Source organism: Pelecanus crispus, chromosome 6, assembly GCF_030463565.1.
Source record: "Pelecanus crispus isolate bPelCri1 chromosome 6, bPelCri1.pri, whole genome shotgun sequence".
NCBI classification, from domain to species: Eukaryota; Metazoa; Chordata; class Aves; order Pelecaniformes; family Pelecanidae; genus Pelecanus; species Pelecanus crispus.
The window spans coordinates 15139060-15283238 of record NC_134648.1 but is presented as its reverse complement, the minus strand read 5'-3'; the positions used below and the strand labels follow the sequence as shown (position 1 = coordinate 15283238).

At 39.0% G+C, this 144179-nt stretch overlaps 2 protein-coding genes across 2 annotated transcripts; both read right to left on the bottom strand.

The window, feature by feature from the left end:
- Window positions 1-33880: 33880 nt before the first annotated feature.
- INSC (INSC spindle orientation adaptor protein) lies at window positions 33881-136189 on the bottom strand. The gene is made up of 12 exons (XM_075712824.1): window positions 136125-136189; window positions 102290-102635; window positions 101727-101779; window positions 100035-100158; window positions 97450-97563; window positions 90385-90510; window positions 55457-55628; window positions 53231-53409; window positions 40449-40515; window positions 36354-36509; window positions 35608-35684; window positions 33881-34009 (listed from the first exon to the last, which is right to left on the bottom strand). The coding sequence occupies exons 1-12, from the start codon at window positions 136175-136177 to the stop codon at window positions 33881-33883; spliced, it is 1596 nt and encodes a 531-aa protein (XP_075568939.1). The 5' UTR covers window positions 136178-136189.
- On the bottom strand, window positions 73898-75237 carry LOC142593703 (protein RIC-3-like). The gene is made up of 3 exons (XM_075712170.1): window positions 75138-75237; window positions 74197-74400; window positions 73898-74145 (listed from the first exon to the last, which is right to left on the bottom strand). The coding sequence occupies exons 1-3, from the start codon at window positions 75235-75237 to the stop codon at window positions 73898-73900; spliced, it is 552 nt and encodes a 183-aa protein (XP_075568285.1).
- Window positions 136190-144179: the final 7990 nt, after the last annotated feature.

The following is a 144179-nucleotide window of genomic DNA, read 5'->3' as shown; positions in this document are numbered from 1 at the left end:
GCTACTGTTTCTAATTACCCAAGATCGTTTTGCTGTTTTCCAGAAAAGAAGTGTGAAAATACTTATACTCCCTGATTCAGCAGTAAAAGCCTTAGCTCCTGCCTGTTCTGCTTATGGCAGGACTGCCATGTCAAAATGATTTGGCTAAGTCTGATGATCCTGTCATTTCCCAATTGTCTCACACACAGCTGAAGTTTGTTGCCCCAAAGTTCATCTGTCACAGCTTCCAGTGCAAAAGAATCTAAGTTCAGATTTTTGTATCTTTATTAATGTAGATGCCTGTTTTTTAAAAAACTCGACAACTTTCCCTGGTGCCAACTTTTATGCTTCATCTTCTGAAAGAGCTCATTTGGAAAAATAGCTTCATAATTTTTCTTAGTTTCCCTCCCAAAGTATTTCTGTGCCTAATTACAAGTCTATGAAAATCAACTGAACATTCATTTTGATGCTACCATAGGCACTGAATCCAGAGGACAAATAGTAGAGAAAGTTGAAGGATAAGCCATGAAAAACATTGACTACTCTATGTTGTGGTCTAACACACAGTCAAGCTCCACGTGGCATTGTATGAGCATACAAGAAGTTACAAGAGAAAACACGGGGAAGCCTCAGTGGTTTCTGATCAGCATACTCTAAAATCAGCCTAACACTTGAAAGAAGAGAAGGGGCTGCACAGGCAAAAATTGAGAGTATAAATTGTCCTGTAAGCTCTTTGTCAGATGTGACAACATGGATGAATAATCCTACTTGATTTCATCTTTCAACAGGAAAAAAACCCCAAAACTCAGTGACCACACTTTCACAGAATCCATGTACAATCCAGGAGAATGAAAAATGGCACAAGGGAGTACAGTCTCTTCACAGATCAAAACCGTACCTGAAAGAATTCCATACCAGTACAAGCAGCAAACTATATGCATTGAAAGTATGTAAGTAAAGCATAGTATGTGGGTCTGATTTATCACTTGCTTTTTGTTTATAACATTTTATACTCCACAGAAGTATAGGATTCTCTTCCATCATTGAAATGAAACTCCTGTCATCCCTGCAGTGAAATGAAATACTATAAAAGGCTGCTTGAAAGTTCTGGGAACAGAGAGGAAATAGACTTGGTGTAAGTGCGGAAAAAGCTTCTAAGCATGCAACTTTACAATAGCGTTAGGGATAGGTCTTCAGCTACCATAAATGTTATCACTTCACTGCAATCAGCAGAGGAATAGCAATCAATATCAACTGAGGATTTGTCCCACTGACTTCAAAGGACCTACTTATAGTGCACACATTTAAAGCAAATGTATAAATCTTTCCAACACTGGGGACTTTAATGTAAGCACACCAAATCCTGAAGTCCTTACTTAATATTTTACACTACTCTTATTCAGAAATCTCTCACTGGAATCAATCAGGATAAGTAATGAATAGAGTACTGAAAGGTGTTTTCAGACCAAGATACCACGTATGAAAGTCTTACATGTCAAAGCTGTTGAGAAGTGCTCTTTAGCAAAATAAGGTGTTTCGTTTCATGTAAATTTGTATTCTGGAACTGAAATCTTTTTTAGTTCTTGGGCTTAGGAAAGAAGGGGCTCCTTTTTTTAGTTTTTTTATTATAACTTTCCCAATGTAGATAAAGCAGAGAAGAGAGTGAAAACAGGAGGAAAGTTGGAAGTAAGCCTGTGTAGACGTTATAGATTTTAACTGATTCAGCACCAAAAGGGAAAAATGAGAGGCAAGAAAAAAACCTTGATTTCTAAAATAGCGAATGTGTTTCATTACTCATTTTTCAACTTTATAAAATGGAAATGATGTCAAATATTTTAAAGTATTCCATAAACTGTTTTTTTCCATTTTCCAGGCAGTGCTTATACACATAACCTTTCAGATTTTACATATTTTTGAGTAGAATTTTAGGAAAATACAAGAGAATGTTAAAGATGTTTAATGTGGGCCCATCCTTCTTGAGCACTCATAAATCCTGGTAAGGGGAATGGGAGTTTAAAGTATAAAAGCGTATTGTATATTCCCTCCAATTTCTTCCTCACTTGGTTTCATCTAGATTTCCGTTGTATATATTTGTATAAATTGTGCAAAGTTACTGGAAAATTCCACTAATGGGCATACAGAAAAACAGAGTAACTGGCACTTGCCAGCTAGAAGGGAGGAAAAGGTGCAACTTTATAGTGTGCTGATAGGGCTAAAGCTGCCTCTCCTAGATTTAAAGGACCCTTTACAAAATGGCCACTACAGCAAAGGTATCTTTAAGAGATATTTGATCTCTTGGGGCTGTCCAGTGCAGCTTAAGTGGCAGCCTGATGCTTGTTGCTTGTTTCTTTGGTTTCATTTGAGTTTGCTACCACTGCACTGCAATATATTTTTCGGGTCACTTTGTTTTCTCCCCTCTGCAATCTCTGTAGTTTTGTTTATTTCTCAGTGCTGCTTAATAACAGCTTCCTTCTTGCCTTTGGCTCTGTCCATCACACTCTTTCCCTACTTTGTCTTATCCTCCTAACCTCCTTTTTTGTTGCTTTCTCACACGTGACTTTTCTTCTTGTCTATCACAGTGTGCTTCCTCAGCTAGCCCACAGTGTTCAACAGCACTCTTATCCAAAAGATAACAGGACACTTCCTCAGCATTTAGGCAGGAAACCAGCAGGCCCCCAGGCAATGCTCCTGTGTGGAGAAAATCCTTAACTGGCATTGAGCCACTAAATCGACATATATGGCATGGGCTTTTCTTGCCCAAGGAATACAGGATACATTTGGAGTATAAATGGCCTGACTGGACAATCCTGGTGCAGTATCAGCTCCTAGAACAACTCTGCAGGCAGTCAGCCAACCATGAGCAAGCACAGTCCTGATGTTAACCTAAATTATACTGGCCACCAGGAAATGACTATGGGATTTGGAATGGGTAAGCACACATAAACCTGCTGCTGCTTCAGCATTTTCAGTTTCTTAAAAGCATTTCCTTCTGCCTCCCTACATGTAGCCATCACCAATGTGTTCGTTGATCAGATACACTGCTCTGCTCCCTAGAAAAATTCTGTTCCTCTTTCCCTCCACAGCACCAACTGCCATGACATTCTGTTATCAAGCACAATTTCCATTAAATCACCTCTTAGGTCTCTTCAAGGTCTCCTGAGTCCTGACTCTGCTTATCTAGACAAAAGAGGTTTAGCACTACAATATCGCTGGCAGAGCAGAGAAGTTCATGTGTGGCTAGAGAAAAGGAACATAAGTCAGAGAGATCCAGAAAAGGTCTTAATACCCAGCCACAAAACAAGCTCTCCTAAACACAGATAGGACCTACTGTATTGCCAGATCTATATTTAGTGAGTGACATATCCCTTTGTGAGGGAGAGCAACACCATATTTCTCAAACTTCAGGATCTATTTATACTTTTCTACAACACTCACCACTCTCACCTGGGACTATGTTGACTCAAATCAGCTTGCTGTATTACTTCAGAGTCTCATAGTTACTTTTCTTCCTTTTTTTGATCTCTCAGGCATAAATATGGAGCATCTCTAATGCCACTGGTAAAAAAAAAAAAAAATAAAAAAATCTAAAAATAAAACAGAAACACAAGTTCACACTGAGATAATTTTATTCCAGCTAAAGAACCAGCACGCCTAGTCACATGGCATGCACCTGTAGCTCTCTCTCCTTCCTGTCTTTCGCAGGTATTAGGCTTTGGTAGTAAACACACATCCCACATATTCTCAGAGTGGTATGGGGGTGACATAGCCCGTGGGTATTGACAGCAGCCAGGCAGGGTTGTGTATGTCAGCACCAGCTGTTCTCTGCAAAGAATGCGTGTTATCATGCTAAACAGGATGCATCTTTTCTGCATTAGCCTGGTAAAGCTTTGCAACTTTGTCAACCTTTTTAGCATTCAACAAATTCTTTTAAACATATGACTTTTAGTAAGTTAATCCATTCATTGTCTGGAACTGTGCAAAGTGACATAAAAGCACAATGAAGCCTAATTAAACTTGTTCCGTGAAAGCTAATTTGTCAAACCCAGAAGCATAGTTCAGAGATAAATGCTAATATTTGAAAGTCAAATTAAAGTTGAAAAGGTTTGTAATAATAGTTAATTAACTCTTGTTTTGTTTTCCTCTCACAAACTTGAACCAGCTGAAATACTGCTCAGTTCATCTTTAACATTTTGGACCACAAAGATAAAATTCAAAGCTTTGAGATAAGCCTTTGATGTTAGTATTCTCTACAGATTATATATTATTTTAAGATCTCTTTGTTTAAAAATTCATTTTTATTATCCCTGCATGAAATGCATGGCAATTCCCCAAATAACTAACCATCAGGGCAATTAACATCTTCGATCGACACCATATTCCTGATAATTAATACAGACTTTGTACCTCCCCTGTGATAGCTGCAAGGGTTTGATTTTTCAGAGCAACTGTTCATTTACAGCATCAGTTTCATCCTAATGAAAATGGATTGTGAAACTTTAATGAACAAGACTTTGCTGTCATAATAATAAAGACTTTGAAACAACACGAAGACCTACATAACAAGCATCTGGCTAGGCTGGTGTTGCTACGCTGTATCAAACCAATTAAGCCGCACAATGAATATTAACACCAGCGTTTTTCTAAACTATATGACATCAGATAAACTCACAAAAGCGAGCATAATTTTGCTTCGACAACTTCTGGCGTTACAGCTTAATAAACTAGCATCTATAAAGCAAGATGGTTTGATCCGCCGTCCCCCCCTTTGGTTTAACAAAGGTAAGCAAAAGTCTGGAAATCCACTTTACATACAGCACTAGCGTGTTTGCTGTGAAAGGCAACTGCCTGCCTTTCTGTGCGCTTCCACCACATTAGGATGGATATATAAAAACAAACAAGTATGAAGGAGATCTGCCGAAGAAAGCTGCCTCTGGCATGCAGGTAAGCGCCTGCACCAGTACGTTGCAAGAGAAATGGCTCATCTATTAACAGGCAGGCTGTCCTGAGGAAGAGTTTGCTCTTTCAACATTAATCTCGGGTGGCCTTGTCCAGACCTCCCTGTCAGCAAAGGGTTAAGGAGTTTTCAACTCGGTAACTAAAACAAAAATAAAGAGAGGGCAGGGGGACGGGACAGAGTGCAAGAGGCGGGGGGGAGAGAGACAGCAACTGCCTGCAGCACAGGCCTTTGGCACACAGGGACACTGTGTTTCCCCCTGGCCGGCCAGAGCAGGGCCGGGAAGGCGCAGAGGGCCCTGCAGCCCCGCTCCCCTCGCCACCCTGCCCCGGGGCTTCGGCCGCCCGCCACCCTGCAGGGGAGGGAGCGACAGGGAGGCCCCTGCAGGCCTCCCCGGCCCTAGGGGCTGCTCCGGGCCCGGGCCCTCGCCGGAGCTGCACCGCGCCCTCCCGCCCTGAGGCGCCTTCCCGCCCTCGCCTCATCCCCACGCACCCACCTGGCGTGTGGGGCTCCCGGGCGGCCCGGGTTGGCGCCGAGGGCCCGGCCTGCCCTCCCGCCGAGGGCTCGGCCTTACCAGCGGGGCAGCCCCAGGCTCCCCGCTCACCCCGCCGGGAGCGGGGCAGCCCAGGGGGCCCGCTGCCTCCCCTTCGGCCCTGCCATGGAAGCTCGCCCACACGCCGCCATTACAACGTGGTTCCGCTTAAAAACCAACCAACCAGCCAACCATCAACCCCGTGAAAAAAAAAAAAAATTGGGGGGGGGGAGCGAAAGTTAAAATTTGCATCTGCTAAACCAAGATGTGTTCTTACACGGTCCACCTCACCTCTGTGCAGGGCTCCCCAGAAAACTCAGCGAGAAATTTTTCTCTGCCTCTAATGCCTTGAAGAAAGGTCTTTCGAAGTTGTAATCTAAGCTATAATATGCTCTTAGTTTTCATTTGGCTAAATCCCCTCAAACATGGAAATGGCTGAGCGTTCCCATTTAAAAAAACGGTGTACGGGAGGGAAGGGATAGAATCATTAGTAAATAAATGGATGGGATGATTTTATAAAAGAGTAATTTGCTCAATCAAGAATAATTTGAACAGCATCTAAGTAGTCATGGAAAATCATAAACTATTACCCTATATAGTGCTCTGTTGACTATTAAATGTCTCCTTTTTCACACCACTGGCCTGAATGAATAACTTGGCAGCACAAAATTAGCCAGGTGGCAAAATGTGCTTGTGTCAGCTATTGGCCAAACAAAACAGCAAATAGCAAAGCTCATTTTGCAATGTCACATTAACTCCTTCAACACTGGGGGTACGTATTTTTATATCTGCTGTGTTGAAGAAGTACCTGGGAACAGGCCAAAAGAGAGTCTTTCACTCTCTGCAGCACAGGTGGCCCTGCTCTTGCTCCGCTCTTTGCGGCTGCAGGTTGAGGTGATGTTTGTGGTTGTTTCCGTACGTGGCATCTGAGATTGTACGGAAGGGGCTGCTCTGTAACATCTGTGTCAGCTTAACATCCCAGTTAGGAAAAACTCTTGTTCTCCAATGCTCTTTACCAGCGGGGATTTTATGCACAGCATCCTTTACCTTTATTAGAGCCATCTCTTCACATTATCATGATACTTACCAGTTTTTCTGGTTTTCATATTGCATTTATCTTAAGTTTATCTTCAGCATCCAAAAGGCCTTCAGGAAATGGATGTAAAGCACATGAAGCAGTAAGCAAAGTGTTAGAAGACTAAACTTAACTGTATTATGTTCCTAGTAGCTTCAATGGAATTACCTCAGGGATTATTCTGGAGTTTTACTTACATAGCATTACTAAAATATTACATATGACAAAAGGACGCTTATTGATGTCAGTGGGATTCTTTTGCTAGATTGCACAGAACTTATCAAGAGCAACCAATGACCTTTTTCATTCTAGAGGTTAATATAGGGGAACAAAATATGTTCTTTTATAATTAGCAGCCTTTCCCAGCTATAGAAATTCACCTTCCCATTGCACAGCTAAGAGTAGATCCTAAAGTTAAGACTGGGCCTGTTTTTTGTTAACAGAGAATTTATTTAACCTTAGTATGTAATATTTCCCTGAAGTACTATGGAATTTCATTAAGAAAATAAAGGCAGTATTTCATAATTAAGTTGCCGGTTTAATATTTTTTTACATGAGACATGCTTTACTGATAAAACTGACCATGTCATTCACTGTAAACCCAAAGCAGAAAAGGGTAGGATATTGGCAACTGTATTTTATACAAAGGCCATTTATAGTTTTTTTGGTCCACAATATATATATGTCATATTTCAGATTCACTTTACTTCTGAAAATAATAAACACATTGCACCTAGCCAAGGATGATGTCCTGTTCTTATCCAGGCAGTCTCTTTTCCACTGAGTTGTTTCACATGCCCTAGGCAAAAGACATGGGTGAATATTTTCCATTAAAAATAGCATGGTGGGAGGAGGGAATCACCAGTACTGTAAGTTAATGAGATGGGGGGCTTTAAATACACTTAATAAACAGTCACTTAGGCTAAGCATAATAAGTCATGGAAATTTATAAACTATTACCCACTATAGTACTTCATTGACTATTAAACATCTATTTTTCACACCACAAGCCTGAGTGAATAGCTTGGCAGGAAAAAAGATTGGCCAGGTGGCAAAACGTGCTCAGTACAACCCGTGTCAGATATTGGCCAAACAAAATAGTCCAATAGAAGCTGATTTTGAAATGCTTTTTTAACCCTTGATAGCCTATGGTGACGTTTCTAGGAGCAAACACATTTATATTCCTGAAAAGAGTAATATGCATTAGCACTATACATGCATGTTTTCCTAAGTACAGTGCTTTTGTCTATCCTGGATACCTGTCCTCTCTGTACTCCATATCTGTGATTTCCAGTTCTGCTGATGGTCACAGCCTGGGGACAGAGGCACCGTCTGTCACCTGAGGTGTGAGAGTGCACCTGACATAAAGTTTTCATTGCAGGCTTTTAAACCTGGGTTTTGGACCGTGCTCTGATTTGGAAACCTCTGTCACCCTTATTTAAAAATAACCTCCAAGGAGGACTGGGGGAATTTCCAGTCTAGTTAAACACATGGTGATCCCTAATCACTCTTCTATGAGTGAAAGGACTTTTTCTGGTGTAGAGGTAAGGGTTTACCTGTGGATTTAAAACTGTGGCATGCATGCAGTTACAGAGGACAAGGAATGTCGGAGAAGAAATCTCTGAGCTTGGTTGCTTGGCCCCATATTAGCTCTGCTGATCTCTGTGGAGAGACCGAAAAAACAGATTTCTAGTAGTTCATCAAACCTCAGCCACCCCCAGGCTGTTTAAGCATCCGGGGGTGTCTCATGCCTGGCTGAAGAGCCCCTATATAATATAGGGTAGAAGGGCTAAAACTGGTAGCATATAGCACATTGGAAACTATTGAAAGTCTAGATGAAAAATGAGAGGTTTGCACTATATCTGACCTTTCATCATCCTTTGTGACTTCAGTTAGGCACAGCAGCAGAAAGGCAGCAGCCTTGTTTTCCATTATGTTCTCATATCTGTCAGAGCAAAGGATGTATTATTTTGATTCAGCTTCTCGCCCCAGCCTTCCTCCATCTAATACTGCACTTCTGTCTTCAGTGTACTCATCCCCTCTCTGACAAATTTTGGAAGCATTTTACCAGGTTACGCAGAGAGACAGAATTATCTTTTATCTCTTGCCCATACTATCCATCACAACAAATCCAACCGTGCAGCACATAGCGGGTTACACCTCCTGCCACAAGCTGACTTGACAGTGTTCCTGTATGCCACTACAGGGCTAAAAATCATTGTGTTAGAAGAATGACTCAGCCTCCAATGTCCAGTCTCTCTCTAATAGCTGATCCATTCACTTTTTGGGTCCCTACTGAATACTACCATCTAGAAATGCCCCCCCTGCCATCCACTGCTGGAGAGGTGATACAGATATACCGCTGAAAACACATCTGGTGAAGCTGTGTCAAGCATTATATTCTTTGGACAGAGAGCTGTATGGGAGGGAAAGGAGAGCTTAGAGTTGTCTTAGTGTCTATTTGCATCAGTCTAGCTGACATGAAGGGGGCCAATGGGGCAACATTGAATTGAGCCCAATATACATAGCCAAATGAAACTGCTGAAGAAATGAGTGTAGGTTAAAAAAAAAAAAAAATCCAATTACCGGAGCTGGAATTAGGCCAGAACACCTTCACTAACACCTCTATTCATGAAAAAAAAGAAAAAAAAAAGTGATCCTTAATGACCACAATGATCACAAGACTCTGTTTTACATCTCTTACAAAAGCCAGCGTATTCAGCAGCGTTACATTCCCCAGAGCTAGACGGATAAAGGGGGAAATATGTCATTGATTTTTTTTGCCCCCAAGAAATTAATGACAGTGTTTGCACTAATTTCAACAGTACAGAGATTTTCAAAAAGAGAATCAGTCCTGTTTAACCTGGAAGCTAACACTATTAAAAACCTAAGGTGTCTCACTCACTGCTTTCTTTTGCAGAGGCAATCAGGATCTGCTTCTTTTCAAGTAGTACGCATAAAAAGCCTCTTAACCATGAGACTGTAACACTATTACCTGCAGCAGAATGGAAACAACCTGCCTCTCTGAAGGTACCTTGTAACGTCATTCCAATGAGGCAATTAGTGGTCTGTCCCAAAGCCTGCTGAAGTAGATGGAAGGGCTTCTGTGGGTGTCGCAGTGTTTTACAGACAGGTATGGACGCACATAGAAAAGACTATGCGTTTTTCATTTCCGCTAATGAAGAGCTATCAGTTTGTATGAATGCCAACTGCTTTTAAGCGTCATGCCTTCATATGCTTTTTCTGATACATATCGTTCTGTCTCAAAGATGTCCTGTTTTATACGCAAAACCATGTAACCTATTCATCCTAGGTTATTCTTTAGTTATTCTTTACCAAAAGTTTGTTCTCTGTTACTGGCTGCTATCTCTCAGTATTTTGTCCTGCAGTCAACCTACCCCTCAGGTGTGCAAGAGAGATGCTCAGTCAGGCTAAGCTCGGACTAATTGGACTTGAACTACACAAAAACGTGGTGGTTACAGAATTAGGAATAGCTCAGAATGTACAAAGGCACAGTGGAATATCTAGCTGCTGGATACTTAGCGCTATATCGTATACACATACAAGCCACCAAAAGTATTCTGAGTTCTCTTCAGCATCCATGGGTACATTTTACTTTACTGCATGGCACCATTCATCACAGTACCTTCTAATCATTTGAGCCACCCACCTATGTGAACAGAATGGCATGATTAATGGTGGCAGGTGGCACAATTGAAGAAGCTCTGAAAAAAATGGGTATTTAGTGATCTCTATCCATGAGAGAGGTGGATTTCACTAAGAAATCAGCTTATCAAGCTCTTTATTAAGTTGATAAATATTTTCTGAGAGAGCAAGAAAAGGATGTCTTTTTCAAGTGAAGAACAAAATATACATGGAGTTCTGTAACTAGATGCCTATGTAACACTTTAAAAATCAACCTCAAGATGTATCTCATTATTTCAATTAACAGGGTCACTGATATCTGTCCCTTGAAGTCAGATTTTCTATTCATAGGTTAGGAAAACAGCAAGACTTTCCTTTATTTGCAAGAAGAAAAATATTTTATGTGAGGAAGAGGGAAAAATTTACTCTTGCTGACAGATAGCGTACGCTGCACTTCGATTAATCTATTTTTAACTTTAAGGTTTGTTTATTAAACAGCATAAACGTGAGGTTTAAAATACATATACAGGTATCTAGTGTCAGACTGTGGCTTGGATTCCATAGAAGTCTGTATCTACCTTGTCTTTATTCACATAAAAACACAGAGATATATCCTCCCCTTCTCCATATTCCTATTTATTCAGTTCCTTGTCCCCTGAAATTTGGATACACAGGAGTAAGAAGGACTAACTTGCCTTTACTTACCCATCCTCTCCTCAACTGGAAAAGGAAGAGGAATGAAGAATTAGGAGATCATCTTTTCCCCTCACACACTTGCTGGTCATCAGTTCTCATTGGGATTCAGTGTCTTGCGGGACAATTCTTGGCGTGGCGTATTCTTTTTCCCAATAATTTGCTCATGCTATTGCCTACTAAATTCTCACCTTTACTTCGCATGAAAATTACTGAATTGAAACTAAGAGAACAGCTCACATGGATCTACATATATTCCTCGGATTATTTGTTCAAAGAGACTGATATATTTCTGCTGTCAAACTTACAGTTGGCTTAACAAAACTTGGAGCCTATAGTGTTGCTCCACATGTGCTACTGGTAAAGTTTGTTCTTTCTGAAATGTTATTTTTCACTGCCAAAGTACACACCAATCTTGTGCTCAGCTATGGAAACTTAATGAATGAAAGGGGGCCGTTTCTGAACTCTGAAGAATTTATTTTATTTCATATTCTTTTTTACATAGGCTGCTACTCTGAAACACTTCTGCCACTTTAATGGGCAATAAAAAATGGCCAAAATCATTGCTGTCCTTAGACTCTGTGGTGGTTGAATAAAACAAAGCAATATTCCAGCCTACATGTTGAGAGGGAACACATAGCCTCACTTCACTTCCAAAGCAGACAAGCATTTTTGCCTATGTGCTTGCAAAGGAAGAGTGTTGTCATACCATCATCATAAGGTCTGGAATTAGGGTTATTGAACCTGTTCTCATTTCTAGACTCACCATTGTTGGGAAAAAGTCCTACGTTTAACACCCTAGGCTGACAGGAGAAGTAAGAAGCATGAGGGCTTGTTTCTTGATTGCTGGTGGGGTGGCATCTTGCTGCTGCTTCACCAGGGCCCCTGTGATGGATCTGAGCAAAATACTGGTGAATTTTTAAAGTGAAACTCCACTCGGTCCCTTTTAGGCAAGAAAGGGTGCTCTAAAATGGAAGGTTTGCTTCATATTTATCTACTTTTATTTCATCTTTTGTCGAAGGAAATAATTATAAGCACTGACCAGATATTTTTGGCTCTGGTAACACGATCTCTTCCTTACCATTTGTTTACTGTCACCTTAACAACCCTCTGAATTCTGAACTTCATCTAGCAAATATTCAGAGGATTTATGTTCCTCTAAGATGCTTGAGGTGCTGCTTTCTTCCTTATTATATGCCATTCATGGCATCTACACAAACTTGCTGTTTCAGCCGTGGAACAAATCCATAAGGCACCACTGTAGATGCAAACCATGTACCCAAATGAGTTGATTTTGGCACCCAGCTTGCTGATGAAATTTATGCTTCATTAACAGATGCCTAATGTATATAATACACATATTTTAGAATTGACCTCAACCTGGCCAGGGAGGCTGGCTGACCCCATGAAAATACAATTACCTAATGAGAGATTAGAGAGTTTTGCTTATTGTATTTACTATTTCTAGGAAATTACTTTGTGTCTGTGTAGCTGCGTCAGCCTTCTTGCTTACAGTATGTTTTAATGTTATTAGAGCTTGCAAGCTAAACTAGTGGAAAGACAGGGAAAGGCAGCACAATTTCCTTTTAGATCAGAGCCAATGTTTCTCCAAAACCTTAGCAGGCTGGGTTTGCCATAAGATCAATGCAGCTGAACACTCCACCTGCAGAATGAGCTCACTGTCTGTGCATTACGCTAGCCCTCTGCCAGTCCAAGTAGTAAGACTCCTGGGGTTGGTCTTGAACCTGCTACTCCCCACACTGGAGTGCTAAGCTTTGCTGCCAAGACACCAGGCCAGGTATTAAATGCATTCTTGTTTCTGTTACTTTCCAGCACTCAGAGGACCACATTAGAAAGCCCAGAAAACTTAATTGGAAAGCAAGGAGAATGCAGAATGCTTAAAGACCTTTTACAGACAGGAATATATTCTGGGAAAAAAAAAAAAAAACAAACCAAAAAACAAACCAAATCCAAAAAGAACCCCATGGATTTAAATATTCAGCTCACCTTTTCCTTACAGAGGCATCAAAATTATCAATACTATTTGAAACAAACAAACAAAAGAATCAGGAATGAGTAAGCTCGTCTTCATCGCTGTATTAAATTTTATGTTCCCTGCTCATTTCAGCATTGTAAGGCTTCCATCTTCTGGAGGAGGAGACTTTACGGACACTGCAGCTCAAATCCCCAGGTGTAGGAGCCCTGGGGCGTGAATCCACTAAGGACCTCCAATTCAGTCTCACTCAGGATTTTTGACGGGGCATGTGCTGCCCTGTGAATACCTTGGAAACCACAGCGAAGGGCAGGACTGTTGCTTTTAATTAATTGGAGTAAACCTAGTGAACAGGAAAGTGAGGTTCCCATAAAAGCAGTTTGGCAGGAGGGTTTACCTTAGATTTTACAGCTCTTGCAAGGGAAAAATGAAAAGTCCATTTGTGGTTTTCTAGTTGTGATTATTGGAGGTAAAAACTCAAGCAGCTCAGGTTTATCATTGTATTGATTGTATGCATGGGAAATAATGCACAGTAGAATTTGACCACTGTGCTAAGTCAAGCTTCTCACTTACAGGTTTGCCTAAGATCGAGATAGCAACAAGAAGAAATTCAAAGATTCTGTGATGTGGTGAGGAACTCAGAAGCACATAGGCACTAGGATACATTTTTTTCAATATAGCTGATTGTTAAAAAAAATAGTAATTTACTGCTTTCTGAATGAAAGTTAAATTTTAGTCTTTCATTGTTTTACAAGACTGCTACTTTTAACTGTTTAGTTGTTCCACTACAAGGGGCTTTTCTATTAATTGTGCTCCTTACTGTGTACATTTTGCTACCCAAACTCTGATGATGAAGGAAAGCAAAACCTTCTATTTGTAGTTATAAGTCTTAAGAGAAATATTTCTGTGCTATTTTAAGCTACCCTAAACAAGACACTGTCTTGAAGCTAGTCATGTAAGTCAGGGGGAATAAAGAGGAAGCAGTCATATAAATTTGTATAGCTCCACTATTTACAATGGATCTGCACTGATTTATCTCTTCTGAGATTTTTAAAACTTAACTGTGTTGTTGGGTATGGAGGGAGAGATTTCCAGTAAAATATTATTTAGCACGTAAATAACAAACATTTGAGAAATCCATAAACCCTCATCAAAATACCTGTCTACTGCTGTAAACAGCAGTTCCAAGTTTTCTGTACCTTGATTTGGAAGGGTTCTCCATCTTGAACAAGAAATGATTAATGAACAGTAATTAATCTGATGGTTTTGACAGCTGATATTTGTGTTGAACTTTGATCTACAGCCCAGTCACAGCTTTGTTGTTGGTGGCTTCACAATAAGGTCATTGATCTGGATCCAGACTGAAAGGCAACCATGTCTCATCACAGTCCTACGTCAGTCCTCAGTGCAGAGGGGAGCAGTAACTTAAAGAGGCTGTTAATATTTTTGAATAACTTACTTGAAAAGAAAATGCATGATGATAAAGTTTTGCTATTAACGCTATCAGATTTAATCAATTTTCATTTGTCAAGAATAACGAATCTGCTTTCTCTCTCATTTGGCTAGGAACAATGCCAAAGCTAGCGGTGTTTGCACATTGGTGCAAGTAGAGGGTAGATGCTAGTAGTAGAGTTACTATACACATTTGGAGGAACGATATCATGTAAAGGAATAGCTCTCAACAGGACTGATGCTCCTGACTCCCTGTGTAAGTAGGGAAATATCAAGCAAGAGCACTAAGGTGGTTTTGTCCATATACATGACATTAGTGAGGTCTTTAGACCTAAAAAAAACCTACCAAAAAGCCAAAAAACACCAAGCGAAGATATTGAAATGGTCAGAAAGTTATAAAATTGTGAGATCAAAAGCAACAGCCATACAATGAGAAATATCAGAAGCTTTATCTGTGTAATTCAAACGTCTTGATTACATCCCAGTCCTACTTAGGTAGGGGAAGGAAAGTTCTCCATTAACGCCAGGTTCTTTGACATATGACGTTCTTTGATCATGACAAGATCCCATAGCCAAAGATTAACTTCAGCTTCCATCGGAAAGAAACTCACATTAGAAATACACTGGTTTTCCTTTCCTTTTTTAAGCATAGGTTGTCATTAATCACTGGAGCAATTTAAGAAAGCAATCAATTTACTATTAACCCTACAGTAGTTCAGTCAAACTAGGAGGCTCTCTCTAAAAATCATATACTCACTCAGGAGCTATAGGATAGGTGCAAGGTCACTTACTGCCTTCAAGCGGCAAGCTAGGCTAGATGATCCCAAAGTATCCTTCCAAAAACCATGACAAAAACCAAGAAAAATTCTGTTTAAATCAGTGGAGCTATGTAGATGATGTCCCTTAAAAATGAGGACAATTAAAAAAAAAAAAAACCACCAGAGTCACTGGTTTTGTGTACTTAAGACACTGAAAAATATTCATAGGGCTGTATGCTAGGCAAGGGACCTCCCATCCTATTCCGAGTATGATAGTGTTTGGATGCTGACAAATAAATTACATTAATTGCATTCATTCTAGCAACCACTTAAACACCATTAGGGCTTATGCGTACAATAACTGTGCCATTAGTCAAATCTGGATACCTCGCTGCTGGTAATCAACATTCTGTCTTCTTCTAGTATAACTATCTTAATTTCTTTCTGCAAGCCTCCTTTGGCACCATTCAGCTTTTGAACATGAAATTAAGAACATTGTAATTTTGCCTATTAACAGTACATGGTATTCCTTCAGAGTTATAGTCTACTGGGCTACTTGCAATTACTTGCAGAGAAAAGCTGAGAAGGTTTGCTGCTTATGCTACGATTTTTTGCCATGCTACAACCACCTGCTGCAATACTATCCTCATATTACTGTTATAATTGTTGCTTTGCTTCTTTCTTAGACTGGGGGAAGTAAGACTCATTTTCTTTCCTATCCCTCTCCCAGGAGACTGACAACCTAGGCCAGGAGGGACATGAGATACAGGGGACTAAAAATTGGGAAAGTTGCCTGCCCCTTGTATCCACTTTGAAATAAGAGAAAGTGGAAGGTGGAGTGGGTGGCTGCTTGAAATCTGTTTTCCTTCCTTGCCCTCCAGCCGGCTATAGGAACTGCCATCAAGCCCACAGAGTTCTGGGGTTAGGAAGCTGATTGCTTGCCAAAGCTGCCTGTGCATGCTCTCCCAAGAGCTGACCCAGCTGTAAGGGGCATGTGCTCTCAGCAGTCCCAGAGTACCATCTCTAGGAGTCCCCAGATTTGTCATCACTGTAGCTGCTTCTGCACCACACTTTCTTTAAAAAGTAGCTTGAAAACACTCTTGGAATTTCACCAGTCCTGTGTCAGTCCATGATCACAACAGTGAGAAGGTTTAGTTTTCATATTGACACCAAAAACTCATCTATACACCAGGGAGAAATTCTTTGATTGAGTTAGAGAACTCCTTTATATAATTGGGGGAAAAAATTAAAAGGCAGGGTAGGAGGCTTTAAAACTGATAATTCAGGTCATAGAGATCTCTATTTTTATCATTTCATTAGCATTTGTTTCTGTTTGATCAAGGCAATAAAGAAAGGGATGAGTACACCCAGCATGGTATTTTGCAACTTTGGAAGTGTGGTTTGTCCACAGCTTTAAGTGAAGCTTAGTAATAAATCAGCAGACCTGAACAGATGAATCTTAGGAACAGCATCCCTCCATTAGTTCAAACTCTTCATTCCACAGACAACACCTGGCCAAAATTCATAAATTCAGCATTTATATAGCATTGTCCATGTAACAGTTGTTCATTAAAATAAATTTATTTCATTTATGTTCATTCTCCCCCCTCTTGTGGTTCATTATAAAATCACAATTGTTGCTTTCAGAAATGTTCTATATCTGGGCTTTCATGCAGAAAGGATAGAAAAGGACCCACAAAATCTAACCAGGCAGTGCTACTAATAAGCTCAACAAAATGCAAGTATAGTAAATAATGAGCTTGTTATTCAGGGTAATTCTCATTGCTGATTTAGATGCTCTCTGTAATATCTGATTGAAAGCAAATCTTGCCACAAATTATATGGAATACATTTCAGATAGATTTACCATAACTATTAATTGGATCTCATGCGCTATTGTCTGGGGAAGATTTTAGTACTTGCACCCTCAATCATTTATTGTCTTACTAGCTTAACATAGAATATTATAGCTACAACGTCTTCAGCCAGATCTTCAGCTTGTATACGTTGATGCAGTACTAAAATACTATGAACTTGTGCCAGATGGTATGCCAGCTACCTTGTACAGGCAACTTTTTTGCGTTTCTTACCTCCCCGTATGTTTCCCCACCAGACTGAGCACCCTGACCTGATCCAGCAAAGCGTAATTATGGAAAGTACTAACTGAAAATATACAAAGACGTTGTGCACGGATCTTGAATATTCAAAAGTCTGCAGGAAGAGTAGGTTTTAGCCATGAAAATGGTTAGAAATGGATGTGGATATGTGTACAGACTCAGAGAATCTCTGTTCAAATAAAAAAGTGTTATTTGTGTCATAAATCTAAAGAAACTTGTGAGCAGCAGGCCAGCTAAATAAGATGATGGATTGATAGAAACTTGTCAGTCTAGCAAATCAGAGGTGCAGTGCAGGAAAGTAAACATGTACTAACAAAATTTGTTTGGAGGATTAAAACTTATTAATAAAGTCAGAAAACTGTCATTTCAGAGTTTCTCACCATAATGCTAACTTACGGCCAAATTTTGTAGTAAGCAAGTTAGACTATCACACTTATAATCTCTTTAGCCAGACAGTCTCATAACCAGAGCACACTGCTGAAGTGAAACAACTCCCATTACTAGAAAAGTTGTTATGACTGGAGATCTACTTCGATTCACAGGACTCAACTGAAGGCTGCAGGAACAGGATATTACAACAGGTCATATGCTCACAGGTGCAAAAATCAACACAAAATCTCCATGCATCTGCAGCTTTCAGAATGAGAGGTAGGACTGGTGGTAGACTTGCATTTTGATGAATGACAGCAGATGGTTTCCTTTTCTTACACCATAATAATAAATCTCCTTAACAGTGGACAATACTTAAGGACACCTTGGTGTAAAGCCTTACAGAAAGTTTCTCACATATTATACAATTCTTAACAAAAAAGATATAGTGGGTAAAAAAAAAAGCCTAGGCACAATAATGTGAACCAGCTACATGTAATATTTGAAACAGTTCTTAGTAAGAGTGAAAAATGCTGGTGGGACTTCAAGGACCATCATTCTCCATTTTCCCCTGGGTATTTCTTGTGTCTGTTACTCTAAATATTGCAGAAAAATCTAAGTGCTGCAGGGTCTACCAATGATTAGTTTTTCTACTAGGAAGATGAGTTTGACTCCACTAGATAATTTTTAATCAGACACTGAACAACCATTTAACATTACCCACCAGAAATCACAGAGTTTATTTAGTCCATTGTATGCAAAGGCTGAAAATGCAAAGTGCCAGGTAAAAGAGAGAGTTGCTGAGAGCCTGTAGAACCACTTTGGACATTGGTAATTTGGCTTTTAGTTTAAAGTGAGCAGGAAAACTCCTGCTCCTCACTTTCTATGATTTTTAATTGTATGACACAATCATAAACTTTGTAAAGTCATAAGCTCTTTGGATGTTAAGGATTAATGATTAGGCATCGAGCGAAGGGGATGGGATAGGTAAATTGCAATAGCACGCAGCTAACTTTGGAAAACACACCTCAAGGGCACATCTCAAAGGCCAATTTATTGCCTACATCTTCCTTGTCCCAGAGGGAATTATTTATCACTGGTTCATAGTAGTAAAATTTTGGGAAACCCTGACCCCCAGCCAATCACAGCAAGCCAGTCAGAGGGGTTTTTGTGCCAAGAGGGATTGCTTCATCTTCTGTAATCCGCCCCCGCCACCGCACACTCCCTCTGAGGGGAGAGAGGAAGCAGATATATAACCCTGCTGCTCCTGCAGGCCCAGTCCCAAGGTCCAAGTAACCTACATCAGGATGCAAGAACAGACTTCACACTCTTATTGGGCATGCAGTACACATCACAATCTAGCCCCAAGAAATCAAGAGATTAAAGTTAGAACATGGTTTAAATGGATGTGAGTGAATAATTTTTAATGAGTGCATTTAATGATGGATGAGTTTCCTTCCTTCTTTCCATGAAATGTGGGGAGTGGGTTGCAATTTGCTTCACATATTCCTTTCTCATGTAATTATTTCAATTTCTTTTAAAGTAAGGGGTTGCTACTCCAAGCACAAACTCACTGTTCAATTGCAGTTGGTCCCATAAATCACTTAATATTGTTTCCATCCTCCAGTCTAATGAACATAACTCATGGAATCAGCTTTGTTGTACACAGGCTTACAGAAAGCACATTAGAAATTCACTTTTTATACTATTCCTGTGTGAGCTTAACATTTATTTTCTGCCAACAGTTATATGATTAAAGTTTAATAACTCTATGAGTGTGTGCAGGAAATGACACCAAAAGCAACACCAAGACGGTTGAAGATTTGCTTCCGAATTTGCACAAATATAAGTAGAAACTGTGTCTGCATTTTTCATCCAACTTTAGACCTAAACCAAATATGTCTTGCTAGCAGCCTTGGAAACATATGATGAAGTGTTTTAAAATTCCAGTAGATGTCACCACTTCTCCCCCAGCAACTCCTTAAGTACATCTAAAAGAAGCTTTTGAAAACTCAGTTTGCACTACATCATGAGTTGAGAAAGCAGAGAGACTCATTTTGCTTTGGGTTTCATCTATGTGTTTTGACAGAGAAAGAATACAGCCATTTTTCTAATCTGTGTCAATGAATTAATGAGCTTATAGAACTCATGCCACTATTGTAAACCAAACCACATGCAGATTAGCTGTCAATAGCAAAGTGATGTCATTGCTAATACAAAACTGTATCTGGTGGTGTCTTAATTTTTCCCATGTCATTTGATACTTCATAAATATCAAAGTTTTCAATGATACTTTCATTTTAACTGTAGCCCTGATTGTGACTACAGTTGGTTTTCCATCTATAGTGTTCATGTCCAGTCCTTGCAACATTCATTTGCTTTAGTTTCCCAAGTTTAAACAAGCCCTAGAAGTGTCTCCTTCCTAAACACTTGGATTCAATTCTTCTCAACTTTCACTTGCTGTTATTCACTCCTGTCATGAAAAATGAGACCTGATGCTTCAGTTCACCTGGTTTTCATGGCTACATTTTTCTCCACTCCTATGGGGAACAAGAGGCCCATGAGGCCTAGAGTTCCCACATTATGGAAGAGGGCTCATACTCCTTCTGGCCAGCTACATCCAGACAGAGATTCTTGGTACTTTCCCTTCTCATTTGCACTCTAAGTCTCCATGGAAGCATATATTTTTAAATAAATATCAGATTAAACTCAAGGCCAGCTAATATCTGGATCTTTGATTAAGGAGACACAACATCAGTGGATATTCATTTGCTTATACTGACCTTGACTCCTTGCATCTGACAGCTGTAGCATCTTTCATTGTTGTCTATAAAATTAATAACTTTTCATCATTATATATTTATCTGCATCATGGAATAAAACAAAAATTATTTACTCTGCTCTTTTAAAAGAAACGCAGGTCCACAGAACATGATAATATGTAAAACCAACCTAAGAAGAGCTTATCCTGCTACAGAAGAATTCTGTAGTCTAAACTCCATTTTCATGTTCTTTTTCTTTAGAGACAAATTTTAAATTTTTTTTTTAAGAATATTGGAAGAAAAAATTAATCCTCAACAATTCCCAGGGCAAGAAAATATTTTGTGTGATTTTTTTTCATGTGACCAGGTGGCCCCAAGAGAAGCTGGCTTTCTGACTACGTTCATCCCTTAAGACTTGGAAGAGCATTTGTATGTACAGCAGTGCATAATGATCATATATTTCTGATGACTTCAACAGTATTTTAAAGAATTCAGAAAGGTTCATTGGCAGGTCTGTAGATGACTTAATCTTATTCAGATTTCACCCAGATTAAAACAGCCAAACTGACTAGAGAGATTACACATGTAAGGAAAATTGGCTCTTAAATATTTTAGGAAGTGAGATAAGATTCAAATGCATCACTAAGACTTTTTAAAATTTCCTTATTCATGTGTCTGGGTCACTTGAACAAGTTAAAAAACTATCAAGTACTTTTTAAGAATATTTAAAACATTATTGTTTCAATTCCTTTCCCACCCAGCTGTAAAGAGGCCTCTAGATTACTATATTGTCAATGGGATTTGTAGAATAGCAGCCAGAACTAACAAGAAACTGCACAATAACACCATTGTACTCCTTCTCAAGAAAAAATAAAAATGCAGCGTATGGTAAAACCTTGGGCTGCTACGTAAGGATTGACTCCTTTTACAAGATTCGTCTGATTGCTTTCTATTTTTAAAAAATCAAACATTCATGTTAAGCTTTTAAAATTGCTTCCTTGTTTAAAAATAAGTTAAAATTAAGAAAAAGACTTTTTACTTGAACTGTGAAAAGCAGCTTATTGACTTGACTAAAGGTATGTGACTGGAGGAGAATGTGAGCAACTGTCCCTGACAAAATTGGCTAATTATTAACATTAAGTATTCTAGAAAATGCTTCAGTATTACTACGATAATGCTGTGTACACAGAAGAAATATATTAGTTATGTGGTGAGTTTGATTGCAGTTTTCTAGATTTCAGAAGAGCCTGTCATAAACAAACAAGTAGTAAGGAAGGTGGTTCTTCAGCGGGCAAGAGCTACAAATAAAGCGGAAAAAAAGAGGTATGCAGACAAAATCAGAATTAGCCACAGGGCTGCAGCTCTCAGCTGTCCTGATGTGAACAGAGAGAAGTTACCACTCAAGGGTTTTTTGAAAAAGTAAACAAGTCCACAGGATACTGAATGAAGTCAATAGACACCTGAACTCTTTAGGGGCCATGGAGCATTTAATGAAGAAGACTTGACTGAATCTTCAGCAGGAGAAAGCACTTTCAGCAAGACCTTCACTCTTGCTTGTACTTCTTGATGATGAAGTAGATGATGAGGTAGATGGTCTCCTCAGCCTGGTGGCAGAGCTGAAGGAAGAGGTGGAAAGGCTAAGGAGTATCAGGAAGTGCAAGAGGGAGATAGATTGGTGGAGCCACACCCTACTGTCCCTGGGGCCAAGGCAGCAGATGGAGGCCCCACCAGGAGCAGAGGATCCCCTACCCTCTTGCCGGCAAGCAGAAGGAGGGGACCTAAGAGACAGGGGAGAATGGAAACAGGTCCCTGCCCGGGGCAGCAGGCGAATCCCCTCCCGGCCTCCCTCACCTTCCCAGTTGCCCTTACACAACAGGTATGGGGCCCTGGAAGTTGAGGGCCAGGCAGGTGGGGAGGTAGGTGAAGGTGAAGGTCCAGCCAGGGGGTTGCCGAGGGCCAGTCAGTCATCCCCATGGATTACAACTGCCCCTGTTAAGAAAAAAAGGAGGGTAATTGTGGTAGGTGATTCCCCCCTGCGGGGAACTGAGGGCCCAATCTGCCATCCAGACCCATCCCACAAGGGAAGTCTGCTGCCTCCCTGGGGCCTGGGTTAGGGACGTTACTATGAAACTCCCTGATCTCGTAAGGCCCTCTGATTATTACCTGTTGATGGTTGTACAGGTTGGCAGTGATGAGATTACAGAGAGAAGTCCTAAAGCAATCAAAAGGGACTTCAGGGCACTGGGACAATTGGTTGCAGGATCGGGAGCACAGGTAGTGTTTTCCTCAATCCCGACAATGGCAGGGAAGAATGCTGAAAGGAACAGGAAAACTCATCTGATTAACAGGTAGCTCAGAGGCTGGTGCTGCCAGTGGAATTTTGGGGTTTTCGATCATGGGAAGGTTTACACAGCACCGGGCCTGCTGGCGGCAGATGGAAATCAGCTGTCTCCAAAGGGGAAAAGTATTCTCACCCATGAGTTGGCGGGACCCATTGAGAGGGCTTTAAACTAGGTTTGAACGGGGAAGGAGATATAAACAGGCTTGCTAGTGAGGAGCCCAGGGGCGGCATGGCAATGTTGGGGGCAAAATCGATAGCCAATCTCAAGTGCATCTACACCAATGCACATAGCATGGGCAACAAACAGGAGGAGCTGGAAGCCCTTCTGCAGCAGGATAGCTATGACATAGTCGCCATCACAGAAACATGGTGGGATGACTGTCATGACTGGAGTGCTGCACTGGATGGCTGTAAGCTCTTCAGAAGGGATAGGCAGGGAAGGAGAGGTGGTGGCGTGGCTCTCTATGTTAGGGAATGTTTTGACTGTGTAGAGCTCAACAGTGGTGATGATAAGGTCGAGTGCTTATGGGTAAGGATGAGGGGGAAGACCAACAAGGCAGATGTCCTGTTGGGAGTCTGCTATAGACTACCCAACCAGGACGTAGAGATAGATGAAGTGTTCTACAAGTGGCTGGGAGAAGTCTCGCAGTCGCTAGCCCTTGTTCTCTTGGGGGACTTCAACTTGCCTGACATCTGCTGGAAATACAACACAGCAGAGAGGCAATAGTCTCGGAAGTTCCTAGAGTGTGTGGAGGATAACTTCCTGATGCAGCTGGTAAGTAAGCCTACCGGGGGGGTGCCTTACTTGACCTGCTGTTTACAAACAGAGAAGGACTCATGGGAGATATCGTGGTAGGATGCCGTCTTGGGCTTAGTGAGCATGATATGATAGAGTTCTCAATTCTTGGTGATGTAAAGAGGAGGGGCAGCAAAACTGTTACCATGGACTTCCGGAGGGCAGACTTTGGCCTGTTCAGGAAGCAGGTTGGGAAAGTCCCTTGGCAGGCAGTCCTGAAGGGCAAAGGGGTCCAGGAAGGCTGGGCCTTCTTCAAGAAGGAAGTCTTAAGGGTGCAGGAGCAGGCTGTCCCCATGTGCTGTAAAGATGAACCAGCGGGGAGACGACTGGCCTGGCTGAACAGAGGGCTTTTGCTGGGACTCAGGGAAAAAAGGAGAGTTTACTACCTTTGGAAGAAGGGGCAGGCAACTCAAGAAGAGTACAGGGATCCTGTTAGGTTATGCAGCAAGGAAATTAGAAAAGCAAAAGCCCAGCTAGAATGCAATCTGGCCACTGTTGTAAAAGATAATAAAAAATGTTTTTATAAGTACATCAACAATAAAAGGAGAGCCAAGGAGAATCTCCATCCTTTATTGGATGTGGGGGGGAACATTGTCACCACGGATGAGGAAAAGGCTGAGGTACTTTAATGCCTTCTTTGCCTCTGTCTTTAATAGCCAGACCAGTCATCCCCAGGTTACTCAGCCCCCTGAGCTGGAAGACAGGGACAGGGAGCAGAATGGAGCCCCCATAATCCAGGAGGAAGCAGTTAATGACCTGCTACACCACCTGGACACTCACAAGTCTATGGGGCCAGATGGGATCCACCTGAGAGTACTGAGAGAGCTGGCAGAGGAGCTTACCAGGCCACTTCCCATCATCTATCATCAGTCTGGTTAACAGGGGAGGTCCCTGATGACTGGAGGCTTGCCAATGTGACACCCATCTACAAGAAGGGCTAGAAGGCAGATCCAGGGAACTACAGACCTGTCAGCCTGACCTCAGTGCCGGGAAAGATTATGGAGCATTTCATATTGAGTGCGCTCAACAGGCATGTGCAGGTCAACCGGGCAATCAGGCCCAGCCAGCATGGGTTCATGAAAGGCAGGTCCTGCTTGACCAACCTGATCTCCTTTTATGACCTGGTGACCCGCCTGGTGGATGAAGGAAAGGCTGTGGATGTCATTTACCTGGACTTGAGCAAAGCCTTTGACACAGTCTCCCGTAGCATTCTCCTTGGGAAGCTGGCAGCTCATGGCTTGGACAGGCATACTCTTCTCTGGGTAAAAACTGGTTGGGTGGCCAAGCCCAGAGAGTAGTGGTGAATGGAGTTAAGTCCAGCTGGCGACCAGTCACAAACAGTGTTCCCCAGGGCTCAGTTTTGGGGCCACTCTTGTTTAATATCTTTATCAACGATCTGGATAAGGGGATGAGTGCGCCCTCAGTAAGTTAGCAGATGACACCAAGTTGGGTGGGAGTGTCGATCTGCTGGAGGGTAGGATGGCCCTGCAGAGGGACCTGGACAGGCTGGATCAATGGGCCGAGGCCAACTGTATGAGGTTTAACAAGGCCAAGTGCTGGGTCCTGCACTTGGATCACAACAACCCCATGCAATGCTACAGGCTTGGGGAAGAGTGGCTGGAAAGCTGCCTGGCCGAAAAGGACCTGGGGGTGTTGGTCGACAGCTGGCTGAACGTGAGCCCGCAGTGTGCCCAGGTGGCCAAGAAGGCCAACAGTATCCTGGCTTGTATCAGCAATGGTGTGGCCAGCAGGAGCAGGGAGGTGATTGTCCCCCTGTACTCGGCGCTGATGAGGCCGCACCTTGAATACTGTGTTCAGTTTTGGGCCCCTCACTACAAGAAAGACATTGAGTTGCTGGAGCGTGTCCAGAGAAGGGCAACAAAGCTGGTGAAGGGTCTGGAGCACAAGTCATATGAGGAGCGGCTGAGGGAACTGGGACTGTTTAGTGTGGAGAAGAGGAGGCTGAGGGGAGACCTTATCGCTCTCCACAACTACCTGAAAGGAGGCTGTAGTGAGGTGGGTGTTGGTCTCTTCTCCCAAGTAGCTAGCGATAGTACAAGAGGAAACAGGCTCAAGCTGCACCAGGGGAGGTTTAGGCTGGAAATTAGGAAAAATTTCTTTACGGAAAGAGTGGTCAAGCATTGGAACAGGCTGCTCAGAGAGGTGGTGGAGTCACCATCCCTGGAAGTGTTCACAAAATGGGTAGATGTGGCACTTGGGGACATGGTTTAGTGGGCATGGTGGTGTTGGGTTGATGGTTGGACTGATGATCTTAGAGGTCTTTTCGAACCTTAATGATTCCTAGTTTTTACTTTCATTATAAATAATCCAGCCACCAAGCCAGGAAACATGAAATTGCTACTCTACCCTTAATTGGTTTAGTGTGGACTTGGTAATGTTAGGTTAACGGTTGGACTGGGTGATCTTAAAGGTCTTTTCCAACCTAAACGATTCTATGATTCTATGATTCATACATTTCCTGGTGCTCAGCCTCCCGCATGAAACAGACCTCCAGTTTGCAAGGTGGGACTACAAAGCTGCTGCAAGTAAAACCATATGATTTTTGTTCTCTTGCCTGTGACTGAAAAAGTCGCCCCTGGGTGAAACTAGATTTTCTTCTGTCCGTTGCCACTGAAGTGTCTGGACTCAAGGTAAAAAGGCACAAACAACGTCTGTGAAATGTCCTGAAGGAAAACAAAACATGAGAACCTGTTTGGTAAAAACTTATGCAAAGGCAAACAGAGTATCTAGAACTGCTGAGAGTCACTGGACAGTGAAGAGTAGTTTCAGGACTTTAGGACAGTTTGTAACTGAGAAGTTTATTTAACTAGTGCAGTTACTAGGCCTCAGAAGAACTGCTAAACTGAAATTTATTAAAAGAAATACTTCATACTTCTAAAATTTTTACTTACCAGCAGGCTTATTTTATTCTACTGATCACAGCTAAGACCTGGAAATAGTTTTATATCAGAAGAGTAACCTCAGAATCTTAATAAAATATACGGTCTATTGACACTCACCAGAGAATGACCTGGTGTATTTATTCATATACAGAAAGACCCTAGAAAACAAAGTAATGGTTAAAGAATTTTTAACTCATTTGTATTGTGGCTTTTCTCTAAACTAAATAGTTGTTGTTTTCTAGTTAGCTTTTTAAAATAGCAATGAGGGTCCATTTGTGTTTATTTTAATAGAAACATTTTTAATTAAAAATATAACCTATTTAAGAAAGAACTTTTTTAGGAAAAATATATCCATACTTATTTAGTGAAATATGTTCTACCTCAAAAGTATCTGAGAACTAATTCAAAATACTTAAAGTATGAGATCTTGATGTCAATAACACGTATGTACCAAAACCATGTTTTAATGATATAATTTTCAGCAGCCTTTTCAATTCTTGCCCCCACCCCCACCAACTTACAACCTTTAAATCAGAATTAGACCTGCTATAACATCTTCCCCTCCCCCCCGCCTTTTTTTTTTGTGAAACTAGTTTGGAGGGAAAGTTAACTAATAGGTGCCATTCTCCAAATAAAATTAAAGGTTTTATTAATTTAGGCAATTCCACACCCCATATTTCAGTTTTTAAATTTTCTCTTGCTTCTCCACCTCCCCTCAAGATCCTAGTAAAGAGACTTATTCTTCTTTCACCAGGAATATTTTGCCTGCCTGACAAAGTAACTCTCCTCCTCTCCACTATTAATAAATTCATGGTGCATGAATATCTTTTTTCTGCTCACCATGATTCCACTACATGTGTCCTGGTTTCATGGTTAATAGGATAATGCATAGTTAATGTATCATTAGTATACAGTCCATTTAATGCTTCACAGATCATAGAATAGAATCATAGAATCATAGAATCATTTAGGTTGGAAAAGACCTTTAAGATCATCCAGTCCAACCATTAACCTACACTACCATGTCCACTCTAAACCAATCAAGGGTAGACTAGACTAAACCATGTCCCCAAGTGCCACATCTACCCGTTTCTTGAACACCTCCAGGGATGGTGACTCCACCACCTCTCTGGGCAGCCTGTTCCAATGCTTGACTACCCTTTCCGTAAAGAAATTTTTGTTTTTCATCTCTTATTTATCTAATAGCACATTTAGAACTAAACATTTTGAGTTCAATAATGTAACTAATTATCATGAGATCTTTAATACAAGTGAAGCCAAAGAAGACAACTTGACAGGTAAGGAGAAGATAATAACAGTACAAGACCACTCTAAAACAAAGTCAGAAATGTAAGAGGAATATTTTTTTCCTTAGACCTCAGCTTATTACTTTTTGGGAAAGAACGGATGCTGGGTTTGAGGCGGGTTTTGTTTGTTTGTTTGTTTTCTGGTGAGCAGTAGCTTTCCCGACATGTGCAATGCTATTTATTAGTTCAATGGCATTTCACATATTGTCCAGAATAGCTCACTTTGGAGACCATTCTGAGTTAGTGTCCTGTGACCTGTTTTCTTTCTCCCTCTCTTTAAATGCAAGAGATCTTTCTCTAATAAGAAATGGATATTCTGGTATAATATTCTGAGATTGATGAGTTGGTCCAGCTATTCCTTGTTTTACAACACTGGCAAACAGGAGTCATCATCTAGTGCATACCAAACAAGAAAATAATGTCTCAGTTAGTAATTTTAAAGGGAGTCTGATGTTGCAAAATTTTCTGTTTTGATGGGAATTGTATTTGATACGTAAACAGCATGTGAAACCCCAGCTGAAAAAGTGCCTTTTGTCTCCAGACTGAGTCTGGAATTCATCTCACATGATCTGAACTAACAGTTAGATGTCAAGGTGTTTAGACATCTCCAAACAAATCATCAGCACTTTTTTCCATAGCCACTGGAAAAAAAAAGGCAGCTCCATGGCATTATGTATACTCCCTGTCTTGGACAGTCATCCTCAAAGAGAAAGAATTGCCCACTTCTTTCTGTGGTCTACAGAAAGTCCCTAAATTACTGGTCTGGACTATACTTACAGAATTGAACTTCAAAACAGATAAGAATTCCCCCCTAGAGTAGAGCACATGATAGATTTCTTCTACTCCAGATATTCTAAACCAATAACTAGTCTATCTTATTCCACAAAATTTGTGTCCTTTTAAGGATGAGACACTCATGTAAATGATCGGCTGTGTTTCACGGTATTTAGTCACTTCCCTGTTTATCTATCCCTAAAGATGGGCTAAACTTTTGGAATCACTAATTTGTAATAATTGCTGCTTTGAAAAAAAGTGTGTCCTTTTTAATAATTAAGCAGTACAAAAGTTGAGCACCATGACAAAGAGCATTGTATCTTGTTTTGGAAGTGGAAGCAAGCATGTGTAAACAAGTACATTGCTTAATGTACAAAGTGTACTCCTTAAATGTTCATGTTTATCACAAAATTTTACAAGTCGATTATCCTTAGCTTCATATTGTGAGATTTTATTTATGTTTATTTTATTTTATGTGTTAGATCTCTCCAGTTCTAATTCTAGCAAGAAACTTGAAACCTGGGGTTTAATTCTGGCTCTTCTTTACTGCAGTGCAGGCACTGACTTACCATAGCTTCAAAGAAGGCTTCCCTAGATTATTTGGGCCCATTCCATAATCATTCTTTTGATGCAAGTGAAAACACACACGGCTGTTTCTGGATCTTTTTAGATATGTCTTCTGGATTTATCATAAACTTTGCCTTACCTGATGGACATAAATAACAGACATATCTTGTTAGGTATATGCTTCCAGAACTACTCAAAACCAAGATTTTTACATTATGTGATATATAAAAAAATTCAGACTAAATTTTTATGTACACCAAAATCAGTAATTTACTTTGAAGACCTGTGCATTATTAGGTCACATTCTAAAGGTTGGGGGGGACATGGACAAAATCTAATTAAAAGACAGTGGTAATATCCAGAAAGCTTGAAGAAAAGGGTACAAGCAGTGTACCTTTCGGTTAGACATTTGTGACACAGGTGATCACAACAGTGGTAGAAAAGGTACTGCATTAGACATACCTCCTTCTTCGTGCCATTTAAGCCTTTTGATCCCTCTGAACTTCCCTCTACTGCAAATTAGCAGTATTACCTACTACACTTTTTTTTTGCACTGGTTTCCCATAGGTTCCATTGGGTTCTAGGCGCACTTGAATTATTAAAACAAAAAGTCACTGATTAGTTGTTGAAAAGGAAAGAGAAAAATCTTTGATTACCCAGTGTTTTGTCTGTAGGTGTAGTGGTTTTCTTTTATTACTTGGATTCAGTGATTATTTGGGAGGGGACTGATCAATTCATAGTTAGCAAGTCTGCTTGTAAAAGTACCAATACTTGGAAGTAGACTATTATACAAATGTTTTCTCTCAAGTTTTCTGGAAAATATGCTGGTTCTTCCCCCTGTTATGGGAACAATACACATTTCTTTTTGTTCTAGGTGATCTAGAGTACATTTATTTAACAAGCTATTTTTGTTACTTAGTTTCTCACCAAAACCTTATCAATATAATAATTAGCAGGATCGGACCTTGGAATTTAACTGTCTTCTATTCAGATAACTAGTAATATACAAATACCACTCCTGAGAGGCAGAAATTTGTCACAGCTAGAGAAAGAGAAACTCAGACCCAGGAGCAAACTAGAAAATAGAGATAAGGATTTCTGCAAAGCATATAAGTATCTAAAATAGATGACCCTGTGTTTTTCTTCTTCCTGGTTCTTTAGCCTGTCAAGGGCTGAAACTATTCACCCACCCCCCCACACCAGCTAAGCGCTTCCAGCTCAAATGAACAAATTCATTCTAGGTCTATCTTCCTATGCTCAGTGCCATCTTCCCTCCCTCCCCTTAAAAATGAGAATACTAGTGAATAATTTAGTGCCTAGAGTGTTACTTTAAATGCATTAAATTTAATATAAATTTAAACTGAAAATCAAAGCAGATTTCTCAAAATGCAAAAGCCAATGTTATTTTGACTGTTTATTGCTGTTCTTTAAAAGGAGATGGTCAACATACATATTTGGAACAAGCCATATGAGATACCAGAATCAGTCTTGTACTATAGGCAACGTGACACCCTACAGACCAAGTCCTGTCTTTCGGATACTAGCAGGCAACCCTAAAAAATAGGTAAGACATCCAATTTACTAAGACATTATCTTATCCCTTATAGGTACAAATATTATTTTAAACAGAACAGGTCAGACATAAATGATTCATGCACCAAACACACAACAATCTGAGAAAAAAAAATTTATTCTGTGAATGAAGCATCTGGGCCCCGAATATCTGTAAACAGTTCAAACTAAAGCTGAAATTTGAATACATTATCCAAAGTCACTGGAATGTAAATCAAAGTTACAAAGAATTCTGCAGTTCACTGCATGTTTGTCTAACATTTCTAATCTCATACAAAATCTAAAATGTTCAGAAAAAATTAAATGAAACTACAACACTTCTGACAAGCCTAACGTTCAGTTTCCAGAATGATTAAGCTAATACCTAACCTACATGCAGTCTCTATAGGTCAATGAGTCCACATATATGAATTGATATGTAAATGTATTACACATACTCTCTACCTCACTCTACTAACTGTATATGTATATACACAAGGAGTCCAAAGATTGATCTCCCAAAATACATGTTTTAGTGAAAATCTTTTGATATGAAATATTTTGTTTCATACTACATTGAAATTAAACATGTTTATCCTGGCTTAAACTGTTCCTTTTTTTTGGTTTAAAATCTGAAAGGTCACTTTCAAAGGAAGCATTTTTAATCCAGAATTAATTCAGAAGTAATGAGAAAATAGTATTTCAGTATTTTCAATTACTTTTTATTTCTTAAGTTAATTAAGAGGAAAGGAAGAGTTATGTTTATTTTCTCATAAATTTTAGTATATACAAAAATGAAGTGCAGAACTTTAGGTGGAAAATTCAGGCCTAGCAAAAATGGTTTTGATGACACTTATGTGATAACAGGCCTGAAGTGACTCTTTCAAGATACATTTTTCTACTCCAAAAATGAGGTCCACCTAAATGTGTTTTGTTTCTGTAATGTAAACAGACACATTCATAATATGAACACATGTAGGTGGACAATATGGGCCTGGAATTATGGCCACATATTTACAGATTGAGAATATCTGTAGTAAAATCAATTGATGTGGATTCATGTTACTGTATCTGAGAGCAAATTAGACTCATTCATTGCTGCTGGCCTGCTTACTGAATATTTGATTGACCTGTTAGAAATGGCTTTAAAACATTATGGGTGATAATGGCATTTTCTTAATAGCTACTTCAGTTCACATTACACATGTGGACTTTTTTTTTAAATGAGTTTTTAACTTTACCTATTATGGGATAAACCTTACCCCATCTACAAACTAATATCTCAGTTTGTTGCAGCTGACAGAATGAGGTTCGGTACAGCACATTCACAACAGAAATTGATGTGTTGTATTCTATTAGGCATTATTACGCTATCAGCATGATAGCAAGGGGACCTTATTCAGTTCACTTTTTATGAGATTTACGAGTTCATTGTTTATTCCAAGAATGTTGATTTTACCATTTAAAGCATCCATGGTTCATACATGTATTTCTGCTTAGTGAGGAAAGTGTTAAAGTCCATCAATTGGATAATATTTTTAAAGCTGTACAGTACCATACATCTTACCAATCTTGGAAGTTTAAGGAGCTGTCTCAAAATAAGCAAACAAAGCAGAATTCATCTCTGCTCTTACTAGAAAATTACATCTGTGTAACATCTGATTCAACACTTATCTTTGAGTAGTTGCTTATGACAGAGGTCATTGTATGTTTTCTAATGTTTTAAAACTTCAGTCAAGATAGAGCTCATAGCTAAATGAAGAGATCACAAGGAAGAAATGTTAAGGCAGAGACTTCTTAACCTATATACTCAAGGGGAGAAAAAAGTAGCCACCATTTATGACTGCTTGAAGCAGGACAGATTTCTCAGACACAGAAAATGCGGAAGGCAATCACAGCTTAGCAATTTCCTGGTGCCTTTCATCTAAACACCACATAATACTGAATAAACATTAATGAATTAAGCTGCTTAACATATCTACAAAGTAAGTACAGTGAAGAAGAAATGTACTTACTTTTTTGGCAGACGTCCTAGTACCCTGAAGCTGCTGATCATAAAATGATCCAGGGCAATAGTTGCAAGCCGTCAAGAAAAAAATACATATCCTTTCATAATCTACAGAGTGCTTTGTGAGAAGTTGGGGTGGAAAAACAGTCTCAAGATATTACTGGTTGAGTAGTTTTAAATTTATATGGTTTCTTGATGAAAAGAAAAAGGCAAATTTTAAGAGGAATGTTCATGAAAAAGACAAGTCTATTTTAAAAAAACCTATTCTTTATGTTGTTATCCATTGGTAAAATCTCCTTTTGTCAACTCCAAGAGCTCCTGAAAGTCCCATTTCACAGTTTTAGAAATACAGGACTAGTTAGAAAAACAGAAACAAGGAAATTCAAGTTACAATTAATTTATCTGTTCTGATTATTTACTGTATACATGCACAACTTTTCACAAAAGTAGTAGCTTGAATATTAAAAACATGTCTGGACATGCTCACTTCCAGTTCCTGTAAGGCTTGGAAAGGAGGGAAAATTATCAGTGTGTAATGATTTTAAATCTAATGTGGATACTTCCACATTGATAACATGAGTTTGATTTCATAAAGATTTGTCTAGAATTCTCTCAATTTCTTTAGGAAATTTCAGTAAATGTAAATGAGGGAGTTGTCTGCAAGTGTGTATCCACTAACGGAGCACATCTTTATACAGCATAAGAATGTCCTCTAACATAATTTCAAGCCAATATTTGACAATTATCTGAAAAATTTTCTCAGCTAATCACAGTTACATATTTTCATAATTCTATTAAAAAATAACAACAGTTAAGAACTGGACTCAGACTGTAACATCCCTTTCATTTCAAAGTATATGCTTGCAGCTTTAAGGATTATTTTTCTTCTAATGCAGCAAATACATGAGACTAAAGCATTCCTTTAAAAAAATGCAAAATGTTGTAACTGTAGAAAAATATCAGTGATTAAACATTATTGGAAGCATTTAACATCAGAGCACCAAAATCTTGGCTTTGTTACCTTTATTCAGCTATATTAAACAAGACAGCAACGTTTTGTTAGATCGCAGTGATGAGGTCTGTTGACATGTCTTGGCAGGAAAATAAAATAAAAAATTACCTTTGCAAACCACTGAAACAAGTTTGCTCATTCTGTTTCTTTGCTCCTACAAACCACATGTTCATGGTTTTAAAATAAATAAGTTATAAATAACAATAGAACTAAAGCTAAATAAAATTGTATATGTATTATCTTACTGTATACCTATCATCTTGATTATTTTTCAAAGGTTTTTGGCTCACATTTATACAAAGCTCTCTTCCATATTTGTGCATAGCAGAAAGGAATCCACAAGTCTGGGCTTTACTAGCTGCTGAAAATCTGAATCTTCAAGTCCATCAGGACTCATAACTGCTAGTCTCCGTAAGGCTGCCTAGAAAAACAAAACAACACAATTGTAATACTGTTAAGGTTTGACAAAGTCTTCATTGCAGGAATCCATTATAACTATCTCTAAATAATAGCCAAGACTCAAAACTGAACTGTACAGGTCTATGGACTCGTCTGCCTGGCTAATCTCTCACTACTGTCTTCATCTGTCAGATGAATCTCCCCTCAAATGCAGCTATTAAATGACAATTCTTTTGGGGCAAGTTACTCTTAGACCCAAGCAGCAGGGATGGTGTGGTGTTAAAGACACAGAGGTGAGAGTCAGAGCACTTTGATTGCAAATCTATCTCTGATCTGCTGCACGTCTCACACTGCCTCTTTGTATCTCAACTCTCCTCTCAGCTTTTGTCTTATTTATGAGAACTATAAGCCATCTGATTCAGAAAACGTCTGCTACTGAATTTTCATGCAATGGCCGTAACAGAAATCTTTTAGATACTAGTGTAGTAGAAAGAAGCCATACATTTGAAACCATTTGGGAACAAATAAAACTGCCAATTGTTCCAATTATGAGGCTGCACAATACAAATTACATTGATGTTACTATTATCTTCATAAACTTTTCCCTTCTAAGAAGTTACTTGTTTTTCTCACTGGAGAAAAATATACAACAATTACGTACCTTCTAGCAACCTGACACGACATATGCAACTGGAAAGCAGGCTAGCTTTCCTCAAGAACAAAAATTGTCTTCTGTTAGTAAGGTCTGATAGTTGTGATCAGCTTATCTCTGTGCTGTTTGTCAATTCAGCACTAACACAAGAATTAATTGCCTGCTTCAAAATATACAAAAAGTAAACAACCAAGCTAAAAATACCAAACAGTATGAGCCCTCAGACTTTAGTGACAATACCTATCAGAGCCTGAAGCAGCTTATGTCTCAAGGACAATATTTTTGCCACATGTTGATAAATGTGTCAAAAAGTGTCACTAGGCAGTTACTAAAATATCAGGAGAAGCAGAGTTGCTGAGACAGGCAGGTAAGATCTCAAGCAATAGGCATGAATCCAAGGAAAGTGCAGCAACAACTTCAATGAGACAGAAAAATCACACTCTAGTTTGCTGCCATCACTCTGTGGCCTCTGTTCTAGCCATACAAGATTAACAAGCCTTCTCGGCATGTATGAAGAATAACCACAGCATTTCTTATGCTCACATTCATACACTCTTCATCCTGAACGAGTTCTGCTTAAATGAACAAAACTTCTCATGTGCTGGTACAAAGCTAACTGTTAATCAAAGCTGCAATAACCAAGTTTTACTTCTACATTTAAAATAACATTAATACTAAAAAGCACTGTCAAGCAATATTCTTCAGTCTTCATTCATCAAAACCTATCTCCTAACCCTAGATCATCCATGTCGCCATGGGTGAGAGGGGCCATTCTTCCTTATGTGCTTAAATCTTCAGTCAGAGGATAAATAATTGACACTGTATGGGATTATGCTTAAGGGAAAAAGCAGGAGACCCTGGCATGAATTTAAAACATTCCTGCAATAGTTATGCATTTTGAAAACTAAAGGGCTGTTTTTTCTGCATTTTTCAGCATAAGCATGAAAGAAAGATTAAAATGTACCTACCAGACATGCCACTAAAACAGAATCACTGTTATTTCTTTCGGTTGGTGATCTGCAAAGTTTAATTAGGCGAGGTATACCTGAGTGCACAAAAGAGTATCAGGAGAAATGATTTAGAAAAACAAACTGCTTATTTTGAGATGAGGTCTTTTTTTAGATGTTTCATATTTATCCTCCTTAGCAGGTATGATTTCTAATGCAAAGATGATACGCAAATACTTAAGGGACTGTCCGTGGAGCTATGCAGTTCAGAGCAGTCATAATTAATAGTTGTAAAGCATAAACAAACAAATGGCGTTTTTTTACCCGCTATTGCTATTTCAGAGTGGAAATTGTGACCTCCATTTCTTCCCTATCAATCCTCCCACATGCCCTTAAAAAACTCCAGCCAAAAGAATGTGTTGCTTCCCATTAGATTCATCACATCTGAGTCTGCAGTGGTCCAAGTTTTCTGTCCACTGAGAGATCCTGCACAAGGGTTTCAATAAAGGAATGGAGGAGGCAGCACTGTCAGTTGGCACAGTCTGCCACAGCTATGTGTTGAGTGGATGCTGCACCTCAGGTTCCTCTGGGAAATGAGCCAGAGGTTCAGTTTGCACAGCATCCTCAGTCACTCTCTGGAAAGATGGTATAGGGAACCTATTCCATAAAGTGTACCCAGTGAGGCTAAAAATTAAAAAGAGCTTCTCCATAACTGGCAGTTCCTCCCTCTTTTTCAGTCTGCCATTAAGCTAGTGATACATCCTTACAGCTGAGTTTTACGGCTGCATCTGCCACTTCAGGATCTCGGCTGAGTCGTGCCAGCGTAACTGCAGATTTCTGTTGGACTCGCTCACAAGCAGCAATTTCTGCTGAATTTCCTGAAGATGATCTTTCAAAGAGCATTTCCATTAAAAGTTGAACACCTAGAAGGATGTAAGAGCCATTGTTATCCTTTCTCCAACAAAAAATTCAGTCCACAACAGTAAAGGGAAAAAGCAAGCTAGGTAAATACAGACCAATCACTGCCCAAATAGGGCATGAAGAATGCATAAACGTAGACTGCAATTTGGCTATCTGCATTCAGGCACATCGGATCTGCACATAAGTTTGCCTTCACTAGGAAGCTACAGAACTTCTGGGACTAGAAAATGCACTAACTCTTCCCTCCTTCAACTCCTTGACTCTACAAGTTGGTATTTTAGATTCCACAAATTTATTTCAGTCAAAGTAAATGCAGGTCTCTATTTACTTCTAAACTAACCTGAAGGTAATCACAAACCTAAAAACCTGTAGTGACATATTTTAGGTCTCTACATGAAATTTTGCTTTGAATTAAAGGAAAGTAAAACTTTTTTTTTTCAGTTTGTGTATTTTTAAGAAAGTCTTTAAAAGTTCCCATCTCAAACTGTTTAAGGGTATTTTAGAATGGGGCATCCTTTAATGAGGGAGATGGTGAAATTCTGCCTCTTGAAGTTTACTGTGTGACTAGCTCTTCACTTCAGAAGAGACAGTCATACATGTCAAAATGGTTTCATTAACTTATTGTTGCCTGTAGGAATTGATATTCTTATTGTAGTAGGAAAAAAACAAATGAGACTGTACTGATTTCTGTTTTCTAGATTATTTTAAATGTAAGGACAATTATGTACTATTAGACTCCATATGCTATTAGGCATTCAGATTACTTCAGGTAGCATCAGAGGATTTTAACAGAACATTTGCATAAATAATTAAGAGAATTAGCATCAGAATCATGCAGCTAGATAATAATCAATCAACATACAAAAAAGTCAAAGTTGAGAAGAAAACCTATCTAAACTCTCCAGCATTCAAAGACCCTTCTCAGTTTGTGAATCTGGCTTCTGACCAGCATGTGATTATTACATCAGGCAGACACAAGAAGCCTTTATACACAAGATGAGTGTCATCCCTTCTCAAAAGCCTGGGGGCAAATGCTTCTGTGTGAACTTCCGTTACAGAGTGTGTACACAAATTTTACTTCATCACATCGTGCTTGACAATCCACATGTGCATCTCCACCTACTGTAGTATCTAGCATGAGTTAGGCCTAGTTGGCATAGCTGTTAGTATAATTTCACGAACTTAATCAAGTTTCTGCAGTAGTAGAAGTAGATGAAATATGATCAAACACCTGTCTCAAACAACAAAATAGGTTTTAGTGTGCTCAAGGAAATAGGCGGCCAAACTACATAGTCAATCTGTTAATCATAAAGGAGTGTAAAAGCTTCCAGCTTCCAGGGCATATCTGGATTGTAAGCAAACAATCTGGATTGTGAGCAAACAACAGCAAATCAGAAAACAACAGCATAAGTCAAACAGACAAATCACCGACAGGTTATTCTCTACGGCACAGAATCATAGAATCGTAGAATGCTTTGGGTTGGAAGGGACCTTTAGAGGTCATCTAGCCCAACCCCCCTGCAGTGAGCAGGGACAGCTTCAACCAGATCAGGTTGCTCAGAGCCCCATCCAACCTGACCTTGAATGTTGCCAGGGATGGGGCCTCCACTGCCTCTCTGGGCAACCTGTTCCAGTGCTTCACCACCCTCATTGTAAAAATTTCTTTCTTATAGCCAGTCTAAATCTATTCTTCTTTAGTTTAAATCCATTATTCCTTGTCCTGTCACAACAGGCCTTGCTAAAAAGATTCTCCCCATCCTTTCTGTAGGCCCCCTTTAAGTACTGAAAGGCCACAATAAGGTCTCCTCACAGCCTTCTCTTCTCCAGGCTGAACAACCCCAACTCTCTCAGCCTGGCCTCGTAGGGGAGGTGCTCCAGCCCTTGGATCATTTTGGTGGCCCTCTTCTGGACACACTCCAACAGGTCCATGGCCTTCTTGTGCTGAGGGCCCCAGAGCTGGATGCAGTACTCCAGGTGAGGTCTCACCAGAGCAGAGCAGAGGGGCAGAATCACCTCCCCCAACCTGCTGGCCACGCTTCTTTTGATGCAGCCCAGCATATGGTTGGCTTTCTGGGCTGCAAGCGCCCATTGTTGGCTCATGTCCAGCTTTTCATCTACCAGTACCTCCAAGTCCTTCTCCACAGGGCTGCTCTCAATCCCTTCATTCCCCAGCCTGTACTGGTATCGGGGGTTGCCCAGTCCCAGGTGCAGGACCTTGCACTTGGCCTTGTTGAACCTCATGAGGTTCACATGGGCCTGCTTCTCAAGCTTGTCCAGGTCCCTCTGAATGGCATCCTGTCCTTCAGGCATGTCAGCTGCACCACTCAGCTTGGAGTTATCTACAAATTTGCTGAGGGTGCACTCGATCCCACTGTCTGTCATTGATGAAGATATTAAACAGCACTGGTCCCAGTACAGACCCCTGATGGACTCCACTTGTCACCGGACAAGTATATATATATATATTTATATTTACAGACACCTAGGGTCCTGGCAATTGTCAGGATCTTACCAAGAGTTTCTAGAAAGTAGTCTGGGTAGGGAATCCCCGTTTGCCTGCACCAAAAGGTCAAGGATCACCTCTCCAACCTCCAGGAACACAAGGAGGTTGGACCAGGCACATGGCAGGAACCACCATGTGGACCTGACCAACCTCTCTCTGGGACTGCCCAGTCCCTCCATGCAACAAGAAGGTCATATAAGAAACCACCATGCCTTGCTCCTCCCCCTCACTGCACTGTCTTCTGCATGGGACAGGGAAGTCAGGTAGTTTGTAAAATCACAGATATCTGTGATTAAATTGCTTCAGTATCCAGGTCCGTTCAACCTCCACATTGTCATTTGGTCTCAAACTGCAACACCTATCCACCTTAGCAAGGATATCAAATGCATACTACCTCTGAGCACACATGGATCACATCAGGCAAATTAGTTGTGCCTGCTCCTTGCCAGTCATATTTGTGTGCACAGAGCTCAAATTTTCCACTGAAGTGCGAGAAGCACCTAAATACAATATTACATAGGAACTGGCCAATTCCATTTCAAGACCCGCTTCTATGTATATGCTTTCTTGAAACCCCTTTTCCCACCTACAATCAGCCGTGTCTGATTCGTGAGATTCGGCCGTGAGATTCAAATGGATCCAAACTCAAACCATTCCTATCCAAACCTTAATTTAAAAAGTGAGGAAAGGATATTCCTAGGACAGAAAAAGCGATATATGTGAAGCTTCACTGTAATTTAATACCTCCCAGTGAAAAAAAAAAAAAAAGGAGCTGTCTTACTATATTGCTTGGCCATGAATTTGCTGGTAGGTGTATTAATAAGGCAGTTATATTTTCCTGGATCCTTATCTGCAGAATTATTAACCTAACTTCTCAGACTTCTGGTGGGCCTATAACACCTAGGAGTTTTTCAACATAATGAATTTCTCATAACATGATACTTAAAGAAATGTGGAAGAAAACTGGCAACTGCTGTATAGTAATAAAAACATAATGCTTCATAATTTAGAATACTTCTGAATACCTGTGAAAAAAGTGACACAAAATGCAGGTATGCATGGCTCAGTGTCAGACGATGTCTTTCAATATGTAAGAATTGCCACCTTATACAATGTAATTACCAGAGTAAAGGTTGTTGAAACACTTAGTACTGCCTTGTTTTGTACCCATGAATAAGTCACACACACAGAGAGAACATCAGCAATATGGTCATACATGCAAAGTTTTCTAAAGCAGTGGTAATTTATTTCAGTTACATAGAACCATCCCAAGGACTCCTTTTGTGCCCTGCAGCAATGTGCAATATCCAGCAGAGACAGGATGCAAAATGAAGTCTTATTAGTGAAGCCTTTCTCCTTTACCTTGTAACCACTCCTTTCCCATCTACCCACATTCTCCACAAACAAGTACAGAATATAATTAAGCTAAAATACATACCATTTCCTTGAATTATTTCTGAAGCACACTGGTCCAAGACAGACATGTTTGCCAATATTGTTACCACCTGTTATTAAAAAGAGAAGGAAATATGAACTATAGCCTTGCAATTCAGTAATATTAAACAGCACTGTGGTTTATAAAACTAGTATGGCAGAAATATGGCAAATGCAATAAAATTAAAAAGCATTCTTGTCTATTCCCACCTTTGTGATTTCTCAGGGGTCTTTATCTTACATATGGCTGCTAACTGAAATCCAGACGACAGGAAAAGTAAAACCTCTTTTTCTTTTTTCAAATAAAATTTGTCATATAGAGATCTACCCAGCAGATTTGTTCGGTGATCAAATTGGTAGAAAGAGGAAGATAAAATTTATAAAACCCAACCAACTAAAAAAACCCTGGAGTCCTACAAAGAATTCAGCCAGGAGCTGCCCGCCCTCAGGAACCAATCCTGTAGTCACATTCCAGCTCAGGCAGAGCTCACAGTGAAGGCTAAGAACCAGCACATAGTGTACATTCAGTAGCACAAAGTTATTGCTACCTTTCTGCTTCAGGGTTCAACTGAAATGTTGAGAAATCCTTGCAACAGATTTGGAGTTTTGAGCTTTGATTCAAGGGAGTATTTAAGGAATACTTTTCAGTTTTATTGAAGCCATAAGTTGTGTGCATGTCAAAGAACTGGCCCAAAATGAGCTGGATTTAAAAATCCATTTATACCTTTCCTGACCTAAGGCCAAGATTAGGTTTTGTACCAACAGAAGCATATCTTGAGATCCCAATTTACAGAATTTCTTAGCCAAAACAGCACTAGCTGTTTTCAAGATTAGGTGTAACTCAGCTTGCTTAAAGTGATGCAGCAAGCCATTGACAGAGACTGGATCATGTGGAGCTGCTGGCTTTCAATCACCCATTCCCTTCATTGATACCATATACTTTCTTTCATACATCCTGCAAGATATTCTTTTTTACTTTATCCTTCAAGTAACTTGCTTCCTGCATGCAAATGCATCTCAATATTAACAGCATATGTGAGAGACCAAATAATAAATGTTACAGATCATTAGAATACAAAGCAGAAATAATATTCTTTCTTAAGAGCTTTTAATTTTCTCTGTTCTAGTTGAGAAAAACTGATCAGCCTCAAAAATAATGATCAGTTTGAGAACTGCTTATCAGCTTTTTAACAGTACAGTGTCAGTTCAAAAACAAGCAAACTTCTTAGATGTAAGTAGGCATGAGATCAAATCACCATTCTGATCTCACTTTGCCATTTTAATAACAAGGATGACTCATTTTCAATGCTGTGACATAAAGGTCTTCCACTTTTGAAGGTAGTGTTACAGTGTCATCTCTCTGAATAAATATACTTACTTAGGATGCAAATGAGTTGCTGAAACTCTAAAGAGTGACAGGTAGAAATATGGCGACTCAGTATATGTCTATGTATTTATTCCATATTAATTATTAACTGTGTTTCAGGCAGAGTGTATATGTTTTCTCATTCTAAATTATATCCTGTTAATGAAAATTGCTTCCTCTATGCAGAATCTGTACCCCATGTGGCTCTCTAAGCCACAGATGAAGAATTCAATTAGCCACAATTTGAATACGTGCCAATTATTCCACTGCTTCAAGTTATTTTGTCTAATAAGTATTTTCATACATAAAAATATTTTGTGTGTATCTTTTGACACCAAAAATTATTTGAGGTTATATCTACACTTCCTTTATGTTGATTATGTGGCCCCCTATATTTTGCAATGTATTTATGAACTAGCCTAATGGGTTTATATGTAACCTCCTCCAGAGGGGTTTATAAAAGACCCTTATCATCAATAACCATCAAGTTCTACCTATGTTATCTTTTAAAATCCTCGTAGGTCTTGAAAGGCAGTTAAACTATAGATTAGCTCGCACCATATGGATAGATTTTTCTTTCCCAAGAAAAGTCACATTTTCCTGTGATGTAAACAATGTAACATGAAATAGCATAATGTAGACACAAAACAGGCAAGCTGAATAAAGAGTTGACTTTAAATGCTATATTTCTCCTGTACTTGGTTATTTTAAAATTCAGTATACATGCAGCTTACACAAAAGTTTCTTCTGTAATGCAGATGAAAGTTCACAGAAGTTTAATACTAGAGATGAACTCTCTAGAGGAAAACACAAACTTAAATGTAGACTCAGTTTGCTTTGAAAAGCAACACTTCCGTGAGTACTGGTATTAATGAAGTCTCATTTCTTTTGGATTTAGAGTTGATCAAAAACCATAAACAGAACTTTTCCAGTGGCATCTCTCCCACTGTATTTTGTCTAATGATACATAGGCTCATGTTGCAGTCTTCATCTCAGCCTCTCTTTTCGCATTATCTGGCTCCAAATTTCATAAAGCCTTAGGCATTCTCTGAAAAATAACTGTGAAGTCCTGTTGAATCAACAAACCAGTTCAGATGTTATTGTGAGACATGGAGCACACAAACAGATATAGGTAAAAGCGACTGCCTAAGCCTCATTTCCACCAGGAAAATAGATGAAAATTGCTGGAAAAAATAGATACCAAAACCGCTTCCATAACTGAAATAATTTTGAAAGAATTTAAAGACTTGAAAATATTTAACATGGAATCTCTACCATTCAACTGCAATATTTAGTATCAATTTCATTAATTGTTCGAGACATTTCTTGTAAAAGATTACACTCCAAGATTATAAAGGCTGGCACCCAAGGCAATTTATGATTCTTGCAAATTTTCTGGATTCCTAAGCCATGCAATGAACTTGTAGTCAGCTCAAAGTATAAAAAAGAAGACAGAAAGTCTGTGCTGAAGCCACCCACAAATTCCAGTACCCTAGTGATATCTTGATATGTGGGATCTGCAGATGTGCTATTAAGCAAAGACTGTCAGAGATTTTCCAGAGAAAAAAAAAGAAGTTGCTTCATCATATGTGGAACTTTTTTGAGGAAACATCTGATCTCACAGTCTGTTGCCAAACCTAATGCAGTGGACTGCCTTAGAAACCATGTGCTGCATGAACTGATCCCATCCGGCATAATTCCCTGCCTCAGCACCTGTATGTCTGCTAGGCAGATCTGCTCCGGAGCTAGATCTTGATCCATGCATGTCCAATATCTGTATTTTAGCAGAGCTCTCCATCAGACTAACCCAGGCTAGTCCACACTGTGGTCTCTGTTATCCAGGTCCATCAAAAACTGCAGGTGCTTCTCTATGGCAGGACTCTTAATAAACCTGGTGGCTGCAGCTTTCTCTGCGGGAACTGGCAGCCCTAAAACCACTTGAATAACGAACACCACAGAAAAATAGATTTGATCAACAAATAATGAACTAATACATTTGTTTTCCACCAGATGAAAGTTGAATTATTCAAGTCAGTGTCACATGATTTACACTACTAAGAACAACCAGAGGAACAGGCCTCTGGGGCTTATGCCTGTGTTCACCACCTACCTGTTAATATGTGCTATGCACTACATGCCTAAACCACATAGTAGTGAGACACAGTAAAACACAAAATGCCAGGAAGAGAATTCTCAGACCAGCTCATGTTTTAGCACCTTTTGAAGAGGCACCAGTTTATCAAAATATTAACATGCAGATAATCCCACTGGGACTGGTAAGATTTTTCACAAAACTAAGAGACTAAGGAGTTAACTTTCAGAGCTTAAAAAACCATACCCAACATCAAGAAGCTTTGAAGGTTCACCTTTAAATTAATTGTTGGTGAACTAAGTATGGAGGGATATTGGCGGGGGCAGGGGGTCGGCCTCCCCTTTAGGTCCACAGAAAATTTCCCTACTTAATAAACTTAAAAATAGTAGAGATATTTCATACTTTTCAAATGTCAGTACAGCATCATGTTGCTAGTCTTGCAGTTGCCCTGGAAATTAATCTAAAACCTAACTAAAAATCTCTATTTCTATAGGCAAAATAATTAAACAGATAGTAAACACAGGTACCTCTCTGTAGTGACAATATCATCCATTATCATAAAACTGGCAGTGTTGATCTTGTTGGTTACCCTAGCAAACAAAATCTATTTTTATAATTTGAAAAGTGTTTTTAGTTCCACATAGATTCCTTCCACTCACCCAGCCTTTCACACATACTGAATTTATGAATGATGAACCTTCCTTTTCAGTTCTGTAGTCTGCTTTGCACTGAACCATAGGAATTTCAGTTGTCAAGAGTGATTTAAATTTGAGAAACCATGGTTAATTAAGAACCTTTAAAGTAGTTTTGTTCAAAACCTCTTGAAGAACAACAGTCAGCTTGGAAATCTCTTCCTAAAAAAACGTAATCACTAACACTATAGTAGCACTTTTCCTTTGAAACAACTAATGGTGACTAATGCTCATTAACCAGTGCACCAGTAGTGAACATTTGTTGCAAAAGTGAAAACTAAATGAAAATGCTTTGTTGTAAACTAAGATACGTACACTGAGATTGTAAATCTCAAATGCTTTAGGTAACAAAGAGATTTAAACCTAAAGAGCACATAAGAAACAGAAGGCTTCTTTGATAACTTTCCCTTAACGGGAGATTTAAGATGATCTAAATGTGTTTTTCATTATTGTGAAACCAGCTACTCAGGAAGAAGGATGCAACAGGATTTGGAAGATGAAAGCACACATTTTAGCCTGTTAAAGGGGCAATATCTTCCACATTTGAGGGTCACTTACCTCACTTGGGGGAAGAGGAGGTGTCTATAGAGGTGGAAGATGTGATGCTAATATACCTTTATTGATAATAAAGTCACACTGTTCAGTAAGCTTTCATTGACAGTACCAACATAAATAGAAAGACACAAGCTCAAAATGAGAATTAGCAAGTAATTTAATTGAGTGGCAAAGTAGATCAATAGAGAATTGCTAATTCTCATAGTTAGTTACTCCTTTAAGGCTGATTCATCGCTAAGTAAAATTAATTTTTCTACATATTATAAGTGTATTTTGTAATTCATTAAATTAAATGACATAAGGATAAATTAAAAGTGTGTCTGCAAAGTTCCAGATACCCATCTTCAGAAAGAAAGGGGCATCTGACAACTAATCAGAAGCAAGATGGAGTCTTTGTTTCTGAATGTAAATTAAAAACATCTGAACTTCACAAATCAAGATTGATCCACAGGGAGACAGCAAAAAGTACATACAGCAGGGGTTAAGAACAGGTACTACATCAAGCCTAGGTAGAAAAACCTTTCAGGATACTATTTATTGGGAGAAAAAACTTTGCTAAGAAATCCCTAGAAATTTTCTCTGGGACATTATATTGCTTAAAATAGAAAACTTAATTCCCATTGTTTCTGATAGCCATTTTTGTGGTTGGGAATTCAGTTTTCTTCCTGAAAATGGAGAAGTAAATGTACCTAGATAAGTAGATCAATAGGTCTTTCTGTCACCTGATTGGAAGAGGCAAACATCCCCATAAAATAATAATAGCAGTTAGAGACAGGATCTACTTGCAAAGTCTAGGTGTACTCTTGGACTGTATCAGGGAACTATAATCTTGGAATGCTGAGGCAGAGCAACAGAGAGACTAAAATTAAAGGAATCTTACCCTTTGGAATGAAGGATGTCTTTACTACATTTTTATTTATTTTACTTCATACTGCTGACTAATCTAACTAAGGAATAGTCAGAATAGCCAGATTCTCACATTTTTCGTTTTAAAGCAGCACATAGGAAATGCATCCTGCATGGGTCACATGGTAAATGGGCATGTACCATAAAACAGGTCATATGACTCTAAAATAGCGATGGAGCTAGAGTGTGTATCCTCCTTCACTTCTGATGCCACAGGTTTCTGTCTTTCAGATGAAGATCCGGGGGCAGGGGGAATCATCCCTCAGACTTCCTTCATGGTATTACAAAGCTTCTTAGATTTGGAAACAGACTCAATCAACTGAAGACACCTAAGACATCTGGTCTCCCTAGAGCAGAGCACAATTTGGCCTAAGCCAATGCACAGTTGTAGGAAACAACTTTGCTTGTCTAGCTAGTCTAATTGGAATTAGGGTTTGAGTGTGTGGGAGGAAACTTTACCCCCATTTTAGAGGAGGCAGAAAGTGCAGAGAACTAGTTCAACTGCCACTAACTCAAGCAGAGTGGTCACGAAATAATTTCTGGTGCCTATCCTAGAAAGTAATAGTTTTCTACGTGAGGAGAAAAAAAGAAACAGGAAACCATAATCTGTAGAAACACTGTTTATGAGCTCGCCTGCTCGCAACCAAGACTGAAATAGCAACCTTCACCTAGGCAGTGATTCTGTTTTGGAAAAAGAGATCAGTGGCAAAACTCAGAGGCTGTTCAAAATCTGCTACCTCATTTCCTGAAGGACTGAAGACAAAAAGATGACAAATGCAGCAAAATGCATACATAACCATCTCTGACTTGCAGCTTTATGATTGGTACATACTGCAGCAAAGTCTCTTGTTTATAGTTTCTGCAGTGAACAGCCCAGCACCAGCCTGATTGTACTGTGAGCCTGGCAGGCAAGGGCAGAAAATAAAAACTGCAATGAATTGTGCTGACATGGCACATTTCCTCTAGAGAGACTTTACACTGAGTAAGTGCAATGTCTGCCCAACATTACAGATGATTAAACAAAAATGCAGAGAAGTTAAAGTGCTTCTTCAAAATCAGAGCAGCAGCAATACTAGAAATTGATCCCAGGAATAAAAACGTCACCACACTAAGCTAGCAAAGAACAGCAGAGTTCTTCAACTGACCTGAGATTTTACTCTTCCAACTGAACCTCTTGCTTTGCAAGTTGGAGCATGTTGTCTTATCCTGCATCAAATCTAAATGTGAAAGGCAGAACTGTAACTAAACAGGCATTTTGTCTCAAAAAGATTTAGTGTTTAAGAGAGAGAGTCAGTGTTGGACCCCTGAAATGTAACAATCCGTAGCATTGACCACATAATGCCCGCCAATACTGTTACTTATATTTTTATTTTGTTCAAATGTATATGCAAAGACAGAGCTAGACAGTTAAAAAGAAAGGACATCAGGGAGGCGATTACAGTCTTACACAGAAAACTAGTTAGTATATCAATGATACAATGGCATGGTTAAAGTTCAGATACAGTCATGTGACTTTTGGTCTAATTTTCATTTTTGCATCTGTTACTGGCAGTCTTGTTTCTTGTTTAATTTCTTAAGGTTTATTAAATAACTTAATTGTGTAGTCTATCACCTCTCTTTCTAGCTATATTAGTTGAAAACATGTTTTCTCAGTGTGATCTAGTCAATACTGGAAAGGATCACAGAATTTTAGTGTATAGCTTACCAACCACAGTTCACAGCCAGAACACTGAGAGGAAAGGTAATTCTAACCACATATCTAATCATCATTAAACTAACGTCAGACCTGGATATTAACAGAGACCTATGCAAGAAAACTGTGCAGATACCCTTTTATGACCTAGTTGTCCTTATGTAAAGGCTTTGTGTTGCATTTTTACCCACAGTATGTAAATCTACAAAAGTGTGTTGAACTGCAGAAAGGATGTGTGAGCATGCAGTTGAACGATTTGGCACTATTAAGTATTACCTGCAGCTGATCTGGAAAACAATTTTCAAGAACTAGACAGGGAGCTTAGGTCTACTGAGGTCAGACCTGACAGAGGCAGACCACCAAGCTTTGCTCCTAACCCTGTCACTGGCTGCTTGTGTAACACGCCATAGGTGATTGGGTCCCAGGGTACCACATGCATTTCTTCTCTGGGAAAGACCAGCTGATGGCTCAGCAGTGGAAGGGGTATTCCTCTTCTGATCCAACCGGGACAGAGAGTTCCCCCTTCCATACTTATTTTGCCCCAAGAAGAGAACTTTAAAAAGCATAAATGAGGACTCTTCATCAACTGCCTTCCCCCTGACCAGCAATGATTTTGTCTAATACTTCGTGTCAGATGCAAGGAAGACAGGCATCTAACATGGGCTGCACTGCTCAGACTCTACTTCAAGCTCCCTGTTCTTGTTAGCCCATACTGGCTTCCATACATATGGGAAAATGTGGACAGCAATTCAACAAAATGGAGTCAGGAATCCCACAATCTTCATGACAACAAGCAGAAACAAAAAGAAGTTGGCAAGGAGTAATATATTCCCCAGTATTCAAGAAACTCAGATTGAGAAGTAGTACTGCAAATTCCTTTCTTCCAGGCAGGGATTTTCAAAAGAAGTCTAAAGACCTGTTAATATTCTTCTTGTTAAAGACACTGCTCTCAAAGTCTTTCACTGGGTGTTAGGCAACATTTAAAAATCAAAACTTCTTTATGTTAAAGTAACATCTGTCTCTTCTCTCCTTTTGATGGTACAATCTCCCATGTAAGAGAAAAAAGGGGGGGAAGGCAACAAAAGGAAAACACAAATGCCCTGAAAAAAATGGAAAGGCAGAGAAAAGGATCTGGAACCTAAAAGAAGAATAGTATTAAGGGTTTCAAATTTTAAATGAGACAGAAGGTCTTAGCTTCAGAGCCTGCAACATCTCCCAAACACCAAGAAAACAGAAAAGAATTTTGCAGAAAAAAAGCAGCAACCATTTCCATTTTCTCCTGCCAACTTAAAAGCCTTTCTCCACCTCAAACTTCTTTGAAACATAATTCAGAGACCTGGAAATAACCACTTCAAAAATTGATGTGTTCACTGCACATTAATTCGTTGTCTGCCTGAATAACAGAAGATCAGAAGCTGTTAGACTGTACCTCCACAATTTCACAGGTAAGGTGAGAATACTAACACTGAAGAGACAAGTGGGAATGCAGAGAGAAGAATTTTATTATACATAAACGTTCTGTGCACAAACATACATATTTCATATTTTTCCATGTAGAGTCTAAGATGATGGTTAACGTAAAGAGGGTTCTGAATGATAAGGGTTTTGGCTAAACCCTTCTTCTGACAGTGCTTAAACTCCATTAAGACATCTGACTGTATACATTACACTGCTGAATTTAGGGATGAACCCTTCTGAAATGATATTTTGATGCTCCTTTGAAGTAAAAAACCTGCTATCCAGAAAAGTATCTGCAGCAAGAAAAAGAACGTGGCACATGCATATCCATTTTGACCCAAAACTAGAGGCTAAGGCATCTGGAAATTATCGCTTCATATGATGACTTTTATACAAAGTATGTTGTTATAAAACTAAGCAATCTCAATGTAATACTGCTGGTTACAGAAGCAATACATGCTTCTGTAAAATGGAGAATGATTATCTTGTTTGTCATTAAGTCCAGCACTCAGTTCTAGATTTCTTACCTGACCTAATCTAACACTGCCTGGGAAATGAAAGAGGAAGGAGGTTGGTTTTGAGTTAGGGAAGGCAGAAAAAGTCTGTTATCATTTGCACACAAAAGCTTTTCAGAAGTCAAAAGATAGTACACTTTTAGAGGTGCTTGAGCAGAAAAATACTTTCTGCAGGCAACACATAAAGCATCTGACATCCAGCTCCAGGGCAGAATGCTATTTATTTATACTATCACAGAGGGTGATAACTAATCAGTGCTAGTTGTCCATAGAAAGGTTGTATAGAAGGACATACTGTGCCAGAGATAAAATGGCACAAATGAAAACAAAACGCACTATTCCTTTCTTGCATTTCAGCCATCTTTCTCCCATTTTTGGCTTACAGTGAGCATGCTTCAGTCTATTTTAGCAAATTACAATTTTCTTAAATCAGCAGTAATGCTAAAGTAGTAATGTATTTAGAAATACATTATCTATACTCTCTATATACATTATCTATACCATCTATAGGATAACTGTGTTAAATTAAAGCTCTGTATGAAAAACAGGGCATTTAAGTTTGAGGGGCTCTATCATAACATTTTATGATAATTAGACCATATTTTGTTTTATTTGCTATCAGTCTTATTCTTACTTTGTTTAATTGTTTCAACATTTAGTATAGCTTAATTCTAATTCATCTATTTTACTGGCCAGGATGACTTGATCATTCAGAATGGACATTAGTCCATAACAATGTATTCCACAGTGGTTGCATATTCCAAAATAAAACCTTGAATCAAAAAATTTCCAGACCTACTCAACTTTAATCTACACGTCCTTAGGCAAATGTCTCCTGGCTGGGACATAATAATATGTATAATGGGAAAAGTTAGTAACTATTTTGTGTACCTAAAGGGAATTAAAGTACATATATCAAAAGCCAAAATGGCAATTTAGAATACCCTTATAAAAATATAGTATTGTAGAGTTGTTTTTCTCTCTAGCTGAGTGTGTTTTCCTAATTGCAACAGCTAGGCACAGAGCAAATTAGAAAGCAAAATATTCCATAAAACTGTCATAATTGGCAGACACCCTCCCCCCCTGCCCAAATATAACACTGAAACAAGTACCCTTTTGAAAGGTGAGCAATCTACTCAAACACATGCTTGTTCAGGAATGCGAAGGAAGACTTCTCTTAAGGCTGTTGCATTACCAAAACTGCTTGACTAGCAACAATGACAGCTCTTAAAGACAAGATGAGCAGCACTCAGATTCCACCTGAGCATCAGGTGCTCAGTAACAAAACAACACAAGGCAGGATTTCATAGTCCCCATTGCTGCAGAAATAACAAGGAGTCAGCTCAGAAACTTACTGCAGCACACCACAGAGAACATCACACCTTTCTGATCTAGTTTTTCATTCCAAGAAGGAATGCAAGGGGTTATTGGGAATGAAATCTCCTTCGTTCTTGGAAGGAAGCCATTCAGTTCTCTGTTCTCTAACTAATGAGATGTCTTGCAAGCTGCAAAAGGCCTGGAACTAGTCTGTTACCTAATAAAGCCATACATATTTCTTTAAATGTCTGCCTTCCTCATACAAAGAAGGGGCTTGCTATGCTACCCACAGAGCAAACTGCAAACTCACAGCTGACAGCAGAATTAAGATGAGGGCATAAATAAATGAGGAAATCAAAACTATGAGAGCATACAGGAGGAATAAAAAAAGAACATGAAGAATTGTACATATGTAATAATAGTATACAGCCATGTCAAACATCACAGCTGATGTCCTTGACTTTGCCCAAAAAGCAACATAGTGATTATGGCTTAACTCCATCTTTTCATAAACACTCCTGAACTGGAAAACTACTGAGTCCTCTCACTATAAGCTAAAGCAGCCCTAGTAACCCCTCTAGAACACCAATAATCAGTTTCTAAGGTCCCTTGTGCCTTGATTTCCATGGCCTGGCTCCTGTTGAATGGTACACAGAGTCTTCTGTGGCAGTGCAGATCCCAAGTCTACCATAAATCCTCTTTTGGCTGCTTCAGAGGTGGGAAGGGGATAGGCTTATGAGGACTGAATTATGGACTTTTAGTGATATTCACAATGTCTCATAAACAGAAGTAGGTTAACAGAGCTGACTAGCAACCACCATCCCTTAGTAACAGCTACTGAAACCCTCAAGCCTCATACTTGTTACTCTGCTGAGGTGAAATTATTCACTGAGATGCCAAATAAGCAGTGCCTCTGCAGCACCCCATTGCACAGCAGTACCTGAGAGGAACAAAAAAAATTCTCTCTGACTTCATCTGTGCATTAGCACAAACCTTTAATTTTCTGTGTCTCTTTACTAAAAAAAATGGTGAAAAGAAAGGGAAATGCAAAAGTACATCAGTGGTGTTTGCCAGTAAAACTTGCAAACCATCTACTGCGCAGTTAGGACTTGATCCAAAGCCCACCGATGTCAATGGGCTGAGGATCAGATCCTTATTCAGCTTTTGGAACTAATTCACCTTTGAACTGACAATTGTGTATTTAGGCTGCAGTCTCCATATATATCTTATTTGCCTCGAAGCTCTGTTCTGAATACCTTCAGAGATGAAGATTCCACAGCCTCTCTGGACCTCCGTGTCACTGTTTTGCCATCTTCATGATGAAAAAATAAAAATTCTAGTATCTTAGAAATACGGATGTGGTGGTTTTGTTTGAATGGGATCATTTTCTTCCTAGTAGTTAGTATGGGGCTATGTTTCAGATTTGTGCTGAAAACAGTGTTGATAACACAGGGATGTTTTAGTTACTGCCGAGCAGTGCTTGCACAGAGCCAAGGCCTTTTCTGCTTCTCACCCCACCCCACCAGCGAGCAGGCTGGGGGTGTACAAGAAGCTGGGAGGGGACACAGCTGGGACAGCTGACACCAACTGACCAAAGGGATAATCCAGACCATATGATGTCATGCTCAGCATATAAAGCTGAGGGATGAAGAAGGAAGCGGGGGACGTTTGGAGTGATGGCATTTGGTCTTCCCAAGTAACCATTACGCGTGATGAAGCCCTGACTTCCTGGAGTTGGCTGAACACCTGCCTGATGATAGGAAGTAGGGAACAAATTCCTTGTTTTGCTTTGCTTGTGTGTGCAGCTTTTGCTTTACCTACTAAACTGTCTTTATCTCAACCCATGGGTTTGTTTTTTTTTTTTTTTTACTTTTTTTTACTTTTACTCTTCTGATTCTCTCCCCCTTCCCACCAGGGGAGAATGAGCAAGCGGCTGTGTGGTGTTTAGTTGCCAGCTGCGGTTAAACCACAACAATGGAACTTCACTTCCCCCCGCCCCCAAAATTATTTCATAATGCTCATAATAAAAAAGAACAGAAGCAGATAAAGAAAGAGCCATATATTGAAAAGAACCAAGAATGGAAGACATGAAAGCGACTTAGACTTGGCTATGTTGAAACAGACATAGAGCTGAAAACTGTTGACTTTTACACAAATGTGCTCAGACAGCATCTTGCTGAGAAACCACTCACCTGATCTCTGGAATATGGAGTATCCACTATGTGTTTGTCTGAACATGCTGCTAGAAGAATCTTCATTGCATTCAACTGGAGCAATATTTCACAAGCCATGGTATCAAAGAAAGTAATATTGGCAAGAGCTGCTGAAGCCAGCAGGAAAACTTCACCAGATGAGGCTTCTTGGCATAGTTCTAGGAATGCAGAAAATAAGTTGAATAAAAGTGATTCCTTCATTGCAAAAAAAAAATGGTTAAGTGTTTCAAAGCAATATTTAAGCATCTGCAACTTGTATTAGTAATCTTAGTATCTAAGATCAAGCTCATGATCATCAAGATTAAAAACAAAACAAAACAAATAAATTAATCTTAATTTTGTCAATTATATAATACGTCATATTGTTAGGGTGCTTTATAAGCAATATTATCATTAGGTGCCTTCATTTGAACCACAAAAGCAGGGAAAGATGGTAAATATGAAACTAGATGCCAAGTGTTTCTAACATTCATCTAATTAATGAGATGGTCTACCTAGTATACCATTCTGCAGGGAATAGTCCACTGAATGTTGTTCAACATAAAGCTTGATATAACTAAATAAAATGAAATATAGGAGGCAGAAGGCTAACAGTAACTGATCCATAAGAGAATAATTCTGCTATATATCCTATTCTTTATAACAAGATACATATATATGTTGCCTATCTCTAAACCTATTTCTCTATAGTTAAAGATCATCCTGCATATTTTCCAGCTTCAGTAAGAAGAGCTGAAGACACAGCTCCCTTTTAATTCCTTGCACACATGTATTTTAACTAAGATCTGAATCACCTGGCAATTGGATTTCAGCATGGTTTAAAAATTAATCATATTACAGTAATTCAATTACTGAGTTATAAATATTACAAGGAAACTGGTGTGTATTTATTGAAGGGGCTCTTCCAAAGTTATACATGTTCTATTTTTAATGCTCACATTTCTTGAGTAGAGTGTATACTACTAAAATTCCTGTGGAACTTAAACAGTGACAATCGGGGAAATGTTCCCCCTGCTAATATCTTCTGGATAAGCTGTTCAGATTGTTCCTTGACTGTGGTACACTGTAATAACCTGGAAAATCATCTTAAATAAATCAGGTCAGATGCCTCTAGCAGTCTAGCTACAGCAGGATCAAGCTCATCACAGGTTAATTGCACCAACTGGATTCAGGACAGGTTCAGGGCAGAACGTTCAATATTTGTTGCTGGGGAGTCTGGTCATCAGGAATAAATTGTTTCCTTGATTTCTGCAGCACTAGTGCTGTTTAGGCATATCGAAGAATGCCTAAATACATCTCAGATAATTCTCAGCCACTGCAGAATGCTCAAGCACTGGCACTACTATACTCTTTTCTTGTTCTATTTAAAAACAAAACAAAAAAACCCCCAAAAAAACCCCAAAACCAAACAAAAAACCCCAACATCCATGAAAATTGAAGTGCTGTAGTTTAACTGTAACCATTGGGCTCAGTAGAGAAATATCCAGATGTGGTGTTCTATGCTACATGAGAAATCAAACTAGATGACCCAAACTGTACTTTCTGACATGAGACTCTGGGAAATTCTGAATTTCCAGATCAGAGAGAGGAAGAGAATTCTTGACTGAAAGTTTCTGGTATTTGAGAGGGATGGAGCACAGTGCCAGAAATAAGAGATTCCTCTCTTTAGAAAGTCATGAGAAATACCATATAATTTTTCTGAAGTGTCCTCACTGACGCAGGTTAAGGAAAAGCTTGCTGTTACCTTTGCCTCATTTTACCATAGATCAGAGGCCCATAGATTATACTATACTGTACTTTTCCTCTGAAGTACCCTACAAAAGTAGACACAGTGGTGAGCTTGAGTTCTAGCAAGTTCAGAAAATACATCAGGCATAAATGTTAGCAACTATTAGAAAATGCTCTTTTAAAGACAAACATGGGAAAAAAGAATACTTTGCAGAGTCTTTTCTGTGGCTCTGATGGTAGAATTTCACACAGATATTATTTTGACAAATATGCATAAATTCTATTCAGCTATGGACTGGAGTAAAAAATACTATGTAACTGCAGAATGCCCTGATTCAGAATTAAAAATAACTGAGTTCTTTTATCTGTTAAGGAAGGATGGCAAATGTTATTTAGGGAAAATTTCTAATGAAAGGGAGTCCTACCCCAACCTGTCATTTTAACTGGAAAGACTCTGAAGTCCCATAAAGAACTTACTGACAAGTGCTGTTACAATTTCTTCCATATTTTCCAGAAAGCTGCTGAGATGCTGAGTGAACGTGAGATGTGGCGATGTGATCTGTGCAATTACTGCTGCTGCTTCTGCGTGAGTAGCTTCAGAATGGGTGTTATCAGTAAGAATGTCAGCCAGGCACAGTATCCCATCAACCTATGGAAAAACAATAGGTATAGCTTGGAAATACTTGTGCAACCAAAGATGGGCTTACAGTTCTCTTTTCTTGGCTGTGGCTAAACTACTCAGTTTATTTTCAAAAATGACCTACACTTGGTGGCATTTATGACCTAAGAAGTTTCAATTTAGCAAATGCAAATGAGTTCAGCATAAAAGTTTGTTGACCAGCAAAAAGTCTTGCATTTCCTTCTCCCTTAATGTTTCTGCTGAATTGATTTTGGTCAAACAGACACGTCTTTTCTGACAGATATCTCAAGTTAAACATTAATCCAAAAATAAACTCTGATAAGTAAATGCTAACTGCCACAGCCTCATTTAAACTCTTGTCTGAGCATGTCCCACTGCGAGACTCAAGCCTGAGTGTGCAGTAAGTTCTTCATAGATGTATTTTTTTGCCACTTTTTTCTGAATTTGTCACAAAGCCAATGCAGGATCAAAAAATCCTATTAAGGAGAGACCCTGGCCAAACTGTACCTGATGAGCTTGCCACAGCTATCACATTAAAGTTAGGTCTGCATATCCCTTTGCTTACTTGGAAGAGAAACAGACAAATGAGCAAAATGTACATAAGCTTATGCTTTTAGAGTGTCTGAAGTGTTCTAAGCTCATTCCTTACACAGTTTAGGCAGATATATCATATATGCACACCTTATTCGGGATTACAGGAGACCCATTGACACAATGAAAGACTGCAACCGAGCATAGCCAGTGGGATAGCTTAAACTGCAGAAACCTATCATCTGTTAACAACCAAGCCCAGCAAAGGAAGGTTCTCTGTAGACAAGGACATAATCTGTGAACTTTCAAATTAACGGGACTATGTTTCTCCCCCTGTTTAACATATCCCTGAATAATTCATCACATTTGCAAGCAGGTAGGTAGATGTGCTTAGAGGGCACAGAGCATGAAGATTTATGTAATTAATTATGGACATGTTTATGTCAAATCCACATAAATTCACTAATTAAAATCTTTATATAAATGAAACTAATGTGACTATAAGGACAGTTTACAAATGATCAGAGCTTCTAGAAATTTCACTGAGTAACTGTTTTAAAAACTGGCCTTATTTATTTATTTATTTGAAGTTCTGAAAAAGTGTAGGCTCAATTGCCTTATATGTTGCTTGGACACTTTATAGATACAAAGAGGAGTTATGAAGACTTAGCACTGAAATATACATTAACAGTCAAACAAAAACAAACGCACATTTGTGTTGTACACTCACCAAGACTCACTCTTCGGTCTGTTGTTCAGACCACACTCTCTGTCTAGTCAAAGCTTCCTCAGAACATGCACGTTAAGTCCTATCCATTATCTCCACAAAGGGTATTTAGCAAATCTCCTATTCACGTTTTTGTTATTTATTAATACAGAATGTTGAGTTATCTTAATTACTTATCCTGCAAAGGGCATGAATTAAATTATTTGATAAGCACTGACAGTTACTGTATTTTACAAGAAAAGCTCTCAGATTGATGGGAGTAAAAACTACCCTCTGGAAGATCATTCATTGGGATGCACTTTTTAATAGGCAATAGACTATATCATTGGAACTCTAATAACATAGATAAATACAAAAGAAATTATATCTCTATTTTTCCTCAGATTACAAATGGGATTTATTATACAAGCTCAAGTACTGGCAAGAAGAGGAAGAATAAATTTTCAACATTAAACTTTTTCTTGACAAGCTTTCAACATTAATCTACCTACAGCAAAATATTTTCTCCTAGTTATGGCAGAATTCTACAGCTTGAAACAGCAGATTCACATAATTCACTTGGCTTCAAGGTATATTAATAGATCTCAGTGTCAAGAATTAATATATGTCCTCACAAGATGATTTAGTATCCAAAGTGTGCCAGACAATATCATATGCAAAACCCCCAACTTTGTCACCTTGAAACCTCTCCAGATCACACCTTGTCTGGGGTCCAAAGGATGCTAATAACAACAGTCAGTATAAAAAGTCAAATATATTCCAAGGCATTCAAAAAATACTTCACAAGAAACTTCTAAGCTCTGGTAACAGGATACAGCAATCTTCAGCTCTAAATTTACTGGTTAAAATTCACTTGGCCAACTCTTATTCAATGACCTCGACAAAATGACTTTAGAGTAGTTTTATGCTATTTCAGAACAAGTAATGGCTTATGAAAGACAGGTACAAGCACATGGTTAGATTTTTCCATCACCACTGATTGTTTATATCTACAGTATAAAATACAAGCTTTTAACAATACAAGGGCTGTACTCAACTTTTAAATTACATATTTGATTTTTTATTTGCTAAGTAATTGTTTTTGGAAATTGGGAGTTGCTGAATTGTAAATAGAAGTGGATGTATGTTTTTATTCAGCATAAAGATAAAATACATATTTTGGATCCGTGAAAGCCAGCACTAGTCAGTTTTTCCCTTTCTATTCAGAATCATGTAAAATACTAACAAATGCAACCTAAAATTTGCTTTATAGACTTTTTTCCCCCATCTTAAATATAGAAAATAAAATAAAATAATTGTACTCCAGCAGGCAACCCCATTTATAAGTGTCTAGCAATAAATTTTAAAATGACAGGGGAACAATCTAATAAAAGCACTTTAACATCCAAAAAGAAATTGCTGCTCAAAGCATTTTTATAATTAGCTTTCACACTGAAAGGAACTTTGGATGGCTGCCCTGTTTTCTGTTTAATTTTGGTGAAGTAATCAGCTAAATGTCAAATCTGTTCATCACCTTGGCAATACAAAAGAACCAGTTAGCCAGATAATGCAAACAAATGAATTCTGTGAATGCAACAAGATGCTGTGTAGACCTTGCATTTGAGGAATGGCGTTCAGTAAATGCTTGATCACTAATATTTCAATATTGATAACTGGAAAAATGCCAGGAACTTACATCCTTGTAAGCATAGCCCTGTTATAGAAACTTAATCCAAGTGACAAAATAAATACGTGACCACTTTACTGCATAGATCAAGTCTTCTGAAAGGAAATAATTTCTTTTCTCTGCAACAGGAATGAATGAGTTCTGGGGCAGCCCTCTTCTTTCTTCAGTATACCTGTTCTTCCTCCTAAAAATATTAAATAAAACTAGACATCTGTTAAAGATACCAATACAGAAGTTGGGATGAATTGCTTTAATGGCTTCATGATTTGAAATATTACACACAACAACAGTCTTAACTCTCTGCTTTCCACAAGGAGGTTCAAGGCAAACTTCCCATGCCACTCCAGGAACTAAGACCCATTGCCTTCTTTTTAATAATGTGTGTCTTCATTTGTATAAAATGCGGCTGAAGGCCTTTTCTCATACTGTGACTTTCTCTAACATTCCTGTTTGCCCACTCTTAACACTCAGATGATCTCTATATACCAGTAGACTTTCTCAAAGTTTTTTTTTTTGCATTCTCTAAATTGATCTCCCAAGTCATCTTGCTGGGATTGGAAAACCTTACAGATTATCGGCTGATTTCCCACTGTCAAATCCATGGATAATACTGTCAGCCTACAACTGGGTGCTTCTGGTAAGAAGCACCAACAGGTTCCAAAACAGTTTTAAAGGAAGAATGGAAGGAAGATGTTGAGATCCAGATATAAGACAGCAAATGTGGAAACAAAATCACAAAGGGGATCTCCTCTCAACCTTCCCAGTAGGGTAGAGGAGAATTTCAAAAGCAGAGGCTGCATCAAACAGTCAAGAACTGACAGATCAGAGATGTGTTTGTTTTATCCTTTCACACATGCTGTGTATTAGCATCTCCAGCTTGAAGCTAGGACAGGTTAACTATATAGGTGAAGACATGAACACTAGCAGAATAAATAGAAACCACATAGCTGGATAAAAACCCAAACACATTAAAATTTATGGAATGAGGAAGAGGGAGACAGAGAAGGAAGGAAAGAAAAATTATCATATTCAGAAAATGTTTGGATCCCATGTTCAGCATTCTTTGAAAACAATCTACTTCACTCCGCAGGCCATTGCATGAACCACGAAGTCACTCCATTATTCTGCAACTCCATTGAAAATGTCAGCCATCAGAATCCATATACTGTTATTTTGTTGCCTTGTTGCTCATGAAATGAATTCCTGATCATCAAGGCTGAGGTATATCGTATGCCAACTTCTGTAATTTATTCTGCACCTGTAGAAGGCCTACAAGTCTTGTTTAATTTCTACATTGAAAGAAAGGAAGAGAAAAGGACAGAAGTATTCTACCTTGCACACAATGATCTTTCATATTTGAATATTGCCCTGCCAAGTGCTCTGCAGATAAAAACTGCCTTAGCTCCACTGAGAACTGTGCTGATTTATACCAGATTAAGATTTGGTCAGCAGTTTTTAAAGTGAGATGATATATTAATAGAGTGATGCCATTAAAATGTCCACAAATACTATTCTAAGTAATCAAAGCTACTGCAGCAATTGCATGGCAGCAGCAGTGACCAGTGAACAAAACTGCAATGATTTTTATAACTATTGCTGTACAACAGTGGCCATGGGACCTAATTTATAGGCCGTATTGCATACTCTACAGAATAGCATGGGGCTGAATAAAGGCTGAATGGTTCCCATCTCCATAGCTTTAAAACTGCTGGCAATAACCTTAGCTTTGTATCTAAATTGGCTGTGAGTGGGTGCTTTGGTTCATGGCAACTTCAACTAAAGCTTCCCTTTTAAACTTCCCTCCTTCAGAATGTGGTCAAGCTAATGAAGAGGTATTCTTGTGTTTAGCCATCAAGGGGCAGTGTGAACACGATCTAATCTATATGAGGAATATTGTTATATGGCATGAAAAAAAATACCTCAACCTTTTCTCTCTCTCAAAAAAAAAAAAAAAAAAAAAGAGACAGTTGGCTGTATCAGCTTGAAGGATGCATTAAATGTGGCAATGCCTAAGTAGCAACCTTGCAGCCATGCTGCAGGAAGAAACAAACTGCAGAGCAAGATGAAGTAACAAGTTCCTTATTCTGGGCTGACTAGGAGTGAAAGGATAAATAGTATGTAAACCTTTTCTCCCTGTGAAACCTAGGGAAAGCAGTCGAGCTGTCACCTCACAGTGCATGTTCTTTGGCACTGAGAGATGCTCTAAGCTTGTTGCAGATAAAAAGCACAACTGTTTGTCAAAGACACAATAGAGAATAAGTCATTTTACAGAAACAATGGACACAATCAATAAGATCAACATCCAGACTTCTTTCTTGTCTTTGCTTCAAGGATAAGGGAATAGCTGGCTTTGAAATCCCTCAGTTTTAAGGACTGAGATGAAGGGTAAGACAGTCTTTTAAAGTATTATTTCTGTAGCTGATAAAAGAAACCAGGAAGTGCACTGCTATTAGCCTAGCAGCTCACATATTCCCACTCCCATAAATCACAGCTTACATTGCTTCAAACTACCTGCTACAAACATAGGTGAACAACCCAAGGATACAGTCAACTTTCCTGATCTACTCCTCACAAGCCTCCAATTCTATAGGAGAGCTGCTGAGTGGCTACAAAGGGCAGAAGGAGAAGAGACTGCGACAGAATTCACTTGCAGTTATGTAGAAGCCATCTGTAGTTCAGATCCTTCTATGCAACTACTGTTGGCGTTTATAGAATTAAGGTGCATTGATAAAACAGAAGGAAGACTAGTGAGCACAAATGAGTACGGTGGCTTGGAAAAAAAGGACATTTGCAATGGCCTTTGTGCTCAGCATTTGTTACATTTCTCCTATTCTGTGACAGCTAAAAGACAATCACAATAATGACTGTGTTATCTGTAATCTCAGGAGCATATAAGAATAGGGGAGAACTGTTTGTGTTCACATATGATAAAGTTAGAGATTAAATTCTTCAAGTTATGTGACACATGACAGAAGCCAAAGGTTTCTCAGATTCTTTTGCCCTACATTTTGGTGAGCTGTATATACTGGCTTGTTCTTAAATTGCAGGAATCTGTTCCTATTTGTAAGATTTTCTTGATATCTGCATTACAAATTCCAGAAAGTATATGCTTGTTTCTTTTAAATAATGGATAAGGCTTTATATATTATACTTTGGGGTCTGAATTTCATTAAAATGAAGCCATAGAGACACAAAAAGGACTCAGCAACAAGATGAGAGGAACTGTCATGTGTTATATAAGAATGCTGAACAAGATACTGGAACCTGAAGTCTGAATTAGGGAAAGACCATACATTAGTAGTTTTCACATAGCCCTCATTTTTATTTACCCTGGGGGATCATAGTCTGAGAAAAATAAAAAAAAAAAAAACCACCTCAACTATTCCTATAAACAAACAGGGGCTCCAGGGTTATGCATAGCAGGACACTCCAGAAAATGAGTTGTGTTCCCTGAAAAAAACCATGCTCCGATCATCTAGTTTTAAATAAATAATGTCACTGACGCTTCATTGCATGAGGGCATATTCTCAAACACCTGGTGTCTGGCATTTAAAAACAAGAGCACTCTTTCAACATGTTTGATTACTTTGTATCATTTAGTTTTTGGTGTGACACCATGGATTTTATTTTCAAGAAGTGTCTGTTAGTGTACCTCTTCATGAGACAAAAAAAAAAAAATCCCCATGCACACCACATTTTTAGAGGACCCTTTTCATCTATTACAATAATGAGAAAGTGCCTCTATCCAAAAAGAGCAGCATGGAGGTCACAGCCAGAAAGTCAGTCATTATCAGCTAATCTGGCTCTTCATAGTGTCTTTCTTCTTTCAGGAAAAGTAACTTATAATCTTCCTGCTAGAATTCTGGATGTGTTTAAGTCAGTACTTTCAAACCTTAATATGGTTATGCTAAAGAGTTAATAAAAGGGCTTCTTATTATTAATTATTACTGTAATTTCACATACAACTTCTCCTCTCATCATATTAAAATTCTTGAACAGGCCATTACACCATGAAGTTAGAAACAAACATAATCCTACCCTATGCTCAAAGTAAGACACCACAGCAGAAAGTAGACAGTTACATTAGAAAGGTAGAGAGAGGGAATGAGCAATGGAGATAGCACAGGATGTGGCTTTTTTTTCTGTTACTTTAAATATGAGATTCTGCAAATGCACTCAGAAACAGATCCTTTTGCAAACAATTCTCCTGCAAATATTTCTCATTTCAACAGTGTCAGTTGGTTTAGCCTAAAAAATATCCAGTCTCTGAAATACAAGGCCTCCACAGTATTTGAATCACATGTACACTAATTAAACGTGCCCTAACAGTAGGATATTTATCTAATAGAATGCATTAATATATACACCAACTTGTTCAGAAAAATGCTTTTATGTCTAAATTCATGTAATTGCTAAAACTGACTCAGTGCTTCACCCATGTTTTTCTTTCTAAAACTTTTTGTTGCTTTTAAGAAAAGCACTGAGGCACCAACCATTAATATAATTGTTTGCTACATTCATTACTTCACAATGGCTGTTCAATTATTTTAATAAATTAATAAATATTTATAATATTTATTAATATATAATATAGACTATACTAAAATATATACTAGAATATTAATTAATTAATAAATTAGCTCCAGAACCGACCTTGTATGTGCCAGATTTTTATGGGCAGAGAATTTTTACAAGCAAGTTATAGAGCTTTATGATAGCCATTTATAATGAAAACACTCACAGCACTTTAGCTATAAAACTTTTAGTGAGCAACTCAATAAGAGTCCATTCGTGTTGTAATAACAACAGAGGAAATTACTACCCTTATTCAAACAAGAATTTCAAAAAAGTAAAAAAGTAGCAGCTTTCGTCTGGTGAAAATTGATGGAACTTCACTGGCTGCAGCAGGGTCAAGCTATTTGGTCCTAAGATTCCTCTCCTGACAGTTAGGAAAATCTCCTTGGGTCTCCTACAAACATTGATTTATTTCTATGACTGCAGTGGCAATAAAATAATTTCAGAATTGCTTTAAGCATAAGGAATTCAAGTTTAAGATCAGCTGTTTGCATGGAATCTTTATGAGCCATCAGGTAAAATGATCTCAGAGGCTTTTCTCTCCATTAACACCTCCCTGTACTGCTCTTTGGTCAAACATAATTGCTGTATTGACTCTATATTAGAAGAAATCAGGACAATGCTAAGAGGCTGACAAAATGGAATATTTTTACAATCTGAATTTTGATTTTTCTTCTGCTCAGTATTGTTTGCTGCCTTACCAGGTCTCAACAAAAATAAGCATCCTAATCCAGGATAATAAAGATATATATGAAGTTAAACATATATATAAAGTTAAGCTAGTGTTTGAATGCTGCATTGAAGGAGGAACAAAACCACGTATTTGGTTACACTTTCAATAGAGATTTTTTCTTCAGCAAGCAAAGATACCTACAACATAGCACTTCGATACAGGGGCAGTTCCAATTTGCATTCAAAATCATATTTGCAAGTCAGGCTTATTTTCATAAATTGATCTCACATCAGAAAACCATGTCAGAACTAACTGAAATTGAATTTACCTAGTGAGCAGATTCCAGCTTCAATAGCCCAGGATCTCCTCTGGTTATTTTAGGTCAAAAAATGTGTAAGCATTTATGTTACGGCAAAGATAAAACCTCAACTTGCTGTATTTTTAGGTAAGAAGCTGCATAGATCTGGGAAAATAAGCATGTTGTTGAGGAAAGTCCCAAATACTGTTCTGATTCTGTCATCCAGTCACTGCCTGTTTTTCTAATAGTGTCCCTAATCTATGAGCCAGCTTGTTCACTCTTAGAATAATACTCACAAGAGATGTTATGACAGAAGGAATCTAAGAACTAGCAAGTACTAAATATTAGAATTCCCCAATAACACTCAGGGTTCACTCCATGTAAGCATTAAAAACTGTCATTCCATATTCCAAACCAACCTAATCTTCCAGATCTGTAAAGCCCAAGTCTGGGCTAGAAATTTCATGTGGTCAGGCTTCATTCTGCCACCTGCCAGTCCATAAATAACACAAGAAGAGCCACTGCAGCTCTACACAGAACACTACAGATCTTCCCCTGGCTCCAGGAGAGGCTCCCAGGATTAGGACCTGTTCTCCTCTGTTTCAGAGGGAAGCACAGATAACATCATGGGACATCTAGAAGAGATACTAGGAAAGTGTGGTAACTAGAAAACAGGGGTATAAACATGTCACTCTGAAATCAGAACTACTGAACCCTTGTGGCCAAAGAACGTAGCTTTAGATCAAAGTATGCCAAATTTCTAGAAAGAGTTAGAATTCTGTTAAAGATCAAAGAGTCTGGGAGAAAGGAAATGCTGTTTTGAAGGACAGTGCCTTGCTAGACACTAGAATGAAATAGTGGCTTACTGGATTTTCTCCTGAGACTTGCTTGCAGTGCACTCTCCCTTTCCAACAGCACTAGCAAACAGGATAAATGTCATTTGCTTGGGAATCTATTTTAGAATAATTCAGATTGTAAATAAAATATTAAACCAGAAATATTTTTACAATATTTCAGCTCTACAGCTGACAAAGAACAAAAGGAAGAAATAATTGCAAACATGTTTCTATTTATATTAGGACTGGAAGCTCTTTCAGCCACCTCTCACAGTACAGGTGTATCCAGCTTCATTGGGCAGCAGGTAGAGCCCTGGTCACATTCTTGTCACCCTTGGGAAAGTATTGCAACAAGACTGAGTTAGCGCTGTATGCAATGATGGCAACTTCTAGGGAAAAGCCAGTGCAAAGTCTGTGTTATACCACTCCCACTATTTTTTAGCAGAGATGAATTCAGTGTATATTTGAAATTTACTTCGACTGATGTCTGATGAAGAAGGTAAGCTATACAAAACAAGACTCAGCATAAACAAATTATGCCAAATTCAAAGCGAACAAGGATCCTGGGGGAAAAAGAATAATCAGTGCAAATATTTTTTAAAAATCAGCTACACATTTTATTCTTGCTTATCACTAGATTAGTAGCCTCCAAATGAAAAGCTCAGGGCAATATCTCTTACACATTTTCTTTTGCTCTCTACATATAACTTACTTAGCAGAAGAGATGTTCTAGTAAAGATCATTCAAAACTTTGTCTTGGACTGAGTCTCTGGTGTGCTAAGAACCACTGTCTCACTTTCCATGAACAGAGAGCGTGCTACAGGCTTAGTTGCACACAAAATGTGTGAAATGTGCCTTGTAATTCAGGCACATTACTCATATGACAAACAAAAGTCTTATTGTTCCCCAGTGAAGTTAGGAGCCATCAATAAAAGACTTTCCACAGGATCAAGACGTAGTTGAGCTAGGAACTGTTCTGCATCTCATATTGTCCCAAATTTCACTATAGGTCTTTACAGTTCTGAATACTCTCAAACTGCCTAGACACTTAGATGTTTTGTTCACAGTGAAGTTCTGTTTAATAACCTAAACAACAGTTGTTAAATTGAACAAGTGGGTTTTTGTTTTCAAAATATTTATAGAATTGTCAGTTCTTGAAGAGACTCTGTGTCTCTGTGTGTGTGTGTGTGTGTGTGTACATACAATAGTTAGCATCACAGGGTTTTGGTCTGTGACTATGCTTTTTCCTAATACCCAAATCAAATACCAATAGCATTTATTTCCATATTGTTCCGCATCAAAATAATTTGCATATTGCCAATAGCAAAGATCACAGCAACACTGTTGGAGTGCTCTAATTAAATGCTTTCACTCAATGCCTTCTAGCAGTTCTTCCTGAAAGCCTATGAACAAAAGTTTGTCACAACAATGTGAAATTTTGTTAACTGTGAGATCTATTAAATATCAGTACGTTTACTAGATGTATCTTCACAGTCCCAAAACAGCTAGGTTACCATTCATATGTACATGATATTGCCCTTGAATATATACACATTTTAAACTAGTTTCCACCTTGCTTTTCTTTCCTGGCACTGTTATATCATTCTTAGACGTTACAGTGACTGGTTCACAATTTTGGAGAGTACAATTTTTGCATTTAACATTCAGACCCCAAAGAGAACATGTACATTTATAACAGCATTCAGACTTTTCCAGAGCAATGCAGAGGGGTTTTTTTAAGTCTTTTTCTAAAACAATTTTTAAATTGCTTTGTAAAGCATCTTTTATCATGCATCCAGGGAATTTTAGAAACAACATATTTGTTTCTAATTAGCTGTTGATTTCCACTCAGATCTTCTCCAGGTCCAAAAATCCATTCACTGTGAACTCTGGAGATTCATTATTCACATCACTGAGCAAAGGTACCTTTATAGCAAAGTAGATCCAAACTACCTTCTAGATGGTCCCTGCCACAGAAGAAAGCTAAGACTTCCCACTTCTTATGCACAAAACCTGCAGGGGGTCTCTTTGTCATCTCCATTGCTAGCCATCATGGACTAGTTGCCCAGCTGCAACAGAGATATTGGCTGGGCTTTTATTGACACCTATGGCTTAGATCCTTGGTTTTCTTACTGAACCAGAGGTAAAATACAGAAGTCATTACAAACCAAGATGAATGGCCAAGGTAAATGCAAGACAGTACCTAGTCTGAAGCCTGAAGGATTTTAAGGGAAAGTGCAATCATGTTTCTGTTCAGAACAGCTGGCCACAAACCATTCTGCTTAAAAAAAAAAAAAAAAAAGGAAAAAAGTCTAATCAGTCATCTTTTAATGAGCTTGAACAACTGATCTTTCTTAATTCAATTGTAAATCTTAATCCATGTTACTGAAAAGGTCTTTGATTGTTATAACATTTCCTCCCTCTCTCTCTCTCTCTATGTTATTTTCTCTTTCCTGCAACTCTGAAAAACCATTTATTGCTAGGGACTTACCCTGACTGGCTTCTTTTTAGGATTAGAAGTCAGCAGTCATAGCTTTCTTTAAAAACTAAGAGGGAAAAGGAAAGAAAAAAGCCACCGTCATCTCTACTTAAAATTACTTCCTTTTCCATTACCACTTTCAGCAATTGCCATACTTTGTGTCTTTTTTTTTTTTTTTTGTGAGCAAAATCAATTGTAATTACATGAGTATGTCTCAATTACCTGTTCTTTTTCAGGATGAAAGTCTTCATCTGATAAATTGGACTTCACTGTCTTAATGCCTTCTCCAATGCCCTAGGTCCTAGGTGCCTTACCTTCTTCATACATTTTGTGGCAAGTCCTTCATTTTGACTAGATTATACAAGACAGAAATCCTTCTAGCAGAGAAATGGTAAAACTGTGCCAAAAATTACATGCAAGTGTGTTATTTCATGTTTAAAGGAGCTTGAAGGGAAGATGAACCAAAGGAGAACAGCACACAGAATTCTTACTCAGAGTAACATCAATATCGCTTGCAATACAACTTAGATGGCAAAGCCAGTACGGTAACGGTGTAGGGTGTGCTTCTCAACATAGTCTGACACAGCAGCACAGAAGCGCCATGGGCTGGGGAATTCAAACCCTGCCAGTTGTCTGGGGTGCAATTCCTCAAAAATCCTCTTCTATGTAAGGGAGAAAGCAATTTGTTACAGCCTTTAAACACATACAATAAATTCCTCTAACAGGAGCAGCACGTCAGGAGGCATATGGCTCCATCCGTGAGTATTTCCTAGGTGAGATACTGTGATTTGTATCCCAGTTCTTCCAGGATACAGGATGAGATGGGAGCAATCTTTAGTAAGTAACAAAAAAGGCGTCTTACGGCTTTTAATAATTTTGCTCAGAACAAATCAAGTATCTAGCTCAAAAATAAATTGCAAACCTATTCTAACAGCTCTGCTTTGCCTTCTCTTTCATCATAATTCTTTCCTCAACCTAGACAGTAGTACAACACCATGTTTGGATCAGCCATGAAGTTCACATCACACATTTGAGGCAGCTTCTTATTCTTGAGTGATTTAATTTTGCTCTCACACCCTGTGCTATAAAACAAAGATAAAAATCTACTTACCTACTGCCACATAATGCTTGGATAAATGCCACTGTAATGATGCTACCTATTATCATTAAAATAAGCAGTCATTTCTCCAGAATTTATGACAGTATATCTTACACTGAATAGTAATCTAATCAACAGAAAGTCCTGGTGACTTAATGGGATCACTTGCAAAATATAGTACTGCCACTGTGACAGAGCATGCACTTAATAAGCAGCGTCTTCTGCCTAATGACTTTTGCACCTATGAAAACAATTCCAAAGTGTGTAAATAAACTGGTCCAACTTGTCATTCTCCCTTTCTTAAACTCTTTCTTGACTGAAAAACAAGTTACTTGAACGTGCTTTCCTGCATCCAGCCTCTCCTTGCAGATATAAAATAATTCCAGCATAACCAAAATGCCAAAGCATCCAGTGCTTTCAATGAAATGTTAAAATAAATGCAAAAAAAGGGGGCAGAGGGTGCTAAATCATGTAAAGATGAAAATTTTCTAGGAACTCAGATCATCATCCTCATTAATAACATTTTTTTGATAATAGCAGACACTGAGTAGGCATGCAACCTGGAACTGAAATTTGAGCTCAATAGCACTAGGTACACAGGACCATTATTCTAACTCATTCAATTCTCTTTGGCACTACAAGTCAGTTACTCCCAAATCCCTGTTCACCATTCTTGAGAGAAATCTGATATTCGATGCACATTGCAACGTATTGAGGCCTTCACATTACGGGGGGTTTGATCTGTTTGCAGATTATTAGTAACGTCCATTTATTTTTGGTGGTGCTACTGTTAGCATTGCCTGAATTTAAAACATTAAAATATGCTCCCTAGAGACTTCCTTCCCACCTACATGACACACGCCTGGAATTCCTCCTGTTCTCACTCCTCTCTCACACATTTTACAGCCTATTCAGGCTATTGCACCTAAGCCCAGACTGCAACTGAATCAGGAGCCATGCTGTCGTTCTGTTCTCCCTTGCCACCATGCACACATGCCAATCTTCCCTTTCTCTCCAAGCTTTTGAGGCTGATAATGTTGCTATTCAAGCAGTACTTTTAGGGCAGTAGGAGTAGAGGGCATTTTTTTCCTTCACTCCCCAGGATGCTCTTGCATTACATGTTGCTTAAGGTTTTTTAACTAATGCAGCTAAAGCAGAGGGTCTGTCCTGTAGGAAAAAGGCCCTCACACTATCCAGAGTTTGATGTGAATAGATAGAGAAAAGCTCAGCCTAAAATTTTCAAATTAAAAGCCTGGTTGACAGGTAGGAGTTCTTGATTTAGGAGAACATTTAAGTTGTGCATAGCTTTGGTCCTCATAGACCTACCTTCCCAAATCCTTCCTTCCCTGCAGTCCTAAACTCGGGGTAGATTTGGGCAAGCCTCACCTAGCAACAACAGAAAGTTTGCTGTAATTCCAGCCTCCACTGGGTGCCACTATTGGATAACACAATGTGTGGATTACTCTGCATGAGTCAACAAATTGACAAAAACAACATTCAACTTGCACTTCACTCTTGTGAAGTTTTCAAACTATATTCAGAGAGTTATCACTTGTGTCCTTAAAATGCCATACGGTAATCCTTTTAGAGACAGAAATACAAGGAGGATTTAATTCCTCCTAGATCACTGCTGTCAAAAGGCTCAAATGCAGAATTGTTCAGATTCCTTCCTGATTTTGTACTTGAATAAGCCTTTTAGCCCCATGAGTGGATCTGTTCCTCCATGCTGACTGATAATCAACTTAGCACCCTAATTTGACCTATCTTTTTTAACCTCTGAATGGACAATAACCACGTCTTCATCTAAAGTGCTTTGATGACAGCTTAACTACCACAAGGGTAAAACCTTACCAGAAATCCATAGGTGACCTTAACAGCACTCACTTAGTGAGTGTTCTTAAACTGTGTGCACATCTGAAGCATGTCAGTAATGCTGAAAATACATTATCAGCCTACCTTTGAATTTAATGGCAATTAAGTATTAGTTTTATAGAATGGATGTAATTTCCATTTGATGGTTACAGGATATCCACGATTTGCTAGATACCAAATTTCATTCTGGTGTCTTAACCTGCAATCCAAAAATACTGAAGTTTAATGTTATGAATCACTTTTGAAAATTCTGGACTGACAATGTAGTCACCTTTAGTCTGTCTATTTCACAGCATCCCTGCTCTTGGATTTTGCTTTATTTCCTTTTCCCAGGCCTCCGATAAATAAATAAATAAATAAAATGAAGATATAACTTCAGTCTTACCTAATGGAAGATTTTGACACCTTACACTAAACATGAAAAATTCTCACAGGCAAAAGACTGTTATAAGGAGATTTCAAGCTCTCCTTCCATACTGGAATCATTCATCATACTATTCATTTGACAGAACTGACATAATCACAATTGCTTCAAGTTGCTGAAGACAGGGGAAGCAGTGTCTCAGTGTTTACGAAGCCTACCTTTATAACTTCTGGTCTTTCACTCCTCTCAACACTCTTGTCTGGTAGACAGTTTGTGGCATTGGTAAGTACAGAAATTTCTATAGCCATTGATCTTTGAAAGAATCTTAGCCTTTTTCTACCAGAAATCTAAAATGCTTTCTTGAAATTTTGCTATATTCTGACACAGATTTTCCTGTAAACAGAAGCTTCTGTGACTCTGCCAACATTGGTTGTATTATCACAGAGATGGGCAAGAAAGGAGAATATGTAAGCAGTTGTCTGGCATTATAGGCTCCTCTAGGGCAAAAAAGATATAGCAGGAAGAGAGAGAGAAAGAAAGAGACTATATGACAAACCAGGGAAATCAATAGAAGCCAAGAGCAAGTAGACTGAATCTTAATCTGACTCACAGTTTTTTCACAGCCAGCTAAATCACTGGTGCCATGCAGCAAAACTGATGTGTGGTGCAGGTCTGGAGGCAACAGACAAACCCAGTGCCCTGAAGTCTGGCCATTCCTGCATCACTGAGAAACTCACAAGTGGCCATTTGTGGCTAAGGAGAAACAGCAATTAATTTGGTATGGTAAACTGTTAAGTTCAAGAAATTCACCCAGCGCAGGAAATAGAAGTACTTGCAAAGGAATATCAAGACAGAGGCAGCATTTCACTTTACTACAACAGCCCTTCCAGGGCTCTCTTCTCAGCATGCAGGCTGTTGTTCGTCAGACATGGCAAACTCTGCAGGAATGACTATCACCCACGTAGTTGCTCCCGTTATGCCTACTTACTGAATCAAATTAAAACCAGCAACAAGATAAAACAACTATCTACCTGCTCTTTAAATTGATATGTGGCTATTAGACATACGTGTGTGGACGTAAAGGAAACGTCACGGATGGGAAGATCAGGTTTATAAATCAATTTGTGCTATCACAAAACTGGAAAATCCCTGTCTTTCCATTAACAGCTGAACTGAAAATTTCTCTGCAGGAGAAAGGCCCAGTCCTACTTCCAAGAATCTAGAACATGTATGTTCTTTCCTACCTCACCAAAGGCTAGGGAAACTGCCTGTTCACAGCCACCAGAAATATTTTTCAAAGGCGTCTTGTTCTGCTTTCAGAGTTCTTCAGAGCAATGGTCAAGGTACCAGAAGACTTCAACTTCAGCATTGCTGTCTCTTTTTACTTATTTGTTAGGGATTTTTTTTTTCTTTTCTTTTAGATTTCATTTCTTTCCTTTATTGCATAAATGTTACTTAATCAGGGACTCTGGTCAGAAATTAAAGGGCACTAAATGAATTTTATCTCAGCTAGACACAGACCTCTTCTTTTCAGGCATCCCTGAAACCCAAGGGCCTCAAAGCTCAGCTGCCGGTGTCCCTGTATTTGTAGGGCCCAGAACAAATGACAGCGAATTGGCTTGTGACATCAGAAGGCCATTGTGATGGGGATGCATGTGGCCAAATATGGCTGTTCTGGGAGTTAGGGTGCCTGTGGCCTAAAAGATGGCTTCACGTGGGAGCGGGAGGAGGATGGGGGGGGGGGCTAAGGACCCCTTTCCTGGGGATCGCTCCCCTGTGCCCTTCTGCTGCCCTTGGGCACAGGGACTGCCCTCCACCTCCCCTCGTGTGCCAGGGGTGCAGGCCCCTCCTCATCCCATGCCTGGGCTCCCCTAGACAAGATGGTGGCAAGGGTGCTGCAGGAGGGTCAGGGGTCCTCAGTGACCCCCCACCGACCCAGCTCCCTGCAAGTGGCGCAGCCCCCCGTGCCTGACAGTGGCTGAGGGGGTGAAGCATCCAGACATCCCACCGGCGGGAAAGGGAGTCGCAGCCGGCCTGGGCAAGGTCTCCCGGCACTCCATAAAAGAATTGCTGATTGCCAAGTGTTGCGTGGGCCCTTTTTCCCCGTCCCCTGGCCCTGCCCCTGGCGCGTGGGGAGGTGCCATCTCCTCTGCACAGACTCTGGAGGGAGAGGGGAGGAGAGGGCCTGGCGTCCTTTGGGACACTGTGCTGGCACGACACGAGGAGTCTGTCAGAGGCCACTGAGGGAGGTCCTTGGGGCCTGGAGGTGCTGGGGTTCCTTTTCAGTGTGATGTTCACCCTCGCTCTCTTCTGTACTTTTAAGGACAAACTTTCTCACTGCTTTTCTTTTTTAATCCCCGGGGATATTTTTAGTATTCTTCTCTAACACAAAGTATGGCCGAATTCCTGCACTCATCTGGGAGCTTCACCAAGATGTTTCACCACAGCAAAGACAAAGAACAACTCATAACGCTTCAGTCTTGCTCACACTCTTCCTGGAACACAGAATAGATTAGACTACTGGTCCTTCAGCATGGAATAAGCTGGGAAATGGGCTGTGGGTTGGGGTAGCATACGAATTTTGTGGACTGTAGTGACAACAGTTTCTCAGGCATATAGCAGCAATGACACAGTTGAGAAAGCGTCACATCTGTGACTATGGTCTGTTCTGCTGATCAGTTAGCATTCAGGTAAGAGAAAGAAGGGATACCTTCTCCTCCAGCTTCCTGGTAATCTCATAAATACATGTGGATTTGATTAATTTTCATAACTGGTAGCACACAAACAGATGTTTTTGAGAAAGTCAGAAGGGACATTTGGTTAACTCCGGGATGACAAAGGGCAAAAATGAGGACTCTGTTCAGAATCAGAAAGAATCACAAATATCTGAACCAAATAATCTGCTCCAAGATACCAGTCTCCAAAAAGCAAGAACAAAGCGCTGTTGGCAATGTCATGGTAAACCATGACAAGACTGCACAAAAGAGGGTATTGGCTTCCAGTTCAGGTAGATGATGTGACTGATTGTTACCACAGGAATGAAATTGGTACAAAGAAACAAACACAGAGAAGTCTTCACTGGGAACAAAAAAACACACAAATGACAGTTTATGACCTCTACCTTCACCATCTAGGTAACATCCACCAAATTGTCCCTATTACTCAAGTCCTTTTGTGTTGCGCTTTCTCAGTGTGCCTGTTTCATCTGAATCACTGGCTTTTTGCTTTTTCAGTGCTGCATTTTCATTTTCTGACTCCACAGACAAGTCCTCTTGGGTTGACTCTTCTGCTTCACTGCAGCTCTCAGAGTGGAATCCAGCGTTCTCTGCTATGACAGCAGGATCGTCATCCTCGTAACAACAGCAGCACTCCTCAGTGCTTTGGCTGTGATGAAGGACCCTCTCCTCTTCACTGATGCCAGTTACCTCGTCCTTTTTCTGCATTAAGTCATGACCACCCCTTCCTATGGTGAGATCAGATAGCAGGGTTTCATTGCACAGATGCTCCTCATCTTCCATGTCCTCCATTCTTTCTGCCAGCTTTTCTGCAGAGGGCTGGCTTAGGTCAGGGTAATCTACAGGGAGTGTGTCCTGTTTGCGCTTGAAGCAATCGGAATTATCATACACAGGAGGGTTTTCAGCCCTCTCTGATTTACTGACACCTACACAATGAATTTAAGCTTCCTGACAACAGTGTGTTTTCTCCTCTGGATTTTGTGGATGCCGGGGACCTGGGGACTGTATGCCAAAAGCAACTTCTTTACTACTATAGCAGAGCTTGATGCTAGGAACATGGCATAAATGATGCCAGTATAACTAGGCTTATTTGTACAGTGCCCATCAGAGATATGCTTGTTTCTCAGACAATAATCTTCCTTGCTTTTTGCCTTCTTGATTTATATCTGCCTGGATCTGGAGGGTGAGAGCCCCTTTTAGCATTTATGCAAGCAGCCACCATATAAGAAAAACACACGACAGGTTTATTACACACAGGTTTATCACTAAGCAATGCAACTATTACACGCTTACTGTCATCCTGCTATGTAACAGCGCGTGTTTTTCCCTGTGTGCTCTTTCCCACCCTGTGCGCTTGTCACCAGTCAGAGGACACGGCTGCAAAGACATTCATGGACGCTTAGCAAAGAAAGTGCAGAACCGAAGCCATTAAGATACAGCTCTCTCCTAGTACTGAAGAAAGAGCTCCTCCTGAAGGCAAAAACTGGGACCTGTGGCTCTTTAAGTTATTTGAACTTGTCATGTGTTTGCACTGCACATAAGAAGATAACACTTTTTTATTATACTTGCACTATGTTGAGCCCTAATTCCAGAAAAAGGAATACAGAATCCAAGGAGTGCAGTTACAGAGAAGCAAGCAAAAGTGCAAACAGGCTCCATTTACACATGTGGAGGAACTCCAGTGTGCAGGCAAGGCAGTAGTATGTGCTGGGGAATGACGGTAGGGTGATTTCTTGCTGGAGAAGTGGCACACTGTTTAGCATCGCTTAGGGTGAGGAACAGATTTCTGTATTCATTGATAGACTATGATGGTCACTGCTTATGTTGTCTTAGACTGGTAAGAACTCTGCCCATACCATTTGTTTCTCTCCTAAACAGCTTGATTTATGTGCGGAGTTCTTCCTCGTGGCAGTTTCACCCATTTATTTCTATTTCGGGCCTAATCCAAAGCCTGCTGGTGATAACTGAAAGTTCCTTTCTAACTTCCCCTATGTCTCCATAATGCCACACTTGCGTGTCTCTACAAGAGTCCTAATGCCTTCTTGTCTGTCTTTGCCTAAAAGTGGGCTTATCTGGATCTCAAAAATTGGGCAGTATTGGCATGAATACTTCAGAAAGTGGATTTGGAAGGGAGCCCAAATTTTGCTCTTATGCACGTCGCATGAAGCTTTGTCGACACTCAAAGAGGGGTCTAAAACACCTATCGGTGAAGAAGTTGACCTTTTCTATTAAATGTGCCATCAAATTCTGTGATGTCATTACTGAAACTAAACAGGGCATTTAGAAAAACAAAACATTTAGCTGCTAATAGTTGCCCATGTTTTAAGGGACAATACTGGATAACTGACCCTGCACAAGAATTAGCAAATAACACAGGGAGTTTCCCTAAGAAACAAGGTCTATAAGAAACAAACCTCTTAGAGTGGGTTACCATAAAACATGTATGAGAAAAGACAAATATTGGAGCTTTGTTAATTTCGTTACTACCTTAAAAGCGTAAAATTCTTTTCTTGTGATTGAAACTAACAGTTTATTTCAAATAAAAAAATCTTACACTCAGTGACAGGAAAGTAAGGTCATCTGGAGATTATATACAAAGTATAAAGGGGGCACACATACATGCCCAGTATGGCAGGATTCTCAATATTAGGAGATCATGTCAAAGGCCTTACAGAAGTCCAGATAGATGACATCTGTAGCTCTTCCCTTGTCCACTGATGTAGTCACTCCATCATAGAAGGCCACTAGGTTGGTCAGGCAAGACTTACCCTTGGTGAACCCAAGTTATTGGGGAACCTTTCTCACACCTTCTTTGTGATAACAAAGTGACAAAGATGAACTCTTATAAAAACTGGAAAGACTTCTGCTTTCTTAATTCCACCTGCTGATGCCCTAGGGATTCCTTCTGCAAGACCTCATCTCAGCTGAAGATCGTTGTCAGATCAAACTTTTCCTTGAAATCTAAAAGCTAGTGGAGTTAAACAAAAGCAGCCATGCACAACAAAACCTAAGAGACAATCTTCAGGACCCCAGATTACTTCCAAATTAAAGAATAACACTAAACACCTAGCTCAAGTTTCCAGCTCAGGCTTATGTCCCCCCTGATTAATCTGTGGACTTTACCTACCTACCAAAACACAAGCTGGAGGGGGAAGCCTGCCATTCTATGCAGCAAATTATCTCTGAAAATTGAGACTGATTTTCCATATCAGGATGCCCTGACCCATACAAAAGCTTGCTCGTCCATTCCCAGGGATGGCAAATGAACAAACTGAAATCCCTCTGAAAAAGAAAAGCTCTTAGACAGTACTGGCAAGGGAAGGAACAGTCAGGGAAAGAGCTATTGTTTGGGAACTTAATGATGGGCAAGAGAAGTAAGATACAGTAAATATATGGGCAATGCTGTTAGATGTTTAGTTTTTCAAAAACAGGATCATTATCTTAAATGGATGAGATTGTTTTTCCAACAGGTCTTTAAATGTTTTTGAAGATACTTTATGAAACATGAAAGTTTTAGTATAAATCAGGCAGAGTGCCAGACCTAAGTGGTTTCCTGCAAACAAGCCTAAGCAAAAAAACTATTATACTGACGCAAACATGCCTCTACATCACCTGCCATTAATTATTATTTAACCTTCACTTTTTTAAAGAAATATAAGGAGACTCATACATATCATGGGTGAGCTTCAGCTAAGCCACATGGCAGCTCTTAGCTCATTACAAGTGTGAGGTAAGAAAAAACTTACACAATTAACTGCTTTGTTTTTGTTAGGAGCACATGCAGGGGACTTTACCTGAGTAATTCAATATTTCCAGCCCTGACTTATAATGCATGTCACAAGGAAAGGATACTGAGTTTCAGCTAATTAGTCAATTAGCTTACACTGGGTTTGATTTCCTCTGTTTCTTTTTTACAACCAGCTCTGGGTAAAAAAACTCAGCTCCAGCAAGAGTTAGCATTTGGCCCATGCGACAAGAGTCAGAATATACCAACACTGACAGGAAAACCCTGAGATAGTTTTGTGTTTATATAATGGTGTTTGGGTGAGAAAATTAAACTGCTAAGCACTCATTTAAACCAAGCAAATCTACTGGTAGAAAGTTTATGTAATAGTGGCTGCTGCTAGAACTGGTCGAAGCTGTTATCATAAAAAAGTTTCCTGTATGTACTTTTTCCCTGTTTTGTAAAGTGTTTTCTCACTTTGTTGTAGTGATAGGCACTGAAGAGGAGAAAAGAGGTTTTGAACTGTGTATTTTGAACATAATTTTGGCAAACATTGGGTGAAAACAAACAAAAAACACAAGCAACTGTATATATATATGTTGTTGTTTAACCCCAGTCAGCGACTAAGCACCACACAGCTGCTCACTCACCCTCCCCCCTCCAGTGGGGAAAAAAGTAAAACCCGTGGGTTGAGATAAAGGCAGTTTAATAGGATAGCAGAGGAAGAGAAAATAATAATAATGATAAAAGTATATACAAAACAAGTGATGCACAATGCAATTGCTCACCACCCACTGACTGATGCCCGGCCAATTCCCGAGCAGTGATTGCTGTTCCCCAGCCAACTCCCCCCAGTTTATATACTGAGCATGACGTCATATGGTATGGAATAGCCCTTTGGGCAGTTTGCATCAGCTGTCCTGGCTGTGCCGCCTCCCAGCTTCCTGTGCACCTGGTAGAGTATGGTAAGCTAAAAAGTCCTCGACTAGTATAAAAACTACTTAACACACTGATGTTTTAGTTGTTGCTATCAACATTATTCTCATACCAAATCCAAAACACAGCACTATACCAGTGTCGTGGTTTAGCCCCAGCCAGCAACTAAGCGCCACGCAGCCGGTCGCTCATGTCCTGACCGTGGCGGAGGCCAGCATCGAAAAGATCTACCCCAAGGCTGGATAGTTATGAGTGGCAGGGTGTGTGGGATAGTATGGGCAAGTACCTAGGGCAGAATGGCACCTTTGCTACCTTCTTCTATGATGTTTCCGCCTTCATTACAACAACTTTTCAGTATCTTGAACACCTTGACCTTAGAGGTGCCGATACTACTAGGAAGACAATTAACTCTGTCCCAGCTGAAATCAGGACAGTATAAAATGACATTTTATGAAATGCAAATTTGTGAATTTCCCTCTTGGTAACAATATCCAGAGCTTGCACATTTTGGGAGCACCACTGAGACCCAATTTGCAAAGGTTCCTTAGTACCTGCAGCTAGAAAAGATTCCTAGCTTACACCTGCACACTTGAACCCCGTGTCACAGCAGGACTCTTATGGCCTCACTGCCTAAGCAAGTGTGAACACTGATAAATGCTGTGATGCCAGAGGCTTGTTAACCCCATGCTGAACCCAAGGAAGGGTAGTAACACTCATGGGAGTACAAGAATTACAGAAGTGGTTTTGGAAAAGAGCCAGGGTCTAAGTTGAACTTAAGCTGAGGTTTATGTATTTTGCTAGTTTGAACTACTACTAAAAAAACAAGCCCAAGGAAGTGGTCAAGCTGAGAAGCCAGCTCAGAATACAGATATTCTTGTGAGGAAAAACAATTTTCTGCAGTGCTCTCAAGTCCTGATTCTCACCCCAGTAGATCACCAATATTACCAGGTCAAAGTAAGCCAGTCACTTTGTCTAGCAGCCTCCATCATGTTACCTTCAAGTATGACTGAAATCAGATCATTTGTAGATGAGTTAAGAACTCCCGCAGATGAAACATACAGAGCTATCTGTTTCCAACTGGCATGCCTCAAAGAAAAGAAAAATAAATCACCTGGAACCAGGAGGAATTATTTTGTATTTGTGAGGGGTTTGGTCATTCAGTACTTCTGTAAGTATAGTTTTATACTAGTGAGGAATTTCATAGCTGCAGTTAGATAATGAAGAAAAGATTTTCTCCTTTTGCTTTTTAGTAAGGTGCATCTGTAAGAGTTCATTCCTTCAAAATTAAGCGTGTGTAAAAATTTTGAAAGCCAGAGTTATGCAAGCAAGAATAGACGTACAAGAAACCACATAGAGCACTAGAAAACTCCAAGAGTCGTAGTTAATTCAGGGAGGAAAATAACTGTGGCAGAAGCCTTAGAAGGGAAAATAATGCTAGTACTGAATTCTCAGGCTCCAAAGACATTTAAATCCCTGCTGTGTAACCAAATCTATGTAGGTATGCTTTTCTTCCTGCAGATATCTCTGAAATCAGTGGGGTTTTAAGCAAGCTCCAAGGTCAGCCAAACAAGAAATGGAGGCTCTGAGCAGTAAACTCTTTGGACTTTTCTAATGAGTCACAAAAGTCATCAACAATACTGAGTCATGAAGTTTGCAGCAGGGTGGGTCAGTTAGACTAGCATATCTAATTTCAGCAGAGATTTTGTGAGGGGTGAGCTATCTAATGCGTCTGTCTCATTTAATAAGTATTTTCACCCCTATCTCTCCTCACACTTTGCTGTGGCTACAGCTAAGCTATTTAACAGGTACAGTGTAAGCATGTTCAGTATGTGTGTTTACATATGGATACAAATGCAGATATGCAATGCAACAGTTTCTTGCTGAGTGAGAAGAATAATTATGAAAGCTACTCATCTAGTAGGTCTTTTCTGTAAGGCCATGTCTTTCCAGTTTCTTTTCTGCCTCTATCAGGGACAGGAGGAATATTTGAGGTCCAAAATAGCTCTTTTTTTAAATGCTTCAATTGATTCTCATTAATCTCTGCCTTCAGTTTGGGAGCTGAGTAAGCTTCTTCTTTCATCTTAAAATTAAATTTGCTTGATAGATTATTATTATTATTATTAGGTAGGGAAAACCCACCTGTCATTTGATGCGGTGGCTTCTGTTCCTTCAGACGTCATTCGTGGATCATTTGCTGCCCTGATCACTGTCATCGCTTTAAGCAATATTTTAAATCATTACAGAAAAATCATCATCTGGTGATTTCCAAATTATTTTTCATTTATAAAATTCTCTTAACATCCTGACTTTTGAAACATAAATCTAGAGCTATTTGGAGTGCTTTAAATAAAATACTTAGTGAAATATAAAATCAATAGATAGCATAAAATACCAACATAACTGACTGCAAAAACCGTGTGTAAATTATATGGGAGCCAAACAAGTGCAGAGTGGTAACCTGGCACCAGCTCAAAATTTTCAAAATGAAGTTGGAGGGAATGGCAATCTACAGGCACTGCTCCAATTTGATCTTGCACATTGAAGTGTACACCTCAGTAACCTGGCACAGGCTGAGGACTTTCCTTTTCAGCTTTTAAAATCTATTTCAATGAAACTTATCTGTTTAAAACAAGAATAAAAACATCTGAAGACTCTCTCTCTTCTGCACCTCAGCTAAAAAAATAGAAGTGTATACAAAGACAGAGCTGAGGGGTAGATGAGAAGAGAGGTTGTTCTTCCTGCAGTGACTGCATCAAATAGGGGAACAAAATACCAAAGTACACCTAATTCTATCAGCTCTCACTCTGCATGAACACTGCCCTGGAGCCATGAAAAAAATACAACAGAGCAGTGGCAAGATCTGCTCTCAGCCCATCATTGATAATACCCGAATGCCACTGCAATGCCTTCCCCTGATCAGGTCTCACTGAAACATGACAAAACCTGAATAAAACAGGGCTGCTTTGGCTGTTAGGAAATTTTTGCATGTGGACATGTTATTACAGATCCGTGCTGAAGCAATATGCCACTTTAAGCACAGGATAAAGGGAAGCAAAGCCTACTAAAGGCAAAAGACTTACAGTGTTCATTGTTGGGTTAATAAAAGCACGAGCTATCTTCTATCAATTTATAGATAGATTTATATACCAATTCATAGGCTGCCTGGTGTGCCTCTTACTGAAAAGACAGACAAGGTTTGTCAAAAAGGTCTTGTACCTATTTGAACTGACTCTGTAAGTTTTGCTTTGTTCCATAGCACTAGGTAGTCAGTGATCACCAAATGAATATTTACTCTGTGAAATTTATTGCAGTCTGAAACCTCAATCATGAACAGACAAACAGATGTGCATCTCTGTTGACATTTTTAACAGGTAGTTGTTCTCTTGTTTTTAAATGAAATTACTCACATGCTTAAGGCTAAGTATATGTGTGTATGTTTGCAGAGCCTGGGCCAGGCCTGATATCTAAAGGAGAATCTACTGATAAAGAACAAAATCTGTGTCCTCTAAATGGCAGCTATTCACCAATTCCTTAGCTAAGTCTCACGTTGTCCTACTTTACCAGTATTATCAAAATGTTTATCTTTAGTGCTATGCGTTCTGGCTCCTTTCTCCCTCTTCTAAAATCTATAATATGATTAAAGTGAAGCAAGGTTTGTAAGGAGAGGTAATATCTTTTATTAGAGCAACTGATACATATCTCCTTAGACCATCAGGGCTACAACAACACAACCACTATAATTTAATTAGTCATTTTAACAGAATTGGAATAATGGCAGTGACCTCAGCCAAAGCATATTGTGTATACTTTTTTCCTACAGAGATCTGGCAATACCCCATAATCCTGCACTAACATGTCCGTCTTTATTCAATTCCATGTCTCTTGAATAATAAGTCCGTCAAAAAACCCCTTGTTTTTTTCTTTGCATGATAAAGTGGGTACTGCCATAAAGCAAACAAATTTTAATCTGCAGTGTAACTGGCAGAAGGTGTTCAACAGACCAAATGATACTGTAGAGATTAGCCATTGGTTTGTTTTGGGTTTTTTTGTTGTTGGGGTTGGTTGGTTGGTTGAAGGTTTTGGTGGTTTTGTTGTTTTGTTTGGGGCTTTTGGGGGTGGGGGTGGGGGGGGAAGCAGGGTTAAACATGTTTTCACACTGGTTTTAGGTATTCAGAAATATGTCCCTTCCGTGACTTCCAAAGCATTTTGCCCTGGAACTGCAGCCTGTCATATCTGAGGATGGTCAGATTCTGCAATGAACTAAGAAGTCATGCTACACTTGCCTGGGATTGTGCTGAAAGAAGCTGTATTTACTAATTATGTATACATAACTGTGTAATCAGGAGGTAAAACTTGAAACACCACCTAATAGATACGAAGCCAGCAGCTGAGGAAGGGCAGTTCCTGCACTCTCGGATATGATTTAATGAATCTTGCAGGGGCTTTGACAGAAATGTAATTTGCCAAACCCAGCACATTTTTCACTGCCAATTAATTAAACAGCATTACTGAGAAGAAGTGTCCAGTAAATTAAAGAGCTGCAACCTAGAACTTTACATTATCTAATTGTACCACAAACTCAGCTACTGAAATAGATTTGCCTGGTTATCAAAAAGGCGATGAGAAAAGCAGATTTTGAAAATGTTGTTCCCCACACTATTCCTTAAGGTTGACTTATATTTCTGTCTCATTGTAGCTCTTCATTCTCCTGTGACCTACACAATTACCCATTTACAACAGTGAGACGTGGTTCCCAGCTCCAGCTATCAATGACACCAAGTTTTAGTGTGCTCTGCACTGTGTGTTGCCTGAATCAGTCTTTAAAAGGTTATCCTCCTCTCTTAAAATTCAGAACAACAGAAAACTCTTTATCCATTCCTGCTTACTGTTCATAGCTTCACAAGTGTGATTTCAAAGCCTGGCTACAAACAGCCATGGAAGATGAACCAAAACAATGTTCTCGGATGGAGAAAAGTGCATTATGCAAACCAGAAAAGTTGACTCTTCAGCCAAAGGGTTGCAAAAGGAACGCATCATTTGAACTCTTTCCACCTAAACCATCTCACGTGCTCTTGGCACACAAGCCAGTGTTCTGTGGTTTTAAGCATGCAGAAAGAAAGTTTCCAGTCTTTTCCCATCCATGAAGCTTCACAAGCACTATTTTGGGCAACAAACAGGAATGATATTCCACTTCATAAAACAGTGTTGAGAATGTGTTTGTCAACATGACCCATGAAAAACTCAGAAAGGATTATAACTGCATCTTACCTGTTTTTGTGGGAAAGAGACAAGAGAAGGGCCCCTCAACAAATTATCCCCTTCTAATGACTTCTAAAAGTCCTTTATTTTGCTGTTAATATCCAGCCTTGCCCTATATATCACTCAGGAGAGAGAATAACATAAATTTTGACTTTTCATGAATTAAAACTAAATTTTGAAAGCTGTTCTTTTTTAAAAATATTTTTCTCAAAAAAAAAATGCTTAATCTTTTAAGCTTCTGAATTCAACTAATTTTAGAATAAGATAGCTATGTAATTTTTATCATCTTATAGGCCCATCTAATCCCTTGTTCTGAAACAAACTGAGTGCCAAACCACTGAAATAAGCCATAAGAATTTTTCATCTATTAACCAGAAAAAAAGAAATTTTAACACAAAGCTTTTCTCTGAGGAGTGAGAGAGGCTAACAGGCTGAAGCAGACCTCTGCACTCCTGAGATTTTCTCATTGCTGTAAACCCTATGAATATTGTTGACAGCCTACATCCCCATTATGCAGAAATTATTATTGTGTATAAGATCATGGTTGTTCTTAACAATCAGGCTGGGTTCACAGTGAACAACAGATTTTAGGTCATTCATGTTTAAGTCTTCATGAAATTCATACAGTTTCCCAACAGCAAAAATTGTACACTTTGTACTTGCTTCTCCCTTCTTCAGATTCTTTTTCTTGAAGTAAGTAATTTGGTATAATGTGCTTTAAATGAAGGATTCAAAGCAATTTATAATCTATACCTAGGCAATTTTGCTTAAAGCACAGTGATAAAAGCTGTGTCATTTGTTAATAAGAAGGTTTTATTAATGAAAGTAACAACTGTTGTCACTGGTATCTCTGGAATATCTTCTCTTAATGAGTTGATTCCAGGTGTCTTGCTTTCTGGAGTAGTTTAAATAGCATAAGTAAACATACACTCCACAGTGTTAATATTTAGGCAGCTGCGTGAATGACTATTTGAATAAATCATTATATTTTTGTGGCAGTTGAGCCTTGATCTAGGTCCCAGCTGAATTGCAGCTTTTTAATATGATAATGTTTCACATACATGGTAAAAATTGCAGTACATTGCTATTTATTTCTGAACTAACCCCACAGTTCTTTTATTGCAGCAGGCATTTTGCCTCTGAAAAATCACACAACTGAGCTTCAGCATAGGGCAAAAATTGGAAAGATGTGCCTTTTAGCACCAGTCGACAACAAGCATTGTATGGACAGACCTGAAGCAGAGAAACTGCCACAGTCTTTAGTATGTAATGATGCTGCATGTCAGCATATGTATGGGAGACACTTTGTTCAGAGAGCTCTGCAAAACAAGAACCTAATGCAGCCTCAGGAAGGGAAAGGGCTGAAGAACTGCTTTAGGCAAACAACGTGCTAACGACGTATGATTGTTTTCAAATACAAACCCTTTTTTCAGGCAAGGTTGCTTCATGTTGAAGACAATACCTGTTAGATTTTAGGTATGTCTTGACAATGAAAATATTATTTGAAGTACAGTTATTCCTATTGTAATTTGCAGGACATACATTATCAGAAAATCAAGACCATAATTTTTTTTTAACGTTAAGTTTCACGAAATGCACACGTTAATCTATCCCAACTCTGCACCTTCAGCAGTCCTTCCTATATGGGAACCCTTGAGGTGAATTAAGCACACTCATGAAGGTTCAGATATTCTTCCCTCTGGAACCCACAACAAATGCCTATGTTAAGAACCAATCTCCCACTACATCACTGTATCTCTGTCCTAAACATCAGGGCTGGATACACAAACAGGTCTGCATGTGCAGCACTAACACTGTTCTTCAGTTTCCAGTCATGCTCACCTTCCCCATTCTCCCTTCAGTTGTTCTGGTTTTAGAGATTTTAGCTATTTTCTGTGTTATCTGTTACCTCTATTATATATTGTTTCTGCATAAATTCTGGAATGCCTAGACCAAGAATAACCATGCTTTCTGGTGCAGTGAGCTTTCTCCTAAAAACTGCATGCTCAAGTGCCACAAGACACAGATGACAAAGCTCTCTTGGGTACAGGGACAGGCAGCTACAGGAATAATGCAAAGGAGGAAAATTCCGACTGCTTTTCCAAGGTATCTCCACTTGTCTCTGAAGTGGGACAGGTTGGGCAGCTAAAACCAAAGAATGATCTCAAACCTGCTGGTGTCGCAGTGGATTATGAAGTTAAAGTGTACCAAACAACCGAACATCCATAAGCAGCTTGAAGCACCAAAATTACCACTTGTGGACCACAGGTTACATAGAACAACATTATTCATGCACAGCCCTCAGTCACAAAATAAGACTATTTCTTCACTATCTTTCTACTTTAATTACCCGACTAATTTGCTACTATTGAGTTCCTGGAGCTCTGTAATTCAATGTACAACAAAGTAACAGTACCTTTTCAAAAGTCAGTAACATACTTGCAAGCAAAATAACAACTATTCTAAAACTGGCGTTTTAACCAACTGATTTTGCATTATTGTACATACAGCCAACTAGATTCACCTAAATGAGTAAACACTAGTCATTGCAACAAGTACTTGGTCATTCCAAATATAGCAAAGATCAGCTTGTTTATCAAGATGATGAAAAATTAATAATGGCTTTTTCAAGTGTGCTGGTAAGAGAGTAGTGCAGATATATATTTAAAGATGCATGACCAGGAAGAACAAGAATTATTTCTTAAAAAAATGAGGAAAAATTTTTGCTTAAAATAGGCAATTTTCTACATCTTTAGAAATGAGCACTCAATTGTTACTTTCCTTCAGTAGTAAATGAGGACAGTATTTCCACACTGCAATCCAAAAACTCACTCAAGACAAATGGTTTAAACTCAGTATTAAGATCATTCACATTAAATTTGCACTAATTATAAAGAAAGCCTAATATTCAGGTATCTTAAAACCCAAAAAAAATGTTAAAATACTGTCTACTTGGATTGCCTCCTGTGAACTACTGACTTCCTTGCTTGCTTTCTAAATAACCATCTACATTAACACAGATGTTCTTGTTACCTTCTTGTGTTGCTGCTGAATTGGCAAGATCAAAGAGCATTGGATAAATAAACAATATTCCTAATGTCTTTAGTAATTAAGCACTGCAATTACTGCAAAAAGTATACCATCCCCTTTTAGTTCACCTTCCAGGCAAAAGCTAGATTAGAAATTATAGCCCTTGCTGCTTTCTTTTAGGTGGCTTTTTAAACACTTTAATCGTTGTGAAAACTAATTGAAAAATGAAGCCGGGGGGGGGGGGGGGGGGGGGGGGAAGCTGTTTGGTTTTTTGGGGTTTGTTTTTTTTTTTTTTAAATCCTGAATTACCTAATCTGAATTGTTTGGAGGCCAAGATTTGTTTGTTTGAATGAAGTTTCTGTCATTAAAAATCAAGTTCAAATTGCACTGATGTTTTAATGCACTAGGTGGCATAATGATATTCACATTAGAGCAAATTAAATGCTTCACCACCACCCAGGTACTAAGTTGGACAATAGAAGCCACCCTTTCTGCCAGATAAGAAGTCCTATCGTAATTTCTGTAATGATAGGAATGCTAATATTGTTAACCCTCCTTTTTGTTCTTTGCAAGAGTACTTCAAATTTTGAAAGAAATAAACCATTCATATTTAGAGAAGACAATACAAAACACTGGAGCGCTCTTCACATCAAAATACTGGTTATCTGATCCATGCACTTTCTATTGATTCCTTATGGTCAGAGTATCTTGTTGCTTCTAAATAGGTGTACAAGAAGGGTGGAAAGAGAGTACAAATAGTAGTAAAACTCTCTTGTTTACCATCCTTCCTTAGCTCTATAAACTGGCAAACCTGGGCTGTCACCAGCTGACAGATTATTTATAGATGACATAGCATTCTACTGGCCTGTGTTGTTTAACCTCCATTAGCACTTGGAGGGGCAGCCTGGGCTGCAGTGATCACGCATTGGTGGAGTTCACACTCCTGAGGGATATGGGAAAAGCAAGGAGTACAGTCAGGACCCAAAATTTTAGAAAAGCTAACTTCCAGCTCTTCAAGGAGTTAGGCAGAAGGACCCCCTGGGAAACGGTCCTCAGGGACAGGGGAACGGAACAGAGCTGGCAGATCTTTAAGGACACCTTCCATAGAGCACAAGAGCTCTCAGTCCCCAAGTGTAAGAACTCAGGCAAGGATGGGAAGAGACCAGCATGGCTGAGTTGAGACCTGCTGGTCAAACTAAAGAGTAAGAGGGAACTGCACAGGCAGTGGAAGCAGGGACAGGTGTCCTGGGAAGAGTACAGGGAAGCTACCCAGTTGTGTAGGGAGGGGGTCAGGAAAGGCCAAGGCACAGCTGGAGCTGAATTTGGCAAGGGATGTAAAGAATAACAAGAAGGGCTTCTACAGGTATGCCAACCAAAAAAGGAAGGTTAGAGAAAGTGTACCCCCAGATGAACAAGAATGATGACCTAGTATCAACAGACAAGGAGAAGGCTGAGGTACTCAACAACTTCTTTGCCTCAGTCTTCACCGGCAGCCTCTCTCCTCACCCTTCCCGAATCAATGGACTGCAAGATGGGGAGCAGGGGGGCAAAGCTCCTCCCAGCTGTAAGGGAAGATCAGGTTCAAGACCAGCTGAGGAACCTGAAGGTACACAAGTCTATGGGACCTGATGAGATGCATCCCAGAGTCCTGAGGGAGTTGGCTGATGTAGTTGCCAAGCCACTCTCCATGATATTTGAAAAGTCATGGCAGTCAGGTGAAGTCCCTGGTGACTGGAAGAAGGGGAATGTTGTGCCCATTTTTAAAAGGGGAAGAAAGGAGGACCCTGGGAACTACCGACCTGTCAGCCTCACCTCTGTGCCTGGGAAGATCATGGAATAAATCCTCCTAGAAGCTATGCTCAAGCACATGGAAGACATCAAAAATGGCTGCATCAAAAGAAGCGTGGCCAGCAGGTTGAGGGGGGTGGTTCTGCCCCTCTGCTCTGCTCTGGTGAGACCTCACCTGGAGTACTGCATCCAGCTCTGGAGTCCTCAGCACAAGAAGGACATGGACCTGTTGGAGTTGGTCCAGAAGAGGGCCACCAAAATGATCCAAGGGCTGGAGCACCTCTCCTACGAGGCCAGGCTGAGAGAGTTGGGGTTGTTCAGCCTGGAGAAGAGAAGGCTGCGAGGAGACCTTATTGTGGCCTTTCAGTACTTAAAGGGGGCCTATAGGAAGGATGGGGAGAATCTTTTTAGCAAGGCCTGTTGTGACAGGACAAGAAATAATGGATTTAAACTAAAGAAGGATAGATTTAGACTAGACATAAGAAAGAAATTTTTTACAATGAGGGTGGTGAAGCACTGGAACAGGTTGCCCAGAGAGGCAGTGGAGGCCCCATCCCTGGCAACATTCAAGGTCAGGTTGGATGGGGCTCTGAGCAACCTGATCTGGTTAAAGCTGTCCCTGCTCACTGCAGGGGGGTTGGGCTAGGTAACCTCTAAAGGTCCCTTCCAACCCAAAGCATTCTATGATACTATGATTCTATGACATTAACTTCCTTGCAGAGAAAATTTCTTTGTTTCTTTTGATATATGAAATATCCCATTCTCCCCCACCAAAAATCCAGGCATGTACTGGACCCACATAACATATGGATCCTCAGCACCACAATTTTAGGCAAAGAAGCTGGCAAAGTCATAACCAAATACTCCTGTCATAAACCTGTCTGTTCAGTCAGGTGAGTAGGATTAATGTCCAGCCCCTCATGTTGCAGTTTGGTTTTGCCAAGATGTGATTTAAGAATTGAAGGCCCAGGTAAAAAATGAACTACTGAAAGCAGTTGTAGGGATTTCAGTTAAAAATCCTTTAAACTCTACTCCAATCCTGATTGTGACAAAGTTTACCCTGAGCAATTTTACTTGTGACCAACATTAAAGTAGATCAAAGACATATGAGCTTGAGAGTTATCACTTTTTCTAGGACTCCTGTTTCATCAGCTTTGATATGGGCCACACTAAATGCATGTTGACACTGCCAGGAATTAGACCAGGTGAGTTGAATCAATCTTTTCCATTTCTAACTCTATTAATTCCACTATTATAGTGGACATAATGAAAGATCCTTTTAGACTGATTCTGGTGTCAGTCTGAACCAGCATTATGTAAAAAAAAAAATTTAAGTCATCTTCATTTACTGTAAGCTCAGAGACTTGCTTTTTGCTGCAGCTGTTCTGTCACAATTTGCTTGAATTCTGGGCAGTAAATTACAAGATACGTCAATGTAAAGTGGCAGTGAAATCATTTATCATTAACTTGAAGAGGCCATTATTCAGCTGTGGAAGATGACTGTTTTATGAAATACAAAGGATGAGATCATGATTTAGTGACCAGAAGTGCTCATTTTCCAAAATACAGCAGTATGTAGCGAGAGTGAGAAAGGAATGGAGCCTAAGCAGTTGATATAATTTTATCTGGATAATGTTTTGATGTTTGTCATCCCAGTTAAAATTGGCTTTTATGAGACTTGTTGCTCATTAGCAGACACATTTTTCTATTGGCTAGCTGCTATATGTGTCCCAGTTCCTTCTGTGCAATTGCAACTCTCACAGGTTACTGCAGTACCACAAGCAGGTGCCCTACCTGAGCATCAGGAAAGGATTTAAAGAGGTATAAATCTTTCTGTCTTTTAAGGGTTATTTGAAACATTAGAGTTTCTAAACAAACACTTCAGAGTCCAGAAATTATGATTTCCCTAGTTTTTTGGCATAGTCACTAACATATTTACCTGCTTTATGAAAATTATCCCCACCTAGAAAGCTTATTTGTGCAAGCAACTGAATAGGATAATGTTATTGCTGGGACTAATTTTGTAAAGACTGAAATGTGTTCAGCACAGAAAAAGAGAGCACAGTATGGAGCACAGTATCAAACACCACCAAGTTATCAACTCCTAGAATAGATTAAAGACAGGACTTCTCTGTTTTATGACATAGTCAGTAAAGAACACTGAAGTGCCTACCTTTTCCAGTTGGTGCATCCCTTCCTCTACACAGCAAATGGATGCCAACGTTCTCAGTGTCTGGGGGTAAAGGCACCTGAAACAATCCTGGCGACAGATCTTAAAGAGGGTAACTACACCTCCTTCCTGCAGGGGAAAAGCAAAAATCAGAAAAGCAACACTGAATGTTTCCCTACTATTTAACTGAGATTGGGATGGGGGGCAGATTCCTTCAGTAATTTATCCAAATTAGCCATCATCACAACACCAACAAAGAGGATGTTAAGCTCACACAGAGAACTCAAGCTGATTAATGCTTATACACTAAGTGATGGAAAAGTAATATAGCCTCAGTGGGAGGTGTACTTAAGCGATTGACTTTTACCAATTACAAGCATAATTTAAATGAAACTTGACATTCATACAAAAATTACAAAGAATTATCAATAGGCGGCAATTGGAGTGACATTTAAGTGACAGTTCAACCATATGCTATTAGTTTAAAACAGATTTTTCTTAGCACATATTTCCCATTCCTCGACATTTCTGAGCTCCATGCAATATTTACTTAATGCTAAAGTATGAAAGAGAAGGTCATATGGTTGAAGAGCTGCTAAAAATAATGTAGAAACAGGTGTCAAGTTCTATACATATGCAATCCATATCGTCATCCTCTAATACATAAAATTTGCATTCCTACACTTTTTTCTTTAAATATGGCAACAATAACAAAGATTTGAGCACATATACATCCTTACAGTAGCCATCCTTAATAATTTCCAACACAGCCTGTAAACATACAAGTGTTAGCAAAGTTCATGTAATAAATGGAAAGATATAAATAAAACCAGTCTATATATGTACTTCACATGATGGGGTTTTCTTGGATTGTTCCACATTTCAAAATGTTATGCCATCAGGTAGACTATATAATATAAGGTGCCTTATATTATATAAAAGCAGACATATAATGAAGAGGAAAGCATTTAAAATACTAGTGACAGATGAAAGATCTCAGACCAAAGTATTCAGATTACACTAGTAAATTAAAAATAGTTGAAAACATGCACCGAGTGTTAATATACACCCTTCTTTTTAAGCGTGTTTCAGTAGCCTCTATATAAAAATATTTTTCAGATTCACAGAAATAATCTTTCTCTCCTCAACCACTTGTGTTATTTGAAAGCTCAACAGGTTGTACTGACATAAAACCTCCAGACTACAATTCAGACCACACATTTTCAGAATTCTACGATTTCGTACTAGTTCTGCTGGAATAGAGAATACTAGAGCAAGCAAAGCTATCTGTTCAGTCTAACAAAAATATATACCGATTTATAAGAGAATTACACAAAATTAACACCTCAATATGTTTTCAAGATAGAAGTTTTATATTATGTCTTTGCACATGTATATGTAATTTCTGTAAGATCAGTGAAAACAGTAGGCTTACTGAGGTTTGCTAAGAGTAAAATTTATTTCTGAAATTGTAAGAAGTGCACATGTATCTGTATGAGTTATTTTATATCTAGTACTCCTATATATGGCCTACTGCAGAAAGACATTTCTGAGCCTTTAAATAAAAAAAAAAAAAGGCAGTACACTAACAAAGAAAGTTTCAGTCATATTTTTCTTCTACAAAGGGATATTGATATTTCACCCAAGCAGTAATTAAATTATCTATGAAAAATATAGAAAAAAGCTACTACAGCATTGTCCCCAAACCTAAGGTAACTGGGAATTTTTAAATTTTATTATCAGTTTGAAAGTCCCCACAGTTCAGTGGAATCAGAGATTATCTGATTCTCTGCTTTAGTCGTAATAAGCAGAAGTTTGTGGACAACCCTAGTAAAGCTCAAGTGACATTGGCACATTTGCTTCAAGCTTTCTATATGACAAATGAGAGCCCTGCTTTTGCCTCTGATGGACAGGAAAAGATTTATCACTGCATTTGTCAGCAGGAGATCTAAACTGTTTATTTTGTGCCCTGTGTGCCATTACCAAGCTGTAAAATATTGATCACCAGTAATGAACCTAGAAAGCTGTAAGTGAAATATGGAATAGATAGGAAATACTGAGCCTGATTCTATGGCTTGTCAAAAACACTCCCCTCACTGGGATCTCGGCATTCCCCGGAATTTATTCACCTTTTTTAAGATCTGTCCCCTGTATATTTTGCAGTGATGACAACACCATTCCACCTGACAGGGATACACTTAAATTGGTCAAATGGGTAAACAGTACCATTCAGACAAAGAAACATAACAGCATCAAGCTTTGCTTGCTTTGGAGGTTAACTTGCACCTTTCCAAAAGCTCCTGATACGTCTAAGCATGCTTCTATTTATCCTTTGCAGACTTTTGGTCAAAAATGGGAAATGCCAAAATAACACATGAAATGCTGCTCTTGCTGTAATTCAAGTTTCATTTGGGACAGGCTTCACATACTCTGTGAAGCAGTATCTGAAAAAGAGGAGAACTTGCTTTACTGCTTGATGACCTATTTCTCACCTCTATTGGATTAACAGGAATTCAATTTCCTGGAGACATCCCTGAGATGCTGTTCAGAAGGGCTAGCAATAGCTAATAAAAATCTCCTGAAATACAATCACAAAAAGTATGTGAAGGAGATAATGAGTATAAAAAGCCCCACTGTGTGTAGTGAGTTGAGTGGATAAAGAGGGGAGAGAAAAGGCAACCAACTCTAAGGTGTAACATTTTGCAGTTTCAGCCTGAAGTGACTCAAAGTGCAGTGAATTTTCATCAAGCCTTTCCTCATGATGGAGGACAACACTTATAATTAGCTTGAAAGATGATGTCTGAAGAAATCTTCCTAGTAAATACTTCCTAGAAAAGGAACTGATGTACAAAGAAGGTAAGGCCAAGATGTATTAGAAGCTTCTCAGAGCAAATGATCTGCTGTACATCCATATGGGATTCAAATGGTCAAGCGTTTTCCAAAGAAGGGTGTGATCAGCAGGTAAGGCTATCTTCATTATCATTTCTGCCTCTTTCTCTATTATTATTATAGCACCTAGTTCAATACAGTTGGTATTAGAATTTAATCATCATCAGTGAAATGGATTTATTAACTCTAGAACTGATTTCTACTGATTCTTCTGGTTGTTACAAAGTCAATTTAGAACTAGTCTACTTCAAGTAATGCTAATTTTTGACAAGTGCTCAAGTCCACTCAAAATTTATAATTTGTGGGTTTTAGTGTCTCTTTATGCTCTCGGAATATGAAGATAGGGTTTTAACAATGAAGACTAATTTATAGTTTTTAATATGAAAGTTCCCAGGATCAAAATCTAATAGATATAAACATAGAATCATAGACTAGTTTGGGTTGGAAGGCACCTTTAAAGGTCATCTACTCCACCCACCCTGCAGTAAGCAGGGATATCTTCAACCAGAGCAGGTTGCTCAGAGCCCCATCCAGCCTGACCTTGAATGTTTCCAGGGATTGGGCCTCTACAACCTCTCTGGGCAACCTGTTCCTGAGTTTCACCACCCCCATCGTAAAACATTTCTTCCCTATATCTAGCCTGAATCTACCCTCTTTCAGTTTAAAACCATGACCCCTTGTCCTATCACTACAGACCCTACTAAAAAGTCTTTCCCCATCTTTCTTATAAGACCCCTTCAAGTATTGAAAGACTTGGTCTCCCTGGAGCCTTCTCTTCTCCAGGCTGAACAACCCCAACTCTCTCAAGCCTTTCCTCACAGAGAGAGGTGTTCCATCCCTCTGACCACTTCTGTGGCCCTCCTCTGGACCTGCTCCAACAGGTCCATGGCCTTCCTGTACTGAGGACTCCAGAGCTGGAGGCAGTACCAGGTGAGGTCTCACCAGAGCAGAGCAGAGCAGAGGGGCAGAATCACCTCCCCCAGCCTGCTGGCCATGCTTCTTTTGATGCAGCCCAGCATATGGTTGGCTTTCTGGGCAGCAAGTGCACATTGACAGCTCATGTCCAGCTTTTCATCCACCAATACCCCCAAGTCCTTCTCCGCAGGGCTGCTCTCAATCCCTTCATCCCCCAGCCTGTCCTGATACTGAGCATTGCCCCAACCCAGGTGCAGGACCTTGCATTTGGCCTTGTTGAACCTCACAAGCTTCACATGGGCCTGCTTCTCAAGCTTGTCCAGGTCCCTCTGAATGGCATCCTGTCCCTCAGGCATGTCAGCCACACCACTCAGCTTGGACTCATCTGCAAATGTGCTGAGGGTGCACTCGATCCCACTGTCTATGTCATTGATGAAGATATTAAACAGCACTGGTCCCAGTACAGACCCCTGAGGGACACCACTCGTCACTGATCTCCATCCGGACACTGAGCCACTGACCACTATCCTCTGGATGTGACCATCCAGCCAATTCCTCATCCACAAAACAGTCCATCCATCAAATCCCTACATCCATAATGTTATTTTTAAAAAAGTCCATACAACCATAATGTAATAAAAAAGACTTTTGCGAATACATCCCCGCAATGCAACCCCAGGCAATGATACACCATGTTAGTCACATTGTTTGATGTATATATGTGCCATAAGACTTGACAGAGGAGTATTTTAGCAATGTGTGGTTCCAAGGGTAGGAAACTGATCCACAGACAGAAACCTGACTAAAAATTTTCTCTGGTAGTTGCAACAAATGCTCTAGTTGGCTCTTCCTTTCCTCGTTTTCTCTTTTTGCTTTTAAAATTATCTAAACCAGTAGAGTTTCCATTACACTGCCACCAGTGTAGTTGCTTGTAGATGAACGCTAGATATTAGAGTTTAAAACCCACAGCTCAACATTGGTTATCCTATTAGCTCAGAATTCAAAGATTTTTGTTATTATTATTATTTAGGCTTCCTTCCTTCATTTCTTATCTTGCCCTTGCTACTACTCATTTGTGTTAGAGATCGTAGTCTTTATACTTCTGACAGCTAGTGAGAACAACTAGCTGGCTGCCAGGGTGAGTCAGCAACATGACTCTATCACAGCAGATTACGAAGTTACATGCTGAAAAAAAAAAAAAAAAAAGGTGGAAGAATGCCTCCAGGTGGAATAAAATTACAGGTGACACTTCAACATGCAGGCATTTCAAAGCCTGTTTAAATTTTGATAAAAATATTGGCAGGGTAGTAGAGAGAGGGAGAGAGAAGACTGAAACACTTACCAAAAATGTTAAGTGAGAAACCAGTACCTATAATATTGTACCTTTACGATATTATCATGGTTCTTTGTTTGTATGTCCAAGATTTTGTTGTGCATTAGAGTTGTAATTTATAGCTTGGGACAGGGAAAAAATACCTAACAAGAGTGTTCCACAAGGTAACGCATTGTCATGGAGGGTAAGACTTCAAGTTTACATGAACAAATTTACTGAGTTTTGCTTTCACTGCAAACAAATATTCCACTTCTCTGGCTAGTTTTTAGAAAGATAAGGACAACTCAACTGAACTTCTGTATCTGTGGGAGATTATGAGATCTTTACAAAAATTGAATCCATTTTAACCCTCTTAATGAGTGGGCACAGTTGCAGGTTTTGTTTTTTTTTTCAAAATCACCCTGCACTTTCACTATTATAGCTAACTACTCAAGTGACTGAATTCAAAATTCTGGTCTGTTACAATTCCTCTGCCACCTTGCTCACTGATGCAGATAACTGAGGCACTACAGAGGGTGAAGAATGATGGTGAGCTGGGACAACTGTGTTTCAAAGTGCACAGAGGAAACTAACACACAGGACAGGCGGTGCAATCACTGCTGTAATTTGACAACCAAAGACCACTTAGGGTTCTTTGCATAAGGGGGATGCATTTCCTCACTTGTAAACCTGTGACACACCCAGGTTTTAAAAATAAATTAATTTAGTGATTTATGGAAGGTCAGACTTTACTTCTGCTAAATTAAACTGTTATGGAATTCACGCAATGATAAAAAGCACAAGACCAATTTTACTCAGTTTTTTTAGTTCTGCACTTCCTCAATACTCAACATTTTAACATTGGTTTTGGATACCACTGAGTGGAGCTCAAATATCAATTTAGAAAAAATTAAACCTCTCAGGCTGTTGCCAGGATCCACTACACATTTCTGAGTCTACCTCCTTTGCAGCCTTCAGAACAGTCCCTTTTATGGTGCAAACATCCATCTAAAGGCAGATCAGAAGTAAAAGGAATTAAATGCTGCTGTTTAACCTCATCTCTGAGCAGGACAAGGGATTGGCACACCACTCCACAAGCAGAAGCTTGGGAAAGGAGGTTTTCTTTCTATATACACTGTGGATGTGATTATCCTACCCTTGACATCACACAATGTCCTGCCTTTCTCACTTTTTTAAGATCCAAGCATCCTTAAAGGTGCAAACTCTGCAGGGATTGCCAGTATCATTGATCTTTGCAGAATGATTCATTTATACCAAAAGTTAACATCAACTACTCAGTGAATGAGAACACACACTGCCAGAATTAACTGTAATGATGTTCCTCTGCAAAAGGAAAATAATGGATGCAAAGTATTTTTAAAATTACATCTTTAATAATATCTCTAACCTCCTCTGTACACACAGTTGAAGAGTCTTGCCGCTTCTCTGTATACTTGTCAGCCATATGCATGACCAATTGTAAAGTTTCTCTCCACTTCTGTGGCTGATACTTAAAAAGTTCTGTCAGGAGAGACACTAAAAAAAATGCCCAGGGTGCCGAAGGGATTGGTAATACATCAGGTGGCACAAAGAAAACTGTAGCTGAATCAATGCCCAGAAGCCTATTGGAGCTTACCATCCTACTGCAGTTGCTTGCACGGGCATTAAGCTTTACTGAATTAAAGATTTTGGGCGTTGCACCTTTATTTCCCCTTTTTTAAAAAAAATCTAATAGGATGATTGTAAGAAAGAAAGGCTTGCAAAAAGCAGCAAAAGAAGAAAAAAATAGTTTCTCAGAGTAAATTTTGTTGTTCTTTAAACTAGATTGTCTCCTGAAATAGAGAATTTCATCTTGTACTGTACATTTCAAAACTTGCAACCACTACTGTGTTAAGTAAAATAACTCACTTGTATTACTAGTTTACTTTGGATTAATCCATAAATCTTCTTACCTTAGCTATGATACGGCACAGATGAGCACCTTCCTGGGTAAGGCTGAATAAACTACTAATCGCTGACTCAGTGATGTACACACTGTCTGACAATTCTATTTGTCTCAGCAGGTTCTGTGTGACATAAGATAATAAACATAATTTACTTCTAATGAAAAACATTAGTGTTATATTTAAAAATAAGACAGAGTAGAACGTTCAGATCATTTAATCCATATCATCTTAATTCTCACTCAGAGAAAGGAAAGTAAGAAAAACATGGCCAGGAGTAAAACTGGTAACACTTCAACTCATTTATCATTGCATTTTGAATAGATGTAACTAAGAACAGTGATGCTGAAAAATAAATATGAATAGAGTAAGAGAACAGGTATGTGTGTGAGAACATTCAATAAAGAACTCTTCAGCTATTTAGTAAATTATTATTGGTTTGGCCTGGAATTGAACTCAAATTTTCAGAAGGCAACTAATTGTCTTGGTGCTGAAGCTGTATCACAAGATAATACAAGTTTTCCTCCTTATTTAAGGAATATTGCTATACCCTTCCTAACACTACTTTCTAAGGCTCTAGGTTCATCACTATTCTCAGTATACACAGAAATTGTCATTGACCAATACAGGGAATTCTCATAGAGAAATACAGTTTATTTCTCCAATGTATGAAATATGTTGTAGTTATCTTGCTTTTGCATGTGTGCCATTGCAGCTTCACAGAGAAACACAGTTGTCAGAAGAATATGTTTATTTAGTTTTACTCTTTCTAAAATGTACAATCATTAGAGGAAGAACTAATGATATTTGCTAGGAGGAAAAAGGTAAGCTTTTTTTATATTTAATCCAACTTTGAAAGAAGTGAAGAGAAATATCCCACATTTTACACTGTTGTTGATACAAAATTCAATTATCTTCCCTTTAAGAGGCTGTGTTCTCCCACCTTTGGCATCTCCCCTTAGAAAAATGTTCCGTAAAAGACAAAATTTATCGGTTCATATTTTGATATGAAGCTATCCTGAATAAAATCCTGATACACTGATTAGAAAAGAAAGCTCTTGAGTATACAATTTAAGCTGAGAGTTCTGGCCTCTCACACAGACACTTAGTCTGCTCCAGAGCAGCAAACTACCCACAGACAATGTGGTTGTATGGCAGAGGTGGGCATGCAACCTGACAGAATGGCTCAGAAAACTGTTCTTAAAAATGTTTTTATTAATGACCTCTAAGTCTTCAGCCACACAAATACACACAAGATGGTGCAGGGCAATTTATTCCTCTCCCTTAAAAGTAAAAGGGACTGGGATTTCAGGTGCATCAGTAGGTGTCAAAGTGCCCAAAGACAGAACTATTAATGAAGAACTGCTCTTCTGATTAAAAAGAATAAGCATCAAAACAACGACAATCTACTCACTGAATTTGTAATATGCAAATTTATTTACACACTTCAACTCATATGTGGCATTTCATTTAGTTCTCATAAATCCCAACCAAAGCACATTAGCAAATAGCTTGTCAGTTTGACTGTAACTCTGCAAATAATATTCAGGAGATTCTTACTTCCTAGCAATAATCTTTTAAAAATATAAGGGATCTTTCGGAAAGAGCCACAATTTTTTTTTTTTTTCCTATCTTAATGCATCAAGATACATTAGAATTTAACCAATATCCTGCATTAATTTTGTTTTAGCACCATAGTAAGTACTATTTAACTATTTCCTCTTCACTAAACTTCTCATTTCCTCTTTTTCTGTAGGAACAACACAAAATTTCAGCATAACATCATCTCTAAAATATGGATAAATTAATTGAACATAATTACATTTGTTTTTTTTTTTTTATCTGAGGAAGATTAGAGGGTGCAAAGGGATTACTAATGAGATCAAGAAAGAAACAAGTGTAAGCCAAGATAGATTGGTTAGACTTGCTAGTTGCTACTATTTCAAGAATGGTCTAATGGAAAAAAATTAATGCATTTGTAGCCTCAGCCTAATTACTCAGTGTATTTATCTACATTTAATCACCACTGGAAACTATACATCACGCCTGCAATGGTACAGCACATTTGCTGGAAGGTTACACACACACATATAAGCTGTACACAGCACTGTATTTTATCACTACTTCCTAGAGTGTAAGACATGCACTGGTTAAAATGTGTGTGCTGTAATAATATACTTGCTATATATACATCTTCTAAAAAGTTTAACTTCTAATGCGAATCACAGAGAGCAAGAGAGACTTTTTTCAAGGTTTCTAAAGAAAAGCAGTCTCTGCGTGAAAGGAAGAGAAAATGTGTCCAAAGGTCTTATTAACAAGACATTGTCCAGAAATTAGATGCCTTGCAATGAAGGAGGCCTATCAGGAAAAGTAAGTCACATATGGAGCCATAAGATCACATAAGATCATTGTGTTTGGGATTTGAGGTTATTGGAGAAGCTGAGAAAACAAACACCTAAATCTCTTCACAAGATATTTGAATTACTGATAAGTTTGCTGAAAATTGAGAGCTGTAATTATAATCCTCCTCTTAATGGATGCTTTCCCTCAAGACTTGAAAATTTTGAAAGACTTTTTTTAAACTATAAACTAACCTGTGCCTCATGTGTTAAAATCAGCTCTATTAACTGGCCAAAATACTGAGCAACAGTAGTGAGTGTTTCATTAATACAAGATTTCATGGACTTCAGTATCTGTTCATCTTCAGTTTGTATGCACCTGAAAAGAAAGAGAAAGGAAAGGGATGAAGGAAAAAAAGATGCTACAGACAACTATTGTTTTATCAAGCTGATTGTTGCAGGTGAGCTCTGTGTTAATAATAGGAGTATAACAGGAATTCAACAGTTCATATGAGGACACTGTCTTTGCGCCATTAGCATCACACCAGACTTTAATCAAAGCTTTGTCTACACATTTGGGATCACAGTTTACTTCACAGACTGAAGGCCAAATTTTACTACAGATGCTGTGTTTATACCAGTGTAACTCTGCTATTTTCCACTTGCATTTATAGTTATGGTCACTCTAGGATGCCTGCGTTTCAAGTACATCTGTGTGCATCCATCCATCTTTCACGACCAAAGAAGTGCTTTTGGTAATTTTCATTTCTTTATCTTCTTTGCCATAGTTAAAGTGTAGCAGGATAAGGACCCAAAATGAATGTGTGCCCAGATGAGTAAAGTTCATTTAAACAGCATACTCAAAAGTAAAATTTGGCCATCTATGCAGAAAGATTGCATACAGAAGCTTTACAGAGTTAGTGTGGCTACCCTGTAACCAGTGATAATTGTCTGTAACTGAAGAAATGAGATAAACATGGAAAGCTTTGTATGATTCAAATGAAATAACTAATAACTTCCTCACAGAAATGCATTCATTTGAATTGTCAAAACATATTCCACCCAGGCAGGCCACTGTAACGGAAGGTGTAGTTTCAACTTTGCCTGTCTTTCACCCATATATATCAACTTTGTGTCAAACAGACAAGGAGGGAGAGGGCTGGTCTGGGTCAGACACTATGAGATCAGAGCTTTCATTAAATCAGTATGTCTCATAGTAGAATAGAAAAGCAAAGTCTGAGCTGTGTGGGTTTGGCAAAAAGTGATAGTGCTTAAGAAATGTTCTTTCCTGATAATTTGATGGTGTCTTTTTCCCTGATGATCCCCCAAGCGGAATGACTCACCCAGTGTTTAAAGTAAATCAAAAAAGACCGATTGAACTGTGTTGGAGGAAACAGGGTAACGTATGTCAGGCAAGGGAAATATCATGAGAAGAACTATGAAGATATTCTTATTTTCCAGTCTCAGCGTTCTGGAGTGCAGAGAGCTGAGTAAACCTACAACGGCAATTTAAAGGAATGTGTATTTATTTGGGTTTGATTTACACATGGATATGTGCATACAGGAACATGTAGTACGACTGTCTCGCAACGTAAGTTTTCACACCAGCTGAAATCTTGGCTCCACAGAACTTGAAGGGAACTTTGTCACTGATATCATTAGAGTCAGACTTTCTCCCTTGATGTCAAAAAGCCCTGAAAAATCCACTTGCATGCAGCTTTGTCTATGCCAGGCTCTTTGCGCAACAGCAGATCCCATCCTTCATTAGGATGCAGTTTAGATAAAAGCAACTCCACCCCTCAGAGTCTAACATTTAGAAAGCCTTTCAGAGCTGCAGGGGCCTAGTTCTAACATTTGAGGGTGTTAGTAGATTTGTACTTCTCTTTAGAAGTTCTACAACATAATAAAACAGCAAAATTAATATTTCAACTAGAAAATTTAAATTACCTTTCTGTGAATGCTGTAAATTCTGAACACTTGTCTATTAAAAGTTTTTCAGACTGCAGAGAGAGAGAAAGTGTTTTAAAGCAATATCCATACACACAATTGCTTTTTAAAAATAAATAATGCTTGTCTATAACAATTAGATGAAAACCCTCCAGAAACATAATATTTCATATGGACACCCTTTTTCTACTTTTCTGCATAGAACAAGTAGAGATAAAACTGAAGTTAACAAAAAAAGTATTTTCTACACTGTAAATGTGAAGGAACTCACAGATGGGGCATCTAATTACTTTAGTCCAGTAGTCCTCAAAACCAAAACATTTCAACATAATTTGTCAACATTATTAATATTCAGAATCAGGCCTATGATAAAAAAGGATCCAAAATGAGTCAAGCATGTTTCCATAGCTGAAAAGGGATTACTGAAAAGGGATTAGAATGTCTTAAACAAGGGATCAGTATCAGTATGTAAGGATTTCTTACAGATTGTTTAAAGTAAGCTTTAATTATTACAATAAAAAAATTAAACAAGACAAACGTTACATGCCTTACCAGCATCCTACCTGGTGCATTTCTTCTGAAGAATTCCTGGTGAACATATTGTATTCATTTATCATTGAACGTACATGGCAGTTGACTCTTACTGTCATGCTGTGGACTCTCTGCCATCTATTCTTCTCCAGCTTTTGAGCAATCCTGGTCAACTCTGTGCTTATGATCCAAGCTCTTTTTAATAGCAGCTGTAAGTTATCACACGTGCTATATTGTGAAGAAAGGATAAGTTCATTTTGTTCATCCTTCTCAATGCTGATTGGCTTGGACTGGAGAATACACATACATTCACAGTCTGTCATCAACTTCAAATCTTCCATCCATCGCTGAACAGAGTCCACCTGAATTAAGTGCATGCTAGAAGGCAGAGAAAGAGAAGGAGGAATGAAGTAAAGCAAAACAACCTTAGAATAACCACCGGCAATACAATACAGTTGCATCCATCTACCAGGATTCAACCGATTGACAAAAGGCAGCTAATTGAACAAACAATTTGCTTGCAGTACCACAGCAACATGCTTAGCTTTCTATTCCAAACACAGGTTTTGGGTTTCTAATCACCTTTACTCCACCTACCGTGCTATAAAATTATTTGTGAGAAATCAGTAGAGATTAGAGATAAGTAAACAGAAGTTTGAACTACACTTTTGGAGCGAAATGTTTCTTGTACCTCCAGAGTTTATGAAGGAGCAAAGTTGTAGGTGTGTTTGCTTGTTGTTTATGGGACTGTACTGTCAGCTTTTTCTAGACACTTTGCCTATTGGACACTTAACACTGGTGCAGCCAAAGCAAGACAGTGAACGATACTGTCAGCAATATCCATTTCTGCCATACCGTAACCCGTTAAACCTCAGCTGGATTCTACTTCCCGACCAGTCCTTTACTTGCCCCTTATTTCTCACTGCGCTCTGTACGATATGCATGTCTGACTTCCAAAGCACATCTTTGCACTACAGCAAATATGCTGTGAGCCAGTGAGGCTGAAAAGAAACTCCTTGACGAGAATATCCTGACACAAGGGCAATGGGCCTGCATTTTGTGCCCTTGCCCCTTCAGCTAGTAAAACGTGGTACCCAAAACAGCAGCTGTGCTGAGCTGTTCTGAGCTCATCTTTGTGAGGGATCCCGAGTTCCCTGGAGCCTTGAGGTAGAGTTGCCGAGCATTTTCTCTTATAGCGAGGTGCCCAAATCCTAATGAAAAAAGCCTTAATCCTCACCCCAACCGTACAGACATACAGAGCCAGGTTTTATTAGACATGACTAGCGTTATTAACGTTGTATCTAACGGTATAAAAAGGCCAGGCATAGGAGCCTAGATCAGACAGAGCAAAGTTAGTACAGCTGCATTCACCCTCACCTACTTTGTCTTTGCAGACAGGCTATGGTTTCTGCTTTTGTTTCATTTAGCTCAGGGAATTCCTTAGTGGCAGCACCCTGATCCCTTTGACTCCCTGGACATACGCGCCCTCCCTGTGAGGCCTGCCTGGCCTCTTGCTGCCTCCCGCAGTCTCGCAGACCATCAGCACAAAACGCAGCCTCCCAGCTTTGTATTTTGACTCTCACCTACCACACCTAAGGCTGGACCTCTGTTTCCCTTTGCAGGAGGGAGCTCCCCAAGGAAGGAGCATCGCCTCTGCCAAGAGGTCCCATCTGACCCTTGCTTCCAAAGCACGGACAGAACAGACACTGTCCATCTCCAGAAATCATGTCTCCAAAATCTTTTTCACATTTAACAGTAGGTCCCAGATTATTTCAGTTTACATTTCCCCTCCCTAATCCTCACAAGAGACCAGTTCCTCTGGTAAATACATACATAAATGTATGTATAAAACATTTTCTCTATCAATAGTAGATATATAATAAGTATATATATAAATATATATCTAAATCTAAGGGACAGCTACGTAGAGCTAAGGGAAAAAGACAAGTTATTGTTAAAAAGAAAGCCGTAATATATTTTCAAATTACTTAATTTTCCTTATCTTTATGCAAAAGCTTAAAAGATTCCCAATGATGGTTGCTGAAATTAATCATGGTTGCAATGGTAAAGACTGACTTTATCAATATCTGTCCCCCACTAGGCCCATCATATCCCCTCTCAATGCAATATCATTCACTGGTAATAAAGCACGGCAGGAGGCCGAGAGTTCAAAGAATCACTGCAAGTCTCCATAGCATAGGAGATTTTGATTTTTCTATGCCTAAAACAGTTTCTGCAGAATTTATAAACACAGGCGTGACCAACGAATGTAATATTCACATACACAACACACTTCCAAAAGGGGCACTTTACTCAGCAGGAATTTCAGATTTCCGATCTACAATGAATAAAATAATTTTTCTGACAGTTTTAATCAGCTGAAGACTCAGCCTTAATTTTTGGCAAGGCTTCTTAACATGAAATACTTGAAAATTTTAGTATCTCTCTTCCTCTAGTGAAAGATGGATTGATACTAAAGGGTTCCAAAGAAGTGAAGATGAAAGGCAAAGGAAAATGAAATTAAGTGAAAGCAAGAGAGACTAGGATTAATTTTTTTTCCCAAACTTCTACTGGTATCCTACAGCTAGTCTGACAGTGTAGTGGATGGTTGTCAACCTTCTGTATACATGTTGCAGTTTTATAAGATGCTATACCAAAAAGGACAAAAAGCAAGTTTGTATTATAGCCCCCATTCTTTTAATCCAGATACTGATTTATTGCAACTCAGCATCACAGCAGGAATGCTCTTTGCTGTTATATAAAGCCTTACTGTTAGAACAAAATCTGCAATTACATTAGCCAAGCTAAGGATGACCAGGCAGAAGGCCTTTTTAATTCTTGTGCTTCCATTTATACAGTGAGCACCAGCTGAACTCAAGAAGTCTCCTTTCAGATCACTGAATTAATATTCCACAAATTACCAAAATTTGTTAATGTACATATGAAAAGGAGGCTTACCTCAAGTATAATTTCATATAAATCAACAGCAAACAAGATACAAGAGATCAGTTTCATTGCTCCAATCCCCCTTTTCACCATATATGATGAAACTACTTTTAATTTTAAACTGTACATGCTACTGCTATTTAAGGTCATTATTTCACTCAGTTTTGAATATTGTGTAATTGCATTTCATCATCGATTGTGGCTCGCTTTCTTCTTGCTATGTGTAGTCTCCTTATTGCCTTTTTGGATCTGAAGCAAGGTTTCCTAATAAACAAAAATAACAACTTTAGAAGTTTGAGACCATGATTTATGATGATGTGCATAGTTTGCATGCAGTACAGGATAAACTCATTTGACACAGAGTAATGTATTTTTCATTTCTAAAGTGCACTGCAATAATTGATTAAATCCCGGTTTAGTAAGTACAGATAAACTCCTACATTATAAATTCACAGGGAAAAAAACTAAAATAGAAGGTTAGTCAGAAAAAACAAAAAATTGTTCATATTTCCTTTAATCCCCAAAACCAGTCTTCACTCTGAGGAGAAAAAAGGATGGTAGAGTTGTACAAAAAAGGTACAGATGTTAAAGAAACTCTCCTTGTTTGCCTCTGTTCCTATTAATTGTCAGAAGTACAACTGTAGAATTTAGGATGTCATTGAAGCTTAGTATTCCTTAACTCAACAATGGCAAAAATAATACCATTCACCTACTTTCAGACAAAAGAACCACAGAAAACTCCCCCTGATCACTATGTCAGCTTTTCTGACACATTATCCTTTAAAATACACATATATCGTGATTACTCAGGTGAACTACATAAATTATTTGCCTTCATCCACATCTCCCTGTATTTAGAGAAAATCTTCCTAAGCATTCAGCAGATTAATTTCTAGACTAATTTTTTATATATTAAAATAAGGAAAGCAAAAAATGTTTTCATTCCTAATTAGCTATTAAGAATCATATTCCAGACAGCATTTACTGAACTCCAAAAACAAGTTGAAAATTTCCATTTTGTCTCCCCATTACTGAAAAAAAAAAATCTACACCTACAAAATAAAATCAGCTATAACAGGTCAGACAAGAAAAAAAAAAAAAAAAACCACCAACCCAAAAAACCTGTCTAGCCCATTATCTTGCTCCCAACATGGCCATTAGGAGACGCATAAGGAAAGATTATAAGAGGCATGGCAAGAGCTGAGCAACCCCTCCTTCCCATCTTCTGGCAATTAGTGGTTTAGGAACTTCCTAAGCCAGAAATTGTGTCTGAGCAGGATGTTTTCACAATTCATGAAAGAGAAGTAGCCATTAATCCTTTTTTGAACTCAGTTAAACTTTTGGCCTTTACAACATCTAGTGGCAGTGTCTCACATTGTTTGATTATTTTTTCTATGAAAAAGTGTTTCTTATTGTTTGTTTTAAACTTGCTGCCTGGAGATATTAACACAAGCTCTTTAGTTCTTTTATGCTGCAAGATACTGAAATGACAGTTCCACGTTCACCCTCTTTGTGTAATTCTTTTTTTTTTTTGCTCTACCTTATCTTCTCTTGGTTATCTGATTTCCAATGTAGGGAAACTCAGTCTATCTAGCCTGTCACCGTACAGAAGTGATTCCACTCCTCTGTTCATGCACTTACTCTCCCCACTTTTTCAAAAAGCCTTTTCCACTTTTCCTATGTTCTAAGATGTGATGGCGAGAACAGCATGCAATATCCAAGATTCAGGTAAATTATGGATTTATACATTTGAATTACATTTTCTGTACTGTCCCTATTTTCCAAGAACTGCCAAAATTAAATTTCTCTTTTACTTAAGTGTTTTCCAGAGAGCTTTTTCATTTTTACCTTCCAGAAAAACTACTTATTTTGATTTCTGAATCTTTTCCATGAGTGATTATACATAATTTAGAGTTCACTGTTCTGTGTGTATGATGAAAGAGATTGTCTTCAGTTCCCTTCCCCTCCACACTTGTACTACTTTATGTTCATTAACATATAATGTCTTCTGTCATTTTACATTTCAGTGACACAGTATTGTGAGACTTTTTGTGTTTGCACATGATTTTAAATTAACATAAACAGTTTTGCATCAGCAGGAAGTGTTGTTGTCCTGCTATTATAACTATTTTTCAGGTTGTTAAGTACATCAAGCAAGACTGGTTCGAGCATAAGGGACCTTACTGGTGTGATTTTCCCCAGTTCTGTTTAATTGAGCCACAGTAGCTGGGTAACTGGCAGAGATCCTGATGTATATAGATAGTAGTTCCCCACCAGTTAGAATTTCTGAATTTAGTATGTCATGGCATATTGACAAAAAAGCAATTTGTCTAGAGTGTACACTATAAAAGCAGAATTTCATGTGAAAATAGCAGTAAAAATAATTCAGTGCAAAATAAAAATTCAAAAGAAAGTCTCCAGCATTTCTTCAAAGTCATTCTATTTTAATTGAGGTTGTAAAATATTTGATGAAGTTTTCAAGAGCACTCAGCTGAACTTGAGTAACTAGCAATTTGAATATTCCAAATTCTAGTGTGCTTGCCAAAAAAACAGAGTCTTTAAAAATTGTGTTATTTTGACAAAATCATTTGGTGTCACTGGCTGAGACCAACTTAGACCAACAGCATGTTAAAAGTATAATGCTTCAAAAGATGCTCAGACCTTGTTTCATACAGACATTTCTGCACTATATAACACAGTGCAGGGGAAATTGCATCCTGGAGAAAGACTCACATTAGAAATTTAAAATGGGATTATTTTTTTAAAGAGAGGCATATCATATTCAGTGTTCTGTTAACAGCATTTGTCGGAGTAAAGAATTAATAACTAGATCATTTGTTTAAAACTTCCAGCTTGGAGCTCTCTACTACAATTTTACTAGCAGCATATAGACTTCCTTTTTAAATTGCAAATGTTACAATGAAAGAGAGTTATACCTCCATTTTAGCAGGGAGGTTCACTCAGTGCAAAAGTTTCATGTTTTATAACATGTGTGCTGAAGTCTGAGCTGATCAATTCATGTGAATAATTCCAGTGGTCATATTTATAAAGTGTAAAGGATTCTGCTCAGTTAAATTATGTTTTTGAGGCTTCTTAGCCTTTTTATCCATTTTCACCTATTATGACAGATTTATTACCAATCCTAATGAGAGCATTTAGCACAGCTTCCAGATAAGCCTACAGTGAAAGTCAATGCCAAGTCTTACAACTGCGCTCAAATTTATTGTTCTAATTAGTGGTAGGTAATTAATTGGCAACAAACAACTCCTTGAATGGATTTAGCCCCCCTCTTGGAACATTAATCATCTCTAATTTTTTTCTAATTCATCTTTTCAGAATTATTCATAGGTACCCAATATACCCAAGGCCAGTTTGTACATCAATACAATGTACAGCAGAACTCCACTCTCAGTGGAAGGATTTAGTGAAGAGACATAGAGACAGCTCTTATTTATCCTCAAGTTGCTTTACACAATATTAATTGCATAAAAGAGCCTTGATATTGTGTTTGCACTGATTTTAGCAAAATTTTATAGAGCTAGCTAGAGAGCTAGTTTAGAAGATACAAAATAGCTTTAAGGTAGCTGAGAATCAGATTCCTGATTTTTAAGTGAACACATTTGCTTTGTAGATCATTCCTAAGGTAATAGAGGTCTATGAATATCTGGGATTTGTAATTGATATGGCAAGCTAAAAGATTAGCCAGGTCATTTGCACTGTGTTGTTTTTTCCCCTTGGTTTTGTGTTCTTCTTTTCCAGTAAAACCTCAGCAATCCAACTTCACTAGGACAAAAGATGAGTTTAGTATGAATTATTTAAACTTTTAGAAAACACTGATAAAAGCACGTTAGTTCCTAGTTTTCAAAAGACGTTAACAGGCTATATTAAAATGGTATTTTAATTTGCCTCAATGATTATTCAATCATTACAGATACTAAAGTCTAACAATTCCCCCAGATGAAGTCAGTAACAGGTAATGCAAACTACAGCCCTGAAACATTTCTCAAAACAAAACAACTTAAGGAAAGGTGCACTGTCGTCAGCCAGATATCCTGAAGTGTACTGTAGAAGGCAGAACTCTGTTAGCCAGCATCGATCACCCTTCTATGTTTTAATATTTCCATTTAATTTAGGAGTAGTTTTAAACCACAAAGAAATGCAGCAGAAATAATAGAGGCATTACCACTAGTTTCAGGAAGCAGCATGCCAGTTGGCAGAATAAATAAATATTGGTAACAAGACCAGAATTACTCAAAGATCACAAGTAAAATACAAATGTGTTACAATAGTGGTAATAAGTTAACTGTTTTGTTGACTAGAGACACCTCAATATTGCTACTTTCCTGGTAACTAATATCTATGAGCCTTTTCACCTGACCTGAAACGAACAATGGTCCCTTCTTGCCATTTACTGAAACTTCAGTACCACCAAATTCAGTTTGGCATCTGCACTCTGAGATGATGGAGTTACTCAAGCCACCAGCCTCCTCAAAATCAGTGCTACCATAGAGGAAAATAATTTAAAACCACAAATAGCTTGTGCCTTGTTAAGCATCCATCCAACTTCTGCAGGGAGATCAAATGAAGACCAGCCTGTGAAACTTAGAACTAAACATTTGTGGTGTGGCTATTGCATTTAGTGAAATCTTACGCATTCACCAATATAGGTGAATAAGGAAAGTAAAAACACTATAAACACTTGTAATACATAAGGTACAATGTGCAAATTAACTAGAGCTTCATCACACCTATTGGAAAGGCCACATAAATCATTTAGTGTTAAGTGCTGCACCAATGTTCTTCTCAGAGCTTTATGTTTTTCTGAGAAATCCTCACTGTAAGTTGTCCCTCTAAAAATGTCTGGAAATATTATACCATCCCAGAATTACTGGCACACTATAGAACATAAGGAAGACACAATATCAAATCACAGACCAATTCAGCTTGTCAATTAACTTATGTAAAATCTAGGATAAACTTATCATATATGATTTTTCTTCACATGGTTAGAGTTTAAGTAGGGTCAGGTCCTTTCCAGCCTCTGTCAACTGAAGGGATAGTCAGAAGGCAAAAGGACTAGTTCAAACTGGTTTTGTGGATTTTTGCTTTGTGCCTGGTACATTAAATCACTAAAACACTAGCTGTCTCAACAAGCACATAAGTCACTGGGTTCACAGAAAGTAAAGACAGCAGTAAAAGAGAATATAATCTCCTGACAGAAAGGAGGAAAATGCTAAATAAACCCTGCTATCAGCAAGTTAATGACAGTATAAGGCTACTAACTGGCTTGCTTACAGGCAAAGCTGAACAAACAGTATGCTAATATTGTCACAATGGTCATCAACCAAAATATGTCTGTTGAATCTATATTTGTATAGTATTATTAATTTACACTTGCAATGAATACTGTTGCATTTATAGTGTCATTATAAACTAGTAAACTGGCTAAAATTTCCAGAACAAATTAGCTTGGTGAACCCTGTGATATTGGCATATTCAGACTTGATAACAGTAAACTGTTACAGACTCAGATCAGACTTGATGGACTTTGACCCAACTTGAGGAATTCACCAGACTCAGAAGCAGGCAGTTTTAGCCGCCCTACAATTCAGACAATATGGTAGATGGGGGAAAAAATGCTCTCCCACTGGCCCTGTTGGTTGAGAGTCCATTCATGTTGAAGTGGGGGTGGGGGACTGCCAATACAAATCCACTGCTCCTAGATCACTTCATCCAAATTTGTTGGTATGAGTTACTGACATGCTTATATTTTTTTTCATCTCCATTTGACCACTGGTAAAACTAGAAATGAAGTTGAACTTACCAAATTCTGCAAGTGGAACTCTGTGATGGAGCACTTTTTTTTTTTTTTTTTTTTTTTATATTGGTCTTTTTTATTCTGTCTGTGTGTAAGAGAGTCTGTTACTCACTGAAGGTCAGAGATAACCCATTTGCAACAGGACACTGATCATCACCTAAACTCTGCTTTCCTCTGCAAGTTCATTTCAGCAGTAGTATGCACTCCATCAGCTACACTGGCCTGGATCTTCTCTGGCATATAGCAGTTTTGTGCTCTGCACAAAAAAAGATTAGGATAAGACCATCCAATGAATTCTCTCTTGGATCTGCTCCTGTTCATTTTTAATGATATTTATAGAATATCAGTGCAAGATAGACAGAAGCGTTATACATGAAGTACAAAAAAAAATCCACCGACCAAGCTTTGTGAAGGATATTGGTTCTTTTGTTCAGCATGTTGCTTGATCATTTGTTCTGCAGTAAGCAGATTCCCTTCATTCCTCAGGCAAATTGCTCTTTGATGAGCTGGATGAAGTAGCATTCCCTCCATCTGAGGTTAGGTCCTGAAATAAGAAACTATTCTCCAATGCATAGACAAAAGCAGTGCTGAAGAGGCAAGATACTGCCACTCTTGTTCTCTTTGCAAATGACAGCCTGGGTCTTGCAAAAACATGAAACAGTTATAGTTTTTCTGAAAAATGAGATACCAGAGCTGAGGGGTCTTAGCTTTGTGCACAATGACAGAATCCATTACTTTGGACTGTATTTAGCCCAATGTAAGCAGAACAGCATAGCCTGATGGAACATCGCAAAGCAATTCTACTCAGAACATTTTTACAGCTGCTTTCAGGACTTTAAGTCTGACTTGGTGACTGAAGTATGTTGATAATCTTGAAGGGATATTGTCATCAGCATACATTTAAATTGCTAATTACTGAGTACACACAAAGTTCTCCCTCCCATAAATAGCGGGGCATGTTTCCTGCATTGTGTGACAGAACAGTTAACAAGGCCATCAGCAGGAGAGAATGTGCTCAAGATATTAACCAGACATTTCATCCCAGTTCACTGCTTCCTGATGCTCAGGCTACACTTGTAATTGCAGAGGCCAATATTCCTCACGGCCTTATAAGAACAATATGCTGTAAGAGAGAAGTCCTTGTAAACACCTAGCAGGCAGGGAGAAATAGAAATGAAAGAGAGAAGGAGAAAAACAACACTGGAAATAATCTGGGGCCATAGACCATGGAAATGGTCAGACACAATCACAAGCAAGGACTAATTTGGAGACTAACATGAGAGTCCATGAAAACAGTGCCAGCACCTCGTTGAATATTCTTTTTTCTTCCTCCAAATCTGCCTTAATTTGTAGTTTAATAACAAACAGTACAGCTCTCTGTGCTGTTTTGAAAGGAGTTATGACATGCATTATGAGCACCACCATTAACCTTTCCCCTTTTACTATTTACTCATTTAAGGTCCTAACCCTACTGATTAAGTAAAGCCTGGATTACTTAATGAAGGAAGCAACAACCATTTTCCTGGGAGTTATGAGATTGGTATCACTCAGGAGACTACAGAAATTTGGGGACCCTCAGTCACATCTATTGCACAGCAACTCTAGCTAAAATTGTCAAAAAAGGGGTAAGAAAAGGATAGCCTGGTGTTGGCTTTTCTAAGATTAACATTAGAACATTAACCTTTCAACAGACAAGTTAAAAAGATAAAAAATAGCAACATAGCAACACAAATATCAGAATGACTTGGTAAAAATACCTTAAGTAGTCTCATTCAAATAAGAAAGCAGTTTCTAATCAAAAAAATTTGATATTTAAGCACATGCTTATATACTTCTGTAGAAGGCAGAGGACTGAAATTAAATCTTACGTCATCAAATCCACTGTTCTGATACCAGAAGCAACCAGATCAGATAATTTGTTCATAAATGGCTTAAAAATCAACTCTAAAAATAATTTATTGTGGGCTCAAATGTGTTCTATTAAGTGACTATTCTAGAATTGCACTGCTCCAATGGTGAGAAATTTCTTACTTCTGATCAAAATTTCTTATTTCTGATTGAAATTTCTTAAAAGCCAGTTCATTCCCATTGTGGTTCATCTTTCTTTTTAAACAAGAATTTATCTTCCAATGCATTTCTAGGAAGCAAATGCATGCTCTCAGCTTCTGTTTTGCAAGACTTAACAAGTAAAATTATTTAGATTCCTTTTATGAAACTATGTTGCTTTCCACTCCCCCTGCCCTAAAAAGCCTGGTAGATCAGTAGCTGCTGCAAAATTCATTTTTTACTGAAAGACTTGATATCATGCTTGATAGCAAATGAAGTCTCAAAGTAACTTGCACAGTGACATTAGTACACCCTTATCTCCACCAGAGTTATCTCACTTCATACAGCCCAGGACTGATCTTGCTGCCTTCATCACCAGATCTTACTGGCAAATGCAGTCACAGTCATCTCATTATCAACTAGTATACATAGGTCCTTCTCTTAATTTTTTTTTCCATTGAATGAGCTACAAACTGTTGCAGACTTTCTTTTTCTCAACCCCTAAATGCATAACCTTGAGATTTCAGTTTCTCATCCTTTTTTTCAATACTTGAAGTGTACTTCTAATTCTCTGCTTTCAAATATAACCCTTGCTGTTACCCTTTCCCATTTTACCCTTTGTCTAATAGCTGCTGTTTTTTGTATTTACTAGTAAATTACCATGTGTATAATCTCCACTGACTTTCTTTTGTTAAAAGGGAAAATAGAAAAAAAACCAAAGTTATCTTATCAGAGAACGGTCGGGACAATGCATCTTTGGCAGGTTAATGTTTTGGCATCCCATTTCCCATTTAATCCCAAACCTCTAGCTACTCTTTACTAGAGTTTTTCCTGAATTTCTCCTCTCTTCCTTTCAAAGAACAAAAGTCTCCTGAACAAAAGTCTTATTGAAAAAACTATAACTGACAGTATATACTAGACTAGAGTCCTAGATCATTAAATCACCTCTTAAAAGGCTATTTAATAAACACAGACCTGCTGTGTAGTCTCCCCACCTGGACCTTCCTTATGGTCCAAATGAGGGTACAATAACACCAATTACTCTGTGTGTGTGTGCATGCACATGTATGCATATGACATTTCCCTTCTCTACACACTACATCCCTCCCAAACAACAGATTATGCCTAAGGCTCTGATCTAATTAGGAAAGATCCTGTTTCCCTCCTGCCTTTTCAAAATTCCGATTTCTCTTCCCTTTCCATGCTTCTGCTGATACTACTATTTTATTCTTTCTGCTTACATATCCAGTGCTCAGTTGCCAGAGAGAGATGCCTGAGCCAAGTGTAAGCAGAAGATATTTGCACTCCAGTTGCTGTACACAGCCAGACTTCTATTTTCTGAATTACTTAAATCTTGTGTGGCCCTCCAGCCACAATAAATTTACTCAGAGCAGCAGAGTGATCTAGTGGACAGACTCGTTGAGTAGAAATTCAAATAGTTGGGCTCCACTCTTTGCTTTCCTGCTAATATTCTGACAAGTTTTGTCACCACTTGCCATCCTTCTCTCCTGCTAGACTCTGACTCTTTCCTCTGTTTAGCTTATGAAGTGACACTTTCTTGCTTTTGCGCTGAGCGTTGATCTTGACTGGAGCTTCCAGATGCTACCGTAACACATGTAGTGGAGAAAGGCAAAAATCTAAGTTTTTCAAAGCCATCCTGAGAGGATATCTGAAGGCTAAGTAGCAAAAGGAGAAAGGACACGAGTGGTTATTTTTACTACCATAAAGTTGCTTTTGAATGAGGGACAACAGCTGAAGTGTGAAGAATGCCTGAGCTAGAACAGTCTCATTAAAATATAAAATCCAAAACAACTGGATTCCAAGACCTGAAAAAGACAAGAGTTCAGGAGGGTTCTTCAAAATGCTGAATGAGGTGAGGAAACAACCACAGCCTGGTTTCCTGGTGAAAGTAAAGATGAGTGGGTTTGGAGTCCTGCAGGTTGCTCATTCCTTGGAAATAATTCATTAGCAAGGACTTTTCACCTTACTGCTGTTCACAGCAACTCTGGTAACATCAGGTGTAAAAGAGGAGCAAGGGAGAGAGCAACAAGAGCCCCCATTGCACAAGTTTCAATCTCCATCTTCAGAAGGGAGCAGGTGAAAAGAATTATGTACCATGGAGGATAGAACCAGGTGGCTTTTACAGGGACTGAGAGAATATTACAAATGATGACAAGAAGAGAAGACAGAAAAAAGATCTCTTCTTTTTCCCCCTTCTTAGTGAGTAGGATGAAACAGCATATCTATTTATTCCTCTTCATTTAGAGAGAGCAGGGTTTGGGTCACTGTCAGCGAATCTCTGGCACAAATGAGTTATCCGTGATTCATAAGGGTATGCAGGCTCCACATTCTGCAGTGCATTAAAAACAGTACAATGATGTTTTCCAGAAAAAAAAAGCATAATTCTGGTATCATTGCAGAAAAATAAGTCAATTATCCCTTCTTAATTATTTATTTAGCATTAATAAACTCTTACTGGCCATGAAAGGAACCTGGGAAACAGATAACAGGAGCGAGAAAGTGTAGTGAACACCATTGTTTTGCCATAATACATCCCAGGTTCAATGAATTAGCACCAAATATAAATAAATGGGTATTTTATGTGAGTACAATATTTTGCATTAAAAAACAATTAAAGGATAAGTGGAACTAGGTTTTTGTCCTACTATAATGCTTTACGATACCTCACAGTAGAACAAGCAAATTGGATGTGAAAATGTATCAGAAATGGAAGCAAGGAAATATTCCACAATGTTAAGTCTGTTATAGTCACCAGCCTTAGCTAAAGAAATTTGCTTCATATAAATTACTGTGGGATAACAGAACTTCCTCACAAACGGGGAATACGTCTGATACACACACACAAAACAAGTGGCTTATTCATTGAATATTCTCTTTTACTTTCCCTTTGTCAGTCTCTATTATGAGAGTAAAGTCTTCAGAGAAAGGAAAAAAGCTCTCTGTGTAATTGTGAAGTGTCTGATTAACAATCCTTTCCTGCTGCCATCATATAACCAGAAAATAAGATAACTGACTTCACTGTATAGAGAAGCAAATGCAAGTAGTTCCAGTTTTCTGTGTGATTTCTGATCGTGTTCTGCTGTTTTCTAGAGTGCAAAAATAAGTCAATATAGCTTTATTAAAGGATTTTCACCACTTCATAAAAATTTTCAAAGCACATGGTCAATAGTTTCTCAAAGTCTATCAGTTCTCAAGCAGAATGTACTTTCCTATAGCTGCCATTGATTAAAAAAAAAAAAATCAGTCAGGAATCTCAGCACTAACTTGGCACAGACTGCAAGCAAAAGCTGTGCAGTTCAGATTCCACCTCTCACCTGACACCTGGTTTTGGAAGGACTCAGACAATGCCCACATATCCAGATCCTAAATCTGAAAACATTTGAAACAGGATCAAAACTGTGCATTTTGGGCCATCTCTAACTTGAAGGGAGATGGAGTTTCTCTCTCCAGTGTCCCCCTCCCACAAAAGTTTCGCTTAACTAAATTCATTATTAGACTGGAGATTATCCATAAAAAGCAAAGCAACTGAACCTTCTTCCTCAAATCAGAAGACAAGAACCAATTACGCAATTCCCATTTTCAGAAAGATATAGCATTTCTCTTCAATATATTCCAGAAGTTAATGATTTAAATAGATATGCTCTTCAAAAGGCACCGACAGGTACATATGTTCTCTGTTACCAATAAAACAGGCATTAAACCCACACACACACACAACAAACCAAACAAGAAACTGTCCCTGCTTTCCTGCTTCTCGCTACTGCTATGCACAAAAGCTGAAGACGACACATTTCCAGTAGACAGCAGAAAAGAAATGCCAAAGAACCTACTTAAGGCTCATCAAAAAACAGGCATTAGGAACGGTGTGATAGAAGACACAAGAAAAACAATAATAGCTCAACATGATCTCCCACCTTTAAAGTACATTCAACTGTCTATGTAGAAGTAGCAAAAAAAAAAGAAAGCTACATAGTGCAGACTTACTCTTAATAATTGAATCAGTGAAAACATTAAATATCTTCTGTCTGTATTTTGCCAGATGCGTACTGACAAAAGTTGTGCGCTTATGTCTTTGCTTTTCTCTTCTTTCCCCACCTTTTCCCACCACCTCAACCCTCCAGACATCTAACCTGAACTCAGAATTTTTGAAGACTTGAGATACTTCAGACTGCACTATTCTGATCAAAGTGTGGTGGTGAGGCCTTGAAGAGCAATATTGACAGAAGTTGGTCCTACTGAGACTGGAGAGGGACAGGACAGTATCCTCTTCCTGCATTCAGGGACTATCACCTTTGTCTCACTGCATCGTTGATCTATTAAATATATGGTTGGATTTTCCATCAAGCATAACCTTACTGGAACTAGTCTTTCCTGTATTTCACAGCTGCCTGGAAAGATGGCTGGTGATAGCTGGAGTGAAACTGTAGCAGGGCGTATGCCCATTAAGTCATTATCTTACTTTTGTCCATATTGTATGAATATGCTCACTTGTAGAAGCACACACAGTTTAAATCAAATGCCATGATACTTCACAGGAAAAAAAGTAATTGCTAGATCCATGGGACTACAGACCAAATATGAAAATGCTGCTTAACTCAGACCTAGTAGTGGCTGACCATTTTCTAGCAATTTTTTTGTTTCTTTCTCCCCCCACCCCCCTTTGTTTTTTTGTCAGGTCAGTTTTTATGTACCAGACTTAACTTTCAGTCACAATGAAGCGTGCACATACATGCAACCCATGCTAGTTAAAACCTCAGCACCTGTGGGTTAATAACAGGCCAAATATCCCTTGACTCAGACCACGAAGTGCTTCCTTTAACGCATTTTAATTTCATATTCCAACCACTAGCTATTTGCTGTTCTAACGTTGGTCTCATACAATAGATTCTGCTGGAACCATTGGCCTATCAATACATATATACATGTTTATCCAGAAAGACATTAAGGCATTTATACCAAACCTAGGCTCAAGTCCCCACTTCAAGGGATGTTTTTAGGAAATAGAAGCTATCTGGTAGAAGGGAAGATCTTCCTCTGCTGGTTTCAAATACTTGAGTGGAATAGATGAGAAACACCATCTTTATGCAGAGGTGAAACAACTATATTTGAAATCTGAAATATTCAAACAGAAGAACCATTTCTCAGCCAACTGTACTCAGAATTCCTGTTAATCTGGGGCACAGCTTCAGCTTTGAGAAAAACAAATGCAAAGACTTGATAAACAGTCTTACAACACATTCTTATTTCCCTTCATGTTATTTGCAGGCCTAAGCTGTTGTGAAATAATCATCTTGCATCCACATACAAGATGCATTCAACTTTCTACCTTCATATTTCTTGAGAACACTGCAGAAGAAAGGTTCTGAAAGGAGTTCTCTAGGCCATGATAAATAATCTCTGGGTTACATTGCTATTAGCTAGGATACCCTTCAACCGCCTCTTTACCAGTATGCTGCTCAGTGTACAACTTGCTTACTACTTGCACAGGTACCTAATAGTGACAGCATTCTGGGCACCACAGCCTCACAGGCACCCAGAAAAAAGAAGTTTGGAGAATAGTGTTAAGGCAAATATCAGCAGCACTTTGCTGCCTATTAGCAAAAAGCTGGACTATTTCTGACATAAAAGAATGCCTGAAATCCTAACATGTCTTCTCTTATGTAACCATAGTAAATTAGCTAATCTGTACCACATTTATCTGCTTGAAGTAGAAAAACTTGTCCTAACAAGCTGCAGGGATATATACAGACCTCTGATGATAATAGGCTGTTTTCACTGTTAAAGCTCTTTGAGATATAAAACATAACTATGCTCACTTCTAGTTAAGATTACTTAAGGACCTAATTTGGGAAGCAGCACTGCTGCACTCCAGCACAAGAGCGATTGGAGGCTATATATAGGTTCAAATACAGCTAAGGTTAATATACCTGCAGAAAGCATGTATGATTCCCATATTACATTTGTGAAATATTATGCATGTTCCAGCTTACCAGTTTTATCTTTCCTGATTTATTTAATGCCTAGGTGATCATATTTGCCAAAGGCATTTCTTCAGAGTATGAAACAGGTAATCAGGCATATGAAAAGCGTTAAGGGTGGCTTCACCTGTTCATATGGGCCTCCATGTAAGCATACTTTTACAACAACATGGGCATGTGTCCATGTACAAAACACACAAATTGAGGAGGGGTCCAGATGAAATGCTGAGTAGGGGGAGAAAGAGAGCGACGTGACACCAAGTATATACAAAACTAATACAAATGAAGGGGCAATCTCCCTGCATAGTTTTGGTTTTCTTTGTAACATGTCTTTGTAAGCAATTCTGAGAAAAATCTCAGCTCAAGAGTCATTGTCAAAAGCATCATGTATACAAAATAGAAAGAGCAGTGATGCAAAAGCGTTCCTTGAGACACATGGGGGGGGACAGCAGGAGAGATAGTTATATGCAAAAAAAAAAAAAAAAAAAAAAGTTATAACCCTCAAAGAGAATGGATCACTCAAAAAATGCCCACAAAAGATAGAAGTAGTGAGGATGGAGAGAGAATGGCAGTAAGTTTTTGAAACACATGGAGCCCTTTTTATTTCTTCCAAATGCAGTTTTGAGCCTTTTTCTGGAGGCATGACATCCTGCACAGATTTGCTAGAAGAATAAACTGAAATAAAGTTTTCTGTGTTACTGCACTGTGAATAGAATGTGTACCGAATGTATATCATGCATACACCTATGTTGTGTCAAATTAAAAAGCAGATAGCCAAATGCCGTCCTAAATTTTAATTGAAAAAGAGCATCAGAACTGTCCGAAGACGTTCCCTGTTTCTCCCACAAGCACATACATGCACACACTGTAATATAATTTGTAAGCAGAGAACAGTATCACTTTTAGATGCTACAAAGTTCACAAAGATAACAGGAGAAATGGCTTGCTTGAACTCTTGTCTACCATTATAAAGAGAGTAATAAAGCTTTATTACTCCAGTTTCTCACCTCGTGAAGAGGTGGGGCCTGATTCATTCTACCTGGCACTAGCAAAGGCTGAGAGTGGATGCAACTGCAGTATAGCTCTGACCCAACTGCAGACAAAGCAACTGTCGGTCTGCTTTAGCTTTCACCTCTGTTACCATCATCCTTATAGCACACACAAAGCACTGCTGATGCTGCGTGCCTGCAAACTTCCTCCGCACATTGTCTTCTGGCGCATCTGCTCTTGGATGATACACTGCACTTAACAGTCCTACGAGGCTGATGTTCTGCTGGCTTAACGGCCCTCTGTGTGGCAGGTGTTCAGTGGGTGGGCTGTGGAGGCTTGGTTCATGCAACCCAAACTAAGGAGCTGGAGCAAACAACAAGCGCAAGGTCCCTGCTTCTCATGTCACAGCAGACGTTTAAAATCCAAATTCCCTTTTTTTGGTTGTGGGATCAGTTGAAGAGGTGTGTAAACTGATATTGAGGTGTCAATTTAAATAGTAAAAAATGCTCAATTTGGGCATTTACTGAGGGCCTTGCATTTGCAGCAACTGGAACTACAGTAGAACAATCAGTCCAATGCACACTTTGAAATACCCCCCCCCCCCCTTTTACATCAGGGCAGCTGTGTAGCAGTTTACTCAGTTGGACCATCTTCACACTTTACCAAGAAACAGACACTTTTTCAAAATTACTGAGGTCAACCTCTCACCCAGCAGTTGAACCACAGAGAGCATTCAGTGCAATTCCAGCCCTTCGGAGCAGAACAAAATGTTTGGGGAATAAAATATCTTATTTTCCCCTGGCAGTAGCACACCGATTTCTTTCCAGGTTGTTCCTGGTACTTTAGCCAAGGGCAATACAGGGTTAGACTCTCTACGCAGCAAAAACAGGAGTGTTCCTATCTAATCACTTCCTGATTCACGCTCACAACATGAACACAGCCCCTACCCCTCCACATCAGAACTGTGCCATGGGAAGTTCTGACAGGCTTAAGGAAAGTTTGTTTGCATTTAAACGAGATGGAAAAATTAGCTTTATGCCCGAACCATTATTGAGAGAAGCTTCTGTCAAAAGAACATTAGAAAAAAAAGTTTATGAAGAGACATTGCTCTGCCATATTTCTCCATCCTGACTTCCCACTGGGTGCACTGGACTATAAGAAAATGTTAAACAATAGTAGCATACAAATATTGTTATTGAAATCTGGAAGCCTGAGAACTTCAGTGATATTCTCAAGATTGGGAACCCAAATTAAACCCCTGTGAATAAAGGACTTGACTGCTGCAGTCTGGATGCTTCTCATATTTATTAGGTCACTGCCAAGGTCCCATCCTTTAAGCCTTGAAGACAGGCCAGCACGTCAGATTTTATACTGAAAATTTTAGCCTAAGTAATTGGATTTAAGTGAATTTGTTTTGAAAGTGGCTATTTTTTAAAAAAAATGCTCACAAAATAAAGGAAGAAGTGTCATTTCACATCAGTGGCACAAAACATAGAAATCTCTGGTCTTGAGTTCTGAAGCCACTGGCCAAGAATTCAAGCCAGGCCTGTAAAGTCAGCCTGCAGGCAGCCGTGGTTCCCTTACTTAGGGATCCTGACAAATAAGAATAACAATCTGAATAGATATCATTAGCTGATTTTACTGCTTCCTGATTCCTGTATTTTCCTGCCCTTTTCCTTTTTTCCCCTGCTTTCCACCCTGCCCCCCACCATTTATCCCAGAATCAAATTGGCTAACATCTAATACAACAAAATTAATTTGTCCAAAGTTTGGAAAACCAGTCTATAAATATGTGAAAGGTATCAACAAAAAAAAAAGGAAGAAACAGAAAGAGATAGCCTGCTGCAAGCAGGAGATGGAACTATATTTCATTAGATTCTTTCCAAACCGAATTATTCCTTGATTCTATGATTTACTTAAATCTCAGAAATCAAAGGTGAATTAGTGAACAGTCATTGAAAGAGTAATTTCACATACTGAATAAAGGTCATCCTCTTCATATATAAACTGTTTCCTTTCAATGAAAATGATACTCTAATTCCACCCTAATAAGAAATCTAATTCTAATGAGATTCACATGATTTAAAAAAATTGCACCAAAGAAAGGGTAACATTCTGGCTACTTTTTCAAAGCATCTCTGCTATGCTACAAGGGCAAAGAAGGTAGAAATCTATGATGACAACATCTGAGGCTCTCTAGCCATAAGCTGGCAGTACTCTCAGAGAAGTCAGACCACTCTGTTCATTGCCAGTGTAGTGGGTGTTGGAGACAACAGACATGGGGGTAAAAGTTACCATTTAGTTCTCCCATGTAACAACCTTTACTTTTTGATTTATTTATTTTTAAACTACAGATAAGACAAATTAATTTACCCTTCTTGCATAAGTAGTATCAAAAATAATTTTTCATTGCTGTAGCAAAGTAACTTACTTCCTGCATCATGTGTTTCAAATTGAATCTACAAAGTTCATTTCAAAATGCAAAGTAGGTAAATTCCAAAATCAAACATTTATGTGTGCACAGATGATACTGAACAAGACATTTTTGCTCTGTAGCACTTCCCAAAAGGTTGCTTTCAACTACCTTGCTATCCATTGAATAACCTCAATCTACTTTGATACCATTTCCTGGTTCTCCCCTTTTTCCTTTATTATTTTCAGCTTTCCCCTGTTTTGCTCCTGTCTAATTTTTATTCTAAGCTCAGTGCTGCTGCTATTTAAGAGAGTGGAAAAATATTTCCATTAACTTTAGTTGGACAGAATATTATGTTCTTGATGTAGATGTTTTCTATATTACCATTGTACCCCTGGAATAGGTTCAACAATAAAGTATCCACAAAAGGCAAGATACAAAATTCAAATACCTGAAGCATAGTCTATACATACAACATGATAAAAAGTTTTTTTTCTTTAAAAACAAGTAAAAGATTGCATATCTATGGTTCTTTATGCATATTGCCCTAAGTAAAATAACATATATATATTTTTTCTCTAAAATACTGTAAGGAACAAAAAGAATCAAAGGGCACTGCTAACAGTCACATTTCAGCTTAATATTAAACTCTTGTATGCATTTCACTCCATCACTCCAAATCCCTCAGGGTTAATATGAGCTCAGAAATCTGACCACTAACAGACACTAGCAAATTTAATGAGACTAGAAATGGGGTCAGACCAGCACATTTCTTAAGATCCCTATACTATTTGTCAAAAAGGGGAAAAAAGCAAAAAACCATTTACAAAGTTGTAGCATTGTTCTGCTAGCTTTCTTAAATTTGCTCGTTACAGGTTACTGAACAACTGATTACAAGATCCTCCCACCATCCCCAGGCAGCAGTGAACCAGATTAAGAGAGACCAGGCAATTAAGTAAGGAAGAAATTCCCAGGAAATGTGAAGTGACAAATATTGTATTTAACACAATATGATACTAGCATTTCTAATAAATAGCTGAGAAGACATGTCATAGTAAGATCATTAAAATATCCTTAATAAAATTTTTTTTTTTTAATCGGATTGTGGGAAAACACCTCAGAAATAACAAGGTATGGGTAATTAATCATTGCCCTCTGTTATAGCCGTGGTTGTAAAAAGAGTTTAGCGAACTCACTTGCCAGGCAACACCACTGTGAAAATGATGGTAAAATATAATACATGGGAGGAACGAGTTAGCTTTTGTGAACAGAAACATACTCTTCGTATTTACTGAAGGCAGCTGCTAGGTAGTATTCAACATTACCAACCTGCAACAGTGCAATAGGACGATGCACACATATCAGGCATAACAAGGCATACAAGGTCATAACATACCAAGTGCTACATAAGTATCATTAAAATAGCAACTGTGGCGATAGCCTGATAAGGACTTCATTGTGTTTCCCCAGCTGAGGTAGAGGAAGGAAAGACACAGGAAGGTAAAGTCGTTTGCCTAAGGCAAGAAGATTAATCAGCAATATAACCAGGATGGAACCAGGAGGAATGATGTATAATGCTCAAATCAAAATTAAAGCTTCAACAAACCTTACTGCCCTTTTGAAGACAGATGCCAACACTGTCTTCTCTCACAATAAAACAATATCAAATTCAGTGAATCTGCTTTCTTAAGCATTAGGATTCCTTCATCAGTTTGATATCTCTTTTTGAGTTGCATGAAGAGGTGTATTCCTGTTAAGGAGGACCACTTGGTTCTTTTCCCTCTTGGTCAGCACAGTGAAGGTGAGCGTCCCTCGAATGCTTCAAGAAAACTTGCATTTTTATACAGCAAAGGTATTTTGGACATAGTGAAGTCAACAGACAGAATTTAATCCTTAATTTCCTTCCAGGGCTAACAAGAATAATTCCACCTACATTACTTACATGTTAACAACAATAATATGGCCTAGCTGCTACAATGAGAGACAAAAGTACTGATCTTTATTCTTGCCAGCAGAATACTAAATTCAGATTGCTTTATACACATAAAACTGCATAGGAAGTCAAGGCCTCACAACAGTTTTGCAAAACAGATAACTACTAACCCTATACTGTAAATGGAAAACCAGAGACACAGTCTTTACTGTAATTTGTCAAAGTTCAGAAAGACCTGGAAAGTAATCAAGTCAAAGATTAGACACTGCAGGCGTTGTTTTCCTTGTAAGCTGTACCGTTTGCAACTAATACTACTTAACTTTGCCTTCCTGAAGACTCCTTTAACTTGCAAACTCTTCCATGCGTGACCAAACTTGCTAACAAATCCAAAATAAAATTTTCTAAGATGCACACCAAAAACCACAGCCAGTGCAGTGAGAGTTCTCTGTACAGTTCACAGGCAGGGTCTGAGGCACTCCTATGCTCTTGTGGAGCAGAACAGGAACAAGGATGCAGTGAATTTCAGGATGACCTGCCAGTGCCAGCCCTACCATTTCTGGCTCGCTGCTTCTTACACCCAGGAGACAGCGTTTGAGAACAGCCTCAACCCCTTGAGCACAGCATCACTGCCAGGCACACAACATTGCTCTGTGACCACAAGACATGATTGCAAGACACAGCCTTGGGTTCTGTGAGACACAGCCCTCTGAGTTCCTCAACTTTTAAGTGCAAGTTTGACGCCTCTATCTTCTGTGTCACAAGACATACAAAATTACCATGATGGTCCGATCCTGTCAGGATCTACTGTTTCTTACTCTGTACTCCTTTTTCCTTCTTAGCCATACAACTGCTGGGAGAGGTTCCTTCCACATATCCCTTCCCCAGAGCTAATACACTGGGTTCAGAAAGAGTACGCCTGCAGTTCAGGCTTAGTATTCTTTGATGCCAGGAAGCTCACATAGACAATACAGAAGCCAAGAATGTGGCTCCTACCAGCTACCCATGGCTGAAATGTTATTACATAACAACATAACATTACTGCACAACAACTCAGTCAAAACAGCTATTTAACTTTTATGGTAGATTTTAGGAGTTTTTTCCTAAGCCTTTGTGGTAAATAAGCAAGACGTGGTAAATAAGCAAGATGTCTAGATACTTTACTTAAGATCGTACCAAAAGTAGAAAGTTTCAGGTTTTGATTTTTGTCTTTTTTTTTTTTTGGTGGGGGGGAGCATATGGGACACCACCTGTGAACTAAAAAGACTGTCAATGCTAAAACAGGTATAAAGTGTAAATCATTATAATAATAGGCAGACAATGCTGAAATAAAAATTTGAGTTAAAAGTAAAGAACCAAGATGACAATATAAATACTATTACTTTATAATTAAAAAATTCCATGAGTTTCTCATGGTACAGCTATATATCCCAAACTTCCAAGAATCCATCTACATTACTAGGCGAGTTCACAAAACAGACAAGCATCAAACTGCAGTAGAAACATTCGGTAGACTAAAAGAAATCAAAGCATTTGTGTCAATTAATGAATCATTCACAATGTTAGATTCACAAACAAGAAAGAAGACTCCCACGTGCAAGATAAAACCTTAAACACAGAAATAACGAGCAAGACTGTCTTCTGAAACCAGAGCACAGACATTCGAGAGGAGTGGCAGAATATGTGTAAACCTGATCAGCATCCTTTCTGAAACATGCTACAGAAAAACAAGTATGATGAAGATTTGAATGCAAATAAACATAACCGACCACAAACAACACATGAATTCTTTGAAAAGGTCTTGCTAGTACCAGGGAAAATTTGCAGAGGAGCACAAACCATGGAGTCAAAGCCATAACACAATGGCTAGAAGAGCTAGCTACAGGGTATAAAGTTGACGGGATTACTGATTTGACGTCTCAATAAAAACTTCATGCAATACTTGTGAAGACACACTCAGAAAGCATCATCTGTGTCTGGCAGATAAGGTAACCTAACATTCAGGCAAGTTCTGTCACTGTTATCTCAAAGATATGAATTTGAGGGTCCTTACTGAAAAGGAAGTCCCAAACACAAGATATTCATCGAGCAGATGGGAACTGCTATTTCTCTAATACACAAGAATAGAAGGGTCTTTTCTATAGACTCCCACATTTCAAAAATATGCATTCTGAAAATAATCAGCCAAACAAGTTCTATGATAAAGTCTATACCAGCACTAGCTTGACCTCTTTACAGTGCTTGTGTGCCACATGCTATGAAACATGCTACTGACCCTGACAAGAGGGATTCAGGATAAATTCTTAGCTGTCTTTAAGGATGAAGGATGGTGCTTGATCATTTAAAAAAAGTTCCCATCTAACAGCAAGCCGCAAATATGAGATACCAACTTTAATGAAAAAAGGTCTAGTGAGGCCAGTTGAACAGACTGTTTAAATTAATCAATTTGTTCACATTTTAAAGTCACCATAACTTCACAATTATTATAATGGACAAATTCAAATTTCCTTCAGGTTAAAACCCAAAATTCTTTTGTGACTTCTACGGTTCAACATTAAATATTTTACAGCATAGAATCATAGAATCATAGAATGCTTTGGGTTGGAAGGGACCTTCAGAGGTCATCTAGCCCAACCCCCCTGCAGTGAGCAGGGACAGCTTCAACCAGATCAGGTTGCTCAGAGCCCCATCCAACCTGACCTTCAATGTTGCCAGGGATGGGGACTCCACTGCCTCTCTGGGCAACCTGTTCCAGTGCTTCACCACCCTCATTGTAAAAAATTTCTTTCTTATGTCTAGTTTAAATCTATTCTTCTTTAGTTTAAATCCGTTATTCCTTGTCCTGTCACAACAGGCCTTGCTAAAAAGATTGCCCCCATCTTTCCTATAGGCCCCCTTTAAGTACTGAAAGGCCACAATAAGGTCTCCTCGCAGCCTGCTCTTCTCCAGGCTGAACAACCCCAACTCTCTCAGCCTGGCCTCGTAGGGGAGGTGCTCCAGCCCTCAGATCATTTTGGTGGCCCTCTTCTGGACACACTCCAACAGGTCCATGTCCTTCTTGTGCTGAGGGCCCCAGAGCTGGACGCAGTACTCCAGGTGAGGTCTCACCAGAGCAGAGCAGAGGGGCAGAATCACCCCCCTCAACCTGCTGGCCAAGCTGCTTTTGATGCAGTCCAGCATACAGTTGGCTTTCTGGGCTGTGAGCGCACATTGTTGGCTCATGTCCAGTTTTCCATCTACCAGTACACCCAAGTCCTTCTCTGCAGGGCTGCTCTCAATCTCTTCATCCCCCAGCCTGTACTGATATCGGGGGTTGCCCCGTCCCAGGTGCAGGACCTTGCATTTGGCCTTGTTGAACCTCATGAGATTCCCACAGGCCCACCTCTCCATCTTGTCCAGGTCCAGCATAGCTGTGGGAAGTAATATAATATGTTTCTACAACATGTTATACAACTGAATATAAAGATACTGTGATAAAACTATCAGAATGAAAAGGTTAGGAAAAATCTTGCATTCTGGCAGTCTAGCACACCCAAAAAATGCATAAAGTACAAGTGAAATGCAATTATTTTTACTGCCTGTGAGCTAAACTGCTGACCTACATTTTAACATCCTGAATATAGGAACAAATATATTTTACCAAGGTATTCAAAGAGGCTGGGGGCGGGGGGGTGAAGTCTGTTGAGTCCATATTCCTCATGAATGCTACTTTACTAGCATCATCCTTTGGATCCAGTCAGCTAGCATGTCTGAAAATCCTTCCCAGAAGGACCACATGGATACACAAATCTGTTTTAACTACCACCACCAAAACCCCCTAAACAACCCAGCTTTCAGTTTGCTTACAAGTGGAATATAAATCACTAAAATCAGAAATACTTCATAGTAAGGTAAGCTCCCTTTCTGAAGCTGTAAAATTCTTTGCTGCATTGTTATAGGGTAACTGAGTGAAGTGAAAAGAATACAAGGTCATTAAATGAGGCATCATTAGTGCCTTGAGCTATGCAATAACTGAATTTATTCCTTGTCACCAGAAGGTAACTTTATTGCATTGTTGGCAGAGCACCTTCCTTTCTTCTGTAGTACTCTACTCCTACAGCTTACTGCAAAAAGAGGTTTTGCAAAAAACATTTTCAATTCCCCAGCAAGCATTCCATTCTTGAATGGTTTTTAAAAATTCATAGAGCAGCGATTCATAGAGCCATGTAAGCACACTGAACTTTGAACTCTGAAAATTTTCAGCTCTAGCTCTTGTGTTACAGATAACATGCATTTTTTTGTCTAGAGTTTCTTACAGTCTATATCTGAATGCTTTAAAGAGCCACAACATACAAGTTCCTGACATCATCCAAACAAAACTGATTATGGGGAATGTAGGGTTCAAATTAGCAGGGCAAGATCTATGCACAGTAAGTAGCCTGTAAAATACAAGCAACAAATGTTGTTTTCTACTTTGTGTGGAGTACTTGTCAGACAGGAAGTTCAGTTTGCAGACGTAGGTGGGAAAAGCCAGAAATACAGAACCAGCCCGTGATTATCAGCAGCAGACACTGTAGGAAACCATGAAACAGAAAGAATTCAGCACTTATAGAAAGTGTCTAAAAAGTGTAAGGACATATACAATCACTGATTAGACAAAGCATTTAAAGCACTTGTACTTAAACATGGTTTTATGATTAATTATGAACTTGAGGACAGTCTTAGAGTTGTGTATACTCACAAATGGATTGCTGATTCTTGAAGACTCAAGGTGCTATAAAAAAACGAAAAGTGAGGCAAATCTTGTGAGGACAGGCACTAATGAGAGCAGTGGTAACAAAGTGCAGAAGCCATGCAGATATGAAATAGAAAGGTAACAAGAACGGAGATGGTTAAAAAAAGAATAGACCAGAATGAGATAAAAGTGAATAAGCTTAATTCAGATTAATTCACAGAAGTCACACCCCTAGGAATCATTCACTTGAGGGATTCATATCTAAGGAAATAGGTAGGTAACCAAACAGGAAATGTTTCAATGAACTGACATGCAACCAAATGACTTGCTGCCCAAAATTCAGTCAAAACCAGAACTTAAGGCCAGATGAACAGATGGTATCAAAACCTACAGATTCCATGACCTACAGAATGCAAGGGGCAAGAGATCATTGGCTAGCTGAATAAAAAGGAACATACCTGTGCAATTTTGGCCAAGACTCACTTTTTATGACTGGATAACATAATTTCCCTGCCTTCAACTCTGAAGACTAAATCACCTGGTATTTGTGAAATTTTAGACACTCTAGGGATAGAAACCCAATACGTGGATCCATTCTTTTCCTGACAGCCCTATTGATGTTTCTATTTCTTATAAAGAACATCTGAACACAATATTAAACATGTTGAAAGGCTCTTCACATGTCTTATACCTCAAACTCCATATTCTCAAAACACTTCTTTTGGCAAAAATTATCTATCAAAATATCAATTAATCCCAAATATAAACAATTTTTTTTTCTTCCAGTTTTAGCATCATTTCCATCAATACCTCTTTCCCCACTGGGCAAGCAGCAAAGTACTTAGCAGAGTTGTGAAAGACAACATGGTGCCCAGCACTTCATGAATGGAAGACATTGGTCCTGGAGCTCTGGAGGTAGCCTTAGAAGAGTTTGCTTTCTGTTTGCTTACTGAAAACCTGTTATTTTGAACAATTCATAGAATCATAGAATGGTTTGGGTTGGAAGGGACTTTAAAGATCATCTCTGTCCAACCCCCCTGCCACAGGCAGGGATACCTTCCACTAGATCAGGTTGCTCAAAGCCCCATCCAACCTGGCCTTGAACAGTCCAGGGATGGGGCATCCACAACTTCTCTGGGCAACCTGTTCCAGTGTCTCACTACCCACATAGTAAAGAATTTCTTCCTAATATCTAATGTAAGCCTACCCTCTTTCAGTTTAAAACCGTTACCCCTTGTCCTATCACTGCACTCCCCAATTAAGAGTCCCTCCCCGTCTTTCCTTTTGGCCTCCTTTACGTACTGGAAGGCCACTATTATAAGGTCTCCCCAGAGCCTTCTCTAGCCTAAACAACCCCAACTCTGTCACAGCCTGCCTTGATAGGGGAGGTGCTCCAGCCCCCTGACCATCTTCATGGCCGTCCCCGGGACCTGCTCCAACAGGTCCATGTCTTTCCTGTACTGAGGACTCCAGAGCTGGAGGCAGTACTCCAGGTGAGGTCTCACCAGAGCAGAGCAGAGGGGCAGAATCACCCCCCTCAACCTGCTGGCCACGCTTTTTTTGATGCAGTCCAGCATACAGTTGGCTTTCTGGGCTGCTAGCACACATTGCCGGCTCATATTGAGTTTTTTGTGCACCAATACCCCCAAGTCTTTCTTGACAGGGCTGCTCTCAATCCACCCATCGCCCAGCCTGCATCCGTGTTTGGGATTGCCCCAGCCCAGGTGCAGGACCCTGCACTTGGCCTTGTTGAACTTCATGAGGTTCACATGGGCCCACCTCTCTAGCCTGTCAAGGTCACTCTGGATGGCAATTCATCCAGAGTTCCCTGCAGTCTGCAATGAGATGCTTTCCTAGTTCATATCATCTGCTGAGAAAATAAAGTTTGGGGTTCTCTCTCACTGTGGGTTCCTTAAATCCTTCAGTATTGGCCTTGGATTTTGAACCTAATCAACAAATTCTTCTCTTCTTTCACTGCAAGTCCTCACTCTTTAACCCCCCTCCAAGTCATTGGCAATTCCTCTGGATCTGACAGGACAAACACATTATAAATTTCCAAATATCAGTTTCATCTGTCTTCATACATAGTCAGACAAGGAAATACAGACACAGAATAGTATTTTTTTTTCCTCATAAGCAAACCAAATCCAACCTCAAAATTTTGCACTATGAAACCTTAAGCTACTGTTAATTCAAGGGCCGTCATGGTGTAGGCCTTACAACAGGTCTATTGCTATGTTGCTATCTCAGCTATATGCAGGCTTCTCACACAGACCCTTCTACAGCCCTGCTCTTGCTGCATGTTAGACAAGTACATTCCTCAGCACAAACTATTACTTAGGAAAAGTTTTCAAATCTGAACTTAAAGAACACACTGATTTTTGTGTATGACACTGGCAAATACCAGCTCCCAGGTTTTGTTTGTTTTTTCAACTACTCCATTTATTTCAGTAAACTTGAGTTTGGGGCAAGTTGATTACAATTCTATCTGGACTTAAATGGCATATTTTTCTTACATTAGCCATGTTCTTACTTCCATTGTAAAGTTGTGCCTATAACAGGATTTTTTTCTTCTTTTATGAAACTCCTTCCTTCAGTAATTTCCATTGTATCTTACGTAGCGTACAGATCAGATGTAGTCACTACAGCTTGTACAGTTCACTTCACCAAAGAGATTATGCATGCACAGTGAACAGACCTCCAGCTACCATACTGAAATACAAAAATAGCACTGCAAGAAATAAAAAACTTAAGACAAACAAAAAGTAGGCTAAAAAAAACCCAAAAGGCATACTGGAAGAAATTCATATTTCTTAAGAGCTGATAGATACCCTAACACTGATATTCTAAATAACAAAGGGCACGTTAATCTTAATTTCTATAACAGGACACCTAAGCAGATCCTCTAGAGAAGTTACCAGAACACCTGCAGATACACAGTACATTTTAAAGAGCAATGCAAGACTATAAATATGCATGGCGTGACCTCATTCATATTGTTCTTTCATAGCACTCGGATCTTTAGTTCAACAAAAAAAGGAAGAAAGTAACAAAAGGAGGAAGGACTGTCTTTTGGTTAAGAACTAGGAGACAGGAAACCTCGAGTCTATTTTTGGCTCTGCCACTAAAGTCCCTTATGGCAAACTTTTCCAGCTTTGGGGTGTCAAATGAAGGAAGTGATTTTGAGAGATGAAATGCTACAAAGGACTTTAACGACAAGTACCTAGATTTGAAAGGCTTGTCTACTTTCTCTGCCTCATCTCCTTTGTCTGAAGCCATGATAAAAATTCTCATCTGTATCCTGATGATGATGTAAACTGCCACCAGAAAACAACATAATAATAGTATTAAAACCAGGAAACAGAAACTAAATATAGACACCTATTAGATTTATTTTCCTGGTCCTCATACTCAAAGAGTTCGCCTTTTATAACAAACAAAAAAAACCCTTTAAATAATCAGCATTGCCCTTTGTTGGTGTGTGAGTTGAAATTATGGCCTGCAGTATAATCTTCCATTTTTGAAGGTGTAAGGATATTTAGACAATGTATTGAAAAGTCCAGCAGTACTGCATTTCTGACGATCAGGAAGATAAATTCTCTCTGCCCCCACCCCCACTTCATTTTCAAGAGTACCTCCAAGATATATAGCCCAAATTTTGACATCTTTCGGCAAGATGAAGGGGTTTTTCAGTTTGTTTTTTTGGTTTTGTTTGTTTGATTTTGGCTTTGTCTGAGAGGTTTTTTGATGGTGGTAGTGGTGGTGGGTTTTTTGCACAATTTCCATAGAAGACCTTCCTTTATTCCTTTTTAAGAAAATATGTCTAATCATACTGTATTTCTCACAATTGCAACACCGAACTGAATGTATAATCCGAGAAGCAAAAACAGTGTCCTATTTCACTTTCTGTTATGAGTACTCTTTCTTTAGTCAAATTAATTGAGATTCAGCACTCCAAATGTTTAGTTTACTATCCAATATGAAAAGTACAAGAAACCATGACTACAATGAAAAAAACCTGCGTAAATTACAATTTTAACATAAAGAAAACAAAGAGGTCAATGAACTTTCATTGCGCAGGAGATGGGGGGCAGGACAGAAAAGAAAGGCAGCTTCTTTTACATTGGCTTTCCCCATCTGGAAAAACTCGCCAGAAATATGGAAAAACAATACCAATAGAAAGATATGAAAAACATCATGACATTTTTCAAAAGCTATACTAAAATAACTCTACTGCAGAACAGGCATATATACATCTCTAAGGAATATACACACACTTGACATGCTGTCGTGAACCGGCCATCACTGATGGCAACAGATTACTTTTTATGGTCCTGTAAAGTGCTTGATGTAGGACTACTAACAGTTTTTGGAGAGTAACTAGATCAATTATTTTTAAAAGTGATCTATTTCCTACTGTTTTCTCTCCTGAGAGACAAAACTATCACTAATTGTAAGTTCCTAACTCATTGAAACAGAAAAAGTTTCTGTAACAATAATTTGGTTTTTTTCCTCAGGATACTGTATAGTTTTAAATACTGTATCCATAGCAGTCTAGATGTCAATTAGAGAAAGCAGGTCTGACAGTATGTTAGAAAACCACTAGCATAGTGACTCAGTACTCTAGAGACTTTCCAAAACAAGCTGTGATTTCCCACAAAATCTGAGGAGAGAGAATAGTGTAAACAACAATTCATGCAGCACAGAGACTTGGTTTAAGGCCCCAGTTCTAAATTCTTTATACAGCCAAGATAACTGTTGACTTTAATGGCTGCTGGGGAAACACTTGGAATCAGTTTGTATGTGTATGCTACACTTTTCCTATGGAGAACAGATATTATTGCTTGGGGATGTGTCTGCTTTTACTTCTGACGTGAACATGAAGCAAGGCATGGTTGTTGTGCTTCACAGGACTAACCTCAGTTGGATTTGTGTTACATTTTCGCTATGACAGGACACAACAGTGCATGGCTTTAAGTTAATTCAAGTCCCTCTCACAAAAAGCAGGAGCATGAACTGGAATCCTGAGGCAGACATACAACCTACGCTTGGTTACAGGAACAATAAAGAATAAATAATCCTTGAATCCTGTTAGTTATTTTGAAGCCTGACTTAATCCTTTTAAATTCCCTATGCGATCTATATCATTCCTTTCTCTAACCAGAGAAAAACATTTTGTATAATTCCTGGACTTTATTGATCTAGTCCATACTGTGTTCTTTCCGCAAAATTCTTAGGCTAAAAATATATTTCGTCATTTTCAGTTACAGCCTTCCCCTCTCTGGCCACTGGCAACTTCAGTCTGCTCATCTTGTTACATGGGCTTTCCCCAAAACAACCCTCATCAAAAGGAAAAAAGATTCTCTTTCAAAATAAACATGGAAAATAAGAGTGTCGTATTTACTTGGGGGTGGAGTATTTATTTTTTAAATTTCACTATATAGAATTGCCCTGCTGAGCCAAGCAGTTTGCCAGAACATCGTGCTTGCTATACGGGACTTCTCCAGATCACTTCTTGTGCTGAGACACATCGTAGTGCGGAGTCGGTGTAAGGCAGCATGGTTTTTTTCACATAGCATGGCAGAGTTCTGCTTCCCTGAATGCAGAACTGACCTGCAGGCAGTTTCCTTTTCCAGAAATTGTTAACGTGTTCAGCTTCTGGAACCCATTAGTTATCACCAAGCGATTAACCTGGGTGCCTGGCACCTTATCTGACCATTGGGCTAGCCTGAGTATTTCTATAGCAAAGTCACTAATCTGCTTTCGCTACTGTGTGCATCTGAAGTGATATTCCATGGCTCCATCCCATGGAAGAAGATTAACCTAATAAGTGAGACAGGACACCTCATTGCTGTTTATACTAGTCCACTCCATGTTTGGCTATTCAGGGCTTCTAGGAGTCACTGATTTCCAAAGCAAGTTTTGGCTGGAATCTAATGAACAGAACCAGTTACCTTGGCACCTGGGATCCCCAAAATATGTTCCTCCACATAACACTTCTTCCAGAAGGCAATATGTACTCATATGGTCTTACTGTGACTAGGAGCTTAATGGCATTATCAAAGTATCTGCTGGGAGACTCAGGTAGGGGAAGGTAGAGAAATATCAAATTTCTGATGAAGAAAAGCATCTTGTTTTGAGATTACATGTCAGCAGCCAGTTGATTATGATAAAGACTTACAATCTGACCGGAAGAAAGAAGACTAGGAGAAGGACTGAAGTTTTAATCCTTTTTATTTCTGATTTTACTCCTCTATTCAGCAGCCTCTGCCCCACCCCCCCCAAAAAAAAAATCAGTTGTGCCACATATCAAGACTATAGTCTCAGTCCTATCTATCTTAGAAAGATACAGACTTGCAAGGAGAATGCAAAAGGTTATTGTATTCATTGTTCTTTTTTTTTTCTTTTCATGGAACCTCCATTATTCTAGAAATGAAACAATACTACACAAATGCAACTACTAGATACCAACCAACAGCCAGATTTTAAAAACCTGTGGATTAGTAGAGTCACCAATGTCTCCAATCCCACCATGGCACCACAGACTGGAGAGATTATACTATAACTTTCATATCATTACCATAGCTACACCTGAAGAAAGTCAACCAGGTTAAAGAAATTTATTTTTATTATATATATATATATAAAATATATATATAATATAATATATTTTATAATTTTCAACAGTCTTCACAGAGTGCGGAGTTCCAGTGATTTCCATCATGACAAAGAACAAATACAGTAACATCTCTACTGCATGTTCATCCACTTAAAATTATGACTGCATATTCACTGTCATGATTTATCAGACTGCAATTATACAAATTTGCAAATGCCTTGAGAAATGCATCCCAGATTTCCACATTCATTCTCAACATTTTGTATGAACATTACCTAAAACTGAGCTTAAAAATGAGTTTTTAAGCATCTTTGGATCCTCAAAGGAAAGAGCAGCTGCAGCCTTAGAGGCATTTAATCACTCAAGTCTGGGTGACAGAGCACACCACTTACCGCTGAACAGGTAACGGAAGGGAATCTAAGTGGTCCTCGCCCTTAAAAGCCATATTTATCCTACCCTTATGTCCACTTCTCCATGGGCTGGAATCTAGAAAGAAAACAAACAGTCATTTAGTAAGCCTAGGGAAACTGAGGCCTCTTTAGTCCAGGGTGGCATGGCATTCTCTCTCTGATCTGTGGAGCTAACTCATTAAAAACTCATTCAAAAGGCTTCTTTTCCTCAGACTACACACAACTCCAGCAGCTAACCGAGGCCATTAAGTACATTTCATGGCATAAGCAACATAGGGTTTGCATATTCCTGAAGTTCCTGGACTACTGCACAGGTCAGAGCCATCCGAGTTGAACATTCCTGAGTTAACATCGAGTTATTATTCAGCCTCATTTATTTTGAACTTGAACTCTAGAAGAAGCTGATTTAGTATGACTGTAATTCTTCAGGTTATTGTGAGAAAGGTTGCAAGAGAAAGAAGGTGTATGCACATATGATTCTAGGATCATTTAGTACTACATTTACAGAAGGGCCCTTGATGTCTAAGTTACTGAAGTATTGGATCCTTCCATATTAAACGATTTCATTTTTCTGTCAGTTTGAAATTCTGTACACATCTTTCTCCTTCATGTTTTTCCTTTATACCTGGTGGGCAAGAGATGCATCCAAACACTATTGTACTAGAAAGAGGCAAGAGATAAGGAGAGAGACTCCCCATTTTCACAAAAAGGAGGGGTGCTGTCTCCCTCCCTCTTCTTTTAATTAGCCCCATCTTACTGTAGGGCATTACCCACTGTAGTTCAACACATACTCTCAACAAAAGCCAGAGAGGATTTATTCTACCAGAAAAGGTGAAGTCATTCCCACTCACCCACATGGCTAGAGGAAGAACTAATGCAACATACTTGAAGGAAAAGATTAATCAATGACTCAAGAAGAACAAGGAGGAGATGAATGAATTTGGAGGAGGACACAGGAACAGTGGGGAAATTATGCTTTCTTGGATGTGAAGAAAAACCTGAGATCAATGAATCTCACTCTTAGAGAAAACACTTTACACAGGAAATTAATGCTGTTTGTTTCACCAACGGAGGCAGAATGTTTTGGATGTAGCCACTTGTGAAATTCTGCCATTTGGTTATTGGCTACATTCTGCAAGCTGAGTCAGCCAGCATTCAAGATATTTGCCACTCCAAATTGCTCTTAATTGACACAGAGCGGTCTTCAGCATCTTTCCTAGCAAACTGATCTCATTGCTAATGCATGCCCTTGGATTTTTTTTTTCCACGATCCCACAAACACTGTCCTGAGTACATAAAAGTATTACAACCGGAGTAATGCATTCACAGGCTCTGTACACTATTAGCACCAGATTGCTTTGGTAATGGCGTTGACCTGTGTTCCTCCCCACGCCCCAAATTTTCCTGGAAAAACCAAACTTAATCTTCTTAGTCCATGTATCTAATGAAGGAATATATTGAAAAATGGGAGAAGAATCTGTTTAAAAAAACATTTAAAATAGGGAGTTTAAGTGTTACTGAATTCTCTAAAAAGCTTGCAAGTATCGGGTATTTGATAGACTGTGCCTGAAAATTCATATGCCCAAGTATGAAAATATTAGTATGTATCCTTCTGCTCCCATGACACACTAAGATTTGAAAAACAAGCTTACTGTTGTTTTTTTAAAGCATTTAGCATGATGCACAGACTTCACTAAGAACTGGAGTAAATCAGCGATCTTCAGTTCTTTTTACTACTGGAATTTTTTTGTCTATTTGTCAAAGAAATTTAAGATTACCAAATACAAATAATCATATAATGAGATTTACTGGAAATAGCCAATTATCACTATCTTCATTTGAGAAGACACCCTTAGTCAAAGATGAACACATCTGCATAAAGTCTTAATATCCAAAATGAAGTTTCCTCTCCTAAATCCTATCATGTACAGATCGAAGAAAATCGTCTCTCAGTCTGCAGAAGTACAGATTTCATGGGCACAAGCTATTGCCTTCTGCTCAGCGTCAGGCACAGGATTTCACTTTTTATGCTAACACAACATCAACAGCTTCCCTCTGGCAAGCTGAAGCTACTTCACCATTAGCTCAGCCCACTAACAATTTCTATACATACAAATCAAAGCACCTGCTTGTACTCCATTACTTGTGATTGGTGACATAATGTACACAGACATAAATTAGATTATTGCATGTCATTGTTCCCTATAAATTAGAAACCTGACAAAAATGCAGCTTCTTAGATGCTGTCTTCCCACAAACTACACATTTATATTATGGCTGAGAGCCTTTAAAAACATGATCAACTCCTACTTAGAGGTCACTTATGCTCCGGGAACAATAACAAAATGCCACACCAATATCTTAACCAAACAGACTGTCTCAAGACTATGATTAGATATTAGCTCAGATCTTTAAGCCCAAGTTAATGTTGATGACATGAGGAAATGCTCTCCCCAAGCACCTGGCCGTCTGCCAGAGGACCAGCTGTACCCCCAGGACAGCAAAGTACCACACTAGCCCGCCTAAACCCACGACTACAAGAGAGGATGAAGACCCAGTGCCTGATATGGTACAGGCTTCTGGTCCTGCTCAGAATGGCTCCTCCACATGCTGGGTGATTACTGTGCACAATGGCAGATGTTGTTCAGTTTTCAGTGTTCTCATTCACCTTTCTGGGTAAGACCAAGACCACTGTACTTCCTAGTAAAGACCATGACAGGAATGATGAATCCTTCTTTTTAGTTGATGCTGCTTTTTATTAAAGGCCACAACACAGTGTTGAGCTCTAGTCAGCATTCCAAAAAGAAAGGTCTCCAACTACAGCTGACCATGAAGATGACTGCCTAAGCATCACATCAAGTCAAAGCAAGAAAATTTCAGAGTATCAAATTTTTCATCTTCTACAAAAAACCATACTACTCAGGGTCAAAGGCTTCTTTACTCTGGCAAATACAGGACAACAGGCATGGGAGAACAGAGACATACTAACAGAAACACATATGCTAGTAACCTGTCATGAAGACCCGTCCAAGGCTATTTCTTTGAGGGACTGCAACATGGGTAGGGCAATGTGCACAGCCTCTGCTGCAACTACTGTCTGCGCCTCTGTGCACAGGCACCAAGAATTTCAATAGCTTTCACACAATGGCTATACACAACTAAAACAGGTGGCGTGCACATGAGCACACGCACTCAAGGATACGCAAATCGTAAGCATATGCCCACGTGCCTCTTAATCGTTCCTGCTAGCTGCTTCCTCCCAGATGGTGGAGGCAGTGTGGCAGTAAGCAGAGCTACAGATCTGAAACAGTGCCTGAAGTCAGAGACCTTTCTCCTAATGACCATTTAAAAGATGCCCCTCTGACTTAAAATTTCATAAAAGTGTATATATATACGTTTTGCCTATGTGTTATGCATGTATATACATACACACACACTCACAGGTATATTATGTATATATATGTTAGGTATATACATAGCAATAGGCAACATTAGCAGAGTTGTGCAGGAAAGGTTAATGCTTTTTTCCACTGGCTTCAGTGGCCACTGATCAGGCCCACAGCTGGTCAGAGATGCTATCTGGTGACAGTACAGATAGGTATGAGTAATACAAGTAGGTAAACTTGTAGCAAAAAAAGTAACACTACTTGTAGTTCACAATACTGCTCATTGTGGTACAAGCCTGAGTGATATTTATGCTGATATAATAAAATTGTCATTCTTGGACTATTATAAGGCCAATTTTTTAATACCTTACATAGGATTTTACATAAATAAATGTCTGCACATAGACTTGTATTGCAATTACAAATAATTACTTATAATCAGTTCAATTCTTTGGGTAGATAGCAGCATGTGCATGTGGAATTAGATGTATTCAAGGCAGCATACTCTCCTTGTGTAAGGACATCTCTCTCTTTGTCATGTCAACACTAAATTAGGTATCAAGATGTTATTCCTCATGTTTACTGGATAGATGTAGATAAGCAGACCACAAACCACATTTCATTCCCATCGAAGACAGTCAACCAAAAGCTTCTTTCAGAGAGCTACTACACAAAAAGAAAACAAAGCATCACACCTGAAACAGCATGTAAGCATTGCTCACAGAAAAAGCAGTGTCAGCAGAGGATGTGACCTTCATGGCCAACCCTCCCCCCCAAAAAACACACCACCAGGAAGAGGTTACTTGCTTATATACAAGCACCAGGCCCTGATGCTGGCAACTGACACAGAGAACTAAAAACGGCTTAAAAAACTGTCAAACTAGCCCACCCATAATTTAAAGGAGGGGGAGTCTCATCCTAATTTACACCAGGCTTGGCAGCACCTGTGAAACTTGTGCAATGCCTCATTAGCACAGCAGTGCATCTGGGAGCTGTCAGACCTCTGGTTCCACAAGAGCAGACTCCTCCTGCCTTACAGGTGCTCCCTGCTGGGAGCCGTGTCTTGCACAAGTCTGTTTAGCATTGGAAAGCAGCTTCTGCAGTGCAGCATGGCTTTTTAGTGTCCTACAAAAGATGTTATTTCTGCTAGGAAAACAAATTGCATCTCGTAACATCTCCCAATTTAAATTTCTTCTCCGTCATTCAACGTGTTAGCTTATATTTAACAAACTAGAAATTAGAAGGATTTTAGCAGTCAGGCATTCTGTTAGAAACACACATCCATGTCAAGAAGTATCACAGTAAGAACACATACTCAAGATGAAGTAAGTGTGACTCATTTACTCCTACTACTAATGGCCCTAAGGAAGTTCTCCATCACAAAATGATGTCCCGAATAATTACACCCTGAAACTCACACAATTAAATTCACATTTTTGAGCTCATTCACTACACACGTGGCCACCCTTGTAAAGGCTTAAATCAAAAGGCAAATCCATGAACTTTTGCCACCCCATTTCTAACCCCTAACATCATAATTTCAACACTAAGAATATCTTAAAATAAGGTCAATCAAGAGCATCATTTCTCTTTCTGAAAGACAGAAATCCATGCATCTAGCTTTTGATTATTAATGATCATCAGAATTAGAGGAGCTTGTTACCTGTAAGTAATATGGTTAACCTGAGAATAAGAAGTCATTAGTTAAAAGTCATTTCAGACTAGATATCATTTGATTAATAATAACAGTTCCTGTCTGTAGTAAAGTACAATCTCTGCTCTGCCAAACAGTGCCTGTCTTATTTTACAATTCTGGGAGTCTGGGAATCATTAGTTATTATTCTCCTGATACACAGAATAACTGTTAATGGAATGCCACAAATCAAATTAAGAGCAAAATTCTGACAGCATTTATGTGGTAGGTGAGAAAGTAAATACATACACCCTGTCCTTCAGCAACATGCCTGGTCCATCAGAAGTTTTTCACACTAACCATATGAGGACTCAGGATCCTGTTGTCATTCTGCATTATAACAGGCTTATATAAGCATGAGTTAATTATAATAGTAAGAGCCAACTCAGAATTAAGCTGGGTGTCACAAATCTAAGCAGCCGTAAAACCAGGAGCAAGAAATAATGAAGAGTCCTTCAAACGATGCATTAAAATGGGTTGTATTAGCATGGGAACACATAAACAGATGTATGTACCACACCCCTAGAATGTAATATTAAAAGTAGAAGAAGGAGAGGTAGGAACAGGTGCTACCTGCAGCATTGTTTCATGGTAGCTGCTCTTGCAGACGCAATAGTCAAAGAGGAAGCACTGTTGAGTAGTTTATAGAATCCTAGAATCATTTAGGTTGGAAAAGACGTTTAAGATTAACAGGTCCAACCATTAGCCTAGCACTGCCAAGTCCACCACTAAACCATGGCCCTAAGCACCACATCTACAGGGCTTTTAAATAACTCCAGGGATGGGGACTCAGCCACTTCCTTGGGCAGCCTGTTCCAATGCTTGACAACCCTTTCGGTGAAGAAATTCTTCCTAGTATCCAATCTAAACCTCCCCTGGCACAACTTGACGCCATTTCCTCTTGTCCTATCACTTGTTACTTGGCAGAAGAGACCAACACCCACCTCGCTACAACCTCCTTTCAGTTTACATCATCATGGACTACATGGTGAAAATATTTAAAATAAGGAAAGAGAAGGGCATAACAGATTTTCAGATATCCTTCCCCCACCACCTTAAAATTATTTTGGGCAAAAAGCCACTGGGCTAATCACTTAGTTGGCATATTTTTTTTAATCTTATCAGTGAAAGTCTTTAAAATCTCCCCTTCTAGACAAGGCACACCGATTTATATAATGGCAGTATTATGGGAGCAAACTGATTAGTGGCCATATTTCTAGCAATTAGCATTTTAGAGGCGGTTTTGCTGGAAAAGAATTTGCTTTTGAGGTTCAAGAACTGAATAATAGGTGGCAAGTTGGTGCACTCCAGAGCTGTATTTTATCTTTTATGTGATGCAGAATAATCACCATATAAAAATGTTTATTGGTTCTCAGAGCAGTATTAATGCAACCCGCTACCATAAAATGCTGAGACGTACAACTCCTCTGTATTTACACTTCCCTTGCTTTCTGACAGACTACGTAGTGCTTTCCCCCTCCCTTCTTAAAATAAACCAAACAGCCGATTTGACTTAACCTGCACCAACACAAGCCTCAATCCAAACACTCACAATAGGGACATCCCTGTTCCTGGCCATGGCCTCTTGGTTTTGAAGATACTTCTGAAGAGAAAGAGATAAACAGGCTTTAACTATATGGTTTGCAGACCACCTGTCTTCACTGTGGATTGCCCTCGGCCATGGCGGTGACTGCATTCATGGCCCCTATGTGGTGCAAGGGCTTTCCCTTCAGAGACGCCCAGGTGCCATCAGACCAAAGAACAACTCCCTCTCTCTGTGGTTTTTTTAGGGGTTGAACTTTTTTTCTGCCCCTTTCTTTCCACCCCCCTGCCCCAAGACTAGATGTAAAGCAGCAGTTAGGGACACACCAGCTGTAAATTCAGGACCTCAAGGCGTGGCTCTGGGGGCCCACACACGGCCTGTGAGGGGAGCCCCCAGCTGCTGCCCGCCAGTTGGAACTGGTGCCGTCCGGCCCCGAGGTAACCAAAAGCTCAGCAGCAGAACCCAGCACCAGCCCAAAACGCAGCACCATGACTCCGGCCTTGCCTCGGGGCGGAGGTGAGGAGGGGTCTGCAGCCACCATGAGGGGGGCCGCAAGGAAACCGCTGCCAGCACCACCTCAACCTCCCAGGTGTCCCTGTAAATAAGGGCAGTTGAGGCCAGGTTGGGGGCTCCCCCACTCTTCCCCCAACGTCTATATTAGAGGTCAGAGGTTTGTGTTGACTGGCAATAAACTAATTCAAGTGAAATTCCCCTGCTTTGGTCTGGTTTACCCTCGGCACCGTAGCCACATGCAAACAACGGCCAGTCTAAAGGATTTCATCGTCTCCTCCACAGGAGGTGGGACCTTGTGTCTTCCCAGTCTCCTTGTGGAGAGATCAGAAATAAAAGGGCTGTTATTTCAGCTACCCATTGTGTAGGGCACAAAGAAACATAAGAGGAGGAGATTTTTGCTCCTTACCTTGTACAAGCCTGTACAAGTGTAGTCGATGCTGCTCAGAAGAAATACCCACAGAATATTGCTGGTTTACTGTTACTTGTTAACATGAGGTTTCTATGTGTAATGACATTACAGCTAAGATTCACTATTCCCCCTAAAAATGTGAAAAAGTTCTAGAAGGAGCTTGAAATGAAAAGAGATAAAAGAAAATCATCTCTCTTATTTCCTGCCTGGAAACAGAAATTAAGTGACTTGCCCAAAGTTAAACGTGAGGCAAGTACAAATTGAAACCAAATATTCCAATGTTTAATACTGTAAATAAGTACATAGAGAAGATGATAACCTTGCATGTAACAACTTCAATGAAGGGAAAAGAATAAGGACCTACACAAGTTACTCGCTGCAAGGAAAGATGACAATAATATCTTTGCACATCTCTGTATATGATCCATTTTCTGTAACGAAAGGATTTCATCTTACTTAATATCCATTCCAGTTAGTCAGACAGGCAGTCTGA

Excerpts from the sequence above, each read along its gene's own strand:
- LOC142593703 (XM_075712170.1), bottom strand. The coding sequence starts at position 75,237 with ATGCTAAACAGTGTGCCACTTCTCCAGCAAGAAATCACCCTACCGTCA. Across the intron at positions 74,401-75,137 it reads ACTGGAGTTCCTCCACATGT|GTGTCAGTAAATCAGAGAGG; the intron begins GTAAATGGAGCC and ends TTCATTGTGTAG. Across the intron at positions 74,146-74,196 it reads TGATCTCACCATAGGAAGGG|AGGAGAGGGTCCTTCATCAC; the intron begins GTGGTCATGACT and ends GCATCAGTGAAG.
- INSC (XM_075712824.1), bottom strand. The coding sequence starts at position 136,177 with ATGGCTTTTAAGGGCGAGGACCACTTAGATTCCCTTCCGTTACCTGTT. Across the intron at positions 55,629-90,384 it reads GGATGCACCAACTGGAAAAG|GTTGATGGGATACTGTGCCT; the intron begins GTAGGCACTTCA and ends GTTTTTCCATAG. Across the intron at positions 36,510-40,448 it reads AGAAATAATTCAAGGAAATG|GTGTTCAACTTTTAATGGAA; the intron begins GTATGTATTTTA and ends ACATCCTTCTAG.